We start from the raw sequence: 138,799 nt of genomic DNA on the forward strand, positions 1-138,799 counted from the left end.
TGTGTGTGTGTGTGTGTGTGTGTGTGTGTGTGTGTGTGTGTGTGTGTGTCGGGGTGGGGGAGACAGATATGGGGGATGAGAAAAGCTTTCTCACGTCCCTCCATCACCACCCCCCCCCCGCCACATCCCATCTCCCCCGACATTTAGCCTTCAGACAGTGATGGTTTGATTGTGCGGAGCTAAGAATAACCCTCAACGGCAAAGTGACCTGGAGATGCAGGGAGGTGAGAGGCAGAGATGGGGGGAAGGAAGTAGGCAGGGAGGCAAGTCTCATCCATGCATGCCCCCCACCCCTGCGCCCAGACTCCCTGATCTGTAGCTTCTGTCAACAGCCCAGGGCTGCTGCTTCTCTTATCTACCATTCCGGCAGCCCCATAAAAAAAAGAACAAGCCGACTTTGTCATCATCTCTTGATTAGGAGGGCCCTTTCTATATTTATAGGTACTGGGCTAGCTGCGGACAGGTTTCAAGACTTGCGTTCCGGAGTCAGAATGCCAGGGTTAGAATCGCCACTCCCCGGCTGGCTGACAGGTGACTTCATCTCTTTCAGCCTCAGTTTCCCTATGTATAAAATGGTATTAATGATCACACTTCACAGCGTCGCTGGAGGATGAAATACGTTAGAAGGGCACCCACGAGGTCTTTGATTAATGTTATCTGCAGTTATGGTTGTGGTGATGGTGGTGTGTGAGATAGAATTTAAGGACCCCCAAACACCAGGGATTGTGTGTTGGCGGGGGGACTCCACACGGGCTGCGGAGGAAAAGGCATCATTTCATAAATCGATGAAAATTGCAAAGATAAGGTGAGCAGTGGAGTTCCCAGCTACTGCAAACCTCCCCAGGTAATCAGTCAAAGAATTGATTCATTCAAACATGATCATTGTGGTTCCAACACCCAGGGAACAAATAGTTTAAAAGTATTTCTCAACAGCAAAAAAGGAGTGAGCGAGGCTGTTTATGAAATTAATCCCTCTCTCTCTCTCTCTCCCCCCGCTCCTTCCCTCCCTTCCTCCCCTCCCCCCATACACTGCTTTTTGTGTAACTTAAATCGCCAAGACTCGGTTTCCCCATCTGTAAAATGGGCATAATGAGAGTCCCGACCCCCATAAATGTGGGTTCTGATAAGGAAGTGATTAAAACAACTAGTTCAGGACCTGGCCCCTTAACTATCATTATTTAACTACTAGTTAACCAGTTCATTAGCTAGGAGTTAACTATCATGATTTTCTTAATTAATTTTTTTTTTTTTTTTTTTTTTTGTGGTATGCGGGCCTCCCTCTGTTGTGGCCTCTCCCGTTGCGGGGCACAGGCTCCGGACGCGCAGGCTCAGCGGCCATGGCTCACGGGCCCAGCCGCTCCGCGGCATGTGGGATCCTCCCAGACCGGGGCGCGAACCCGGTTCCCCTGCATCGGCAGGCGGACGCGCAACCACTGCGCCACCAGGGAAGCCCCTCTTAATTAATTTTTAATTAAAAAGGTGATCCCAGCTCACAGAGGACATCAACTGTATCAGAAATGACTTATTTATTGTTTTTAAGAGACTCAAAGCAAATATCCTATATTCTTACCATTTTAATGGGTTTTAATTATGACACGTGGCTCATCAAAATTCAACAGTGCCTAAGGGTGTGCCATGAAAAACGAGGCTCTCTCCCACCTTGTGAAAAAGATTCGATGGCCTTTTACTTTATTTTTCGTTATCTTGATGACCTTGAATTTTATCTGTATAGAAGGCCGTCTAGTGTAGTTACTGCCAGAAATGACTTTCCTCGGTGTCTCCTATTCGATTCTAGCAATTTCCAAAGCACGTCTATTTTCACGTGTCTGCTCATGCAGAGGGGAGACCCATCTGTTGTTTGCTCTTTTTAACTGTAAATGTCTCGAGGTTGCTGGGGGAGGGGGGTGTCTTTCTACATCAGCACATCCCCTCTGCTCCTTCCCTAACTCCACTGAAATCGGAGGCGCCGAGGCGGGGGGCGGGCGGGGTACCATTCTTTTATTTTATTTATTTGGCCGCGCTGCGCGGCTTGCGGGATCCTAGTTCCCGACCAGGGATCCAACTCTCGCCCTGGGCAGTGAAAGCGCGGAGTCCCAAGCCCTGGACCGCCTGGGAATTCCCCGGGGTGGGGTAGGGTGGTGCCATTCTTTAAATGAGCTGTTGAAGAAAAGAGGTTTTTGCATTAGAGCCGTGATTCTACTGTCCCACAAGCTTTTCTGTATGTTTGGAATGGTTTCCACAACGGTATCTCAATTTGTATACAAGTTGAGGAGTAGAAAGTCAGTCTTGCCCAAGCTCCCAGCCCCCAGCTTTCAGGAGCCTCACCCAAAGGTCACGGCACCCCTGCTGCCCATTTCATGGATTCGTTCCAGGGGTATTCCGTGGATACACCCGACTGTGTTCATATACATTTGTATCCTTTCTGGATCGTGATTATTCTGATAAACGGTGGTGTAGGACATACACCTCCCCAAACTGTCCCAGCTCAGAACACAAAGGGCCTCCTAATTCATTTTATGATTGTGAGTGGACAATTGGGCTGTTTCTGTTCTTTTGCCCAGAAAGCTCTTGGGCTACACTGTCTTAACATACTCATGAATGACCCTGGTACGGCCCAGGCTGAATGTTCCGATGGCTGGTTCTGATTCAATGACTTTTATTTTACTTTTAGTTATCTTGATTACCTTGAACTTCAACTCTGTAGTACACAATCTAGTCTGTGCCGTGGACCTTGGAGCAAGACCATTTGGCTTCGAATCCCTAGTCTGCTACTTATAAGCTGTGTGACCTCGGGCAAGTTATTTAACCTCTCTGTGTCTCCTTGAGTGTGTTACTAACTTCTCCATGCCTGGGTCTCTTCACCCATTAAAAGGGGGCTGCTCCTGCTGACAGCGCCAGTATCAGGGGGTTGTTGGGAGGTCTAAATGAGTTTAAAATGTGACATTGTCTCACATTTCCATTATTCTATGCATGCTATTCCCAGACATACAAAGGGATCTGTTGCAGCCAGCATTTGCAAGAAATGTCTCCCAGACTGGAACCATTAAATCCTTATCCCCTTCCCTTCTTTCTTTCCTCTTCCTTTTCTTCCCCGCAACCGTCCTGAAGGCTCCTTGAAAGCTAGACACTTTGGTAGGACAGGCCAGCAACCCTGCCTGCTGAGGCCACCTGTTTCGGGCCAAGGACACTTCTGCAAATACTGGGGGCGGGGGGAGATATTAGGGGTGTCTGACTCTGAGATGCTGAGGTCTGGGGCTCAGAGTGGCGCTGGAAGGGAAGATGGGGTGGATGGCTGTCAGGGGATAATGTTGGGTGGGTGGCGGAGATCTGTGCGTTGCCCGGGGTCTGGGCTCCCGCTGCCACCTAGTGGAATGCCAGAATTATCTTCTTTTTTATCCAAGGAACCCGAGTTTGCAGTCTCCCCGGGAAGATGTACCCGACCTCACACAGGCAAACACAGGCTCAGAGAAGGGGAGCGACTTTCTGGGCATCACACAGCTCACTGGCTGCCTTGAGTGGGTTTGAAGGACACAAGAGATAATTTTAAAGGAAGTTGTTTAAATTTTGTTTTGCAGGTAAGTGAGCTCTCAGGCCTTGATGGGGCTCATGGGGGGAGAGAACATGTTTTCAGACGTTGTCCCCCTCCACCAGGAAGCCCACCTGTATGACTCCATCCCCACTCCCAGGCATTTTGTCTCCACCGGCCAGCTGTTCATTTGTTCATAATTTCAACAAATGTTTACCGAGCCCGTAGTGACACGTAGAGAACAAAATAGATTCAAACAAACAACAAAAACCCTGAGCTGGTGGAGCTCACAGCCCAGTGGGGTAGGCAAAGGAGAAACAAGTAAACAAATCTACAAATGGGATTATTTCAGAGACTGATAAGTCATTGAAAGAACAATGAACTGATAGGGACTGAATTTATGGGTGCCAAGGTTGGGGGAGAAGATTAAAGTTAGCAGGGCTCAGGGAAGTCACCTCTGAGGAGGTAACATTCAAACCAAGACTTGGAGGAGAGGGAGTGAGCCCTGGAAATAACTGGGAAAAGCCAGCAGGCACAGCATGTGCAAAGGCCCTGGAGCAGGACCATGCCTGGTGTGTTGGAAGAACAGCCAGGAGGCCTGTGTGTCTGGAGCAGAGTGAGTGAGGGGGAGAGAGGGAGGAGGGGAGGGCAGGCCATGCAGAGCCTTGTGGGCTTGGGGAGGACTTGGGCTTTTACCTCGAAGGAGGTGGGATCCCTGGAGGGCTGTGGGCAGAGGAGGGGAGGGAACCTGAGTCCGGTGCTCCCTGGTGCAGTGGCTGCTGCGGGAAACAACAAGCTGTGAGCGGGAAACAACAGGTGACTGCACTTGTCCAGGTGGGCCATGATGGGGAGGACCAGGGAGATGGCCATCAAAGAGGGAAGAAGTGATCAGATTCTGGGTATATTTTGAAAGCAGCACCAATTGCATTTGCTAAGGGATTGGGTGGGGGTGGGAGAGCAGGTTCTGGCTGAGTGCCTGGAAGGAAGGAGCTGTCCTCCACTGGGGCAGGAGATGGAGGGAGAAGCAGTTTCATAGTTCGTCTGGGCTACTGTTACAAACCACCATAGGCTGGGTGGCTTATACACAGGAGACATTTATTTCTCACAATTCTGGATTGCTGGAAGTCCAAGATCAAGGTGACGGCAGATTCAGTGTCTGGTGAGGGTGTTCTTCCTGGTTCACACATGATGTCTTCTTGCTGTGTCCTCATTGGAGGAAGGGGTGAGGGAGCTCCCTGGGGTCTCTTTTATAAGGGCACTAATCCCATTCATGAGAACTCCACCCTCATGAGCAAATCACCTCCCAAAGGCCCCACCTCCTCAGACATCACGTAGGGGGTTAGGTTTAACATATGAACTTTAGGGGGACACAAACATTAAGTCCTCAGCAAGCAGGCTGGGGAAGATAGGAGCTGAGTTAGGGCCATGGCAAGTGTGAGTCCCCCATGAGCCCTCCAAGCGCAGACATCCAGGGGCAGTCGGATCCCGAGTCTGGAGCTCAGGGGAGGCCTCGGTGTCATCGGGGTATAGAAGGGGTTAATGTCCTAGGAGTGGAGGAGGAGAAGGCTGCCAGAGGGGAGGGGAAAGACCTGAGGACCCAGCCCTGGGCCAACGAGGGAGAGAGAAGGAAACCAATGGGGCCATTGAGGAGAGGAGGGTCCCTGAGCATTTCCCAGGAGGAGGGGGCGGTTGGATCAGATGCTGAACTTAACATGACGTCACCAATACATTTATTTCCCCTTTTTATGGCGGAATAATGTTCCACTGTGTGACGGACCACATTTTGGGTATCCATTCATCCATTGATGGACCCTTGGGTTGTTTCCACGTTTTGGCTATTGTGAATCATGCTGCTGTGAACATGTGTATACAGGGTTTTACATGGATGTGTTTTCACTTCTCATGGGTAGATACCTAGGAGTGGGATTGCTGGCTCAGATGATAATTGTTTAACCTTTTGAGGAACTGCCAGACCATTTCCCACAGCAGCTGCCCCATTTTTCACTCCCACCAGCAAAGTCCAAGGGGTCCAGTTTGTCCACATCCTCAGCAACACTTGTTATTGTTTTTCTTTTTCCTGTATATACATATGTATGTATGTATGTATTTCTGGCCAGGGAATTGAACCCGTGCCCTCGCAGTGAAAGCTCGGAGTCCTAACCAGTGGACCGCCACGGAATTCCCTGTTATTGTTTTTCTTGATTACAGCCCTCTTAGTAGGGGTGAATTGGTAAGTCTGGTCAACATTAGGTTCCAGATATCCCTCAGGAAAAAAAAAAAAAGAAGGAATTCCCTGGCAGTCCAGTGGTTAGGACTCTGCAGTTTCACTGCAGGGGACGGGGTTTGATCCCTGGTCAGGGAACTAAGATCCCGCATGCCCCGCGGCGCAGCCAAAAAAAAAAAAAAAATCCATCAGATCAGCCCACTCATCACCAGCTCCATGTCAGCTTGACTTCTGCCTTACCCACTCGACTTTCCCCGGTTGACATAGTACGTGTCAGTAAATACTTGTTGAATGAATGAATGAATGGATGGATGGAATACTATGCAGCCGTCAAAAAGGATGTCACAGAAGAATGTTTAATGACGGGGGGGAGGTGTGGTCGCTAGAATAATGCCCCCCACAATGTCCACATCCTACTCCCCAGAACCTGTGAAGATGCTCCCTTCTATAACACAAGGGACTTTGCAGGTGGGATTAAGTTAAAGATCTTGAGATGGGGAGATTATTTTGCATTATCTGGGTGGGTCTGATGTAACAAAGGGGCCTTTGTAAGAAGGAGGCAAGAGAGTCAAAATCAAAGAAGGAAATGTGACAACAGAACCAGAAGTTGGAGTGATGTGGGACCATGAACCCAGAAGTGTGGGCAGCCTCTAGAAGCTGGAAAAGGCGAGCAATGGATTCTCCTGGATTCTCAAGGAACAGCGCCTCCAGAAGGAATGCAGCCCTGTGGACACCTTGATTTTAGCCCCTTTGGGCCACTTTCTGGACTTCTGACTTCCAGAACTGTCAGATGATAAATTTGTGTTGTTTTCAACCAATGTTTATGGTAATTTGTCGCAGCAGCAGTAGAAAACTAAAACAGAAGATCTTCAAGATATATTACTGTGTCACAGTGCCCTGCTGAGCCATATTGGGATCTGAGGCAAAAGGAAAACCGTGTGCTTCTTGGTATGTTTTACGTTATTTTTAGTAGTTAATTCCTCCCCGCAAAAGCATATGTTGAGAATGTTATCGATATGTTTGCTTCCATTAAGCACAGAAAAGTAAAATTATAAAAAAATAGAAAAGTAAAATTATACGTTCTTAATGTTGTGAATTCTAATATACCTATTTTTAAGTTTCAATATTTTCAACGATGTCCTGGGGGAAAATAACCATTAAAAATGCGTAAAGACAGACATATGGGACTTCCCTTGTGGCCCAGTGGTTAAGACCCCCACCTTCCGGCCTTCCCTGGTGATGCAATGGTTAAGAATCCACCTGCTAGGGCTGCCCTGGTGGCGCAGTGGTTGCGCTTCCGCCTGCCGATGCAGGGGAACCGGGTTCGCGCCCCGGTCCGGGAGGATCCCACATGCCGCGGAGCGGCTGGGCCCGTGAGCCATGGCCGCTGAGCCTGCGCGTCCGGAGCCTGTGCTCCGCAACGGGAGAGGCCTCGACAGAGGGAGGCCCACATACCACAAAAAAAAAAAAAAAAAAAAAGAATCCACCTGCCGATAGAGGGAACACGGGTTCCATACCTGGTTAGGGAATTAAGATGCTGCCTTCTGTGGGGCGGGGCCTGTCCTGTGTCTGTACGTCTGTCCTTCCACAATGATTCCTGCTCTGTGGTCAGACACCTCCCCGCAAAAAGATCCTACTTTCTTTAAATAGTCGTGGACTTTTAAAGTTTCCTTCAAAATGTTTACCATTGTTATTTCACATCTAACTGTAGAAGAGTTTCATTATTGTATCAGAACTTCTCCATAAAAGTGTCACAGACATTTTCTCCTTTGGGGAATTACGCCTCAATCATGGTCTCTATTAAAAGGCAGATCTTAGTTGCTGCAGGGCAACTAAGCGCAGTGCAACGCAACTAAGACCGGATGCAGCCAAGTAAATAAATTTAAAAAACAAAACAAAAAAAACAGATCTAGAGGGGCACACGTTTTTGCTCTTGCCTCAGACTCCAATATGGCTTGGTAAGACACTGTCAGAACCTGTCTTGCTTTAAGATTTTGATATTTTGTTCACCATGGGTTTGCTTTTTGCCATTAATTTGATATTTTAGAATAATGCATTAAAATATTATTTATCTTGATTATTGAGTTTTTTAGAGCCACCTTAATTTTTGCACTTGAGGTCATTGCCTCACTCTCCTTCTAATCCTGGTCCTGTAAGGGGAAAAGACAAACAAAACAGATTTTACCGCAATCTGATCCTAACTCCTTACCATTACCTCCCTTCCTTCTACTATCTCTCTTAAAAAAAAGAAAAGAAAAGAAAAAAGATTGGTCCAAAATGAGTTAAATCTGGGTTAAGATGAGAAGTCATTTAAATTATCTTCTTTCCATGTCCGGCTTGTTTTGGTGGGGTTTTTTTCCCTTCGCAATTTGCTGCACCTGGCGTCCTTCAGCGGTCTTACAGAAAGTTCTTGTAGAAAGTGGTTTGGGCTGAAGCAACAACGTAAACATTTGTAGACAGGCAAGAGTTTAAAATCTATCTATGAGATGAACTAATGAAACATTGTTGGGCTTCAAGGTGGGTTTGAGAGCAGTTTCTCTCTTGGATTGTTTTAATAATGTGTTTGTGCGTGTTGCGAAGGGGGTCATTGGATTTTTTTAATTCTGTATTTTCCTCCTTCCAGCTTCCATTGCATCAAGCAGAGTGATGGATATTCAGGAAGAGCGGAAATCACCGTGAAGGAAAGAAACAAATAATGTTCATTTCAGGAGCTACAATGTAACAATCTCCGTAACATTGTTTATGATAAGCTTAAGAAGGGTGACCCTCACCTGTTTCCCTAGTGCTGCGGTTATCAAGTTCTCCTCATAAGAGAAAGGTCCCCGGTTCGATCCCCAGTGGAAACATTTCTACATCTTTACTAAAGAATTTTAAAATTTGCTTCAAAGTAATTTCAGTAGAAATTCAGCGTCGGTGCCTTTTTCTTTTTTCTTGTTTCTCTGGTCTTTTTTAGATATTATGGAATTTAAAAAGTTATTGCAAAGTAATACAAATTCTAGGTCGATGTTTGACGAGAAAGTTTTAAGTGGACGGAAAAACTAAGAAAAAGCTGTAAAAACCTCTATTGCGTTGGCCGGGAATCGAACCCGGGTCAACTACTTGGAAGGCAGCTATGCTAACCACTATACCACCAACGCGCGGACGATGGTTTCGTTCTCTAGGAGCCTTTAGTAGAAGTATTATCGGTTAGACCGGGCGATACCAAGTTACCGGGGGTGTCTTTCCCAACGTCCCTGCTCTCACAGGAAGACGCCACGTTTGGGACGTTTCACCCCACTGCTGTAAAAACCTCAGTTGCGTTGGCCGGGAATCGAACCCGGGTCAACTGCTTGGAAGGCAGCTATGCTAACCACTATACCACCAACGCGCGGACGACGATTTCGTTCTCTAGGAGCCTTTAGTAGAAGTATTATCGGTTAGACCGGGCGATACCAAGTTACCGGGGGTGTCTTTCCCAACGTCCCTGCTCTCACAGGAAGACGCCACGTTTGGGACGTTTCACCCCACTTGCCGCGGGGGCCGTGCTGGCGCGTTCCCCCCCGACCACAGCCCCGGACTCCTTGGTGCCGGCCGGGAGGTGGCCAATCCCAGGCCGCCGCCTGGGCCGCTCGACTTCCGGGTCAAAGGGGCCTGAGCTGCCGGGTATCCCGTGTCCGCTGCCGCCGCTGTCCCCTGCGCCCGCCACTTCCTGGGCCGCAGTCCCGGGCATGGAGCCGCGAGCTTGAGGCGCCGCTGGCCCCGGGACGCCCTGCCCAGCCCGGCCCTCGCCCCGCGCCGGCCCCGAGCCCCGGTGAGCAGTGCCCGCGCGCCCCGTCCGGCCTCGGCCGCGACCCTGAACCCGCCATTGACCGGCCCCACCTCAGTCCCGACTCTGGATCCTCCACTGACCGGCCTCCCCGGTGCCCTCCGTCCCGGCCTCCGCGCACACCGGCCCCGCCATTGCCCAGACTCGCGGTTCCTCCATTCCCCGCCTCCGTTTCCCCTCCGACCCGGCCTCTCGTCACTCCTTCCCCGCCCGTCCCCTCCGCCGGCAGGGCCACCTCTCAGCCTCTCCAACGCCCGGCCTGTCCCGACCTCCTCTCCCATCCCGTTGCTGCCCAGACCACCTGGTTCTGACCCCTTCCGGGGGTGGCCGCACCCAGTAACGCCTTCCCTTCCCTATCGGCTCTGGAGGTCCCTACCTTCTCCCCCTCCCCATGCAAACACACGGTATCTGTATGAGACCGGAGACCACTTCCTTGACCTGCTCCCACCCCTTCAACCTTCCCCAGCGCTCGGCTTCCTCGCCACCCACACCCCCACAGGTCCAGCCCCTTCCCTCAGCTTCGCTCCCAGGCCAATCCAGCCACCCACCTTCTTCTCACAGAGGCTTCGACCAGCCTTGACACTTCCCCATCCATGCGGCAGCTGAGCCTTTAGAAGTGGCCCTTTCCCTTTGAGCCCATCCCTGCCCCCCCCCCCCCCCCCCCCCACCGCGAGGAAGTCACTTGCCTCAGCGGCAAGAGCAAACCTTTCCAGGAGCTGGGACTAAAGCCCAGGAGGGGTGCCCTGTGGCCACCAATCCCTGTCGTCCCTTGCTGGCCCTGCCCCCCTCCCCCCCCGCCCCCACCGCGAGGAAGTCACTTGCCTCAGCGGCAAGAGCAAACCTTTCCAGGAGCTGGGACTAAAGCCCAGGAGGGGTGCCCTGTGGCCACCAATCCCTGTCGTCCCTTGCTGGATCCTGGGCAAATTGGGCACCGTGGTAGGACTTTCCTCCCTGGTGTGGTTCAGACAGCGCTTCAGGGCTGTGAGGCATCCTTAGGAACTACTGGGTACAGAAAATCAGGCCCGACCATCAGGGACTCCCCGAGTGGCAGGAAAATGAGTGGTTAGCCGGTCCCTCCGTTAAATCACCGCGTTAATAAGACATTTACTCTGCCAAGGTCTGTGTCCCACGTCCGCAGCTGGAATGGAGGCTCTCTGGACCCTTTAGAAGGTCAGTGGTGCTGGGCTGGGGTGGCCGGGAAGGCTGAATGTGTGCTGGTGGGATTCATTTGCCTGCTCCTGGATACAGAATTTGGCAGGAAGTGGTTTTCTGCAGCCCTGGGGTCACTGGTCTTGGGGACAGTTAGCCAGGCCCCAGGCCAGGGTCTGCAGCTTCGTGTGCTGTTGCTGGAGACTTTTCTTTCTATCCAGCATCGTATGCTAGATGTCCACGGACAGAAGCCCTGGAAGGACTGGGGGAGAAAAAGGAGGGAGCACTGATCCCAGCTGGATTTGGCGGATGTGTGGCTGCATCTCCCCCTCCCCTGCCACACACACACCTTATACTGTGCATTGGCGCTCAGTCTGTGAATGGTGTGGATTCTGGCTCTGAAAGTGATAGGAACTTGAGTCCAATTCTCTCTTTGGTGTAATTTTAAGTAACTTGGTTAGATGACAATATGAGCTGGCCCGTAGTTTCTGCTATGTCGGCTACTTTACCCGTGCAATCTTACTTAATCCTCACAGTAGTCCTCGGTGTAGGCACTGCAGTCCCACTTTATTTGTTTATTTTTGGCTGAGTTGGGTCTTTGTTGCTGCATGCGAGCTTTCTCTAGTTGCGGCGAGCAGGGGCTGCTTCTCGTTGCAGTGGCTTCTCTTGTTGTGGAGCACGGGCTCTAGGCACGCGGGCTCAGCAGTTGTGGCGCACGGGCTCCAGAGCACAGGCTCAGTAGTTGTGGCACACAGACTTTGTTGCTCTGTGGCATGTGGGATCTTCCCGGACCAGGACTCGAACCCGTGTCCCCTGTGTTGACAGGCGGATTCTTAACCATTGCGCCACCAGGGAAGCCCTGCAGTCTCATTTTGTAGCTGGGGAAATTGAAGCACAGAGAGGTTAGGCAGCTTCTCCAAGGTCACATAACCCAGGAGTGGCAGAGTCAGGATTTGAACCCAAACCTCTCTGACACCAGAGCCCACAGTTTTCACCACTGGACTGAGGTGAAATCAGTGCTTCTTTATGGTGACATTTTGCTTCACTTCTTCCATGGGATCTCTGTCCTGGGACCAGGCGCTGCTTTCTTTTCCTTTAACCATCAGGGCATCTGTCTCGTCAAGAAGGGGGTGGGGTGCCCACCAAATCAGGGGTCCCTTTGACTTTGTTCAGCGTTCAAGTGAGGACAGGGACTCGTTCATTCAACCTGAGACGTTTGCTGTATTGAGTGCTTCCTGTGTGCCGGAGCCACAGCAGGAACAGGACAGATGGAGGCCTGCCTCCATGGAGCTGACATCCTGGTGCGGGGTGCTCACCCACCCAGAGAGGGCTTCTCAGCCTCAGCACTAGCGATATTTGGGGCCAGATTATTCTTTCTGGCGGGGGAAGGGCACCCTAATTTTGGGGTGCTTAGCAGCATCCCTGGTCTCCATCAGCCAGATGCCAGCAGCATGCCTCCCAGTCGTGACAACCAAAAACGTCTGCTGGGAACACCAGCCCTCGTCAAGACCCCCTGGCTTAGGGGATTCACTGACCCCCCAAGAGACTCTGCGCTCCATTACCATCTGACCCTCAGAGGTCCTAGGAGGCTGCACACATTTAAACACACAAACCAAGAGGGAGGGACAGGAGGCGACTCACAGATGCTGGGGGCCACCCTGATTTATACCATCTGAACCATTGGGGATTTATTTTGGTGTCTAGTGTGAGCCTAAGGACCTAAGTCCATTTCTTTCCCCCGCACAATGAATACAGAGTTTCTCCCCCTGGGCACTGTGGACATTGGGACCAGATCATTCTCTGGGGTGGGGCCATCATGGCCACAGCAGGGCCATGAGCGGCATCCCTGGCCCCACCCACTGGATGCCGTGGCACCACTCCCCCAGTCAGTGGTGACAGCCAAAAATGTCTACAGACATCACCAAGGGTCCCCTGGCCAGGGGGGCGGGGAGAGGGGGAAAATCACCCCCACTGAGAACTACCATTTTAGAATGAGTGCTTGCAGAAAGGCCCAGGTGTTGAGATGGGGATAACAAGGTAGCAACTTTGGACTTCGTGCCAGGAAAGACCCCTGAAGAGGTGGTACTGGGACCCAAAGGATAAGAGGGAGCACATCATACAACAAGCAGGGCAAGGGTGTTCTAGGCAGAGGGACTGGTAAGTGCAAAGGCCCTGAGGTAGGACTGAGTCAGCGTGTTTAGGGGAGATTAAGGCCAGCGTGTCTGGAGATCACGGTCGAGGAGGTGGGGTCAGGAAGGCCATCAGGGAGCAACCACAGTGGGGAATTTGGGTTTATTTGATTTCCAGCGAGCGCCGTGGGTGGCGGCCCGCGAATCGTTTGAAACTCTCATCTTCTCAGGGACTCTCATCTTGGGAGAACCGCCCGGTTTCTGGCAAATGCCCGGACAGGTTTTCGAATTTCGAATTTCAGGACGGGGCCTGCACCATCTGCCTCATGAGGAGGCCCTTGGCATTGGGTGTTCCCCGCAGACAGGAGGGCGGCCTCGAGGAATGGGAGCGGGGAGGGGGGCCCACAACCCCACACTGCCAGAGTTGCAGCCCCTCGGTCTGCCCCCTCACAGGCTCACCCACCCTGAGGTCAGCCGAGTGGTTAATGCGGAAGGTTAAGAAGGTGCGGCTGGACAACACAAACACAGGACGTTGGAGAAGGTAAGGGGCGTGCCATGGGAGCCCTGGTCGGTGGGGATGTGGTAGAGGTTCCCGAATTTCCAGCGGAGTCTTAGGTCTGGGAAGGCACCTTGGCCACCCCGACGTTTCTGCATTTCCCCAGGGTGCACGTCTGGCTGTTCTGAGTGGGCAGCAGCGTGAGCTAGGGCGGGGTTGTTCAGCCTTGGCATTTTTGACACGGGCTGGGTCATTCAGTGCCCGCACTGGCATTGTAGGGTGTGGAGCGTCACCCACCCGTCACGACAACCACAGATGTCCCCAGACATCACCCCGTGTCCCCTGGGGGCGGGATCAGCCGCAGGTGAGAAGCACTGGCCAGGTGGTCAGGATGTGGGTTTGGGGTCCAACAGACTTGGGCTGCTGCCCTTCCTCGTGGGTGACTTTGGGTGAGCCACATGACCTCTGAGCCTGCTTTCCAGTCCAAATGAGGACGAGCCCAGAACTCACTAACCAGGGTTGCATCGAGGATTAAACGTAATCATCCCCACAAGGCCCAGGTGCTTGTAAGTTCCGCGTGTGGGGCCCGGCGGGATGAGGGGACCACAGGAATTCCGCAGCCCCGCCGACCTCTCTCACTATCAGCTTTCTGATCCTCAGGCTCATCTGCTTTTAGGGAGTGCAGGGATCGGGGAGGCAGGAAGGGAACGGAAGATGGTTCTGGAAGACAGGGCTGACCTTAAGCACAGTCACTCGTTTTCCCGGATGTGGGCTCTGAAAACGGGTGGTGTGCGTGCCGTGCATTCGGGTGTCGGTTAGTGATGGGACCCCGAGTCTCGTCTCTCATGTGCGCTAGGTACCACGTGGGCACGGGCTAGGCTGCACACTGACTTGAAGCTGAAGGCCCGGGCAGTGCCAGGGCATGGCCTTCATGGGGCAGAGGATGGCCTGCTGCTTCCAGGGAACCCGCCCCCGCAGGCACGCGCGAGTTCCCTGAGGGCCACTCTGAGGCATTTCCGGAGTGTGGCGGGCCCCGCCCCTCCCCTCCCCTTGTGCCTTATGAGAATCTGCTTCCCTCATCGCTGGCCCCGCCTGGGTCTCCACCAGGTGCCCCTGTGGGCGGGTGGTCCCAGCCCGTGAAGCACTGGCTCAGATCACAGAATGCCATCGGGCCTCGACTGTGACTGCACCAGCGGGTCCCAAGCTGTGTGCTGGCGGCGGCGCGGGCTGTGAGGCGTCCTACCGATTGGCAGGAGAGCGTAGGTGGACCTGGCCTAAGTGGCTCAGAATCCACTTTCATTTCCCCAGCTGGGTAAACTCTTGAGTCAAGAAGCCGAGCCCCAGCTGGCACTGAATGAGACGGGGCCGGCACAGGCTTGCTTCCTAAGGGCTGCATTGCATTCGCCTGTTCCCCCTCCCAGGCTGCCTCTGCGTCTGGGGAGGAGAGGGGCGAGCAGAGGGCCCGGGTGTAGCAGCAAGCCTTAGCCTGGGAGCTCAGGCTGCTTGGCCACATCTAGAAGATTCCTAGAACTTTCTCCCGATGTTTCATCTCGTTTCTCATCTCCTGGATCGTGTTTTTGCTTCCTGGGCTCTCTGCGCGGATCGGAGGCAAGATCATTTTTATCGTTCTTTGCTGTGGAAAGAAGCCATGAGATTCCGGGAGCGCTTCCGCCAGCCTCTCCGCTTCTGGGGTACCCCGTGGGAGCCTGGAGGCCACGGTCTGTTCTTGTGCCGTGAGCGGGGCTTGAATTGTGGCAGCCGAGTCGGTGGGGGGGCTCGGCGGGTTAGAGGACATCCCCTGCCTTGGTTTTCTGGGCTTGGTGCCGGCAGCGCTTGGGGCCGTGTGGGCTCCGCAGCGCTCAGCGGGTCCTGGCCCGGCCTCTGCCCAGCACCGCCTGTGGCCCCTGCCGTCCTCGAGGTGAACCGCAGCTCTGCGGCAGGCCGGGACGGGCCACGCGTGCCCCTCGGCAAGGCTTCCGTCCTTCCAGGGTTTGCTTTATTTGACCCGAGGGCCCTGAAGGCTCTGATAGCCTGTGGTCCGTGTCTTCAAAGCTGCCATGGGAGGAGCTGAAGTGTCTGGGGGACAGGACACGCCAGCTTGTTGCCCCGCCACCGCTCTTCCCCGGCCCGGCTGGGTCAGGGAGGACTGGGCAGGGGGCACGGTTGGAAAGGGCACTCTGATGATCAGCCCGCAGTGGGTTCTCAGGAGCCGTGGGAAAGCCTCGTGTCTCTTTCTCCCCTTGCCTCTCAGAGCGGGCAGGATCCTTTGTCCTCTGGTGGTCACTTCAGGGTCTCGTATTGGCAAGGGGCATAGCCTTCTGGGAGTCTTAAGGCTCCCACTGGATGGGGAGCACCAGCTCTGTCCATGACTTCTCTAAAGCCGTCCCCTCCTACAAGGGAACACCGACTTGTGCCCGCAAAGCCGCTAATCCCAGAGGATGAGGAATCCCAGCGTCTGGAGAGGCCCTCAGCCATTCGGTGCCCTCGCAGGAAATCGAGCCTGGCCTGCTCACATTGGCTGGCCTCGCTAGATGACCCTGACTCTTCCAGAACCGGGTCACCATGGCCATGTTTAGATTTCCTTAAAACAAATATTTGTCTGGCCAGCCCTGTTCAGTCAAGAAGTGTGCTGAGCAGCGGGGGTGGGGGTAGGAGGGAGCCGTTGCACAGCAGCCGCTGCCCCTGGACGGGGAGGAGAGAGTGGGATGGCCTCTGGGGGAGAGTTGCACATCCATCCTCTCACGTGGAGCTCCCCTGATGTCCAGCGAATATCTGCCTGGGCCTCTGAGCACCTCTGGTGAGGCACGAGAGGTTCCCCCGCTGGCCAGCAAGCTGACAGCACCGGTGAGGAGGTTTGCAGACCCACTGCTTACGCTCAGTTCTTGGTGTGGGAGCGAGCCTGTCTCCCAGCGGGCTGTAGGGTAGACCATGATTCTGTGGCTCTGCGAGGAATGCCTCCTGTGTGCTGGGGCCGTGTGAGGTGCTGGGACGCTGCTGTGAACGGGACAGACGCGGGGGAGACAGGAAGGGGACCCGTGAACAGCCACTGTGACGAATGCTCGGAGGGCAGGGCAACCAGGTGTCAGGTGAAAGGTGAACGGAGAGACAGGTTTTGGTACAGATGTTCATCTGAGGACCTGACAGATACTTAAGCTGAGATCTGATTTCCCAGTAGAAAGAGGGAAAAAAGTGTTCCAGGCAGAAAGGATAGCACATGCAAAGGCCCTGGGGCAGGAAGCAGTCTGGCCTGTTTGGGCAGCTGAGAGAAGGCCAGTTTGCCCGAGGCCTAGTAATGAAGGGGGGTGAGGTGTGAGGGCCTGGCAGAGGTCAGAGGGCAGAAACCATCGAAGGCCGTGGTGAGCGCTGGTTTTTAACCCTGGAGGGTGTGGAAAACCAAGGAAGGGTTTTAAGTCAGGGGATCAGATTTGCAGTGCATGTGCAGTCAGCTGAGAGACGGTCGCAGTCATTCAGCTGAGAGGTGAGGGTGGCCTGGATCTCAGGATTCGTGGATGGAGAGAAGAGGAACGATTTGAGAAATACTTAGGGGGGCAGGGAAGGTTGCACGGGGCTGGGGCCCTGCCAGGGGAGTCGGAGAGTCTGATGGGAGGCAGCTGGTAAGTGGAACCTAGGTACCACCCCCCCCACACCTTCTCATTGTCTTCCCACCCGCCCCTCCTTCCTCGTAGCTTCTCGCTGAATTCCGAGGGGGCGGAGAGGATGGCCACCGGGGCGCCGACGTCCGACCGGGGCGACGCAGTCGAGATGGAGGACCCAGCCTCCCGCTTCCAGGTGCAGAAGCACTCGTGGGACGGGCTCCGGAGCATCATCCACGGCAGCCGCAAGAACTCGGGCCTCATCGTCAACAAAGCGCCACACGACTTCCAGTTTGTGCAGAAGATGGACGAGTCGGGCCCCCACTCCCACCGCCTCTACTACCTGGGTAAGCCCCCGGGCTCCCCTCGGACCCCCGTGGCTGCCCTCGAGCCGGGCAGCGTTTCTGGGACAGCTGTTACTAAGTCCTCTAGTCTCCAGATGTTGGCCGCTCCAATTAGTTAGAAGGTCCCAATAGAGGGCCTGGCCCTGGGCAAACTGTCCCATGAATGATGCGGTGCTGCCCATGTTGTGATGCCACCCGTGGATGACATCTGTTTACCGTGAAAGTCTGGGGCAGGGTCCCCCACGGGGCTCAGATGTGTATGTGGCCAGAGCAGAGGGCAGTCCTGCCCCATCTGTGTTGACAGCAGCACCATGGTTCGGGCCTGGACTGTGGGTCTGAGGCCCTGAGGTTGCTTCCAGCCCTCGTCAGCGGGGCCCGCCCCCTGAGTCACTTCCCCACCACCTGGGCTGGGCTGGGCCTGGCTAGTGAACAACTTGACTTCCCCCCAGTGGGAGTTGAAAGTAACCCCAGTAGATCCTTGCTGGCTAGCAACGCGTTAAGAAGGAACCTGAGGCTCGAGGAAAGGTGCCACGGTGGCATAACTGGGTGCGTCGTGGGCTGACAGTTGGGGTTTGCTCTCCCTGCCCGAGATCCCTGGCGGCTAAGCACATTAATGGCTCATCACGTCTGCCTCCCGGTATGTGCCTTGAGAGCAGCACTTACTACGTCACTGGCAATTATTTATGTGTTTGTGTTCCCTGCTGGCCTTTGGGGCACGGATGAGCCCTTGTGTACACCTGTGGCCTCAGCAGCTGGGCCAGGGCAGCGGGACAGCAAATATCTGTTGAGCAAATGAATTTCACCTAAAGGTCTTCCAGGGCAGGAAGGAACAGTGCCAAGCATGTCCCTTTGTAAGTAGCCTGACATGTTATTGTTGATCCAGGGCAGGTTTTTTTGTTTTTTGTTTTATTTATTTATTTATTTATTTTTGGCTGTGTTGGGTCTTCGTTTCTGTGCGAGGGCTTTCTCTAGTTGCGGCAAGCGGGGGCCACTCTTCATCGCGGTGCGCGGGCCTCTCACTGTCGCGGCCTCTCTTGTTGCGGAGCACAGGCTCCAGAGGCGCAGGCTCAGTAGTTGTGGCTCATGGGCCCAGTTGCTCTGCGGCATGTGGGATCTTCCCAGACCAGGGCTCGAACCCGTGTCCCCTGCATTGGCCGGCAGATTCTCGACCACTGCGCCACCAGGGAAGCCCTAGGGCAGGTTTTTAACCTCAGCACTGGACATTTGAGGCCAGCGCTTTCTCTGTGTATCTTCAGCCTGCCCCCAGTCAGCCCTCAGTCAGTATTGGAAGCTAGTGATGGAGTGAACGAATGAGTGAAGGTCATCCCCTGCCTGAGGCTGACCCCACGGCAAGGACCGTGAGAGTGACTGAGATGGATGCCAGATGGCTCTCCCTTTCCCACAGTCCATGCCGTCTCTCCTCCTAGAGGCCCATGTGGAAACCAGATGGCAGTTTGGGAAGCAGAGGCAGAGAGGGGAATGGTCTAGAAGGGTCGGCAAGCGACGGCTGTCTGTTTTTAGAAATCTAGTTTTGCCGATGCACAGTCATGCCCACTGGTTTACAGACCGTCTATGGCTGCTTTCGAGCATAATTGCAACAGAGGTCATATGGTCCGCAAAGCCAAAAATACTTACTGTCTCTGGCCCCTTGCAGAAAAATGTTTGCCAACTCTAGCCTAGGAGAGATTAGGGCATGCTTCAAGTTTCATTTACCCAAGGGAGAGTTGGCTGTTAGGACCGAAAGCGGCCAAGGCTCTGGGACAGTGGTGAGCTGTTGCTTCTCTCTTTTTTTTTTCCTGTGGTTCCGCGGCCCCCGATCCCTTTCTCCCAACGCAGTCTCTCTTGGGCCCCTCGCTCTCTCAAGTTCAAGGTGCCGTCCTGGTCACGGTACTTATATGAGTTTCCCGGGGCTGCTACTGAAACAAATGCCCACCGACTCAGTGGTTTAAAACAACAGAAACATATTCTCTCTCAGTTCCGGAAGCCAGAAGTCTGAAATCAGTTTCTCTGGGCCAGTCAAGGTGTCCGCAGGGCCAGTCTTCTTCCGGAGGCTCTAGGGGAGAATCCGTTCTTTGCCTCTTGAGGCTTCTGGTGGCCACCGGCATTCCTTGGCTTGTGGCTGCATCACTGCAGTCTTTGCGTCCATGGTCTCATCTCCTCCTCCTCTCCTGTGTGTCTGTAATCTCTCTGTATCCCTCTGATAAAGCACGAGATTACATTTAGGGCCCACTGAGATAATCCAGACTAATCTTAATCCCATCTGCAAAGGCCCTTTTGCCAGGAAGGTAACATACAGTTTCCAGGGATTAGGACATGAGGGTAGCTGTTGTTAAGCCAACCACAGAGCTGCCGAAAGGGACAGAAATGCTCCCAGCTACTTTGAGCCACCAAGGGTCCCTCATAGTAAGGACACGGGTGTGTCAGGGAACCCCCCAGCCTCATGACCAACACTGAGAAGCCGAACCATATGGAGACCAGGCATCTGCCCTCGTATGTTTCTCTCCGTGGATCCACCCTCACTGCCCACCTACCTTCCACTGCCACACTCCCGGGATTGCACATCTGGTTCCAGCCACCAGCAGAAACGGACCAGCTTTCTCTGAATTTCTGGGAGAGTGAGTATGATTGGCTCAGACATCCACTCATCCGGTTATCCTTGGCCTGGGGCGGGCGGTCCCTGCTGTCTATAGCAGGTGCTGAGGGCCCACTCTTGTAGGGGCCAGCTCCAGACAAGGACTGTGGACCCACTGCGGCTCCAAAAAGTGCCTAGAACAGCCCAAAGCCATCCTGCTTCTCTTGGGGTGACGTTGCTCACCCTTGAGCTGATCCAGTCTGCATCACTCAACACCCTCGGGGTACCCTTGACCTCACTCCATGTCCAAGTTCCTGGGGCAGGTCTCCCCAGAACCCCCATGTATTTGTAACCTGTCTGCACTAGCCCAGCGCCGGGGGAACGCTGGCAGCCAGAAGCGTTTATGGATTGAACAGAAATGACCTCTAGGGGCGATGCCCAGCCCGCTATCCTTGGCCTGGGGCGGGCGGTCCCTGCTGTCTATAGCAGGTGCTGAGGGCCCACTCTTGTAGGGGCCAGCTCCAGACAAGGACTGTGGACCCACTGCGGCTCCAAAAAGTGCCTAGAACAGCCCAAAGCCATCCTGCTTCTCTTGGGGTGACGTTGCTCACCCTTGAGCTGATCCAGTCTGCATCACTCAACACCCTCGGGGTACCCTTGACCTCACTCCATGTCCAAGTTCCTGGGGCAGGTCTCCCCAGAACCCCCATGTATTTGTAACCTGTCTGCACTAGCCCAGCGCCGGGGGAACGCTGGCAGCCAGAAGCGTTTATGGATTGAACAGAAATGACCTCTAGGGGCGATGCCCAGCCCGCCCCCTGCTCCCCTGGGCCCCCTGCCTCCTGGGCGGGCCCCAGGCTTGCCAGTCACCGTCCTCTGGGAAGGCTCATTGGGAGCCCAGTGCACGTGGGATGGAGCAGAAAAGGAAAGCGACGTGCCTGCCGCTCGGGCACGTCCCCGGAAGACGGTTCCAGGGCTCAACTGCTCCTAGTGGGTCGGCTCCTCCCCACTGCAAACGTGTGTCCTGCATTCGGTGGAGGAGGGCACGGGGCCCCAGACAGCACTGGGGGTCCCTTAGGGGGTCCCTCGTGTCCTGGGTCCAGGTCCAGGGTCACACGCCCCACGTGGCCCCTCATCTAGGCCACGCGGTGTTTGCCCAGGCCTGGGCCACCTGCCATGCTGGTGGGCTTTGGGGTGGGGTGCTGTCCCCAGAGATGGAGTGGAGCTGGTAAGAGGAGGCACAGGAGGGACCGTGACAGCAGAAGTCAGCGGCCGTGGTCCGCTGTCCCAGACCCTCGCCGTGCACACCGTCACAGGTGCCGAGGGCAGCTCCTCCAGGGAATGTGCCGGAATGGGCCGTTTCGTGTCACTGCTTATGAATTGTTGGCGGGGGGAGGCGGCTCTGATGTCCTTGGCAAGGCCGCACCGTTGATTTCCTGTTTGGAAGGCTCCGGCTCCCAGAGAGCCTGCGGACAGGGGCTGTCCAGAGCCCACGGCGCTCGGCCGAGAGTGGCCACCTGCTCCCTCCCAGCTTTCCACGCTGGCCCTCCCAGCTACCACGCTGGGTGGTGTTTGCTTTTTTTAAAATTGAGACGTAATTCACATCCCATAAAATTCCCTCTCTTAAAGGTGGAGAGCTCAGTGGTTTTGGGTACAGTCACAGTATTGTGCAACCGTCACCACAGTCAAATTCCAGAACATTCCATCACCCCAGAAAGCAACACTGTGCCCATTAGCAGTCACTCCCTATCCCCCTCCCCCAGCCCGTAGCGACCCACTGACTTGCTTCCTGTCTCTGGATTTGCCTGTTCTGGACGTTTCACAGAAATGGAATCACAGGGAATTCCCTGGCGGTCCAGCGGTTAAGACTCCGCGCTTCCACTGCAGGGGGCGCGGGTTCCATCTCTGGTCTGGGAACTAAGATCCCACAAGCCGCGTGGCCAAAAAAAAAGGAAAGAAATGGAATCATGCACCGCACGATTCTCGTCCCAACTTGTCTTGTGAGCTTAGGAAGATGGCCCCGTCGGCAGCTCAGATGGGCGGCGTCACATCCGTGCCTCTAGCTGGGAATGATTCCGGCTGTGGCAGCTTAGAGAGTCCTTAGAAGTCGAACTGTGAATGCTTCCCACTTGTAGCTTTGCATTTTCACTCTTTTTTTACTAACTATATTTCATGAGGAAACTTTGTCATGAGTGGAAGACGCGAGTTGCTTGCCGTATTGAGAAGCTACCCGTAAGAGTTACTGTGGTGGAATAGGTATTATTTACGAAGCTCTGTTTAGCTCTGGAGGCGCCGAGCTTGGGGGGCGGCCCGCCTGTTCTCCCCTTCTTACAAGTGAGAGCGCCTACGAGGAAGAGAGGCCAGCACCAAACAGAGCCTTCCTCCTGGAGAAATTTGGCATTGAGAGGGGTCAAAGCGGGGCGCCTGCTTTCTGTGACCCGCTGTTGGCCACGGCGCATTCCTGGGCCACCGCAGAGCATCCCGCCTGCTGCCGGGGGGCTCTGCCCCAGTCCCTCACCTCGTTGCCCGGAGAGTGGGGAACCCGAAGCTTCCCAAGAGAACCATTCTGCTCCCGCCATTAACTTTGTTAACAGCCCCAGTACCGTCATCCATTGAGGCAGAGGCACTTCCAGGTGGGACTTCCCTGGCAGTCCAGTGGTTAGGACTTCGCGCTTCCACTGCGGGGGGCATGGGTTTGATCCCTGGTCGGGGAACTAGGAGCCCCCACGCGGTGTGGTGTGGTCGGGGAACTAGGATCCCCCACGCGGTGTGGCGTGGCCAAAAAAAGCCTGGTTAGAAGATACGTCCTTGTTTTATTTGCCACTGTTTGTGCTGAGTGCTTTTTATCTCTTACCTCACTTAATCCACACAGAGGTCTCACTAGGCAGCTACTGTATTTTACAGATAAGGTTAGATTAGCTCAGCGGCTCTCAGTCGGGGTGCTCCTGCCCCAGGGGATGGTTCTCAGCAGTGTCTGGGGTAATCTATGGTGGTCACACTGCGGGTGCTCTTGGCATCCAGTGGGTGGGGCCAGGGAGGCTGCTCTACACCCCCCAGTGCCTGGGACGGCCCCCCAGAGGATGACCGGTCCGGTGTCAGCAGCACCGACTGGGAGAGGCTGGATTGGATACATGTTTCCCAATCCCTCTGGAGCTTTGCCCGTTCTCTGATCCTCGATTAATTCCTGGACCAGAGGCCAAACTGTGGAGAGCTGGAAATCACCGACCAACCCCCCTTTTTTCATCCTCTTGTGTGCTATTTCTTTTTATTTATTTATTTATTTATTTATTTTGGCGGCGCTGGGTCTTAGTCGCGGCACGCAGGATCTTTAGTTGCGGCATGTGGACTTCTTAGTTGTGGCATGCATATGGGATCTAGTTCCCCAAGCAGGGATCCAGCCCGGGCCCCCTGCATTGGGAGCATGGAGTCTTACCCACTGGACCACCAGGGAAGTCCCATTGTGCGCTGTTTCTTCAGTAACTGAGGCTAAGATAGTCAGCACTAACATCTCAGGTGGAATTGCCTGCTGCTCCTGCTGGCGGGTGTAACCCAGGGTCCATGGCCTCTCTGGGGAGGGGTGTGCCGTCAGGGTGCTGTAGAACCAGGAGGAAGCAGCCGGGCCCAGCCACGGGCAGTCAGGGCCCGAGGCCGGTCCCGCCCGAGTCCCTCGCCCCGACCCTGGCAAGGGCGCCCATTCTGGTTCCCTCTCTTCCTCCCAAGGGATGCCCTACGGCAGCCGAGAGAACTCCCTCCTCTACTCCGAGATCCCCAGGAAGGTCCGGAAGGAAGCACTGCTGCTCCTGTCCTGGAAGCAGATGCTGGATCACTTTCAGGTGAGTCATGGGAGTCGGGCCCTCCCAGTGGGCAGGGCAGGGGGGCCCACGGCAGCCCCTTCTTCATCCTCACTCAGCTTCCTTGGGCCCTGCACCCACCCACCCCCGGGGGGGTCCCAGCCCATCCCCCGCTTAACGGCAGCCTCTCGGAGAGGAGCGCCTGGCCCTGGACACCTGTGCCACGCCCGCCCCCTCCCTTCGGTGCACACCCGAGCCCCAGCGTGTAGCTTGCGGTGACAGCTCCCGTCAGAAGCACGTCTTCCTCTTAAATGCCTCACCAACAGCGTGCAAGTAACTTGGGCCGAGACCCTTTTATAGAAATTTAGCTAATAATGGATGTCGCCCAAAGTCACCTCGCTTCCAGAGGGGGAGATGGCCAGTGAGTGGCGAGAGTGCTTTGTGCACTGGTGTATGTTGATTTATTTTTGATCAAAAATAAAACATGACAGTACGCAGGGGAGGGAACCCGTGCAGCCCCTCTCTCTTGTGCCTGTCCCCTGTCCCAAGCTGACCAACTCCTATTTACATGGCTTTCCTCGCAGCGTGGGGCTCATTTTGCTTTGGATTCTGCTCTTTAAAAATGCATTTCTGGGAATTCCCTGGCGGTCCAGTGGTTAGGACTCCGCGCTTCTACTGCAGGGGGCGCAGGTTCGATCCCTGGTCAGAGAACTAAGATCACCAGCAGAAACGGACCAGCTTTCTCTGAATTTCTGGGAGAGTGAGTATGATTGGCTCAGACATCCACTCATCCGGTCATCCTTGGCCTGGGGCGGGCGGTCCCTGCTGTCTATAGCAGGTGCTGAGGGCCCACTTTTGTAGGGCCCAGCTCCAGACAAGGACTGTGGACCCACTGCGGCTCCAAAAAGTGCCTAGAACAGCCCAAAGCCATCCTGCTTCTCTTGGGGTGACGTTGCTCACCCTTGAGCTGATCCAGTCTGCATCACTCAACACCCTCGGGGTACCCTTGACCTCACTCCATGTCCAAGTTCCTGGGGCAGGTCTCCCCAGAACCCCCATGTATTTGTAACCTGTCTGCACTAGCCCAGCGCCGGGGGAACGCTGGCAGCCAGAAGCGTTTATGGATTGAACAGAAATGACCTCTAGGGGCGATGCCCAGCCCGCCCCCTGCTCCCCTGGGCCCCCTGCCTCCTGGGCGGGCCCCAGGCTTGCCAGTCACCGTCCTCTGGGAAGGCTCATTGGGAGCCCAGTGCACGTGGGATGGAGCAGAAAAGGAAAGCGACGTGCCTGCCGCTCGGGCACGTCCCCGGAAGGCGGTTCCAGGGCTCAACTGCTCCTAGTGGGTCGGCTCCTCCCCACTGCAAACGTGTGTCCTGCATTCGGTGGAGGAGGGCACGGGGCCCCAGACAGCACTGGGGGTCCCTTAGGGGGTCCCTCGTGTCCTGGGTCCAGGTCCAGGGTCACACGCCCCACGTGGCCCCTCATCTAGGCCACGCGGTGTTTGCCCAGGCCTGGGCCACCTGCCATGCTGGTGGGCTTTGGGGTGGGGTGCTGTCCCCAGAGATGGAGTGGAGCTGGTAAGAGGAGGCACAGGAGGGACCGTGACAGCAGAAGTCAGCGGCCGTGGTCCGCTGTCCCAGACCCTCGCCGTGCACACCGTCACAGGTGCCGAGGGCAGCTCCTCCAGGGAATGTGCCGGAATGGGCCGTTTCGTGTCACTGCTTATGAATTGTTGGCGGGGGGAGGCGGCTCTGATGTCCTTGGCAAGGCCGCACCGTTGATTTCCTGTTTGGAAGGCTCCGGCTCCCAGAGAGCCTGCGGACAGGGGCTGTCCAGAGCCCACGGCGCTCGGCCGAGAGTGGCCACCTGCTCCCTCCCAGCTTTCCACGCTGGCCCTCCCAGCTACCACGCTGGGTGGTGTTTGCTTTTTTTAAAATTGAGACGTAATTCACATCCCATAAAATTCCCTCTCTTAAAGGTGGAGAGCTCAGTGGTTTTGGGTACAGTCACAGTATTGTGCAACCGTCACCACAGTCAAATTCCAGAACATTCCATCACCCCAGAAAGCAACACTGTGCCCATTAGCAGTCACTCCCTATCCCCCTCCCCCAGCCCGTAGCGACCCACTGACTTGCTTCCTGTCTCTGGATTTGCCTGTTCTGGACGTTTCACAGAAATGGAATCACAGGGAATTCCCTGGCGGTCCAGCGGTTAAGACTCCGCGCTTCCACTGCAGGGGGCGCGGGTTCCATCTCTGGTCTGGGAACTAAGATCCCACAAGCCGCGTGGCCAAAAAAAAAGGAAAGAAATGGAATCATGCACCGCACGATTCTCGTCCCAACTTGTCTTGTGAGCTTAGGAAGATGGCCCCGTCGGCAGCTCAGATGGGCGGCGTCACATCCGTGCCTCTAGCTGGGAATGATTCCGGCTGTGGCAGCTTAGAGAGTCCTTAGAAGTCGAACTGTGAATGCTTCCCACTTGTAGCTTTGCATTTTCACTCTTTTTTTACTAACTATATTTCATGAGGAAACTTTGTCATGAGTGGAAGACGCGAGTTGCTTGCCGTATTGAGAAGCTACCCGTAAGAGTTACTGTGGTGGAATAGGTATTATTTACGAAGCTCTGTTTAGCTCTGGAGGCGCCGAGCTTGGGGGGCGGCCCGCCTGTTCTCCCCTTCTTACAAGTGAGAGCGCCTACGAGGAAGAGAGGCCAGCACCAAACAGAGCCTTCCTCCTGGAGAAATTTGGCATTGAGAGGGGTCAAAGCGGGGCGCCTGCTTTCTGTGACCCGCTGTTGGCCACGGCGCATTCCTGGGCCACCGCAGAGCATCCCGCCTGCTGCCGGGGGGCTCTGCCCCAGTCCCTCACCTCGTTGCCCGGAGAGTGGGGAACCCGAAGCTTCCCAAGAGAACCATTCTGCTCCCGCCATTAACTTTGTTAACAGCCACAGTACCGTCATCCATTGAGGCAAAGGCACTTCCAGGTGGGACTTCCCTGGCAGTCCAGTGGTTAGGACTTCGCGCTTCCACTGCGGGGGGCATGGGTTTGATCCCTGGTCGGGGAACTAGGAGCCCCCACGCGGTGTGGTGTGGTCGGGGAACTAGGATCCCCCACGCGGTGTGGCGTGGCCAAAAAAAGCCTGGTTAGAAGATACGTCCTTGTTTTATTTGCCACTGTTTGTGCTGAGTGCTTTTTATCTCTTACCTTACTTAATCCACACAGAGGTCTCACTAGGCAGCTACTGTATTTTACAGATAAGGTTAGATTAGCTCAGCGGCTCTCAGTCGGGGTGCTCCTGCCCCAGGGGATGGTTCTCAGCAGTGTCTGGGGTAATCTATGGTGGTCACACTGCGGGTGCTCTTGGCATCCAGTGGGTGGGGCCAGGGAGGCTGCTCTACACCCCCCAGTGCCTGGGACGGCCCCCCAGAGGATGACCGGTCCGGTGTCAGCAGCACCGACTGGGAGAAACTGGGAGCCCCCACGCGGTGTGGTGTGGTCGGGGAACTAGGATCCCCCATGCGGTGTGGCGTGGCCAAAAAAAGCCTGGTTAGAAGATACGTCCTTGTTTTATTTGCCACTGTTTGTGCTGAGTGCTTTTTATCTCTTACCTCACTTAATCCACACAGAGGTCTCACTAGGCAGCTACTGTATTTTACAGATAAGGTTAGATTAGCTCAGCGGCTCTCAGTCGGGGTGCTCCTGCCCCAGGGGATGGTTCTCAGCAGTGTCTGGGGTAATCTATGGTGGTCACACTGCGGGTGCTCTTGGCATCCAGTGGGTGGGGCCAGGGAGGCTGCTCTACACCCCCCAGTGCCTGGGACGGCCCCCCAGAGGATGACCGGTCCGGTGTCAGCAGCACCGACTGGGAGAGGCTGGATTGGATACATGTTTCCCAATCCCTCTGGAGCTTTGCCCGTTCTCTGATCCTCGATTAATTCCTGGACCAGAGGCCAAACTGTGGAGAGCTGGGAATCACCGACCAACCCCCCTTTTTTCATCCTCTTGTGTGCTATTTCTTTTTATTTATTTATTTATTTATTTATTTTGGCGGCGCTGGGTCTTAGTCGCGGCACGCAGGATCTTTAGTTGCGGCATGTGGACTTCTTAGTTGTGGCATGCATATGGGATCTAGTTCCCCAAGCAGGGATCCAGCCCGGGCCCCCTGCATTGGGAGCATGGAGTCTTACCCACTGGACCACCAGGGAAGTCCCATTGTGCGCTGTTTCTTCAGTAACTGAGGCTAAGATAGTCAGCACTAACATCTCAGGTGGAATTGCCTGCTGCTCCTGCTGGCGGGTGTAACCCAGGGTCCATGGCTTCTCTGGGGAGGGGTGTGCCGTCAGGGTGCTGTAGAACCAGGAGGAAGCAGCCGGGCCCAGCCACGGGCAGTCAGGGCCCGAGGCCGGTCCCGCCCGAGTCCCTCGCCCCGACCCTGGCAAGGGCGCCCATTCTGGTTCCCTCTCTTCCTCCCAAGGGATGCCCTACGGCAGCCGAGAGAACTCCCTCCTCTACTCCGAGATCCCCAGGAAGGTCCGGAAGGAAGCACTGCTGCTCCTGTCCTGGAAGCAGATGCTGGATCACTTTCAGGTGAGTCATGGGAGTCGGGCCCTCCCGGTGGGCAGGGCAGGGGGGCCCACGGCAGCCCCTTCTTCATCCTCACTCAGCTTCCTTGGGCCCTGCACCCACCCACCCCCGGGGGGGTCCCAGCCCATCCCCCGCTTAACGGCAGCCTCTCGGAGAGGAGCGCCTGGCCCTGGACACCTGTGCCACGCCCGCCCCCTCCCTTCGGTGCACACCCGAGCCCCAGCGTGTAGCTTGCGGTGACAGCTCCCGTCAGAAGCACGTCTTCCTCTTAAATGCCTCACCAACAGCGTGCAAGTAACTTGGGCCGAGACCCTTTTATAGAAATTTAGCTAATAATGGATGTCGCCCAAAGTCACCTCGCTTCCAGAGGGGGAGATGGCCAGTGAGTGGCGAGAGTGCTTTGTGCACTGGTGTATGTTGATTTATTTTTGATCAAAAATAAAACATGACAGTATGCAGGGGAGGGAACCCGTGCAGCCCCTCTCTCTTGTGCCTGTCCCCTGTCCCAAGCTGACCAACTCCTATTTACATGGCTTTCCTCGCAGCGTGGGGCTCATTTTGCTTTGGATTCTGCTCTTTAAAAATGCATTTCTGGGAATTCCCTGGCGGTCCAGTGGTTAGGACTCCGCGCTTCTACTGCAGGGGGCGCAGGTTCAAACCCTGGTCAGGGAACTAAGATCCCGCATGCCGTGCGGAGCAGCCAAAAAAAGATACCTAAAGACTTGTTGCATAAGTCTTCATCCTTTAGTAACTGTTTCCCTCTAGGATGGCAGCGTTTCCTGGGCAACAGGACCTCAGTGTCAGGAGCCTGCAATGCCAAGTCCATTGGTTAGGACTCCGCGCTTCTACTGCAGGGGGCGCAGGTTCGATCCCTGGTCAGAGAACTAAGATCATGCATGCCATGCAGCACAGCCAAAAAAAAAAAAAATTAATAAATTAAAAAAATAAAAATGTATTTCTTCCCTTTAACATTCCTCTGAATTTCCACATCATCTTCAGAATTCTTCTTGGGGCAGCTGCATGGTGTCCACCATAGTTTACCTGCCCGCCCTGCCCGAGGTCAGGCGTTAGGGTGGTCAGGCGTGGAATCTGCCCCACCCCTACCCATGCCAAGAGCAGGAACGGCTGGTGGTGGGTGGCTTCAGCTCGAATGCTCTCACAGGAAGGGGCTGTGACCAGGGAGGGAGGGCGGGGGTCTGTAGGGTGTAGGGTGGCCCTGAGGGCGGAGGAGGGCCTTGTCTGTCTTGGAGTGATTTGGTGGGGGGTGAGGAGGTTGGAACTACAGGTGAGCCCCCCAGCCCTGCCAGTCTGTGCCGCTCTGGCCAGGGTGCTGGGGCCTCCAGCTGCTGATGCCGGTGTTCCGTCCCGCCCCCCCGGCCCCGCCCAATGTGTCCCCAGGCCACGCCCCACCACGGGGTCTACTCCCGGGAAGAGGAACTCCTGCGGGAGCGGAAGCGCCTGGGCGTCTTCGGCATCACCTCCTACGACTTCCACGGCGAGAGCGGCCTCTTCCTCTTCCAGGCCAGCAACAGTCTCTTTCACTGCTGGGACGGCGGCAAGAACGGCTTCATGGTGAGCCCCGCTCACTGGTGGGGTGTGGGGCAGGGCAGGTGGCGGCCTCCTGACCCCCTGAGCTGGGTCTCTGTGTGGCCCCAGGTGTCCCCCATGAAGCCCCTGGAAATCAAGACCCAGTGTTCCGGGCCCCGGATGGACCCCAAGATCTGCCCCGCCGACCCCGCCTTCTTCTCCTTCATCAACAACAGCGACCTGTGGGTGGCCAACATCGAGACGGGCGAGGAGCAGCGGCTGACATTCTGCCACAAGGGTGAGGCCGGGCGGAGGGCGCCGGGAGGAGGGCGGGGCGGACGGGAACCGGCACCCCGGCGGCGGCGTGGTCTGTCGTCACAGCCACCAGTCCAGCTTCTAGAAAGACTCCCGCCCCCGTCACTGTGCTCCCCGCCGGACCACCAGGCGCCTTCCCAGACTGTGATCCCACGGCCCCCCTCCCGTGGCTCCCGCTCTGGCCCCACAAAGAGTCCAGCTGCCTGGCTCAGGGTCTTCCTCCGCATGAATCGCCCTGGCCACTGGGGCCTGGCCTCCACGCCGGACACTTGTGCGCCTCTGCTCCCCTCAGCTCCTCCTGCCTCCGCTCTCCTGTCCCCATGCCATGCTTCCAGCCCAGAACTCACCAGAGCCGGCCTTCCCCCTCAGGCCCCTGCTTGCCGACAGTGACATCACCCCTGTGCAGATATATCTGCGGGACTGCATGGCTTGTGGCCTCTGACCCCGATCCCTGCCTCCTGTCCTGCCCCAAGGCCCTGGTGCCCTCTCACTAAACCTGAGCTTCTCAGCCAGGGGCGACTGGGGTACTGGCCATGTGCCGAGACATTTTCAGCTGTCACAGCGAGGTGAGGATGCTCCTGGCATCGAGTGGGTGCGGCCAGGGAGACTGCTGCACACCCCACAGCGCCCAGGATGCCCCCACAGAGAACGGTCCGGCCCTGATGTCAGCTGTGCCAGGGGAGAAGCCCTGCTCTAAACCAGACTCCTCATCTCTCGCCTGGCCCCCTCCCCCTCCAGGCTTGTCCAGTGTCCTTGACGACCCCAGATCCGCGGGTGTAGCCACCTTCGTCATCCAGGAAGAATTTGACCGCTTCACTGGCTACTGGTGGTGTCCCACAGCCTCCTGGGAGGGTAAGCGCCTTTCCGTTTTTAGAAACACTTCTGCAAACACTTCTTTTGTTAGCAGAAGCACAGTGTACATGCTAGTCTGCTCTTTGCTCTTTTCATTTAAGATAAACCTCAGCAGCCTTCCCATCAACATCCGTGTCTCAGTCCTTTGAGGCTGCTGTGACAGAATACCACAGCCAGGGCGGCTTATAAACAGCAGACATTTATTTCTCACTGTTGCCAGGGCTGGGAGTCCAAGTCCAAGGCAGATTCGGTGTCTGGTGAGGGCCTCTTCCTTGTTCACGGATGCTGCCGTATCCCCCTGTCCTCACATGGTGAAGGGGCAGGGAGCGAGCTCTCTGGGGTTCCTTTTTACAGGGGCACTGATCCCCTTCGTGAGGGCTCCACCCTTGTGACCTAATCACCTCCCGGTACATCACACTGGGGGGTAGGGTCTAACATTTGAATTCTGTGGGGACACAGACATTCAGTCCATTGCAGTCGGCGCCAGGAGAATCCTTTAACTGTGGATGCCCTGGGGGCGTGGATGTACCCCAGTTTATTTAAAAAACCCACGCTGATGGGCACCTTGGCTGTTGCCGGTTTCCGTTTTGGTTTTGCTTTGGTGTTGTAAACAGTACTGCGGCGAGATCTTTGTACGTTTATCCTCGTGACCTCCTGGGAGTATGTTAACGGTCCTCAGCCAGGGGCGGCTCTGCCCCACCCTCCACGCCCAGGGGACGCTGGACGGTGCCTGGGGACATCTGTGGTTGTCACGACCAGGGGGGCTCCTGGCATTGAGGGGGTGGGGGCCAGGGATGCTGCTCCACAGCCCAGCCCAGGGTGGCCCCCCGAAGAGAATGGCCCCCCGAAGAGAATGGCCCGACCCTAATGTCCGCAGCGCCAAGTATCGAAAATCCTGCCTTAGAGAAAATTCCCAGCTGTAACAGAGATGACTTGAAGCTACACGCATCTGAAATCTTGACGGATTTTGCCAACAAGTTAGAAAGAAGCCAGATCAGCAGGCCACCTTGTGTCTGTTTTTCTGTGCTGTGCATGAGGCGAGGGTGTCTTATCTCCCCTGTTCAGTGGACCAAAGTCTGTTTCCTGAGCGCGGGGAGAGTCGTTTCTTGGGGTGCGTGAGTACCATCACACCCTCTGCTGCACGAGCAGGAGTGGGCCGGGCCTCCGCTGCACGTAGAGTCCTCCCTGGCCTTCGCGCCTCTGCGTGCGTCAGTGGGTGAGTGGCCACGCAAGCCAGGATCCCGGGGGCCAGGCACTGGCCGTCCACCGCCTCAGCCGAGTGCCACCTCATCTGCTAGTCACCCCTGCCTTTACGTCAGCGTGCCTTCTCCTTAAATTGATTTGAAAAGAAAATGTCACGGTCCTACCGTGAATAGAAGCTAGGCATGAAAACCGTGCAACGGAGAGAAACCAGCGCCGAACATTCTAGCCGGCGCCCAGGAAAAAGGGTGACTTGCCAGCGTCAGGCGCCTAAGGGCTGCCGGTGCTGCCGAGACGGGGCCGGGATCGGCACGTTCCCGGGGAGGACGCCGCACGCGCTCCCCTTCGTCTGGGCCGGGGTCTTTCACCGCCGCAGCGCTGTGTGTGCCCGTGGGCTCTGTCTATGGGGAAAAGGGCTCCAGGTCAGGAGTCGGTCCTGGGTCAGATCACGCAGCTCGTGACTCTGCGCGCCTGAAGCAGCTGACCATCCGCCCTTCGACTTCCGGCCTGTAAAGTGAGGTCTCTCCCCCTCGGCCCTGTGGACACGGAGGCTGGGTCATTCTCTGTGGGGGGCCGTGGTGACTCAGTGTGTCACCTGAGTTGTGACAGCCACAGATGTCCCCAGACATTGCCACATGGCCCCTGGGGACACAGAATGGCCCCTGGTTGCCATCCACTGGTCTCAATGACATCAAGAGACTCACTCTGCTATTCTTAACAGCTCAGAACCCCTCAGATAGAGCCCCTGAATGCTGAGGCCAAGGGACGTTTACCCCGCTTGCTGTAGCCCCACTCATGGCACGCGCCCATGGAGCTACATGACCATAGCAACCCAAGAGGGTCATTCCTGGCCAGGAGACTCAGGGCCCCGGAACGACCCATGCCCAGTGGACAGACATAGGAGCCCTTAGCACTGAGTCTGAGCTGCAGCACTTCCGCTGCCTCAGCCCTGTGGCTGCCAGCGCCTCACAGAGCAGGTGTGGAGACCTGAAGGCAGGGTGGGCTTGGCCGAGGTCGGCGGATGTCATTGGTCCGTCCTAGTGAGTCAGGCGAGGGTACAGGGAGCAGATGGGGACCCTTCTCGGCAGCCGAGAAAGGAACAGCCGTGGGCTCCGTCCCCTTGATGTTGGCATTGCCAGTCCCCACGCCCCTTGCTAGGCTGTCAGCTCCCGGTGATTCGCTTACTTCTCATGACAACTTTCACTGTACCCCTTCTTGAGCCCTGCCCCGAGTGTTAGTCTGCTCGGGCGGCCGTGACCACGTCCCACAGATGGGGCAGCTCAGACGTCACAGTCTGGAGGCTGGACGTCTGAGGTGGAGGTGTCGGCAGGTTTGGCTTCTTCCGAGGCCTCTCTCCTCAGCTTACAGACGGCTGCCGTCTCTCCCCTGTCCTCACGTGGTCTCCCCTCTGCGTGTCTGTGTCCTAACCTCTTGCTATAGGAACAGCAGTCATACTGTATCAGGGCCACCCTCAGGGCCGCATTTTAACCGAATCACCTCTTTAAAGACCCCCATCTCCAAATACAGTCCCGATCTGAGGTCCAGGGGTTGAGACTTGAATGTAGGAATTGGGTGGGCGTGTGGTTCAGCCCCTGAGTCCCCACGTGGCCATCTCCCTTGCCTTCCTGTGCTGGGAAGAGCTCCGTTCTTGCTCCGGTTTTACAGGGAAGGAAATCAAGGCCCCAGGAGGACATGTGACTGGCTTCAGGCCTAGTACACGGCAGAGCTGGGTTTCCGGCCCCAGGGACCGTTCTTATTCTCGTCTGGGCCCTGTCATGGTAGAGCAGAGTCCCCGTGTGGGCAGTGGGGTGCGGGGCGGCAGAGGGGACACCCGGCAACCTCAGCAGCTGCCCTGCCCCCTCCCAGGTTCAGAAGGCTGCAAGACGCTGCGGATCCTGTACGAGGAAGTGGACGAGTCCGAGGTGGAGATCATTCACGTGCCCTCTCCCGCGCTAGAGGAGAGGAAGACGGACTCCTACCGGTACCCCAGGACAGGTGAGGGCCCAGGACAGGTGAGGGCGGCTCGGCGGTGGTCTGAAGCCTCATAGAACACGGTGAGGCACCAACCAGGATGGGCCCACGAGACCCAGGCAGGGATGGACCTGGAGAAGCAGGCTGCACTCGGGAACAACAGCCAGGCCAGCGCCACCGTCAGTGGTGACTGGTGTCCTGCCTCGGGGCCCGGGAGACAGTAGGAGCCCCGGGGAGACAGTGGGAGGTGTGGGCCCCCTCTGGGGGCACCTCAGACACTCACTGCCTTGTGAGAATACAGGGTTTGCCCAGAAATACAGGGAAGTCCCAGAAATCTACCAATTCTTAAACGTGGCTCGAATCATTTAATAATACTTAGCAGGACTTCCCTGGCGGTCCAGTGGTTAAGACTCCACGCTTCCACTGCACAGGGCACGGGTTCGGTCTCTGGTCGGGGAACTAAGATCCTGCATGCCGCACGTGGCACGGCCAATTAAAAAAAAAAGACTTAGCCACGCAAAATACGAGTGCAGGCCAGGTTCAGCATCTTTGGGATCTCCGTGGAAGCCTACGACAGACTCATTCTTGCTAACTGTGGGCCATGCTAGGCAGAGCCTTCCTAGGGAAACTTCCAGTCCCTGGTGTGAATGGGGAAGTCGGTCCATCCCCTCCCCTGTTGGAGAGACGAGGAAACAGAGGCACCAAGACATTACCTGCTGGGGTGCTAGAGCCACGGGGGCCAGAGTTGAGATCCGTCATAGGAATAACAGGGGCCTGAACCAAATCCCACCCTGGAGGGCATGTCTCGGTCACCCCAGCCTATAGGCCATCTGCCTCCTGACAGCTGAAGACTGGCTGTGTCACTGGGACATGGGCCAGCTTTCTGCATCATCGGTGCTTTTGTTACGGACGTGTGCTGTCTTTGCAGCCAGCATTCAAGCTCTCCAGAGGCAGGGAGGCATCTTCCTCGTGTTTGTGTCCCCCTCACGGCCCTCCCACCAGCCCAGGCCTGACCTATGTTCTTAAACAGCAGAGACATTGCCACGTCACTGTTGGGACTAAGGTCCAGGCCCAAAGTCAGACAGTCCTGCCTGGTGGACTTTGTGCCTGGGCCAGAGAGGGTGACGCACCTACAGAGAGACCTTTGGCCACCTGGAGCCTTCCTCCCCTCCCCCCCACGCCGGCTGTGTCACTGCCTGTGAGGATCACCCCCCCAGCCGCTGCCCCCAACACCTGCTCTCAGCCCTCTTGGCGACACCTGCCAGATCCACCTCGCTTTCATTTCTGCAGGCAGCAAGAATCCCAAGATCGCCTTGAAACTGGCTGAGTTTCAGACCGACAGTCAGGGCAAGGTAAGAGGGGCCTGGGCGCCCGGGAGAAGCTTCTGGATGAGGAGAGGAGGGCCGGGGTGTGTGCTGGGAGACGGGTCCGGAGGCCGCTCGCCCCCATTGCATGGCAGGTGCTTCTCTTGGCCAACTGAAGCCAAAGAGGTTCTGCCCGGAGCCCCGGCTTCCGGGCTGGGCCCTGCCGCCCGTCACTCTGAACCTGGACTCCGAGACGGGGCGTGGTGAGCCCGGCCCCACCTGCCTCCAGGTGGCCCCGAGGCGTGGGGAGCGGATGCCCGCGCGCGAGAGCGGTGCCTCGCAGAGCTTCCAGAACAGGGAGCTCAGAGGGGTGGGGAGCAGTTGCCTGGAGCACCCCGACCTCAGGCCGGGGGTGCCCCACCCCAGCCTCTGGGCAGCTCCTCACGCATCACTTCACCGGCCCCATCAGCGTTCTGCATCCTTCCCTCTGTCAGCTGGGCATCGTCGCAGACAAGGGTCCTCATCACCCAGGGAGTCGTTCCTCAGGACCCCACAGCCAGGAGGGCAGAGGAGGCTAGTGGGGAAGGGCTGTGGGAATTCCCAGCCCCACGTGGGGGTGTCAGAGGGCGACGCCCCTCGCGGCAGAGGTTGGAGCAGGCAGTCGAGCCGGGAAGCCCCTGCGTATTTTTGCCGAAATGGCTTCTCATGTAATGTTTCATAAAAAAGGCATGAGATTAAATACACCTATTTTCATGTTTGGGGGGGTGGTTTTTGGTTTGGGCATGATTAGGCCCTAACCAAACCCCTTCTGCACTCTTGACCGGAACATTACGGCAGATTCTACAGGGATCTGTCCTAAGTGGCTTTGCCGAGCCCCCACCAGCTATTGTAAATGGTTCCTGGCCCCGGCGGATGGGCAGGGTCCCGAGGCGGGTGTGGGTTTTGCCCATTGGACAGGCAGCTGGGGCAGGCGGGGGTTGGTGGCGAGCCTGGGTGTGGGCCGTGCTGAGGTCCTGCCCGCCTCTCTCCTGTCGCCCCTCCCGGGGAGATGCCCTGCCAGCCCCGTGTCACCTCCAGGAAGCTGCAGCGGCCAGAGGCTGTGTCTTACCCAAGGCCACCCGGCTCTTCGGTGACAGACCAGGCCAGAGCCCTTGGTTTCCAGGCAACAGGCTGTCATAGCAAAGTACCACTGGGAGGTTTAAGCCACTGAAGTTCATCGTCTCCCGGTTCTGGAGGCTGAAGGTCCAAAATCAAGGTGTTGACAGGGCTGGCTCCTTCTGAGGCCTTGAGGGAAGACCTGTTCCAGGCAGCCCCGCTTGGCTTGGAGACAGCCGCCTGCTCCCCGTGTCTCGTCACAAGACGTTCTCTGCCTGTGTGGTGCCTCTGTCCCTTTTTATAAGGACACCCGTCCTGTTAGGTTGGGCTCCCGCCCACCCCAGTACGACCTCATCTGAACTAGTTACACCTGCGACCACCCCGTTTCCAAATAAGGCCCCCTTCTGAGGTACCAGGAGTTAGGGCTCCAACATGTGGAGCCGGGGGGGACACAGTGCCCCCCCAACAGTGGCTGTCTCCTCCTGGGCAGCACATGGGCAGGCGGGACTGTGACCCGAGTCTGCTTTGCCTTTAGATTGTGTCAACGCAAGAGAAGGAGCTGGTGCGGCCCTTCAGCACGCTCTTCCCGAAGGTGGAGTACATCGCCAGGGCCGGCTGGACGCGCGACGGCAAATAGTGAGTGTCTCCCTCACAAGGTAGAAGGTGTCCCTTCACAGTCATTTTCTAACCCTTCTGCCCAAGTTGGGGCGGACACCTCTAAACCAGGACCCCAAACCACCACCCGGGGGCCAAATGCAGCCCGCTGCCCGTTAACCATACAGCCCACAAGCCAGGAATGGCTTGTCCGTTTTTCAGTGATGCAGGGGGAGATCAAAGGAGAGTATTTTGGGGACTTCCCTGGTGGTGCAGTGGTGAGGTCTCTGTGCTTCCACTGCAGGGGGTGCGGGTTCGATCCCTGGTTGGGGAACTAAGGTCCCACATGCCGCGCAGCACGACTGGGGGAGAGAAAAAAAAAAAATGTCCACTTAGAGTAAAATATGAAACAAAGGATAAATAAAGGCTGAGGATTTGGCAGAAGTCGGCCGAGCCACATCACAAATGATGTGAGGTGTTTTCAGAACAAGCTGGATCGCACGGTTCTGTCAGCACCCCCATCTCCCCCTGAGCGGGCGTGCCGGCTAGGGACCCTTTGCGTGCTGCAGGGTCACCTGCTCAGGTGTCGGTGAGGTCGGCAAAGGAGGCGCCGTTCTGATCAAACACGAGTGTGGAAAGGGGGCCATCGGGCCCTAGCTGGCCTCCGCTGGCCCCTGAGGTGCCGGTGCTCTCTTGTCTTGCCCCCCAGTGCCTGGGCCATGTTCCTGGACCGGCCGCAGCAGCGGCTCCAGCTCGTCCTCCTGCCCCCGGCCCTGTTCATCCCCACCGCCGAGAGCGAGGAGCAGCGGGCAGCCTTCGCCAGAGCCGTGCCCAGGAACGTCCAGCCACACGTGGTGTACGAGGAGGTCACCGACGTGTGGATCAACGTAAGGGCGGGAGGGTGTGCCCCGCCCAGGCCGGGGTCCCGCGTTCCCGCCCCCAGGTCCCCAGCTGGGCAGGGGCTGGCGATGTGGAGAAGCCAGCTCCAGAGGGAGAGCCGGTGGGGTCTGACCTCTAGCCAGGCTGTCGGAGCCTCCCCTTTCTCAGAGGGATGTGTCCCCCCGCACCCCAGCCCCCGCTTCTGACACGTCCTCTCTCTCTCTCTGCCTGGACAGGTTCACGACATCTTCTATCCCTTCCCCCAACCAGAGGGAGAGGACGAACTCTGCTTCATCCGCGCCAACGAGTGCAAGACCGGCTTCTGCCACTTGTACAAAGTCACCGCCGTTTTGAAGCCCCGCGGCTACGACTGGACCCAGCCCTTCAGCCCCGGGGAAGGTGAGCGACCGTGACTAACACCTTGCTCATCGCCTGTGGTTCAAGCCTGTGGTTTGTTCCCTGGTCCCGCCCCAGAGGGAGTGGGTGCCAATGACTAAGAGGCCGGCCTTTCCCAGCGCCACTCCGGGTCTGGCAGGGTTATCACAGCCAGCTCCCGGCTTATTCAGGCGGCAGTATTTATTGAACGCTGACTACATGCCAGGCCCTTTGCACACCAAGTCTGTGCTGTCTGGCTCTTTATAGGAAAAGCTGCCCCGCCCTAGGTGTGGGGGGTTATCACTGTAGGAAGAGAAAAGCGAAGACCTCTGCTCCGGTGGAGGAGGAGGCAGGCATCATCCAAATACAGTGAAAGCGGCCAGGAGGCCAGGGGCACATCAGTGGATAATGTGCCACAGAGCAGAGACCGGGTGGAGGCAGAAGCAGCCACAGCACAGCGCTCCAGGCCGAGGGACAGCCCGTGCAAAGGCCCTGCGGCAGGGCAGGGCTGGGCCTGGCGTGTTGGAGGGACAGCCAGGAGGCCCGTGTGTCTGGAGCAGAGTGAGCGAGGGGGAGAGAGGGAGGAGGGGAGGGCAGGGAGGGGACGGGGCAGGTGGCACAGGGCCTCGTGGGCCGCTGGGAGGACTGGGGCTTTTACCATTGACCTTCGGCTGGTTTAGAATGATTCTTGTGGCTGTTCATGGAGCAGAGCCTGAGGGAGGGGGGAGGTGACAAAGTTGGGGTCAGGCAGTGGGGCTGAGCTGACTCTGCTATAGATCCGGGTGGGCCTGATTCTGGATGTACTTGACTGCTGAGCTGACACGGTGGATTGCACTGGGGTCTGAGAGAGAAGGAGGGGGACGGCGTGGATGTCTGAAAGGGTTTTGGAGTTCCAGTCTGAGACGGAAAGACTCTGAGGGGACAATTTAGGAGAGAACTATTGAGTTGGGTTTTGGATGCGTTCAAGTTGAAGCTCTGTGCAGGTTCTGGGGACCAGGGTGGATCCGCGGTGGGAACGTGGGCGTCCTCACACACGGATGGCATCTCAGCCTGGGGACAGGCTGGGGCACCAAGGGCGGAGCCTGGGTAGGGAGGGTGTGGTCTAAGTGCCAAGCCACGGCTCTCAGAGCTTGGAGCAGGGTCTCCCCGGCACTGCGGACATCAGGGCCGGGTCACTCTCTGGGGGGTGTCCCGGGCCCTGCGGGGTATCGAGCAGCATCCCTGCCACCACCCACTCGATGCCAGGAGCGCCCCCGTCGTGACAACCACAGATGACCCCAGACGCCACCCAGTGTCCCCTGGGGGTGGGACTGTCCTGGATGAGCCGCAGGGCTTCGAGGCCGTGCCCGCTAAGGAGCCTGAGGCTGCCACAGTGTGGAGACGGTCACCCAAGGGAGGGGGTATCCGGGGAGCTCAGGCTCCACAGGAGCCCGAGGGTCAGGAACAGACGAAGCCACAAGCTGCCGGGGCATCAGGTGAGATGGGGACCAAGGAGTGACCACCGTCTGGGCGTGGTTGTCCTTCAGGGTTGAGCGTGGCCGTCACAGGCCAGCTGAGCCTCTCAGAGATGCTCGTCAGCGTTTGCTTTTCTGTTTGGAAACCCCCTCGCCTTGGAGATTTCACTGGAGAAATCCTCATCCTCCCTCTTGAAATGGGCAGCCAAGAGCTCTCGTTCTGCCTGGTGGTTGTTGAGCGGAGCTCACGGCAGGTGCCCCTGGGGGACCCCTGCCTTTGAGGTGGGCCCTGCTGGTTTCCCCTCCGCCCTGTGGCGTCCCGACTGCATCCTCTCCACCGCCCTGCCTCAAGGCCTCCGCCTGCTGCAGGCGACTGAACGGTCCAAAAGGCGAGGCTGAAGGAGTGGGTTCTTTAAGGGTGTCCCGGCCGAGTGGGAGGGTGGTCAGGAGGCTGGGGGACCCGGTCAGGAGGAGTGTGTCCAGGTGACACAGGTGGCTCCCCAGCGAGGGACCGGGAAGGGAGGAGGGAGGGGCCTGGCATGGTGGGCGGGACCCTGTGGGCCTGAGCCCAGAAGACGACGGAGGACAGTCAGCGAGGGGGAGCAAGGCAGGGGGACCAGCAGGTTGAGCCATCGCCCATGCCTCCTGGGGGCCTCCTGGGGGCGGCAGGAGGATTGAGGGCACAGAGACTGTGGACTGGGAGCAGGCGTGTCGGCAGGGCCAGCCCCAGAGGAGGCCTGTGCGACTGGGCTCCCTGCCTGGGCCAGCAGAGTGGGTGTCAGCAAAGGCATGAGTGGGCGGGAAGTGGCGCATCCGGCCCCCGGTGAGTGAGGGGCGGAGGAACAGCCCTCCCTCCTGGGTCTTCTTGTGACAAGTCACTCGGCCCAGGTCTCTGCACTGGAAGTTCCTGACTGTGCAGCCCTGTGGATCTGTGCGGGGACATCTGTCCCTCCCTAGGTGACGTTGGCAGTAGTTTGCTTCGGATCCAAGAGGGTAGAAAACAATTTTAGGGACTTCCCTGGTGGCGCAGTGGTTAAGAATCCGCCTGCCAATGCAGGGGACATGGGTTCGAGCCCTGGTCCGGGAAGGTCCCACATGCCGTGGAGCAGCTGAGTCCGTGCGCCACAACTACTGAGCCTGTGCACCTAGAGCCCGTGCTCCGCAACAAGAGAAGCCACCGCAATGAGAAGCCCGCACACCACAAAGAAGAGTAGCCCCTGCTTGCCGCAACTAGAGAAAGCCCGCGCGCAGCAACGAAGACCCAACATAGCCAATAAATAAATAAATAAATAAATAAATATTTTTTTAAAAAAAGAAAAGAAAACAATTTTAGCCAGTGCTCATAAACTGTCTTAATAATTTCTAATATGTGGCAAGACACATTCCATATTGTTATTTACCTGGTAAAAATTCAAAAGCGAGACCTACCCACCAAAAAACCTTCTGTAACTCCACTGAGCCTTTGCTCAGCCCCAGAGTTTAATCAAGATCTGGTTACATGGCCTAAGCGGTCACAGGTCCAGGGCATGGAAGGTGGCGGTTTGACCTGCAGGATTCTAAAATTGGGTGCTTTTTGGCTGCATGGCATACGGGATCTTAGTTCCCCAACCAGCCATTGAACCCGCACCTGCTGCAGAGGAAGCACGGAGTCTTTACCACTGGACCACCAGGGAAGTCCTGAAAATTGGGTGCTTTTGATAAAAATGCAGATCCCTGGTTTTTCTGGGGAAATGCTGGCACCCCATCCACATGGTGGGAACCCTGTACCTCGCTCCCTGGGCCGTGGTGTGGCGGGTCCCTGTACCATCCCTGGGGCCCAGCCGGTGTACCCGCCCGTCACCTGGCTGCCTGGGCTCCGTGGAGAATTCGTTGTGTGCTTTGAGTCCCCATCATAGCTTCCCGGGCCCCCTTCACCTCTTTTCTTTCCTTCCAGATGAATTTAAATGCCCCATCAAGGAGGAGATCACATTGACCAGCGGCGAATGGGAGGTTTTGGCAAGGCACGGCTCCAAGGTACCCGAGTCTCCATGCATGCTTGTGCACGCATATGTTCCCAGACACAATGCACACGCGCTCCCGCCCCCTCCAGACCCCCCGGGCCTGTGGCTTCTCTCTCTACCACCCCACCCCCCCACCCGGCCACTCCCTCCTGCTCTGCACACCGAGGGCTACGGGGGCTGTGCTTCCCACCAGCTGGAGACCCTGGGTCCAGGAAGCAGGCTGTCCTGAGCATCCTTTGTTGGATCCTGGTGGGTGAGGCCCAGCCCATTCTCAGTGCCACCTGGAGCATTCACTTAGCCTCCATCCACTCCATGAAGCCACCTGTCCCCAGGACAGCAGTCTGTGAGTCTGTGGGACGCTGGTGGTGCCCACCGTAGAACTGTCCCGCAGCTTCCAACGGGGGCCCACCCCCATGCCTGCCCCTGGAGGTTCGGGAACAAAAGATGCAGCTGCAGGGCTGAGAGGTGTACCTTCCACTCCCCGATCCAGATGCTCCATCATAAAAATGTGATGACCAGAGTATCTTCACTGGGGTCCAGGTCTACAGAATTCCAGATTTTACAAAGAGACCCCTCAATCAGACCTCCTGGATCCCTACCTCACACCAGCATAAAGGCCTCCTGGACCAAAGACTTAGACGGAAAAAACTAAACCGTACAAATAACCAGGAGGAGATGTAGGCCAACCCTTTTAAAGTTGAGAGGTGGGCCGCCCGTGTGCTGCCCAGGGCTGCCAAGAGAAGGGGGCCAGGCACCCCTGGGCAGCGCGGCCAGGTGACGTGGCTCGGCCTTTCTGGGGTGCAGAGGCGGCATCTATTACAGCGTCAACCCACGTCTCATCTGACCCGGCAGCCGCAGGTCTAGGCATGGACCTTACGAGGCCATCCCCGGGCACACTCGAGAGGTTAACATGCAAGTATACATTGCTGTGCTCTTCATACAGTGGGAAATAGTGGTTAGAAAACACTCGAGCAAGAGAAAAGTGTCATTGCTGAGTTCCGGTTCTGTAGGTAACTGTGTCCGTTCCAGTATGACCACACCTGGCCCTACTCAGTCGCTCTGCTGTGGTTGAACCTCACTGGAGGCCCCTGTGCTCATAGCCTCGCTTGACCTCTCGCTAGCTGGGTGCTAAGACTCAGTTTCCTCACCTGTGAGATGGGACCATCAGATAGCGCTGGTCCTCTACACAGCAGTTTCTCCCTCGGCGCCATGGACATTTGGGGCCAGAGGTGGGCACTGTGGGTGTGGAACAGCCTCCCTGGCCCCCACCCTGGGGGTGATGACCACAGATGTGTCCAGAGGCTACCAAACATCCCTGGGGGGCAGAACAGCCCTGGGTGAGGACCCTGCTTTAAAATACTTTGACGCCCTCAGCGTAGCATCTGGCAGACACATAAGACAGTTATTATAACCTTTCTCTAAGGACTTCCTTGGCGGTCCAGTAGTTAGGACTCGGCGCTTTCACTGCCGAGGGCCCGAGTTCAGTCCCTGCTCAGGGAACTAAGATCCCACAAGCCCTGTAGTGCGGCCAAAAAAAAAAAAAAAAAAACAAAACAAAACACCAAAACCTTTCTTTAACGTGAAAGTTTTACCTTCTGTACGCATTATCTTTTTACCCAGAAATTTTCTTTTTAAAAAAAAGCATTTTAAGAATTAAAAAGGGAAAGAGAGCCCTCTGCCACCGCTACGGCCACCACGGCTGCGTGCTCCATGTGGCCGCAGGCCTCGGTGGGTCCCCCGCCTGGAGATCCTCCTTCCCACCTGCATATCTTCTCACATGGTCCTTGTGACAACACCAGCACACGACTTAACTACATGTGGTGTGGGGTTTTCTCACGACATCCTCCATTTCTAGAAAACCTGCATGTATTTTTCAAGCCCAGTGACAGAGAACACATCAGTGTTTGTTGTAAAAATTGAATCGTTCTAAATAATCCCCTTCCATCCTCACCCCAGACCCCTGTGACCTCCCCACTCTGCCTCAGAGGTGACCACGGGGGGAAATCACTGCAAATCTTTCCTATTTTCACACATCTCCACAGGAGCATCATCATTTTAGACGATTTATAGGGTTTTTTAAGACAGTACAGCTTTATGTGGCCACAGAGAACTGTGCCATAATTATGGAACCAGTCCGTCTTCTTGGCATTCAGGGTATCACCTCTCTTTAGTCTGAAGAACACTTGGAGCATCTTTGTGCCTTCGTTTTGAACTCACCTCTCTGGTGGCGTCCTCAGGAGCAATTCCCAGGGGTGTGATTGCCGGTTCAGAGGATGTGCCTTTTTGAAGTGCCTCTTTAAGCGTCTGTACTGTGCGGTCAGCCCCAGCAAGGCAGTGCCTGTTCCCGGCCCCAGAGCAAGGCTCCTTCCTGCTTCTCCTGAGGACAGTGCCTAAGAACCATGCTAGGGGTCTGATGGGCGTTCCCCCAGGAAACCGGTGGGGCAGGGAGTTAATACTTCTTTAACCCTGAGCACCTGGGTCAGAGAGGTGGGCTGTCCCCGCTGGGGACCGGGGCCGGGGACTGGCAGGCCCAGGACAGGCCCTCCCTCAGCCTCTGTCCCAGCACTGGGGCCTCAGCCCCCCTCAGCGGCTGCTCTGGGTCTGCCTGGAAGGAGCTGTCCCGACCTGGAGTTCTGATTCCAAGTCAGACCGGAGAACGCGCAGTTAGCTCAGCCCTAGTGGGGTCTGCTCCCGCCCCACGGGGTCTGTGAAGTCTCCCAGACAGCTCTCCAGCTGGCAGGCTCAAGCCAGCTCCGGGAGAACGGGTCCCCTGTCCACACAACGCTGGGCCCTCCCTGGGGGTAGGGAGGGCGGCCCTGTCACCAAGAGGCCCCGTGCCCCCGCAGATCTGGGTCAACGAGGAGACGAAGCTGGTGTACTTCCAAGGCACGAAGGACACGCCCCTGGAGCACCACCTCTACGTGGTCAGCTACGAGTCGGCCGGTGAGATCGTGCGCCTCACCACGCCCGGCTTCTCCCACAGCTGCTCCATGAGCCAGGTGGGCACCTCCCTGATGCTCCCTCCCTTGGAACATTCTAGAACATCAGGCAGCATCCTGGAACATGAGCACAGGGCTACCCCCATCCTGGGCAAGCAGCCGGTGGCCGTTTGCTGGCTGCAGAAGCAGCAAGATGGGCACGCTCTGGCGTCGGGCAGGTCTGGCTCTGACCCCCACCCCCGCTGGGTCCAGCAGCCTCCGCCTGGGGTCCCCTGGCCAGGAAACAGGCTCCTCTCGCCTCAGTCTGCTTATCTGCAAGGCGGGGCTGGTGGTAACAGCAGTAGAGTTAGACAGGGGAACACACCGCACGGGGTGAAGATGGCATGTGGTTGATGCAGGTGGCGGGCGAGCAGGGAGGGGGAGGGGGAGGCGCCCCGTGGTCTCAGCACCCCGTACCGCCCGCAGAACTTCGACATGTTCATCAGCCACTACAGCAGCGTGGGCACGCCACCCTGCGTGCACGTCTACAAGCTGAGCGGCCCCGATGACGACCCCCTGCACAAGCAGCCCCGGTTCTGGGCCAGCATGATGGAGGCGGCCAGTGAGTAACCCCAGGCCCCGGGCCCTTGAGCAAGTCCTTCCCCTTGGGAGCCCCAGCTTGCTCGTCGCAGGCGTGGTAAATAAGGCAGGTGAGAGGGGGCCGTCTGGGCGAGCACAAGGCATTGAGTGGTGTGGCCCCGAGAGCAGGTTGAGCGTAACCACAGACCCCAAACTGTTCTGTGGGCCCCCCGAGACAGTCTCTATGCTGCTGTTATGGATGGAGCACATACTCAGTGCAGGAGCCGACTCTGCCAGACGGATGGGGTCCCTACACGGGCCATCCTCGTCCTCAGGGGCGGCCGTCTCCAAGGGCGCCTGTGCAGAGCAGACGCTCCAAAGTCTTCGTTTGTGGTAGGAGCCGGGGGTGGGTCGCGAGGGGCCTCGGGGAGCACGAGGCAGCTTGTCAGTTTGCCCAGGAGCCTCCAGGGTGCCAGAACTCTGCCCGGCTGACCCCGGGTTCCAATTCTGGCTGCGGAAGCGAAGGCAGGTCAGCTCATCTTGCTGAAATGTTTCCTTATCTATGGAACGGTCCAGTGGCAGCCCGTGGGATGTAAACCAAGCGCTCACGTAGCGCCCAGCTCATAGGAAGCGCTCACTAAAGAGGACGCCCTTCCCTGGACCCAGCCCTGCCGCTTGCAGATTTCTAGAACGTTGTAGGAAGTAGGAATCCCTGGAGTTTGGGGTGGGTTTTATGGGCTGGAAAACAGTTTGTCACATCACCGCCCCCGAAAGCTGAATAAGTAAGCAGCCCCCTCCATCTGACAGCTCAGTCCCTGACTCTCCCCATGTCACCATGGATGTGACAGCGTGGGAACTCTGGCCCTGGTTCACGGAAGAGGAAACTGAGGGAAGGGAGGGGCCTGCCAAGGCACCCAGCACAGCCAGTGGGACAGCAGTGGGGGCGCGGGTGTCCCGATGCCCAGCCCCGGGCGTGCAGGCAGGCGGACAGGGGCATCGCTGCCCCAAAAGTCCAGTCTCGCCGTATTTGTGGGCCATATCTGTGAGAAGCTGGCAAGCTGGCCCGTGGGCCAACTCCGGCCACGTCCAGTCACTTTGGCATCACCCGTGGTGGCTTTGGGGCTGCAGCAGCAGCAGAGTCAAGTACAGTCGGCCCCTCCCTAGCCACAGGTTCTGCATCCACGGGTGCAGCCAACCGCAGAGGGTTCCAAAAAGAAAAACTTGAGTTGTGCGTGGCAACTAGTTACATAGCACTTGCATCGTATTTACAACTATTTACATAACATTTGGTGTCAGGTATCATAAGTAACCTAGAGGTGACTTAAAGCTAAAGCGCGCGGGCGGGTGTGCATAGGTTGTATGCAAATACTATGCTGTTTTCAGATGAGGGGCTTGAGCATCGGCCGGTTTTGGTATCTGAGGAGCGCCCTAGAACCTATCCCCCAAGGATACAGAGGGACGAGTGTGGTTACAACCCAGAGACACGATGGCTCTTCTGCGTGAAGAGCCAAAAATACTTACTACTTAGCCTTTTACCGTAAATATTTGCAGACCCCTGACCTACATCACTATTTACTTATTTTCCTCTTAAATCGACACCCTGTTTAACCTTAAATGAACTTAAAGGAAGAGTTGTCTTCACCACTGGATTGGAAAACCAGTGTTGATTTGCAAAGATACAGGTAACCATGAAAATCAGAGAGAGCCCCCTCCCCGCCATACAACTGGCCGTTAATCAGATCCCAGCGCTGTTGTCACCTCCGTGCTAGATGAGCCAGTGTCGGGGCTCTGGAGTTGGTCCCGGCCAGACTGTGGCCTGGCCCGAGCCGGCTCACAGGGTGCAGGGTCACTTCCGCCCTCAGCCTCTGACTTTAACTGTCGGGCAGCGCAGGGGATGGGGTGCCTCCGGTCCACTCTCCGGGGCTGGGGGAGTGTGGGCGTCGGCCAGACGTGGGCCCCGCTTCGAGGTGGGCTTCCCGGGCCCACCCTGGCCCAGCCCGGCCCTCGGAGCCACAGCCGCTCTGTCTCCGCAGGCTGCCCTCCGGATTACGTGCCCCCAGAAATCTTCCATTTCCACACGCGCTCGGACGTGCAGCTCTACGGCATGATCTACAAGCCGCACGCCGTGCAGCCAGGGAAGAAGCACCCCACCGTCCTCTTCGTGTACGGAGGCCCACAGGTGGGCGCTGCCCTGCTCCCCACACCCTCCTCCCTCCACCAGTGCCCCTCCCCATCCCCACTGACCACGCAGGGTCCTTGGGGGCCCCTGGCTCTCCTCACCCCACCCTCCGGCACAGCCACCCTTTCGCCTGCTGATACTCCCGTGTCCCTCTGGGAATCCCCCCTAAACCCGGCGTGTGTGTCTGGGCCACCTGCCCAGCAGTGACCCACTCTCACCCCTGGTCACCAGCTTGGGGACAGAGGTGGCCAAGGGCCCTGGGCCCAGCTCTCTGAGAACGGGACAGGCCAGGAAGGCAGGTTGGCAAGCAGGTCCATCTAAGAGAGCGTTTCTCTGCTGGAGGTGGTCTGTCCCCCAGGTGGCACTTGGCAATGTCTGGGGACATTTGTAGTTGTCACAGCTGGGGTGGGGGATGCTCCTGGCATCTAGTGGGTAGAGGCCTCGGATGCTGTCAACACCCTACAGTCAGCGGGATGCCCCTACCCCCAGAGCACGATAAGGCCCCGAACATTCATCGTGCCAGATAAGGGACTAGTGTAAGTGACGTTACTTGGGGAACACACTGCCCGCCACCCTCGGCAGTTTTTGTGTCTGTTTTTAGAGATAAGTGAAGGGTAGAAAAGAAAGAGGCTGAAGAAATAAGGGAGTAATTCCATGGAGGGCCTGGGGCAGAGGCTCTGGCCGAGAAGGGAGCCTGGCCGGGGCCTTCCTCTCTGTAGCACATCCCAAGCACAAGGCCTGGTACACAGTGGGCCCCCGTCTGACCTTCCCCTCCCCACCACGTCCACAACCTGCCCGGGGCCATCCGTAGCTTTCACGACAGAGCACAGGCCCCGTCTTCAGGCTGTAAGCTCCCGTCCCGTCCCGCTGGCGTCTCGCCCGCCTAGCCCATCCTGCCCGTGTTTTACTTGTATTTCTCACACTCGCCTCGTCTCGCCTTCCCCACAGGTGCAGCTGGTCAATAACTCCTTCAAAGGAATCAAGTATTTGCGGCTTAACACTCTGGCGTCTCTGGGCTACGCCGTGGTCGTGATTGACGGCAGGGGCTCCTGTCAGCGAGGGCTCCGATTTGAAGGGGCCCTGAAAAACCAAATGGTAACATCTCTTCCCAGTCCCTTCCTGTGTGGTGAAGGGGGACCTGGGGCTTGGGGGCAGCCCTGGGGCACCTTCATCAAGGACAGTCCTGGCCAGGATGTCAGTCATAAGTGGGGCGGCCTTTGGAACCAGAGGGAACATCCACTCTGTTGCTCAGCTCTGAGCTGGGCCTGTGGGGAGACAGGTAGACACACGCCCCACCTGGTGCCTAAAACCCAGATGCAGCCAGACACGTCAGTATAGGCCTGATCAGCAGGAAGTCCCAAGGGTTGGGCAAGACAGGCACTGGTGGCTGTGGAAGTGGTGCTGATGGTGGTGATGGTGATGTTGGTGGTGGTGGTAATAACAATAGTGATTGTGATGCAGATGTTGATGGTGATGATGGTGATGAGGCAGATAATGATAGTGATGGTGGTGGTGATGCTGATGATAATGGTGATGAAGATGGAGATGGTGGTGATAAGGATGATGACGGTGATGAGGATGTTGATGGTGGTGATGATGATGATAATGGTGATGAGGATATTGATGGTGGTGATGATAGTGGTAGTGGTGATGAGGATGATGATGGCAGTGGTGATGATGATAATGGTGATGAGGATGTTGGTGGTGGTGATGATGTTGGTGTTGAGGATGTTGGTGGGTGATGAGGATGTTGATGGTGGTGATGATGATAATGGTGATGAGGATGTTGATGGTGGTGATGATGATAATGGTGATGAGGATGTTGATGGTGGTGATGATGATAATGGTGATGAGGATGTTGATGGTGGTGATGATGATAATGGTGATGAGGATGTTGGTGGTGGTGATGATGTTGGTGATGAGGATGTTGATGGTGGTGATGATGATAATGGTGATGAGGATGTTGGGTGATGATGATAATGGTGATGAGGATGTTGATGGTGGTGATGATAATGGTGATGAGGATGTTGATGGTAGTGGTGATGAGGATGATGATGGCAGTGGTGATGATGATAATGGTGATGAGGATGTTGATGGTGGTGATGATGATGATAATGGTGATGAGGATGTTGATGGTGGTGATGATGATGATAATGGTGATGAGGATGTTGATGGTGGTGATGATGATGATAATGGTGATGAGGATGTTGATGGTGGTGATGATGATGATAATGGTGATGAGGATGTTGATGGTGGTGATGATGATGATAATGGTGATGAGGATGTTGATGGTGGTGATGATGATAATGGTGATGAGGATGTTGATGGTGGTGATGATGATAATGGTGATGAGGATGTTGATGGTGGTGATGATGATAATGGTGATGAGGATGTTGATGGTGGTGATGATGATAATGGTGATGAGGATGTTGATGGTGGTGATGATGATAATGGTGATGAGGATGTTGATGGTGGTGATGATGATAATGGTGATGAGGATGTTGATGGTGGTGATGATGATAATGGTGATGAGGATGTTGATGGTGGTGATGATGATAATGGTGATGAGGATGTTGATGGTGGTGATGATGATAATGGTGATGAGGATGTTGATGGTGGTGATGATGATGGTGATGAGGGTGTTGATGTTGGCGGTGATGATGATGGTGATGAGGATGTTGGTGGTGGTGACGATGATGATGGTGATGAGGATGTTGATGGTGGTGATCATGATGATGATGGTGATGAGGATGTTGATGGTGGTGGTGATGATGATGATGGTGATGAGGATGTTGGTGGTGGTGATGATGATGATGGTGTTGAGGATGTTGATGGTGGTGATCATGATGATGGTGATGAGGATGTTGGTGGTGCTGATGATGATGATAAGTGTGATGAGGTTGTTGATGGTGGTGGTGGTGATGATGGTGGTGGTGATGATGATGGTGCTGGCAGTGGTGGTGCTGGTGGTGGTGATGACGGTGATGACACCAGCTGTTCATCAAGCCTCAGCATACGCCAGGCCTCAGAGTACAGGACACTCAGCATCTCGTTTCATCCTCACACCCACTGTAGACTCGGTCCTGTTCATGTTAACGTCCTCGTTTTGGGGATGAGGAAACTGAGGCCCAGAGAAGGGACATGACTTTCTCAGAGTCAGCCAGGAGATGGCGGGGCCGGGTTGGTGCCAGGCCTGTCTGACCGCCACCCCAGACAGCAGATTTGCATGGGGCCTGGAGAGAGGGGTAGCGTCCAGAGAGCTGCTTTTGATCCAAGAGGAAGAGGGCTCCCTGCAAGGGAAGAGGTGGGACAGCAGGGTGCGTGCCTGGGAGGAGGCCACTGAGAGGTGCCTGGCCTCATCCCCCAGGGCCAGGTGGAGATCGAGGACCAGGTGGAGGGCTTGCACTTCGTGGCCGAGAAGTACGGCTTCATTGACCTGAGCCGGGTTGCCATCCACGGCTGGTCCTACGGAGGCTTCCTCTCGCTCATGGGGCTGATCCACAAGCCCCAGGTGTTCAAGGTGGGTCCTGCCCCCGCCTCCTCCCTCCTGTCTGCCAGCGCCCACCCGTGCCCCTTGGAGCCCGCCCCCCCGGGGGAGGCATCTTGGCAGGGGCCTTGCCACGTGGCTGTTTCTCCCCGCAGCAGCCCCATGGGGCCGAGCCCCCCTCCTCATTGCCCGCCACTGCTGACCCCAGGATGGCGTCCGGCTGCACAAAACCCCGCCAGCAGCTCTCTGTGGGAGGCTGAGCCCGGGACCCCGGCCTCGGATGGGCAGAGGTGGGGCATGGTGTGAAGAGCGTCGGGGGAGGGGCCCCCAGGCCGGCGGCACTGTCAGGGCACCGCGGGGCGGCGATGAGGAGGCGGAGGCGGCAGGAAGGCAGTGGGCCCAGGGAGGGGCCGATCCCGGCCCCGGCGCGCTCGTTCAGCTCACCCACCCTCCCGAGACAATGCACGGTCCACGGGGGAGACACGTCTGAGGGCCCCTCCCCTGCCAGCCCCCGTGTGCATGCCCGCTCCTCACGTCCTCCGGGGGAGGCCCCGGGACAGCCGGCCAAGCGCAGGCTCCCAGGACCTGACCTTTGTGTGTATGTGTCTTTCTCTTTCTTTCTCTCTCTCTCCCCCCGCTCCATCCACTGTGGCCCTCAGGTGGCCATCGCAGGCGCGCCGGTCACAGTCTGGATGGCCTACGACACAGGTTACACAGAACGCTACATGGATGTCCCAGAAAACAACCAGCTTGGCTACGAGGCGGGTTCCGTGGCCCTGCACGTGGAGAAGCTGCCCAATGAGTAAGGCCCCCACCCGCCCTGACTTCAGGGTCGCCAGGGCTGGCCGTCCATGAAGCTGGCCCGCCTGTGGCCAGCTGGGCGTGGCTTCCGCACCTCCCACTCTGCCTGCCCCTTGGTCCCCTCCTCTCCTGCAGCGCCCCCTCCTCACCGCTCCTCACTGAAAGCAGGTGCCTGGGTTCTCTTGGAGCGAGGAGGGAGGGAAGCCCCCCAGCCCTGCCCCCAGAAAGATAGAAGGGAAGGTCTAGAGTCGCACCTTGCACGTGCTGGCTCCCCTCATCCCCCAAACACGCGGCCCACCATGGACCGCCTGAGTCAGTTTTGAACCTGAACGGCCTCTGTGGTTCTAACCTCTGTGAACACAGGTCCACAGTGGTTCTAACATGTAGGTGTGTTGGACCAGCTCTGATGTCCCATGTCACACTTTGGGCATTGGCTTCTGATTCGCCGATCAAAAAGAAACTGGCGTGGCCAGTTTCTGGTGTGGCTCTGTCTGGTGAACCTGGGCCCCATCTTTAGTGCCAGGGTTCTCGTCACAGGCTGACCCCGCCAGGACCCCTCTCCCCGCAAGGCTGCTCTCTGGTCTGGAGGGTGGCCTGGGCTCCACGGTGGCGTGCTATCGTGCAGCCAAGCTCAGAACCCACTGCTCCGTGGCCACTCCGATTTACGTTCACATTCATCCCAATTTACTAGAACAGCAAAACCATGGAGACAGAGGACCAGTCGTTGCCCGGGGTAGGGAGTGACTGCTCATGGGCACGGGGGTTTGCTCCAGAGTGATGGAAGTGCTCTGGAACTCAGGATAGACATGATGGTTGCACGACACTGTGAATGCACCAAATGCCCCTAAATCCCTTTAAAATTAGTAAATTTTAGGTTGTGTGAGTGTCACTTCAATAAGTTATTTTTATTTATAAATCAAAATTTTAAAAAGTAAGGTTCCTCGACCACCCTTGCCACATGTCAGGCACTCAGTAGCCACTTGGTGGCGATGGGTGGCGCAGGTCTAGAACGTTCCATCGTCTCAGAGTGCCCATGGGCAGCACTGCTCCAGAAGCTTCCCCGAGCTCAGGGCATTCCAGGCACAGCCTCTGCGCACATCCCTGCCCTCCTCTCCTGGAAGGAAGTGAGGGGTCTCCCAGACCCGCCACTTGTGCACTGTGCACGGGCTTTGAGTTCCGCCACGTTCTGCTGCTGAGCTGCTGCTTCCGCCCTCACTGTCCTGGGGCTGGGGCGGGACCCTGGGCCCCCAGCCCTGGCTGAGCGTGGACTGTGGTGCGACTGCCTATGGGCGGGAGAAGGGGGTATTGCCCCAGACCCTCACGCCCACCTTGTCTTCCAGGCCCAACCGCCTGCTCATCCTGCACGGCTTCCTGGATGAGAACGTGCACTTTTTCCACACAAACTTCCTCGTCTCCCAGCTGATCCGAGCAGGAAAGCCTTACCAGCTCCAGGTGGGTGGCTCCTCCCAGGAGCCCGCAGGGTGGGCAGCAGTGGGTCGGGGCACCCCTGGCCCCGCCCCCATCCTCACACCTGCCTGCCTGGCTCCACACTTAGCCGGCTCCCTGAGTTCTGACCACCGTTCAGCAGACGTGCGCTGATCGCTCCGGGTCCGCGCCGCCCTCTGCTGGCGACACCTGGGAACTGGGCCAGGTGGAGGGAGGCTGATGTTACCGAAATGATTGCGCATGCGCGCCAGGAACCTTGCTTTGAAGGAACTGTACAGAATGCTGAAAGCATCTGGGGGCGGGGCGGGGGGGGTGTCCCTTGACAGGGGTCAAAATAATTCCCCGAAGAGGTGACATTTAAGGGTGCTAAAGAGTAAGTGGGGACTCATCTAGGCCTGGGGGGGTGGCTGTGGAAGACACCAGACAGGAAATTAGTAGAAGGGAACAGCTCCAGGACGGGAGACCAGGGTGGCTCATCTGGGGGCGGGGCGGGGGGGGGTGTCCCTTGACGGGTCAAAATAATTCCCCGAAGAGGTGACATTTAAGCGTGCTAAAGAGTAAGTGGGGACTCATCTAGGCCTGGGGGGGTGGCTGTGGAAGACACCAGACAGGAAATTAGTAGAAGGGAACAGCTCCAGGACGGGAGACCAGGGTGGCTGGAGCCAGCAGGAGAACAGCTGGGGAGCAGGGTGTGGTGACCGGCATGGCAAGCTGCGTGGGCGGGACTTCAGTAGTAAGGGGCGGGACCTCGTGAGAGGGCGGGGTTTCAGCGGTAAGGGGTGGGCCTCGGGAGGGCTGTGTTTTGTTCCGAAGGGTGAGGCGAGGTGTCAGGCATCCCCCTGGCAGCCCTGTGGACAGAGGCCCATGGGGGCCAGTGGGACATGAGCCACAGTCAGTTGTCCCGGCAGGAAAGGGGACGGGAGTGGGGAGCGAGAGGCCTGGTGGATTCGGAGGAGGGTGGGGGTGTGCTGGAGGCGAGAGGAACAGATTTTATTACCCGCTGCCGCCACGCAGTCTTTGCGCTTCCTGGACGCCTCCATGCGCTCTGACCTGTCAGGGGAAGACACGTTGACATTCAACAAATGGGGAAACTGAGGGTCGCCGGGCAGGAGGGACAGGCCGCAGGGACCTCTGGCTGGGCATGCACTTGCCAGACAGGGCAGGAGGAAGGCGGGGCTCCCTGTGGGTGAAGAGCTGGGTTGGGCGCCGCTTGGCAGTCCCGCCCCCAGCTGCACATGCTCTCCAAACACAGGCCAGAGGCAGCTGCACATCAGAGCAAAGGAGTCAGGCGGGGCCAGGATGGATCCTCACCTGTCCCTTCTGAGCGTGAAGCCCTGAGCCTCGCGGCTGGGATAGCCGCTCCCCGTGCGGCCATTGGCGGCAGGTCCTTTAACCTTGGGCCTTGTCTCCTCATCTGTGAAATGGGCGTGATAACCCCTGCCTCCCAGAGGTTGTGAGGGTCAAATGAGTTCTCTCAGGAAAAGCATTTGGCACACAAGGGGGGCCCAGAGGCTTGTGCCCCTGCCTCCCCAGGAGAAATTGAAGGTGAGACAAGACGCTCCCTTGGGGGCTGCGAGTGGGGGAGATGGAGCACGCCCACCTGCCTCTTCAGACACCCGGCAGCAGTTGGCCTGGAGGCCAACCCAGCTTGTTGGTGCAGCACATTTGTTGTCGGATGTCAGGCCTGGGACTGGGGGCTGGGAGCACGGTGGGGAGCCAGATGGCCCCTCTCCCTGCCCTCACAGCCCAGAAGGCGGAAGTAACCAGACACCCAGGACCCAGGGTGGCATGAAGGGGTGGGTGCAGCGGGGTCTGTCCCAGGCAGTGCCGCTGCCCCGGGCCCGGAAGGAGTGGGGCCCGTGAGGCTGTAGGGGCAGCAGGACGCAGGAGTCCAGGTCTTGATCTCAAGCTGGCAAGTCCTTGCGGACCTCTGAGCTGGGGACCGTATGATCAGACTAGTGATTCCTCCAGGATGGATTCATCAAGGCAAGGGTGGAGGAGGGGAGATCTCTGGGCAGTTTGATGCATTCCTAGGGTAATGCATTCCTAGAGTCTGGAGCAGGTTTCACGCCTACCCCGTGAGCCCTTAGGGCTCCTCCGAGAACTGTTGGGGTGTAGGAGCCCTCATTTCATAGTCAGAGGCAAGACCTACATCCCTGTCACCATCTACCCAAGAGCCTGGACATGCGCTCAGCCAGGTCTCAGGGACTGGGTGATTCCTTGGGCATGGCCCTTGGCACCAGCGTGCTGCCGTTTCTCTCGGGATGACCCCCCCCCCCAGGTGGTGAGCAGACCCAGGAAAACACCTGGCACAGCCTGGGGTGGAGAGGCTGTCCTGGGGCCTTAGCGTGTATAATCCCCAACGGGGCCTGTTGGAGAAATGAACGTGGCTCAGGTGGAGGCACCAAACGTCTGTGAGACATGAAGCCCCAGCCATTCCACAGAGCTGGGTTCCTTGCACCTCCCTGGGTTTGGGGGATAGAGCAGCAGTACAGTTTCTTAAGGCTTTCGTATGTGCAAGTCCTCTGTGTTTGAGACCTTAGCTTGCCTAGGCCACAAAGACCCTACAGGGTCTGAATTCTTCGCTCAGCTTTTATGGGGGGCTGCCGTCAAGCAGGCTGTCACTTGCCCAGAATAACACAGCAAGCTGGCCACGGAGGGGGTATTCGAACCTGGGTCCCTCAGTGCCGGAGCAAGACCTCTTCCGTTTCTGCACCCTCCCCGGGGGGCGGGGGCGGGACCAAGGCCCTGAGGAGGGACACTCTGAGCCCGGGGGTGGAGGGGTTCCGGGGTAGTGGGGTGCAGGGGTGCCTCGGTGCCACCAGCCTTGCCTTCTCTGTCCACCCAGATCTACCCCAACGAGAGGCACAGTATTCGCTGCCCCGAGTCCGGCGAGCACTATGAAGTCACACTGCTGCACTTTCTACAGGAATACCTCTGAGCCCGCGGGCCGCCACACGCGGGGCCTGCACCGTCAGAGCACAAGTGGCTTCGCCGCTGCCGTTGCAGGAGGCGGGTGGGGGACGAGGCAGGAGGGACTGAGCGGCCCCGCAGGCCCTGTGCAGCGCCTCCTCCCACCGGCCCCCCCAGACCGCCTGCCCGACCGCCTGCCCCGGGAGCTGCCGCCTTCACCCCAACGCCTTTTACTGTTTTCGTTAACGCTCCTGGAGTTTCTGCCTGCTGCTTCTTCGTGGCCAGGATGGAGAGATGAGGCCAACGTCCACGAGGCACCTTCCTCCTCTCCCTGTCGTCCAGGAGCAGGAGCCTCAACTCCACTTGGCACTGGAGGCCAGAAGAGACTCGGAGGAGCCGGGCCTTTGCCCCGGGGACCCCCAGGCCCAGCCCGGCCACCGGCCCAGAGCATGTGGTTGCCTTTCCTCCCCACCCGCCCACTTCATATTTGTGTTTCGTTTTGTTTTTCTTTGGGGGGGTGGGTGGGCATTTTTCTTAATTATTTAAAAGACAGAAAGCAAGGGGTGCCTAAATCTAGATTCGGGGTCTGCCACCGGGCCACAGGGTTCACCCCAGCCAGTACCCAAAGCCCACAGCGGGAGTCGTGCCCAGCAGGCCGTGAGCGGTGCACAGGGAAGCGGGGCAGCCGTCCGGCCCGGCTTTCAGGCAGGCTCTGAAGCGCGCCCAGCCCCATTCTCGCCCTCTGGCCACACGTTTCTGCCTGGCCCGCCCGCCCAGACCGGGGTTCCAGGGCTGGGAGTGGAACCCTCCCCGCCTCAGGGTTATCCTTACTCCTTCCTTTCCCTCCCGCCAAGAGTTCTGCCACGGGCGGGTAGGAAAAAAACAAAAAAACAAAACAAAAAAAAAATCCCACCAGAGACGAACCACCTCTACACATGAAAAGAAAATATTTTTGTCGATTCTTATTCTTTTATAATTACGCGTGTAAGAAGTAGACTCATTAAACGATTCCAGATGGAAGCGTCGCCACCTGCCTGAGGTTCCTTCTGAACCCCTGGGGCTGGTGATGGGGGCTCCTCGAGTGGGCGGGGCTCCTGGGAGGAGGCTGAGCCAAGGGCACGGCAGTCCTTGCAGCCGAAGGATGGGGGCGCTGCTTGCTCGGCGGTGCTGCCTTGGCACGAAGTGGGGGCATGGGGCACCACCGCTCAGCCAACTGGCCCAGTAAGGACAGGCCCAGAGGTCCAGAGGCAGCCCGTGGGTGCCTCCGAGGTTCCCAGCCCAGGGTGTCACGGGTGGCCTGGCCCTTACTTCCTTTTGCACCTCTCCTTGTCTGGAGACTTGACTCAGCGGTTGGGGGTCAGGACACGCCGATAAAGGAGGGCAGGCCGTGCCCCTCTTCATGTCTGTCCTAACAGCTGAGAGACTAGGAGACCGGAGACCATGCCTGCGCAGAGGGCACTCTTGGTACTTGAGTTTCTAACAGCACGGTGGCCTCTCCCTGTGCCATCACCCGCTCCATCCTTTCGGAAGGTCCAGTTTTATTTTTAATGGCTTAAAGAATAAAACAAACCAGTACAAAAGGATATAGCGAGGAAAAATACTTCCTCCCTCCCGAGAGGTAACCCCTCCCCAGTCTCTCTTTTTAATACCTGCCTTCTATTCTGCCCTGTGAATGTGCCATAATTTATTTTGCCAGGCACCTATCAAGGGATAACATAGATTATTCTGGGCTTTTTGTATAAATCAACAGACTTTGTCAAGGGCCAGATAGTAAATATTTCAGGCTTTGTAGGCCAGGCAGTCTCTGTTGCAACCGCTCAACTCTGGCCCTCGCAGTTCAAAAGCAGCCACGGGTGATGTGTGAATGAATGGGCGTGGCTGTGTGCCAATAAAACTTTATTTACAAAGCCACACAGCCGGCCAGATTTGGCCCACAGGCTGTAATTGACCAACCCCTGGTATAAAGGATCCTACAACAGACAGCCTTGTACATGGTTGGGGCATATGTCTGAGTGTATAGGGTAAATTCCTAGAATTATAAAAAGGCATATTTTTAATTTTGAAGAGTATTGCAAATTACCTTCTAAAGAATGCTTCAGTGTACACACTTCTTGGTGAAGTGTGCTTGCTCCTCCATTCCTTCATTACTACGTGTTATTTTTGCCAATCTTAGGAGTGACACATGGCATCTCACTGTAATTCAAATGCACATTTCTTTTATGTGTACGAATATTTTCATGCTTTAAGACACTTGTTTAGGAGTAATCATTTGCCCACCTTTCTTTTGATCTATTGACCTCACTGATTTGTAGACACTCTTTATATATGAAGGAAATCAGTCCATGGTCATACATGTTGCAAATTGAACTGTGTTGCTGATCTCAAACTGTTTTATGGGTAGGAAACTCAGCCAGTGAATGTTTAAAATCATCTCAGGAACAAGAAGATGTCTTGCCCTTAATCCGCTGTGAAAGAAAGTGGAGAGGCAACTAGTCACAAGTCACAGAATGACAGAAGCTGGTGAGAAAGGGGGCACTGGGGTTGCCCCCCGAGGCTTGGCAGCCCGCGCCCTGCAGTTGTCTCAAGCAGGAACTTTTTGGGGGTGGGGTGGGGCGGGGCGTGCCTCACAGCATTCGGGATCTTAGTTCCCCAACCAGGGATCGAACCCACACTCCCTGCAGTGGAAGCGTGGAGTCAACCACTGGACCGCCAGGGAAGCCCCTCAAGCAGGAGCTCTTCATCGGAACTTACTACCCCTACCTCCCTCGGTCAGTACTCAGCATCCATCGGCCAAACTTCAGTCAGTTGTATTCCTGCCCGGACAACAAGGCCTGGGGAGGGACATGGGGGGATGGGGGATGGGCAGCTACAAAAGGACAAGTGTCTGCTGGCAGAAGGTCTTGGTCTTGGAGGTGGCAGGTTAAGAGACATTTGTTTTCTTCACGGTTGATACAGGGCCGCTTGTTTTCTCCACCATGGTGGGATTTCCATCTGAGGGAGGGTTCCCACTCTGTTTCAGGTCGCCCGTGTACATGCTCGAGTCCTTTCTTGGTGGAAGTGCTCAGCTCTTCCCTAACTGGCAAGAACCCATAAGCGATGACATAAAAACCCACTTCATATCGTTGGCAGATACTTTCCCAGTTTGTCATTTGCCTTTCAAACATGTTTATGGTATTTTTTTAATTCTCTATTTTTTTTAAATTGAAGTATAGTTGATTTATAATGCTGTATGGTGTTTTGTTTTTTCGGCCGCACCTCGAGGCATGCTGGATCCTAGGTCCCCAACCAGGGACCGAACCCATGCCCCCCTCAGCAGAAGCGCGGAGTCCCAACCACTGGACCACCAGGGAAGCCTCTGTTTCTTTTTTTTGTTTGTTTTTTTAAAATCAACTATAGACACATGAGAAGTTGCAAAAACAGTGCAGAGTCCCGTGTACCCTTCATTCACCCAGCTTACATCTTACTTAGCTAACCCTAGCACACTGTCACACCAGGAAACTGATGTGAATACGACACAATTAACTAGACTCTAGACCTTATTCAGATTTTATCAGCTTTCACATGCACTCATTTGTGTGTGTGTAGTTCTATTCCACGCTGTCACCTGTACAGATTCCTAGAACCACCCCCACAGTCAAAATACAGAGCTGATGGGGACTTCCCCGGTGGGTCAGGTGATTAAGACTCCGTGCTTCCACTTCAGGGGGCCCAGGTTTGATCCCTGGTCCGGGAACTAGGATCTCACATGCTCTGCAGCCAAAAAGAAAAAAAAAAAAAAAAAAGAAAATACAGAGCTGTTTATTCACCACAAGGGAGCTCCTTCATGCATCCTCTTTTTTTTTTTTTTTTTTTTTTGGTACGCGGGCCTCTCACTGTTGTGGCCTCTCCCATTGCAGAGCACAGGCTCTGGACGCGCAGGCTCAGCGGCCATGGCTCACGGGCCCAGCCACTCCACGGCATGTGGGATCTTCCCGGACCGGGGCATGAACCCGTGTTCCCTGCATTGGCAGGCGGACTCTCAACCACTGCGCCACCAGGGAAGCCCCATGCATCCTCTTTATTATGTCCTCACCCACCCTGTTTATGGTGTCCTGACCATGGAGAGAAAAGTCGTGATACCTGTGTTATCAAATCTTTTCTTCCTTTATGACTGCTAGATTTCATGTCATGATCAAAAAGCAGGATCTTGGGAATGATGGGTTTTTTTCTTTTAATCCCTTCAGTTTTTTGTTCGTTTTTTGGAGGCAAAAAGGAAAACAGAGAAACAAGAGGCTTAGGGCTCAGTCTTTCTGAAAACACACACACACCTACCCCTCTTTGAGTAGGAAACTCAAGACCACTCACAACTGAAATACCTTGTTAGCAAAAGCGCTTGGCCACTAATTGAATCCTTCATAGCGACAGGCTGGTCAAACACAGCGCTGAGGTTATGGAGATATAAGGGAATCCTGCTGTGTTTAACACAGAATAGGTCTGCCGGCCTCCAATTTATGGAGCCAATTCCTAACGGTCCACAGCAGCCAGCTGCAAAGAGGGAGCTATTTCTGCAGAAATAGTGGAGTTCCCTAATGCCCTTCATCCAGCTTCCCCTAATGTGAACATCTTACGTCACTATGGTACAAGCCAGGTTATTGAAGCCAGGAAATTAACATCAATACAATCCTATTATCTAATATACAGACCTTATTTGGATTTCACCATTTCTCCCTCTAATGTCATTTTTCTGGTCCCGGATTGTTTGTGTCCTCTGCCCCCAAATTCATGTTGAACCCTAACACCCAGTGTGATGGTATGAGGAGGTGGGGGGGGTCTTTGGGAAATGATTAAGTCATGAGGGTGGAGCCCTCATGAATGGGATTAGTGTCCTCATAAAGGGACCCCAGAGAGCTCCCTCTCTCCCTCCATAATGTAAGGACATAGCAAGATGGAGTCTGTGAACCAGGAAATGGGCTCTCACCAGACACCAATTCTGCCAGAGCCTTGATCTTGAATTTCCAGCCTCCAGATCTGTGAGAAATAAATGTGCGTTGTTTAAGCCAGCCAGTCTGTGGGACTTTGTTATAATAGCCCAGACTAAGGCAAGGATCCAATCCAGGATCCCACATTTCCTTTCCATGTCTTGGTCTCCTCACTCTGTGATGGTTCCTCAGTCTTTGTCTTTACTGACACTTTTTTTTTTTTTTTCCCGATACGCGGGCCTCTCACTGCTGTGGCCTCTCCCGCTGCGTAGCACAGGCTCCGGACGCGCAGGCTCAGCAGCCATGGCTCACGGGCCCAGCCGCTCCGCGGCATGTGGCATCCTCCCGGACCGGGGCACGAACTCGCGTCCCCTGCATCGGCAGGTGGACTCTCAACCACTGCGCCACCAGGGAAGCCCCCTTTCCTGACACTTTTAAAGAGTACTGCCAGTTATCCTGGTAGAATGTCTCTCAACTTGGATTCATTTGGTATTTGCTTTGATTAAACTGAGGTCGTCCATTTTGGACAGGAATTCCACGGAGATGCCACTGAGAATGTCCTTCTCTGCATCCCATTGGCGGCTCCACGGTGTCACTGTCTCATTTTTAGCGACGTTGACTTGATCACTAGGCTAAAGATGGTGTCACCACTGTAAAATTACTACTTTCCCTTTGTAACCAATATGTATCTTGGGGGGGAAATACTTTGAGACAACGCAAATATCCTGTTTGTCACCATACGTTTCCCCCACCAGTTTTTAGCAGCGATCCACGGATCTTGGCTGTAACAATCATGAGGTGTTTGCTCAACGGTTATCTGTCATTTCCCTCATTCTGCCTACAGGTATTAATCTGAATATTAGTGGTGATCTTTTATTTCTTTCACTCCTTGTACACGTACGAACTGGAGGAGCTGAAGGGTCAATCACTTGCCTAGTGAGAGACGAATGGACCCTAAACCAAGGAACCTGTTCCAATTTCACGCACCCCAGGACTCTAGCTGTACTTCCAAGCCCCGCCCCAAGATGGCGGCCCGGGCCGGAGGGGCGGGGCGCTCCGGATCACGTGGCCGTGTCGACGCCGACGGGGCCTGCGGCGGACGCCCCACTTGTCCCTCGCCGCGCTCCGTCCGTCGTCCCTGCCCAGTGAACCTGATCTCAAGATGGCGGCGCCCAGCAGAAGAAGGAATGGCGGCGGCGGCGCCGTGAGCTTGTGGGCCGCGCTGCTCCTGGTGGCCGTGGCGCTGAGGCCGGCACGGGCCGTGTCTGAGCCCACGACGGTGGCCTTTGACGTGCGGCCCGGCGGCGTGGTGCACTCCTTCTCCCAGAACGTGGGCCCTGGGGTAGGTGCCTCAGCCACCCTGGGGGCTTGAGCAATGGTGCAGGCGGGGGCAGGGCCTGGGGAGGGGGCGCGGACCGGCGGGGCGGGGTCTGGGGGGAGGGGGGAAACGGACCGGAGGGGGCGGGGCCTGAGGGGTCGCGGACCGGCGCGGGTAGGGCCTGAGGATGGAGGGCGGGACTTGGTAGCGAGGCCTGACAGAACTAAGAAGGGAGGCGGGGCTCCTGGGGGCTGGCGGCTTTGGGAAGGCTGGGTCACTAGCTTTGTCCCTAATTCCTGTCTCATGCCCAGCGTGCCCAAGCAGCCCTGTCCCCCAGACCCAGGTGACTCCCTCGCTGTTGGAGGGCAGGACGGACCCAGAGATGGGGAGAGGGGAGCTGGAGGCTGATGAGCATATGCCTCCAGGGCCTGCAGAAGGTCGTCCCTCTGTAGCTCTGACCAGGGAGGAAGTGGACAGGCGTTGCTCTTTCCTTCCATTGCACAAGGTCCCCCCGTCTTTTTCATCGAAATGTGGGGCCAGGCCCTCCTTACCTGGAGGTAGCAGGCCTGGGTCTAGTCTAGCCCGTCCCTAGCTTATTGGAGAAGTCGCTTCCTCTTCCAGTCTCCTTTTCCCTGCCTGTAACAACGATATCAATCATCACTATTTGTTGAGTACTTCCTTATAACCAGAGGATATTGTGCCATATTCTTTATGTGAGGCCCATTTTACAGATGAAGAAACAGAGGCTCAGAAAGCTTTGCACTTTTCCAAGGTCCACAGCGGAGCAGAGATGGCCCCCTAGGTGCCCCTGCTTCCAAAGTTCATGTTCCTAGACGGGTGGGTGCTAGAGGGGGGTGTGACCTCCCCTTTCCTGTTCTTCATCCCCCAGAAGCCATCTGGGTTGTTTGTCCTGACCCAGGATCTCCCAAGTAGGCAGACAGGTGCAGGAGTTCCAGATCTGCAGACATTGGAAGGCCTTGCAGGGCTGGCCTCCAGGGACATCGGCCAGAGGGATCTGGCTCCACCTCCTTTCTCTGAGTGCAGATACTCAAAAGCAGGATCTTCTTGATTCTGGATCTCAGAAGGACATCCTGAGACCCTGTACTTCAAGCACTAACGATTATCTCCTACTGAGACTTTTTTTTCCTTCCATTCTCTAGGACAAATATACATGTGTGTTCACCTACGCATCTCAAGGAGGGACCAATGAGGTGAGTTGTTCAAAATTCTACGTGGTTTAGTACGACAGTATCCATTGTCATACAGAGATGCTCTCTAGGGGACACTGGACATCAGACTATTCTTACCTAGCCAATAAAAGACAGTGCTTAAGTAACATAATGACAGCAGATTCCATTCATAATTCCACGGAGTGAACAAACGTCTGGACAGAAGGAGGGATGTGAGACGTGACTCTGCCATTCCCATGAGTCTCTGTTAAGGGTATTGTGTTCATTTTTTGTGCTGAGTAACAAATTATCACAGACTGAGCAGCTTAAAACAACACCCATTTATTATCCCACGGTTCTGGAGGTCAGAAGTCCCGGTCGGCTCAGCTGGATGCTTCACAAAGCGACAATCAAGGTGTCAGCTGGGCTGGGTGTTCATCTGCAGGCTCTGGGGAGAACCCTCGTCCAGACACATTTCAGTTGTTAGCAGAATTCGGTCCCTTTCTGTGTGAAACTGAGGTCCCTAGTTCCTTGCTGGCTGTTTTCTCCAGCTGGAGGCAGAGGAGGAGGTAAGAGAGATGCGAAGCACGAGAAGGAGGTAGTGCACCACAGCTGGCTTTGAGGGACCACGTGGGATGGAGGACATGGCCTCCAGGAGCTGAGAGTGGCCCCCAGCTGGCAGCAAGGAAACGAGGGCTTCAGTCCTCCAACTGCAAGGAATGAATTCTGCTGCAACCACATGAGTTGGAAGAGGACCCAGAGCTCCAGGTGGGAATGCAATCTGGCTGACACTTTGATGTCAGCTTATGAGACTGAGCAAAGGACCCAGCCCCACCACGCCTGGACTTCTAACCTACAGAATTGTGAGCTAATGAATGGGCATTGCCTTTTTTTTTTTTTTAATTTAATTTATTTATTTCTGGCTGCATTGGGTCTTTGTTGCTGCGCGCGGGCTTTCTCTAGTTGCAGCGGGCGGTGGCTACTCTTCGTTGCGGTGCATGGGCTTCTCATTGTGGTGGCTTCTCTTGAGGAGCACGGGCTCTAGGTGCGTGGGCTTCAGTAGTTGTGGCACGTGGGCTCAGTAGTTGTGGCTCGTCGACTCTAGAGCGCAGGTTCAGTAGTTGTGACTCACGGGCTGAGTTGCTCCGTGGCACGTTGGATATTCCCGGACCAGGGCTCGAACCCTTGTCCCCTGCATTGGCAGGCGGGTTCTTAACCACTGCGCCACCAGGGAAGTCCGGCACAGCTTTTTTGTTTGTTTGTTTGTTTGTTTTTTTTTTGTGGTATGCGGGCCTTCCTCTGTTGTGGCCTCTCCCGTTGCGGAGCACAGGCTCTGGACGCGCAGGCTCAGCGGCCATGGCTCACGGGCCCAGCCGCTCCACGGCATGTGGGATCTTCCCATACCGGGGCGCGAACCCGGTTCCCCTGCATCGGCAGGCGGACGCGCAACCACTGCGCCACCAGGGAAGCCCCGGCACAGCTTTTAATGCTACTAAATTTGTGGTAATTTGTCACACAGTGTAGTGAGTTGAATGAGGCCCCCCCATAAAGATATGTCCACATCCTAATGCCTTGAACCTGTGACTTTTAAGAAAAAGTCTTTGTAGATAAAATTAAGTTAAAGATCTTGAAATGAACAGATTATCCTGGATTACCCAGGTGAGCCCTAAATCCAGTGGCACACATCCTTATAAGAGACACACATGGGAGATTTGATAAAAAGAAGACACACAGAGGAAAAGGCCATGTGAAGATGGAGGCAGAGGTAGAGTGATGTGGCCACAAGCCAAGGGACACCTGGAGCCACCGGAAACTGGAAGATGTAGGAAGGATTCTCCCCTGGAGCCTCCAGAGGGAACACGGCCCTGCCCACACCTTGATTTTGGACTGCTGGCCTCCAGACTGTGAGAGAACAGATTTCAGCTGTAAGCTACCAAATTTGTGGTGATTTGTTCCAGCAGCCCCAGGAAACGAATACACACAGCAATAGATTACTGTTACAGCCAGTAATGCACCATTACAGATAAATACTCTGAGGATAAAATACTGTTGTTAAATTCTGGCTAGACACTGCCGCTTGGTTCTGTCTGAAGGGAGCGCAGCACACGTGTTTGAGAAGAGACACAAAACAGACTTTCTCCTCTTGATTGTTAGAAAGAATGAAAGATAATTGAAAAGGAAGAATTAATTGTCACTGCGAAAGTCAGTGTAAAGCATCTTTGGTACCCCTAAATTGTGCTTTCCTCCCCAATCCTCAGGCTGTAGGGAACACTCCTGTCCTTCCAGAAGAGTCTATGGCACTGTGTCCCCTAACAACGGAGAGTCCCAGAGATGGAGGCTGCCTAGGGACCGCTCCATGTTTGCCTGCCACGTGCCTACCCCTCCCAGCATCCTGGTTCTGAGTCCATCTCTTCCCCCCGCACTCCCCGACTCACGGCAGCACATTAAAATGGGCAAGAGCGTGAATTCCCTGGTGGTCCAGTGGTCAGGACTCGGCGCTCTCACTGCCGTGGCCCCAGGTTCGATCCCTGGTCGGGGAACTAAGTTCCTGCAAGCCGGGCAGAGCGGCCAAAAACAAACAAAAAAAAGGGTGAGAGCGAGTCCGCCCGCTCCACCAGGCACTGCTGACTTTAGAGGCGAGGTCGCTCTCTGTGGGGGGCCGTCCTGGGCAGCCTCCCTGGCCCCCACCCACTCGATGCCAGCAGCTGCCCCACCGTGTGCGCTGGGGGACAAAAGGGTCCCCAAGTGAAAACCACTGGGCAAGAGTGACATGAAATGCAGTCCTTATTTTGGATAGTTCCAGTTTGTAAGTAAAAGTAAATGATTCCTAGCATTTTTCATGTTTCATTTATTTATTTTTTTGGCTGCACCGCGTAGCATGTGGGACCTTAGTTCCCTGACCAGGGATTGAACCGGCGCCCCCTGCATTGGAAGCACGGAGTCTTAACCACGGGACCACCAGGGAAGTCCCCCAGCAACAGTATTTTAACAAAATGTAGCAAACGCCTGGTGACACCCTTCCCAGCGGTGTCACCAGGGGGTTGCAGCTCTGCTGGGGAGCATCGCTGCCCTTCCCCCGCCTCCAGGACAGCAGGCATCCTGCGATCATCCGCCCCTTCCTTGGCCACCCCCAGGCCTCGCTGCTTCTCCAGGTGGTCCATTCCATTGTGGATGGTGACAAGTGGTGGAACATTCTCCCTTGGTCCAGGCCCCTTGGTCCAGCCATGCCCTTCCACGAGCTCCAGATCAGTCCCAAAGCGCCTTCCTCCCCCAGTCAGCCCTTTCCGTGCCTCCTTTGTTGTGTAGAAGATCAATTCATTATACAATAAAATTGTGATAGCACCATCGCCTTCGTGTTTGTCGGGCGGCCCGCAGTGTGCTGAGACAGATACACGTCTCGTTTCCTCTTCAGAACCCCAGGAGGCTGTCCTTATCCCCGCCTCACACACGAGGACACAGTGGCCCAGAGGCTGAAGACTGCCCTGGCTCCCCCAGCTGGGATGTGACCAAGGTCCCCAAGGCGCAGGCCCCTGACCGCCGCCCTGAGCCAGGCAGAACACGCCCCGCGTCACCAGCAGCTCGGAAAAGAGCGCCCGCGCCTCCCTAACGGGACCCTTGGGATGGACAGTCCACTGCAGCGTAGAGGGAGAGAGCTAGGCTCACTCTTGGAAAGGTGGCTGGGTCACAAATTCTAAAACCAGCATCGGGCTTGATTCTCCCGTTTCGGGTGAGGGGACTGATTCATCCTCAAGGAAACACCTAAGAGCACAGCAGACATGTCCAGCACCGACTTGTTCCGGCAGCACCAGCCTAGAACTGTGATCATCAGACACCACAGGCTGACTGCAGATCTGCGTGAACCCAACGGTGTAACCCACGGGCTCTCTGGCTGCTGGCCTGCCGCCCGCTTGGGAGCAAACGGCCGGCTGGATTCTCAGCAAACGTGCAGGGGCTGTCCAAGATGTTCTCCGGGATCTGCCTGGCCACACTTGGGGGCCCTGCCAAGATGCCCCTCAGAGCAGCTGGAACGGAAGCCCCAGAGGCCCACGTGGTGCTTCTCTAGAGCCATCGTCAACAGAGGGGAAATGGGTCTGTGGTCTGGGCTCCCAAGGGGCCCGGGATGCAGGCTGGGCTTGGAGAGAGCGGGAGGCCAGGCTGCTTTGACAGTGGTTCGTTTCTCCAGAGGGTCACCTGAGAGGCCGGCCGGTGCCGGGTGACAGCAAGCCCAGGGTTATTCATCATCTCAGCGCCAGCCAGGATCCTGAGCAGCCAGAGAGCTCGTCCAAGGTTGGCGGGAATGTGGCCACTTGGGAAGACTGGCCCTTTCTTATCAAGTTAAACATACAACCCCATGCTTCCACTACTCGGTATCTACCCGTTAGAAATGAAAACTTATGTCCACACAAAGCTTGTACGTCAATGTTCACAGCAGCCTGATTCATAATAGCCAACAAGCGGAAACAACCCAAGTGTCCCCCAGCTGATGATGGATAAACACAGTGTGGTCCCTTCACACATGGGAACATCAGTCAGCCATGAAAAGGGGAGAAGCACTGACACTCGCTACAACGTGGACGGACCCTGAAAACGCGATGCTCAGTGAGAGACGCCAGACACAGAAGGACACACAGTGTGTGATCCCATTGATGGGAAACGTCCAGAACAGGCAGATCCACAGACACAGAGAGTGGGTTCGTGGTGGCTGGGCTGGGGGAGGCGATGGGGGTGTGCCTGCTCATGGGGATGGAACTTCTCTCGGGGGGTGATGAGAATTAGATACAGTTGATGGTTGCAAAGCTCGGAATATACTAGGAAGCATTGAAGCATGCACGTTAAAAGAGCATATCGTCTATACGTGTTTTGTTTTTTAATATAAATTTATTTATTTATTTTTGGCTGCGTTGGGTCTTCGTTGCTGTGCACGGGCTTTCTCTAGTTGCGGTAGGCAGGGCCTACTCTTCATTGCGGTGCGCAGGCTTCTCATTGTTGTGGAGCACAGGCTCCAGGCGTGCGGGCTCAGGAGTTGTGGCACGCGGGCTTAGCTGCTCCGCGGCACGTGGGATCTTCCCGGACCAGGGCTCGAACCCGTGTCCCCTGCATCGGCAGGAGGATTCTTAACTGCTGCGCCACCAGGGAAGCCCCATATTGTATGTTATGTAAACTGTTTCTCAATAAAGATGTTCAAGGTAAGTGAATTATTGATATACATGTAGCCACATGGGTGAATCTGTGTTAGGCTGAGTGAGACTGACCAGCGCAGGAGACCATGTCCTGTGTGATTCCACTCAGGTGGCATTTTGCAAAGGCACAACTGTGGGGACAGCGCAGATCAGTGGTTACCTGGAATTTGCAGGAAGGGGTTGACTCCAGAGGGATGGAGGAGGGATAACTGGGAAGATGGAACTGATCTGTATCTTGATTGGGCGGTGGGTACACAGTGTGCATTTGTCAAAACTCGTAGAACAGACACTGAAATGGGTCCATTTCACCATCTGTCACTTGTCTCCTAATAAAAAATAATAGTGGTTACCAATTACCTGTCCTCGATTACACCCAGCCACTGAGATCCTGAGCCCCCTAGCCTCCGAGAGAAGGTCACAGAGGTTCGGGCTGAACAGGCTGCCCCAAAACACACCCTCGTGTGAGTGTCTGATGCCAAAACCTGAGCCTTACCAAGGGCGCCTACTGTCCACCCCGGCCTGCGGCCTCGAGACCAAGGTCAAGTTCATATAACAAGACCACTCAGAGAGATGTTGACCCTATTGCTAAGAAGCTCTTGGTTTTAATTTTGTTTGCTTTCATAATTAAAAAAAAAATGTTTAAATGTTTGCCTCGGGACTTCCCTGGTGGTCCAGTGGTTAAGACTTCAAGCTCCCAATGCCGGGGGTCCCAGGTCCGATCCCTGGTCAGGGAACTAGATCCCGCATGCATGCCGCAACTAAGACCCGGCACAGCCAAATAAATAAATTAATTAATTAAAAAAAAAAAAAAAAAAAAAAAGAAGCCTCATTTTCATGAAGCTTTTAAGAGCTATGGAAAACCATCCCAGATATATTTCACAGCGTAAAACTGTTTCCTGGTGCTCAGAGGCCTGGAGCCGTGGGCAGGAGTTTTTAATAGAAAATAAATGTGTTGGGCAGGTCCCCTTGCCATGCCTGCCCTACCTGAGTAATTGGCTTCTACCTTCATGCTGCAGGCAAAAGACTTCCAAGTCACCGTGTATTATAATTAACATACAAATGGCCTTGTTTCTATTAATGGAAAAGCTCTGGCATTTAACCAGATGATCAGCAATCGGATTCCACCTTTACTCTCAGGAGAGGACGGGACACTCTCATTTCCCTAGCAAAACGCAAAAACGCCGCAGGTCACCAGACCTTGCGTTTGGCTGGGTTTTCAGAGGCCCTGAAAATGAGAATAAACTGGTAGCAGTGTGTTTTGGAACCATTTAAAAATTTTTTTTAAATTTAATTTTTAAAAAAAGCTAACACAGAGGGCTTCCCTGGTGGCGCAGTGGTTGAGAGTCCGCCTGCCGATGCAGGGGACGCAGGTTCGTGCCCCGGTCCGGGAGGATCCCGCATGCCGCGGAGTGGCTGGGCCCGTGGGCCATGGCCGCTGAGCCTGCGCGTCCAGAGCCTGTGCTCCGCAGCGGGAGAGGCCACAACAGTGAGAGGCCCGCATACCGGAAAAAAAAAAAAAAAAAAAAGCTAACACAGGGACTTCCCTGGTGATCCAGTGGTTAGGACTCCACACTTCCACTGCAGGGGGCATGGGTTCGACCCCTGGTTGGGGAACTAAGATCCCGCGTGCCGTGTGGCCAAAAAAATAAAAATAAAAAAGCTAACACACGTCATTCAAAAAGAAAAAAACATAAAAAGCTCTCCAGCGCCTTCTGTTGGCCCAGTTCCCACCCACGTCCTACATGTAACCAGGGTTATTAAAAATCTTGCATCTTCTCTGAGGACTGCGCTATGCTTATGCAAGCAAGCATGGGTGTATTGTCTCTCCTTCTTTTATTTTTGTTTTTATCTTTCCCAATAGACTTTATTTTTTACACGGAGATTTCCTGTAAACCCCTGCCCCCCAACCATCGCCCACCAGAGTGGGACGTTTGTGACAGTCGTTGATGAACCTACACGGACACGTCATCACCCCAAGTCCAGAGTTGCCATCAGGGTTCACTCCTGGTGTGGTGTGTGCCGTGGGCTTGGACAGACATATAATGATGGCGAGGCTGTGTGTCCTGGACTGACATGCCTGTCCTCTCTCCCCAGAAGTGGCAGATGAGTCTGGGGACCAGCGAAGACCACCAGCACTTCACCTGCACCATCTGGAGGTGAGCGAGGGTCCGGTGGTGGGATCTCCTCCTGGATGAGACACCTTCGCTCTGGGCGGTACCCATACTGACGGCGTCCTGCGCCCCTGAAGGGTCGCAGGCGGGAGAGGGGGTGCCGTCCTGTGTGGGACTTGAGGGCAAGGAGGGCTTCCCAGGGAAGCACGTTGACCCTGAGGCCGAGAGGGGGCCGGGGGGACTGGGAGGCGGCGTCTAGGCAGTGGCTGCAGCCCCGGGAGTGGGGCCGGGCTCCCCAGACGCCACCCCCTTCATGGTCACCCCATCACATTCCTTGCTCAAGGGCTTCATCTCCCGCTGTGCCCACCCTTCTCGTAATCCCACTTCCTGGAGCCCAGCTCCGTGAGCCGAGAACGGGGTGCCGGGCCCTCTGATGGGGAGGAGGGTGATGGAGCTTCACCAATTCCTCTCCCTTCTCCCCTGGGCCTCACGGCCTGGAATGTGTTGCCCAAGCAGAACAGATTTCTCACGCATTTGCCACGCGCCTGACATAGAAGTCCAGCCGCGTTCTCACCCTCACGGGACCGGGGTCAACATAGGGGACAGATCAAGAAGCAGGACACATTAGAGGGCAGCGACAGCGAAATTTACTTAAAGAACACGCTTGCAGGTGTTGGCACAGAATCCCCGTCTCCTGCTCTATGCGTTGCAAACTGCAGGCGTTTTAGTACCAAGTATTGTTGGGGAGCTTCTCGTGGGGGCAGAAGCCCTGTGTCCTCAACACGCTACCGCCAGCCCCGCTTAGAGGGGAGACCCTGTCTGTGCCCCTTCCCAGCCTCAGAGAGAAGCATCCCAGTGGCAAGGAGCCGGGGTGGGGGCCTCCCTAATTACAGGTTAGTAATCAGGGCTGCATCCCCCCGCCAGCAGACCACCATCTCACACAGGCTCGTGAGCACCAGCCCTCCACCTGGGCACAGACCCAGGCCGCACTGGCCCAAAGCAGGGTCCTCAGGCCTCAGCCTCTTAGCTGACCACCCAGCGGCCCCCCAAGGACACGCTCAGCCCCAGACACCCTGCCGTTCCTAGTTAACCCCCATACTTCTCACCCCCGGGGTGTGGCCCGGCCTCACCCCTAGTGCACACCTGGGATGTTGTCCACTGGATGAGAAGTGTTCTGTGAGCGGATGCGAGAGGCCCCGTTCTAGAACAGCTCCTACCCAGAAGGGGAAAGAGGCTTGTCCATCAACGAGCCGGAAGAGCATCCTGGCAAAGAGGAAAGAGTGGATCATATTGAGGGTGCCCCATCCGTCCTTCCCAGAAATGCCTGGCAGCAGATCCCATCTTGGAGAGCAGGGGGGCACGCAGCCCTGGGCTGACCCCGTCACCCGACCTTTCTTTGCAGGCCCCAGGGCAAGTCCTACCTGTACTTTACGCAGTTCAAGGTGGAGGTGCGGGGTGCTGAGATCGAGTACGGCATGGCCTACGTGAGTGTTACCTGCACATGGGGTGGCCGCCTGGCTGGGCCACCATGGACTGCAACTTGGAGACCCCGGGGGGGTGGGGGGGAATGAGGAGATGGACACCAAGCCCTTAGAGGGAGGCCTGGAGGCGCAGGGGGCCAGGGTTACGGTGCCCAGAGGGGAACCCGGCTGACCCCCAGAGACACCTGGCCTCCCTCCTGTAAGGCCCGCCAGCCTCCCACCAGTGCCCCCTGCTGGCAAAGCCAACAGGAAGTCAGGGGCAAGGGGGCTCAGCCCTGGGACAGGGGCAGCGAAGGCGGAAGTTGGCCCAGGGGGCAGGTGAGTGGCTCATTGGTGTCAGGAGGGCCCCACGCCCCTTGGCTCCAGTGACCTGTGGTTCACAGCCCAGCCAGCACCTTCTGCTGCACTCCTGACCCCCACGGCCCCTCCAGAGCCCAGCCACTCTGCAGAGCCCACCCAGCTTCTCCACCTGGGTCAGAAACAGTTTGAAAACCACCTTGTCAGTCCAAGAAGCAGAACCAGTAGGAGACAGGCATTAAGAGATTCACTGCCAGGAATCGGCTTCCACTGTGGGAGCCTGGCTTTGGGGGTTTCCTCCAGGGAAGCCTCAGCTCTGCCCTGAAGGCCCTCCCCCGATTGAATCAGGCCCACCCAGGTCCCCGAGGATAATCTCTTTTACTTAAAGTCAGCTCAGGATGATCCTCTGTCACATCTACAAAATTCTCTCCCAGCAACACCAGCAAGGGTCTGATTGTATAACGGGGACTGTGGCCACTCCAATGACACATCAGACTGTCCACCAGACCGTTAACTAATCGCTCTCTGGGGTCCCTTCCTACTTTGAAACTCTATTATTTTTACTGATTTGAAAAAGACAATTCTGCTGTTTAAAAATTACATGCAAGAGACTGCCATGCTAGTATCATTTCCATAAATTAACTAAAAAAAAATTCCCTTCGATTTGCAGAGAAGGCATGAAGTTTTAAGCTAGTTGACAATCTCTTAAGTGGATTAACCCACTGCTTCTGCTGGATTCTTTTATGTGCTTAAAAAAGCATCTCGCGGCTCTTCAGCAGAAGCATGCAGCTTTAGCCTCTGCTGCTCTGCAAAGCAAAGCGAGCCGTGTTCTTTCCCTATTAGAAAAGTTTCCACTTGTTCCCTTTCAGTCGAAAGCTGCTTTTGAAAGAGAGAGCGATGTGCCCCTGAAAAACGAGGAATTTGAAGTGACCAAAACAGCAGGTACGTAGAGGGGTTTGTGGAGCTGGAATCTAGGTTCTCAAGCAGGGAGTGGGGAGAGAGAGGGGACGAGACCCCCGCTAGAGGGCGATCCAGGGGCCCTGTGGTGAGAGGAGGCTGCCATCCCTAAACGGCTTCCACAAAGGGCCACCTAGTAAATATTTTCGGCTTTGGGGCCCCCTTTGAAACAACTCGACCCAGCCCCCGTAAGGCAGAGTCAGCCATAAGCCACTAGTCAGTGAATGGGGGTGGCTGCCTTCTAATAAAACTTTATTTCGTGAACACTGAACTGTGAATGTCATATCACTTTCCCATATCACAGGATGCCATTTTTCCTTTGATTTTTATTAAAGCTATTTGAAAATGTAGAAACCACCCTTCGCTCACAGGCGGCAGGCACACTTGCCCAATCCCTAGCAGAGAACGGAGAGCATGAGAGTCTGTCCTCGGAGAGCTGCGTCCTGGGACACTCAGCTCCATAGGAGGCCAGGGAGCAGGGGGCCGCGGGGTCTGACGCCTACACAGCCTGGCCGTCCTGGACCCCGTGACAGCTTCAGGCAGCGCGGTCAGGACCTTGTGCATGCATGACACGGGAGACGGGGGTCACCTCCTGGGGCCCCGAGACCCCCGTGGCCTCTGACCCCCATTCAGCTGTAGCCATGCAGGCCAGATGCCGAGCAGAAAGAGGGGCGGTAGGCACCCGAGTTGGGGCTCAGGGTGCGAGAGCAAGGGGGGACGAGTGAGTGAGACAGTGAACACGGGACTGAGCCGAGTCGGGGGGCCCCGAGGGTCCTGAAGGACGGGGGAGAGATGAGGTGAGGAACCCATGTGGCCGTGGACGTCACCAGGCACCAGAGTGGAGGGCAGGGGAGGGGAGTGGGCGGCATGAGCAGGGCTTTTAGGAGGGCCTAGAAGGAGGCCCGACCTGCCCACAGGTCCTCCGGGTGGGGGCAGGGGCCCCTTTAGAGTGGAGATCAAGGACAGAGGGGATTGGGTTCCTGCAGACCCTGAGTCCCAGGGAGCATAGACGGTGAGGATGGACAGGGAGTGGGGGGCAGGCTGGGTGTGCAGAGCTGGGGGTGGCCAGGTTCCCTGACCCTGCCCGAAGAGCGTCAGACAAGTTTGCCAGTGCAAACCTCCAAACCCCAGCCATTCTCAGTGTGGCGAAAATGACCACGGCTCTTCCCACATCGACATCTCCCATGGCCTCCCACTGCCCTCAGGACAGGCCCACAGCCTCTCTGCCTTTCTCCTATCTCTCACCCGTAAGACATCCAGGGCCAGGGGCCTTTCCCTGTGGAGTCCACCTGGAGACTGCTCCCCTGCCTTGCCCTGCTCCCATCGTTGCTCGCGCCCAGCTCAGGACCCGGAGGATTTGCGGAGGCAAGGGCTGACCGAGAGTTTCTTCTTTTGCAGTGTCCCACAGGCCCGGGGCCTTCAAGGCTGAGCTGTCCAAGTTGGTGATCGTGGCCAAGGCGACTCGCAGTGAGCTGTGACCAGGAGTCCCTTTGAGGGCAGCTTTTCCTCATCTCTGCTGAAGGAGCTGGGCCCCATGAGGGCCCAGTACTTGTTTTCTGGGGGGGTGGGGGCTGTTAATTTTCTGCCCAGGCTGATGTTGCCCCGTTCAGAGGGCTTCGCAGGGCAGCTGAGGCCCCAGGGCAGAGTCCAGAGGGCCAGGACTCGCCTGGCTCCCACCTTCCCCTCCCCACGAGGAGTGTGGCTCTGAGACCCACTGCTCTTCTTATCAGAAGAGGCATCAGGGCACAAGGTGGGGCTCATGGGGGTCACAGCTTTTCTGAAGCCAGCAACGTCTCCCCTGGATCAGGCCAGGCTCCGGGATGCTCCTGGGGAGAGCCGTCCTGCTGCTCCCTGACCCTAAGCCAGCTGTTTTCTTGTCATCCCCCAGGGGACAAACTTTCAGACTAACTGGGCAGAAGTGAAATGTTCTTTCATATTTAAATAAATAAGACAATTAAAAAGTAACCACACAGTCTTGGCATCTGGCGCTGGTGCCCACCTGGCTGGGCACGTGGGGCTGGGGGCCCCTACTTCCCTTCGCTGCTGGAGATGGGTTAGCTGCATCGCCCTGGGCACAGGGCCTTTTCTGCAGGCGCAGACTTGCCGGTCCCGAGGCAGCTGGACCTCACCGAGCCCATGGGGCCATGCCCAGCAGAGGGTGAGCGCTCCAGGGCAGACCTGCTCTTCTGCATCCTGTGGTTGGCTCTGCTTATTTTTTTTGAGGTCGGATTGCAGCTCGGTGACTTTAAAAAAGAAACAAAAACCCGCAAGCAAACCAAAATAAATAAACGGTAGCCCCAAAGGCCTCAGCCACTCAGGGGAGCCTGGTCTCCCAACAGCAGGGCCTGGGATCTGACCCCCACTGGACTGTCACCCTGACCTCTTGACTGTGAGGAAAGAAACCGTGCAGCCATGAAGCGGGTCCTTGATGATCAGAATCACCACGTTGGGTCGACTGAGGCCTCTCTGTTCCTGTCACTCACCTGGCCATCCCTCATGCCACCCAGGAGCCCGGTGCTGCTGTGACCCCGCCTGCCCCGGGCCTCAGCGGTGCTGGTGTAGGAATGGCTCCAGAGAGAGGCGCGAGCAAGATGAACAGCTGTTCTCAGAATCACCGAGGGGGACCTTGGGCCCACGGTACTCGGGGCAGGGGCGGGGCACCAGCAGCCTCAGTGGTCAAGCGCACACGATCTGCACCACACCTCGTGAGCAGCTCTGGAGGCACATACGTCCTCGGGGAGGCTCGCTCCAGCGAGCACGGCGACCTGCAGTTCTCAACAGGGCCCAGGAGATGATTGCCCAGGGCCTCCTGCAAAAACCAGGCAGCTGGACACAGGCGGAGACAATGGTGCACCCTGGGCCCTGAGGCGCGTGAGGGCCAGACCCTGGCTGAGAGGCATATTGATTCTTCTATGGTCAGCCTGGAGTCACTTACCACTTCCAAGTACTGGGCGCCAGCAGGGATGCAGAGCGGTAGGTGCAATGTGCTGGGACACAGCAGGGCACCTCTGGACACAGAGAAGCTTCCCCTTTACTCCATGTGATGTGTGCATGTGCCTTTATGGAGCTTTCTGGTGAGCGAAGCTGCCCGGCCCCAGGACCTTTGGTCATGATGAGGAGCTGGACTGAGCCCTGTTTGGGCTGCAGAAGCCAAGCTCTGCCACCCCTGCTAGTCTGCTAGTCTGTCATCCAACGCAGCGGGAATCAAACCTGCCAACAGGCTGCGGGTGTGTGACGTTTATGTGCAACCTTGATTCAAAAGGCAAAACCCTAGGTGGGTGAGAGCAAACTGTCAGATGCTTTTATTTACATAGTTTTGTAGCGCTCTTTGGTTTTTTTAAATTAAATCTCAAGTGTATGAAAAGAGTCCAGACAGGTACAAAGCCTTATCACATGGATATATGCCAGCAGAGCAGAGGGCAAAGGATTTCATGTGGGGCTTCTCGGCGTAATCAAAATGCACGATTGTTCATTTGAAGATGTCTTTTGACCCAAGATAAGAGGGAAAGTTTGCCTTGGAAGTGGAGGGAGGGCAGAGGTAGGAACAGCTGGCTCCTGAGTGAAAGCCTTTGACTTTTTCAGAGCAGCAGAAACCAAACAGAGAAATGCTGCCCTGAATCTGGGGTCCCAATCTATCAGCCAGCCCCGCATGCCGTGGAGAGGCAAAAGGGAGTGGTGGGGACTGTGGCAAAGACAGGCAACCTCTATGCAGCTTCACCACTGGGCAGTGCAGGCGCGTTTTCTAGAGAAATGCCAAGATCAAGATCGGGACGTGCAATTTCCTTGGTTTTAAGTGTTGGCAACTAATTCCAAATGTCTCAAACACTGGATGGGGCTAAGCAAACCCATCTCCTTGCCTAATAAGGCCTGCAGGCCTCCTGTTTGCAGTCTTTGCCCTAAACAGACCAGGTTCTGCAAAAATAGACATCGTTCCCCCCCTCCCCCCGAGTGCCCAAAATAACCTTCCCGGCCCTGACATGGCCAGACCTGCAGCCGGGTTTCGCAGTCTTTTAAAACCCATGCCCACTTCTGACAAATCACAAATACGCTCCCACACCCCAACGTGTCCATCCATGCCCCAAGTTAAGAATCGCCGCACCAGCGTCACCAAAGTCAAGAGTTGTTGAGCAGTTTCTGAGGCCTGTCTTATAAAAACAATTATTTGTGTGTTTGTTTTCCAAATATGAAATCATCATTTAAATACATGCACTTATCTCAGACAGCTTTCCCCTGACGCCCTGCATCGGGGGCGCACTCCGTTCCTCTCCGACGTGGGAGTCTGGGCCACGACGCCGACCAGAGGGAGGAGGCGTCCTCACTGACACACCTGCACCCACTGCGGCCCTCGCGTGGCTCCCAGGGCCCATTTCCTGGTCTGCGGAACAAAGTACCCCAGCCTGGGAGGCTGAAACAACAGAAGCTTGTTTGCTCTCACCTCTGGAGGCCTGAGATCAAGGGGTCGGCGGGGCTGGTTCCCTCTGAGGGCTGTTCCAGGCTCTCTCCCAGCTTCTGGTGGTGGCTGGCAGTCCTTGGTGTTCCTTGTCGTGCAGACACCTCCCCCCAGTCTCTACCGCCACCTTCATATAGCATTGTCCTCTGAGTCTGTGTCCAAATGTCCCCTTCTCATAAGCACACCACTCAGAGTGGATTTGCCACCCCCGCTCCAGTATGAACTCAACTAATTACATCTGTAATCACCCTATTTCTAAATAAGGTCATATTCAGAGGCCCTGGGGCTTAGGACTTCGAGGAACTTGGGGCGGGGGAATAGCTCACTGTGTAATACTCCCTTTCTCCTGGTTCCCCATGACCCTCTCTGCGGGAATGCAAAAGCCCAGGCAACATTATGAAGTGGGAAACTGCCAGCTGTCAGAGACACCAAGTGATTTGAGGGGTTCAGACCGGTGGCTCAAGGGTTATTGTGCAGACGGTGCGCCGGAGAAGACAGTGGTCTCCAAGTGCCCCGGGAGGCCGCTGGCACAGGCAGGCCATGCCGGGCTCCACGCTGAGTTCCTCTCCCCACGGAGACTGGGCCGGAGGAGGAGAGGTGACCTGGGTCCTTAGAGCTGCAGAGGCGTGTGTGTGTGTGTGGACCTGGGTCCTTAGAGCTGCAGAGGCGTGTGTGTGTGTGTGTGTGTGTGTGTGTGTGTGTCGACCTGGGTCCTTAGAGCTGCAGAGGCGTGTGTGTGTGTGTGTACGTGTGTGTGTACCTGGGTCTTTAGAGCTGCAGAGGCGTGTGCGTGCGTGCGTGCATGTGTGTGCGTGTGCGTGTGTGGTGGGGGCGTGGTTTGGGCCAGAGTCAGACTGGGAAAAAAGAGGTTAAAACCGCCCCCGCAAGCCCCGCCCCCAGCGTGACGCGGGAGCAAGGAGGTCGGAGGTCAGGTCGGAGGTCATATGCTCTCCTCATCCAGCAGCCGGGTGAGACCCTCGCAGATCCTGTGCAGGTGGGAGCGGTAGGGCTCAGCCGGGCCGTAGAGCGTGGCGAGGAAGTCGCAGTCAGCCAAGTGGCCGAACACGTGGTTGATGCGGCCGTGGGACTTGGCAGTCAGGTGCGCGCCCGCCGCCTGGTGCAGCAGGTCCCGGCACTCGAGCAGGGCGGCGGCCAGGACGCGCCGGTCGAAGGTGAAGTCCACCTGGTGGAAGCTGACAGCGGTCATGGCCAGGCGGCGCGCCTGCTGCCGGAAGCGCTGCAGCCGCGCCAGCTCCTCGCCGCCCAGCTGCCCGCTGCGCAGCAGGACGCCCAGCTTCACGGCCACCTTGACCAGGTTCTTGACCACCTTCTGGGCCTCCTTGCGGCTGCGGGTGAACTCCTTGGTGGCGCGGTACAGCTCGTCCAGCACCTCGCTGCTGGTGTCGTCGATGAACGCGGCCGCCACCGCCCTGGATGCCATCTTGCTCAGGAGCTTCTTCTGGGCCTGGAGGGCCAGGCTCTTGGTGCTGAAGGTGTCCATCCGCCCTGCGCGGGGGTGGGGACACAGACCCGCCGTCAGCCCGCATGGCCCGGCTGCCAGGGGCTTGCCTGGGCAGGCCGCTAACGTTGGCGACCACCGTCTTCCCAATCCGGGAAATGGGCGCACGCCACCAGCCTATCTCCAGGGGAGCCTGCGTGCCCATTCCACAGACCTACTGTGTGTGCCAGGACTGGGTGTACAGAGCCGACCAGCGAGCCCCTGGGAACACAGCAAGTGCTACCATCCGGGAAGCTGCGAGAGCCCACATAGCACGGGCACCCCAGCAGATCAAGAGGGCCGAGGCTGACCTCCTGGAGGAACAGGTGAGAAAATGGGGAGGGCATCCCAGGAGGGAAGTTCCCCATGCTCCAAGGCCTAGGGGAGGGAAATTCCAAGTAGCAGGAGCACAGAACAGCAGAAACTTGTGAAAAAAATAGCAAAAGCTATTTTTAGGAAAAGCTCGTTTAAAAAATAGCATCCACACTGAAGAGATGATGACCCAAGGGACCCTAAGGGAATTTGTTTCTAAAAAAAGTCAAAGGAATTAATGTGTAATGGTGAAATCTGGGCAGGGCCTTCTGTTCTGGTTTATTACAGGATACTGAATCTAGTTCCCTGTGCTATACTATAGGACCTTGTTGTGTATCCATTCTGTATATGCTCATTTGCATCTGCTAATCCCAAACTCCCAATCCTTCCTTCCCCTACCCACCCTCCCCCTTGGCAAACACAAGTCTGTTCTCTATGTCTGTGAGTCTGTTCTGTTTGGTAGATAACTTCATTTGTGTCCTATTTTAGATTCCACATATAGGTTTTATCATATGGTATTTGTTTTTGTTTTTGACTTACTCCCCTTAGTATGAGAATCTCTAGGTCCATCCATGTTGCTGCAAATGGCATTATTTCATTCTTTTTCATGGCTGAGTAATATTCCATTGTGTATGTGTACCACATCTTATTTATCCATACATCTGTCGATGGACATTTAGGTTGTTTCTGTATCTTGGCTATTGTAAATAGTGCATCTGTGAACATTGGGGTGCATTTACCTTTTTGAATTAGAGTTTTGTCTGGATATATGCCCAAGAGTGGGATTGCTGGATCATATGGCAACACTATTTTTAGTTTTTGAGGAACATCTATACTGTTCTCCATAGTGGCTGCAACAATTTACATTCCCACTAATAGTGCAGGAGGGTTCTCTTTTCTCCACACCCTCTCCAGCATTTGTTATTTGTAGACTTTTTAATGATGGCCATTCTGACCAGTGTAAGGAGATACCTCATTGTAGTTTTGACTTGCGTTTCTCTAATAATTAGCAATGCTGTGCATCTTTTCATGTTACCTGTTGGCCATCTCTATGTTTTCTTTGGAGAAATGTCTATTTAGTCTTCTGCCCGTTTTTTGATTGGGTTGTTTTTTGGTTATTGAGTTGTATGAGCTGTTTGTATATTTTGGAAATTAATGGAAAGGGCCTTCTGAATCCCATTACTTGTGGTCCCTGGTACCAGCCCTGCAAACCCACTGTATCCTTGCTCTGAGTTGAGAAGGGGCTCAAGGTGAGTTATCATGGGCGGCGGGGGGGGGGGTCCAGCTTATCATTCCCCTCATCCTGCAGCTCCATGAGACAGGGTCCCAGCCCAGCCCCTGGGCTGTTCAGGGTGCAGGAGCCTAGGTACCAATCCTCCTGGCCTCCTCACCCCCCTGAGTTTACAACGGACATCCTGAGACCTTAGTCAGGCCCTGAATGATTCAGGGGGGCAGTGACCTGGGTGGGGGTTCCCCAGGGTCATTTGTGGGGTTTCTGGAAACGCATCACTCTGCTGATTCCTCTGATACAGAAATATTGACTTGCATCAGCTTCTGCCCAGGAAAGGGCCAGGGAGGTGGCCAAGGTGAATGGCAGGCTGGCCCTCTGGAAACAGTGACCAGGCCTCCAACCACAGAAGCCGGGACCTCTCTCTGTGCTTTTGTCCTTCCTGCATGGCAGTCTTCCAGATCCCCCAGGCTCTGGAAGCTCCCCTTCCAACCACCTCCTTCCCGCAGCGCCAGAATTCTTCCTACATTGCACATCTGGGCTTAGCCCTTTCCTTGTAAGAACCAGCTGGCAGCTCCTCATGGCTCTCAGGACCAAAGCCCACACCTCATTCTGGCCCCTGCATCTTCCCTGGTGAGCTCCTATACATCCCCCAACACCTTGGCCCCCAAACCCCTGCCTCTTCTCTGGTGGACTCATATACATCCCCCAAAAGCCCTGGCCCCTAAGCCCCTGCCTCTCGCCCTCGCAGGTTCATCCCTCAGCTCAGCCTTGACGCCACCTCCTCTAGAAAGCCACCCCCAAACAGCCAAACTGACAGTGAGACACCTCCTCTGAGCCACAGAGCACCCCAGGCGTCCCCCATCACTGCTCTGCCCCGCTGGCTTTGCTTCTTCCGTGGTCTGCCTCACCGCAGGTCACAGGGGAGGTAATAGGCCTGATTCCTTAACCACTGTGTTTCTGGAGGCTCCGGAAACATCTGCCAAATGAATGAGGGAGCCTGAGACCCACCCCCAGCCCTGACCCGCTGCTGCCCCGGGCTCTGGTGGGAATCCACCCCGACCGCAGCCTCAGGCCAGCCAGACCAGGAATGCCACGTGGGTGCCCACTCAGCCACAGGAACCCCGACAAAGCCCATCTGTGTGTGAGCTCAGACCCCGGGAGAAGTCCCAAGCCTCGGCCGCCCTCTCCCTGCCCACAGAGGTCGGGACGGGCCTGGAGATGAATGACCCAGTCTTCCCTGCTCCCACACCAGCCCCAGACCCTGTACACAAGCTGGGGCAGAGCAGGGGTGCGGGTGACTCAGTGCCGCGTGGCAGTCCCTGAGGAGCGGCCTGTGCCCATTTCATCACTTCAGCCTAGTGTTGTATTCAGCTGGTTGCCCGGTTGCAGAAGAAATTACACAGGCTCAGAGAGGCTGAGCCATTTCCCCAAGGCCACACAGCAACACAGGGACTGCCTGCCCCCACCTCCTCTGCACCCCTACACTCTCTGCCTTACCCAGCTGACTCCTGCGAGTTGCCCTGAGTCTTGGGGGGCTGTCCCCCATGACAAAACCAGCCCCGAAATTTAGGGCCTGCTCCTGGCTCTAACCTCTTGGTCAAGCAACATAACTGCCCTGTGCTTCAGTTTCCCCATCTGTAAAATGGAGGATGGTGGCTGTAAGGAGGGAGAACTAACTCCATCCTAGGGCAGAAGCTTGTGGCCAACCTGAGTGTCCCCCAGGCTATGAGCTTTCCCCGGGCAAGAGGCTGGATGCCACGGCCTGGACTTCTGACCTTCAAGCTCTATGCCATTCAGCTCCCTGAATGTAGAGACCTATTTCTCTGTGATGTTCTCTGGAAAAAAAAGAGCAGCAGCAAGGAATAACTATGCTTCCAGGATGCCCTCTCACCTCTGTTTCTCTAGAACGTTCTATTCCATTCCCTCTACCTAGACCCCTCCCCCACCCATCACTCATCCCGTAAACTCATTCAAGTTTCAGAGTTACTGTCACCTCCTCCTGGAAGACTTCTGGATGCCCCGGGCTGGGCCAGGTGCCCCCTTGGCTCCCGTGGTGCCCGGGGCATCCTCCATCACGGCCCCGAGTACCTTGGTTTCCGTGTCCATCTCCCTGGCCTGACAACGTGGGTAGGGCTGCATCTTTTTTTTTTTTTTTTTTTTTTTTTTGGCTGCGTCGCAGGTCATGTGGGATCTTATTTCCCCAACCAGGGATCAAACCTCTGGCCCCTGCAGTGGAAGTGCAGAGTGCTAACCACTGGACTGCCAGAGAATTCCCCTGCATCTTTCTTGTTCACGCCATGTCTCTGGTGGCCAGCCCAGGGCCTGGTACCCAGCAGACACCCAGTAAGTGTTTGTTGAATGTATGAGGGAAAGGATGTCTGCAAACATTGGAACCCGGTGGGGGGAACTCCCAACTCCCTGGGTCCAGCTCCCCAGTTTACAGATGGACAAATTGAGACTCAGAGAGGAGAAGGCCTTTCCCTGGATCCCAAGGACTCTGGTGCCCAGGTCTTTCTGCCTATTTGGTTGCTGTGTGACCCCAGGCAGGGTTCTGCCTCTTTCTGGGCCTTGACCTTCCACTCTGCAAGTCCTGAGGTCGGGCGTGTTGGTTCAGAGGGGAAGCCTGTCCTGTTTACCAGCTTCAGGAAGAGCCTGGGCCCTCAGCAGCAGTACTGCCCCACACCCACCCTACCAAGCACAGAGGAAAAGGGGCGGGGGGCGGGGGCAGCTGCAGCCTTCCCTCCTGGCCTCCACACTCCTTGCCCCTACTCCCCTTGGGGCAGTCCCCAGACCTGTGACACCTGGACCAGCCCAGCTGCAATGGGTCAGTGGTGTCCCCCCGCCCCCCAGCAGCCGCTGACCCATTGTTCTACCAGAAATGCCTCCATCCAAGCAGCCAGACAGGGAGATGACTGCTTTCCCAGGGGAGCATGCTGGAGACCAAAATAAACCCCAGCCTTCCTTCCTGTCAGCTGCGTTCATCCAAGTCCAAGGGCAGACAAGCCAGGAGGGGCCACGGCAGCCCTTCTGGGGCAGGCCCTTCCCAGGGACAGCGGAGGGGCTCAGCGGCCAGACGGCCAGTGTCCGGGTCCCCTGCCCACCAAATGCCAGATCACCCCACTATCATCACAAGCCAGAAAAGCCCAATAAAGCTTCAGGGGCTCATCTGGAACACTCACTCAGTTGCTCAGTGAGCATTTATGGAGCACCAGTTGTGTCCCAGGCACTGGAGACATAGCAGTGACCAAAAGGGATCCCGTCCCTGCCTTCCAAGGGATCCCAGCCTTCTAGACACCATGCCACCTCCTTATTACAAAAGAATTTGGGTGCCCCCATTTCCCTGAAATGGAATCCACAGGCAGTACCGTCTGTCTCCACCCGCTGGTATAAAAATAAAATTAATATGTGGTGATAAAGGTGAGGGCGGTTGTACAGGGAGGAGCTCTGGAATTTTTTTTTTTTAATTTTTAAATTATTTTTTTTAAGATTTTTTTTTTTTTTGATGTGGACCATTTTAAAAGTCTTTATTGAATTTGTTACAGTATTGCTTCTGTTTTGGTTTTTTGGCTGCGAGGCATGTGGGATCTTAGCTCCCCGACCAGGGATCGAACCCGCACCTCCTGCATTGGAAGGTGAAGTCTTAACCACTGGACCACCAGGGAAGTCCCTAATTTTTTAATTTAAAAAATTGCTTTTCAAACCCACGCCCCCTGTCAGTGGAGGCGCAGAGTCTTAAAGAACCACTGGACCACCAGGGAAGTCCCTGGAATGTTTCATGTTCTGTGTCTCCATCTGGGTCTACATAATGTAAAAAGTCATCGAGCTGGATGGTTACAAAGAAATGTGAATACACTAAAACCCAGAAAACTGTAAACTTTCAAAGGGTAGATTTTATGGTATGTGAGTTATATCTTGATTTTAAAAAATCTGACATTTCTCCAAGGAAGATATATAAATGGCCAATAAGCAAGTGAAAAGATGCTCAGCATCACTGGCTACTAGGAAAACAGAAGTCAAAATCATAATGATACATCACCTCACCCCCACTAGGATGGCCGTTTCAAAAAGACAGACAAAAGGGCTGGCAAGGATGGGAGAAACTGGAGCCCCTCATCCGCGGCTGGCAGGAATGGTGCAGCCGCCGTGGAAAACAGTTTTTTGGCAGTTCCTCAAACAAACACAGAGTTAGCACATGACCCAGCAGTTATGCTCCTAAGTACTTACCCCAAAGAGATGAAAACATACGTACACATAAAAACACATAAAAACGTATACACACATGGGCATAGCAGCATGATTCGTAATAGCCAAAAAGTGGAAACAACCCAAATGCCCACCAACAGGTAAATGGACATATTGTGGTCCATCCACACACTGGGATGTTATTCAGTCATAAAAATGAGTGAAGCACTGACACTCACTACAACGTGGATGGACCTTGAGAACACAATCCTCAGTGAGAGAAGCCAGACACAGAAGGACTGCTGATGGGGATGGGATTTCTTTTGGGGGTGGCAGAATGTTCTGGAATGTGAGCACTTTAAAATAGTGAATTTTACAATATGTGAATTCTATGTCATCAAGCTGAACACTTACTGTATATATATCAAGTGTATATAGTTTATACCTTTGTGCACCTTACTCTCTATATTTTATGCCTCATTTAAAAAACGTTAAATAAATTGGGACTTCCCTGACAGTCCACTGGTTAAGACTCCCCGCTTCCACTGCAGGGGGTGAGGGTTGGATCCCTGGTCGGGGAACTAAGATCCCACGTGCCGCGCAGCACGGCCAAAAAAAAAGTTAAATAAATTAAAAAATGTAAAAATCAGGATTTGGCCCAAGCAGTAATACAAACAGAAATAAAAGGATTACAGGGACTTCCCTGATGGCGCAGCGGCTACGAATCCACTTGCCAATGCAGGGGACACGGGTTCAAGCCCTGGTCCAGGAAGATCCCACATGCCACGGAGCAACTAAGCCCATGCGCCACAACTACTGAGCCCATGAGCCACAACTACTGAGCCCATGAGCCACAACTACTGAAGCCCATAGACCTAGAGCCCGTGCTCCGCAACAAGAGAAGCCCCCACTCGCCGAAACTAGAGAAAGCCTGCACGCAGCGACGAAGACACAATGCAGCCAAAGATAAATAAATAATAAATAATTTTTTTTTAAAAACGAAAAGTATTACACAAGTGGAGATTTGCAAATCACTTCCACCTGGCCAGGCACATGGTACATGCTCAATACATGTTTGATTAAAAAAGAATTTTCCTGGGACTTCCCCAGTGGTCCAGTGGTTGGGACTCCGCACTCCCAATGCAGGGGGCCCAGGTTCAATCCCTGGCCAGGGAACTAGATCCCACATACCGCAACTAAAGATCCCACATGCAGCAACGAAGATCCCGTGGGCCTCAACTAAGACCTGGTGCAGCCAAATAAATACACAAAGAAGTATTAAAATTTTTTTTTCCTCCTTAAAAGCTCAGGCCCACTGCACTCAATGATGGAGTGCATCTGTCAGAGGTTTGCCCCATACAGGGCATCGCAGGGAACACGTAGCTACAAATTTCTATCAAAAAAGAGCTCCGGGGCTTCCCTGGTGGCGCAGTGGTTGAGAGTCCGCCTGCCGATGCAGGGGACGCCGGTTCGTGCCCCGGTCCGGGAAGATCCCACATGCCGCGGAGCGGCTGGGCCCGTGAGCCATGGCCGCTGAGCCTGCGCGTCTGGAGCCTGTGCTCCGCCAACGGGAGAGGCAACAACAGTAAGAGGCCTGTGTACCGGAAAAAAAAAAAAAGGAGCTCCATCTTCCCTTGATTTACCCAGGAGTTGCATTTCAGGAAAATTCACTGAATATTGAAACCCCTAGTCATTGGTTTCTGTTTCTGGCAGGACATTAGGATGTTGTGAGGGCCAGGGGCTGCCCTGAGCGTGGCCAGACGCCTAGTACCTTGGTCCCTGCCCCCCAAATGCTAGCATATCCTGTTATTATCATAAGTGGGAGGGGAAAAAAAGCCCTCTGAATTTCCGAAATGGCCCCCTAAGAGGTGTTGCCCCTGCTGGAAGGGGGAGGCACCAGGAAGCAGTGAATGTGGAAATAAACAGGATAATTTCAGGGACAGATAAGGCCCGGGGGTGGGGGGCAGTGACAGCCAGGGACGGCAGGTGACCTAGGCTGGGTGGTCAGGAGGGGCCCTCTGATGTGGAGCCCCTGGAGCTGGGGCTGGAAGGACAGGGTCTGGGGGAGCGTGAGCCAGGCAGAGGGAACGGCTGGTGCAAAGGCCCTGGGGCAGGAAAGTGACAGGGAGGAAACAGGAGGCTGGTCCACAGCCCCTAAGGAGGGCACTGTCCAGGCCCTCCCACAGCTCTGAGGTCTCCCCTCCATGACCTCAGACAAGCCCCAGCCCCTGGAGACACTTTCCCGTCTGTGAAATGGGTGTCTAGTCACTGAGTCCCTGGCTCTGCTGATTGCTGCCCTGCACCCCACATTCTTCCCAGAACCTCAGCCCTCTGTCCACGCTCAAACTTTCACCCTCTGCCAACCCCACTTTGTCTTTTTGACTCTGACCTTTGTTCCCATCCCCATTTTGGACACTCCAGCTCCCAAACTGGCCACAGACAGTGGAGCCTCGGGTTGCTCTAGACTTGACAGCATCCTTTCCCCGCACAGGCAAAGGTGGGCTTGGAGGGAGGGTGGGGTGGAAGAAGGACTGAGGCTCACTCCTGTGAGCCTCCCCCAAGGGGAAGGGCACACAGCAGTGGACGGCACTGGCCCCAGTGGACCTCGTTCCTCCCAGTCCCTTCTGTCCCCAAACTCTGGAGCAGGACCAACCTTCCCGCTCCCCACATCAATGACCTCCCCTCCTTCATCTCCCCTCTTGCTGTCCCTGCAACATGCTAGGCATGGTCCAGTCTCAGGGCCTCTGCCAGGCCCTGCCAGCTGGGAGGCCCAGGTGGGGAGACTCCTCCCATGGCCCCCCATCCAACCCAGGTCACAGGTGCGCTGGGGTGGCCCCTCAACCCACACACTCCCAGTGTTGGATGCTAGGTGTGGGGGTGATGGGGATTCCACAGGGCAGAAGATCCTGCTTCCCAGGGTCCCCAGTGCCCCCCGGGTGCACCGTGAATGCTGTGTCCCACCCTATTCACTAAGCGCTGGAAAATTCTTAGCCACCAGCTTTCCAGGAAAAATAAATATAGGCATGTAGGTACATACATATGTTTACCATAAATGTTCCTGACATAAAGGATGTGCCCCATGCAACTTACAGACATAAGAAAGGATTTTGCACGGGTGAATTTCACACCCAACCGAGGCTCAGTATGTGTTCTTGGTGAGTTTTGCCAAACTGGTACCAGTAGCCAATCTATAGTTGCTACGGAGAAAGGAGAGCAGTCTGACACTGATGTCGCTGGATGGTCTCTTTCATACGAACAAGGAGAATTCGGATTTCACTCACTCACTTATCAGCCAAGTGAGCGACTTCTTTGCCGAATCCGATGGCAGTTTTCGAATAGTGAGAGAATATTCCCTCGGTGCTTTTGTGCTATTCACAAGGAAGCAGCTAGAGACATGCCACCCTTTAAAATTTAATTTTCATTATTGACATTTCCTGAAGTTAGACCAGGGGTGGCAAATTCTGGCCTGCTGCCTGTTTTTGTAAATAAGTAAATAAAGTTTTATTAGCACGTGCCACGCCCATTCATGTCCTATTGGAACACAGCCTTGAAGAGAGGCAACAGAGGCAGAACAGCTGGCAAAGCCAAAAATATTTACTATCGAAGATCCCACATGCCGCGGAGCGGCTGGGCCCGTGAGCCATGGCCGCTGAGCCTGCGCGTCTGGAGCCTGTGCTCTGCAATGGGAGACGCCACAACAGTGAGAGGCCTGTGTACCGGAAAAAAAAAAAAAAGGAGCTCCATCTTCCCTTGATTTACCCAGGAGTTGCATTTCAGGAAAATTCACTGAATATTGAAACCCCTAGTCATTGGTTTCTGTTTCTGGCAGGACATTAGGATGTTGTGAGGGCCAGGGGCTGCCCTGAGCGTGGCCAGACGCCTAGTACCTTGGTCCCTGCCCCCCAAATGCTAGCATATCCTGTTATTATCATAAGTGGGAGGGGAAAAAAAGCCCTCTGAATTTCCGAAATGGCCCCCTAAGAGGTGTTGCCCCTGCTGGAAGGGGGAGGCACCAGGAAGCAGTGAATGTGGAAATAAACAGGATAATTTCAGGGACAGATAAGGCCCGGGGGTGGGGGGCAGTGACAGCCAGGGACGGCAGGTGACCTAGGCTGGGTGGTCAGGAGGGGCCCTCTGATGTGGAGCCCCTGGAGCTGGGGCTGGAAGGACAGGGTCTGGGGGAGCGTGAGCCAGGCAGAGGGAACGGCTGGTGCAAAGGCCCTGGGGCAGGACAGTGACAGGGAGGAAACAGGAGGCTGGTCCACAGCCCCTAAGGAGGGCACTGTCCAGGCCCTCCCACAGCTCTGAGGTCTCCCCTCCATGACCTCAGACAAGCCCCAGCCCCTGGAGACACTTTCCCGTCTGTGAAATGGGTGTCTAGTCACTGAGTCCCTGGCTCTGCTGATTGCTGCCCTGCACCCCACATTCTTCCCAGAACCTCAGCCCTCTGTCCACGCTCAAACTTTCACCCTCTGCCAACCCCACTTTGTCTTTTTGACTCTGACCTTTGTTCCCATCCCCATTTTGGACACTCCAGCTCCCAAACTGGCCACAGACAGTGGAGCCTCGGGTTGCTCTAGACTTGACAGCATCCTTTCCCCGCACAGGCAAAGGTGGGCTTGGAGGGAGGGTGGGGTGGAAGAAGGACTGAGGCTCACTCCTGTGAGCCTCCCCCAAGGGGAAGGGCACACAGCAGTGGACGGCACTGGCCCCAGTGGACCTCGTTCCTCCCAGTCCCTTCTGTCCCCAAACTCTGGAGCAGGACCAACCTTCCCGCTCCCCACATCAATGACCTCCCCTCCTTCATCTCCCCTCTTGCTGTCCCTGCAACATGCTAGGCATGGTCCAGTCTCAGGGCCTCTGCCAGGCCCTGCCAGCTGGGAGGCCCAGGTGGGGAGACTCCTCCCATGGCCCCCCATCCAACCCAGGTCACAGGTGCGCTGGGGTGGCCCCTCAACCCACACACTCCCAGTGTTGGATGCTAGGTGTGGGGGTGATGGGGATTCCACAGGGCAGAAGATCCTGCTTCCCAGGGTCCCCAGTGCCCCCCGGGTGCACCGTGAATGCTGTGTCCCACCCTATTCACTAAGCGCTGGAAAATTCTTAGCCACCAGCTTTCCAGGAAAAATAAATATAGGCATGTAGGTACATACATATGTTTACCATAAATGTTCCTGACATAAAGGATGTGCCCCATGCAACTTACAGACATAAGAAAGGATTTTGCACGGGTGAATTTCACACCCAACCGAGGCTCAGTATGTGTTCTTGGTGAGTTTTGCCAAACTGGTACCAGTAGCCAATCTATAGTTGCTACGGAGAAAGGAGAGCAGTCTGACACTGATGTCGCTGGATGGTCTCTTTCATACGAACAAGGAGAATTCGGATTTCACTCACTCACTTATCAGCCAAGTGAGCGACTTCTTTGCCGAATCCGATGGCAGTTTTCGAATAGTGAGAGAATATTCCCTCGGTGCTTTTGTGCTATTCACAAGGAAGCAGCTAGAGACATGCCACCCTTTAAAATTTAATTTTCATTATTGACATTTCCTGAAGTTAGACCAGGGGTGGCAAATTCTGGCCTGCTGCCTGTTTTTGTAAATAAGTAAATAAAGTTTTATTAGCACGTGCCACGCCCATTCATGTCCTATTGGAACACAGCCTTGAAGAGAGGCAACAGAGGCAGAACAGCTGGCAAAGCCAAAAATATTTACTATCTGACCCTTTATAGAAAAAGCTTGGGTACTTCCCTGGTGGCGCAGTGGTTAAGAATCCACCTGCCAATGCAGGGGACACAGGTTCGAGCCCTGGTCCGGGAAGAACCCACATGCCACGGAGCAACTAAGCCCGTGCACCACAACTACAGAGCTGTGCTCTAGAGCCCGCAAGCCACAACTACTGATGCCTGCGTGCCACAACTACTGAAGCCCGTGCGCCTAGAGCCCGTGCTCCACAACAAGAGAAGCCACTGCAATGAGAAGCCCGCGCACCGCAACGAAGAGTAGCCCCACTCGCCGCAACTAGAGAAAGCCCACACAAAGCAACGAAGACCCAACCCAGCCAAAAATAAATAAATAAATAAATAAATTTTAAAAAAAGATTGGCCAATCTCCGGATTAGATGATGACAGAACAATATATCAAACCCTGATCTGTAGCATTTGTCAATTTCCATGGTGTAAATTCTCTCACCACGGCCAATTTCAAGCTTCCAACTTGAACATGGAGTTGGGCAGAACTGCTCACCATCTCCACCAAACAGATACACTAGACGAAAATAACCTCAAGAGCATAGATCCTTGCAAAGTGCAGTAAAATAATTAGAAATTAGGATTTTTGACCTTTGCTTTTTTATAAGTTGTGCGGAAGTATATGTCACATACCATAAAATTCACCCTTTAAAGTGTACAATTCAGTGTTTTTATATATTCACAGAGCTGGGTAACCATCACAACTATTTAATTCCGGAACATTCTCACCACTCCAAAAAGAAAAAAAGCCACTAATTTACTTTCTGCCTCTATGGATTTGCCTATTTTTCTTATAAAAAGAGTCACCCACTATGTGGTCTTATGTGTCTGGCTTCTCTCACTAAGTGTCATGTTTTCAAGGCTCAGGGCTTAACTCCTTTTTTTTTTTAAAGGGGTTTTCTTTTTTAATTAATTAATTTTATTTTTGGCTGCGTTGGGTCTTCGTTGCTGCGCGCGGGCTTTCTCTAGTTGCGGCGAGCGGGAGCTACTCTTCGTTGAGGTGCGCGGGCTTCTCATTGCAGTGGCTTCTCTTTGTTGTGGAGCACGGGCTCTAGGCGTGCGGGCCTCAGTAGTTGTAGCTCACGGGTCTTGGTTGCCCCGCGGCATGTGGGATCTTCCCCGACCAGGGCTTGAACCCGTGTCCCCTGGATCGGCAGGCGTATTGTTAACCACTGCACCACCAGGGTAGTCCCAGGGCTTCACTCCTTTATATGGCTGAATAATATTCCATATCTTTGGTGGGGGGGGTTCTTTTTCTTTTTTTTGGCCGTGCCAAGAGGCTTGTGGGACCTTAGTTCCCAGCCCAGGGATTGAACCTGCACCCTCGGCAGTGAAAGCGCCGAGTCCTAACCACTGGACCGCCAGGGAGTTCCCATCCATACCTTTGTTTTAAATATAATGTATTTAACTGTAAGTTCATAGTATGTCTTTTTTTTTTAAATTTATTTTTCCAGTTTTATTGATGGTCTGTCCTTTTTAATAATGGTGATGTTAACAACGGGGTCGCGAAATTCCTGACAATACAGCAAGTGGCTCTCGTGAGCGGGGGTGGGGAGGGCGGATGCTGGCTTCAGCATGCCACTGGTCCACGGAGCAGCCCGCCCTCCACATGAATTCTTTATGTCACAACAAAGGGCGTCAATAATTGATGGACCCCCTCAGCGGGGCCTCCTCCCTCAGCCCCTGCTGCAGCAGCCCAGGGTGGCTTCAGGGGCTCCAAGTCTCCGCCCACCTGGCAAATGCCCCCACGGTCCTGGTTCCCACACTATTACCCTCTGCCAGCATGAGGGCACCCACTGCTTCCAGACCTTTATCAACCATCACTCAGACCTCACAGTTGGTGCCCATTTTGATATGGCAAAAGGGGGGACCTGCTTTTCTGAGGTGGGGGGGAAGATACCAGTGGTTTTCAAACCGGGTTCCCCAGAGCCCTCGGGGGCCACCCCAAGGATGGGCAGGGTCTGGCTGCCTGCCAGGCTGCGGTGGGAGTTGGGACACTTTCAACTGTGGTCAGATCTCCACTGAAGAAATAGCTGGGATGGGGTGGCGGGGGGACACCAGTGGGCAAAAATGAATGTTGGGAGACCATATCCCACTCCTCTACAGAGAAAGACAGGACAGGCTGAGGCTCAAGCTGAGTAAAAGTTTTTTTTTTTTGGCCGCACTGCGTGCCTCTTAGGATCTTAGTTCCCCAACCAGGGATCAAACCCAGGCCCACAGCAGTGAAAGCATGGAATCCTAACCACTGGACCTCCAGGGAATTCCCAAGTAAACGATTTTTAACAGCAAGTGGAGGAGGCTGGAGGGTCACCTGGCAGGAATGTGGATGCAGCCCCTACATAAGTCCGGGCTCCACCCACTTCTCACCGCCCCACAGCCTCCATCTTGGTCCCCTGGGTCCTGCCCTCTCACCCTACAGTCTGTCCTCTCCGTAGCAGCCGCCAGAGGGCGCCAGTGAGCACCCAAGTCAGGTCCTCCCCCTCTTCTGCCCACAGCCCTTCAGGGAGCCCTCCTCCCTTGGGGTAAAAGCCCAAGTCCTCCCCATGGCTCACAAGACCCTGCACGACCTGCCCCGTTCCCTCCCTGCCCTCCCCTCCTCCCTCTCTCCCCCTCGCTCACTCTGCTCCATCCACACGGGTCTCCTCACTGTTCCTCCAACACGCCAGGCATGGTGCTGCCCCAGGGCCTTTGCACGAGCTGTGCCCTCTGCTTGGATTGCTCTTCCCCCCAGGTCTCCACATGGCCATTTCTTTCTTGCCACTGAATTTCAGCTCAAATGTCAGCCCAAGCTCAGGGCTCCTCAGGAGGCCCTCCCAGATCCCCCATCTAAACTAATTTCCCCATCAATCTGTCTCTCCACTCCTTCATGCAATTACACCTAACCCTAATGACTTTTCTGGATGAATGTCCATCTCTCCCAACCCCAGTCTGTGAACTGAGTGGGGGGTGGGGGACACCAGATGGGCCTTGGTCATTGCCAGGTCCTTGGCGCCCTGCACCAGGTTTGGCTTACAGTAGGGGCTCAGAACCAGTTGTTGAATGAATAGATGACCTCCCAGCACCAGAGGGGCACAGAGTCAGATATCTCGTCCAAGGGCCCCATTGTCCAGCCAGGGAAACTGAGGCCCCGAGAAAAACAGATATCCCAAGGTCACACAGCAGCACAGCACGAACCCTTCTGGAAGGGGCTCCCCCCCAGTGGACACTCCCCAACCTCCACTGCCTCACTGGACAGAAGGGAAAAGTGAGGCCTGGAAGATGGGGCCTTAGAAGATCCCAAGGACTCTTGGGCCAGAGGTGCCTCTCTGAATCCCTCAGGTGGTGGGATTCCAGGGGAAGTTGTCTCATGGAGGGGTGTATGTGGGGGATTCTGGGGTAAAAGCCCAAGTTCTCTGTAACTGGGCCAAGTCCTGCCTGTCTCTAGGTCCCCATCTCAGTCTGTAACACCTGGGACTGAACCTGCACAAGCATGTGTCGTTTCTTCAGCATCTGCCTCTGGGGCTGTTTCCATGACAACAGATGGAGTTTTGTCCTAGGCACCCTCTGGTGGCCCCATTTGACAGACAGGGACACTGAGGCCTCCTGAACCCATCACATCAGATCACCAAGCAACCAAAAGGACCCTCCCCTACCCAGGCCTCAGATGAGGAAACTGAGGCTCAGGGGGCACCTGACCTGCCCAAGGCCACACAGCAGAAGGGGATACTACAGAGCCTTCAATCTGCACCTGCCTGACTGGTTACTTCACTTAGGGACCCCTGCCCCCCATCAGAGTGGGGTGTGAGTCCCTGACTCGCCCCCCTCCAAGAGGTCTGGGCACTCACCCACCACCTGCGTCCCAGGCCACCAAGCCTGCCAAGTGGGAGAAGCTCAGCCCAGGTGTTCACGTGGCCGGGGTGACAGTTCTTTGTTCCGGTTTCCATAGGTACAGCGTCCCTGGGCTGGCTCCTCCTCCGCCCCTCCCAGCCGCCCAGCCCTGGCCTGGCAGTCCCTTGGCCCAGCCCATCTAGGCAACTTGTTATGTTTTAAAGTTGGCGCCTGTGCACCTGTCATGGAGGTACAGGGAACAGCCTGTGCAAAGGCCCTGAGGCAGGATGGTGCCTGGCGCGTTGGTGGAATGTGGAGGCTGTGTGGCTGGAGCAGAGTGAGTAAGGGGGAGAGAGGGAGGAGGTGGAGGCCAGGTAGAGACTTGCAGGGTCCACATTCCTGCATTTAATTCTGGAAGTTGCCCTCACCCCCAGGGAGTTATGTCCCTCAGACAGGAAACTGAGGCTTGGAGAATTGAATCACTCGTTCAAGGTACCAGTGATAAGTGGCAGAGCAGGAACCCAGGTTTGTCTGATTCCGAGGTCTGAGCTTGGGCTGAACCAACCCAATCACTGGGCTGAACTGCCCTCACCCTGCTATGGCACCCCCCCCACCCAGGGCATCCACCTCCCCCAGCTGGGCTCAGACCTGCTCAGGAAGTAACCTCAGAGGCCTGTTTACAGCTGGGGCTGCTCCTCCTCCAGGAGAGCCCCCCAGGAGAGAGGAGGTAGTGATGCATGCAGATCTGGGTCAGGTCAACCGCCAGTTACCTCAGCGACAAAGGTCCCAATTCACAGCTGGCAAAACTGAGGCCAAGGCTTCAGGCCACTGGGGAGCTCCCAGGTGGCCAGTCTGGGTGGGCCTGGCTCTTGACTGTCTCGGCTGCCTGGACCAGCCAGAAGTCTCACTCATTCCCACCTCCACGCCTCTGGCCTGGCTGCCCACCACCTGGAATGCCCTCCTAGCTCCGGAATCTGGCCCTGGCACCTGGTGCCCTGCACTGTGAAAGGGGGCAGAGTCCATCAGAGTCCTCTTGTTGGGGGGAGGGGGGTGCTGGTCCCAGAGCACCACCCCAAGCCAGGGTGAGCAGTTCAGACCCAGGATGCCTCCCCATAACCCACACATCAAGAGAGTGACAGGAAGACAGAGTGAAAGGGAGAAACGGAGAGGGAGAGGGAAACAGACAGAAGGGGGGGTCAGGGACATAGGGGGCGAGAGAAACAGAGAGGCCAGGTGGCCCCCGAGATTGAGCCGAGATTGGGGGGCGCCCCGGCACCGCTCGCTCACCTGCTCTCTGGGACTCCGTCGTCAGTCCGACGGTCAGGGCTCTGTCCGGCCGCCTCCGAGGGGGCTTTGCTGTGGCCGCGAGACTCCTGCCTGAGGACTGGGACCCGGCGGGGCGGGGCAGGAAGCTCGACCCCGCCCTCCAACTGCCCCGCCCCTCTGAGCGGCCCCGCCCCCGCCCGCGCGCAAGGGACCTTCAGGGACCCTTTGGGGGGGAGGGTAGGGGCGGGCGAAGACGTAGGCTCAGCCAATGGCAGCGCGGGCGATGTACGAAGAGTCCAATGGGAGCAGGTCGCCGCGTGGGAGGAGTGGGACCTGGGGCGGGGCCAGGCAGCTCTGGGAGATTCCTCCGGAATCACGAAAGGGGCCGGATGCGAGGGGAGAGGCCAACCCCGGGCCCCGTCCAAGAAATGAGAGGAAGGAGACTTAAAGTCGAAAACAGAGAGAGTTGGTGGTCGGGGAGAGAAAGAGAGCCAAAAAGAAAAACAGAACAGCCGCGTGGCTCTGGGAAGGCCCCTTTATACCCCTGGGACTCCGTTTAAAGTACAGCCCCGGGGAACACTTTACAGCAGAAGAACCTGGGAGCTCCTTAAACATGTAGATTGCTATACCTCCCAGACGGGCTGAATCTGACCCAAGGTTGAAGATAAATCTTTCTGGGTTGCGGGTGAGGTTTGTGGCAGTTGCTACGTGGACGGACCCTGGAGACCCCACCAGGGGACTTCCCAGATCTAGCCTCGGTGTCCGTGGGAATAAACCAGCGATACGCAAGAGCCTCCAGGCCGCCAGCGGGTGGGGCAGTGGGGACAGCTGGGGCCCCCGGAGGATGCAGCTGTGAGTCCTGGGAACCGGGCCCAGTAGCAGCTCCCAGCTCCCCTGCTGCCCCATTTCCTCCCTGCATCCCCAACCCTGGGTCCCAGTTGCGGCTATAGGACCAGGGGGGCCACAGCAGTCTGGACAACCAATGTATGTGGAGTCCTGCCCTGCACGTGCGGATACACAACCCTGGCACAGACCTCATGAGGCAAAAATAAATGAAATGTCTCTTTATCTCATTCCCCCCTTTTTCTTTTTGGACAGGGTACTGAGGCCCAGAGAGTGGAAGTGACTTGCCTGAGGACATGCAGGCACAAGTGGCAGGGCCAGGATTCAAACCCAGGAATGTTTGTCCTACCTCCTCCCATCCACAGCCAGGTACTACCCTCTCCTGAGTTCAGGGTTTCTCATCCGGGGCACTATGTATTGGCATTTGGGGTCGATAATTCCTATGCACTATGACATGGGAATAATAAAACCTACAGGTCCACAAATAAGCATGGATAAGGGGAGTTCCCTGGTGGTCCAGTGGTTAGAACTCCACACTTTCACTGCCGAGGGCACAGGTTCAATCCCTGGTTGGGGAACTAAGATCCCACAAGCCAAAAAAAGTAAAAATAAAAATGAGAAAAATAAAAGAACGAATAAGAAGTGTCCAGGAGGATGTGAAGAAATTAGAACCTTCGTACTTTGTTGGTGGGAATGCAAAATGCTGCCGCTTCTGTGGAAAATAGCTTGGTTGTTCCTCAAAAAAACTAAACATAGAATTACCATATGATCCAGCAATTCCACTCCTAGATGTATACCCAAAAGAGTTGAAAGCAGGGACTCAGACAGGTATTTGTACAACAATGTTGATAGCAGCATGATTCACAATAGCCAGAAGATGGAAACAATCCAAATGTCCATCAACAGAGGAATGGGTAAACAAAATGTGATCCATCCATACAGTGGAATATAATTCGGCCATAAAAAGGAAGGAAGTTACTCATGCTATAACATGGATGAACCTTGAAAATATAGGTTTAAGATGCCAATCATAAGATGATAAATATTGTATGATCTACTTATATGAGGGACCTCGAATGCGCGAATCCACAGTACAATAGAGGTGACCAGAGGCTAGGGGAGGGGGGGACAGGAATTGGGAGTTAGTGTTTAATGGGGACAGAGTTTGTGTTGGGGTTGATGGAAAAGTTCTGGAGGTGGATGGTGGTGATGGTTGCACAACATTGTGAATGCACTTAATGCCGCTGAACTGTACACTTAAAAATGGGTACAATGGTAAATTTTATTATATATTTACCATAATTTTAGAAAATGAATAATGTAACATACCAAACCACTGAATTGTATGCTTTAAGTGGGTGAATTGTATGGTATATACATTATGTCTTGATGAAGCTGTTTTTCCTTTATTTTTTTTTAGAACTTTTTAAAAATAAATTTATTTATTTATTTTTGGCTGTGTTGGGTCTTTGTTGCTGCCCTCGGGCTTTCTCTACTTGCGGCGAGCTGGGGCTACTCTTTGTTGCTGTGCGCGGGCTTCTCATTGCGGTGGCTTCTCTTGTTCCACAGGCTCTAGGCTGCGGGCTTCAGTAGTTGTGGCTCGCGGGCTCTAGAGCGCAGGCTCAGTAGTTGTGGTGCACAGGCTTTGTTGCTCCGCGGCATGTGGGATCTTCCCGGACCAGGGCTTAAACCCGTGTCCCCTGCCCTGGCAGGCGGATTCTTAACCACCACGCCACCAGGGAAGCCCTTCTTTTATTTTTTAACTAATATTTATTCATTTATTTGGCTGCGTCGGGTCTTAGTTGCGGCATGCAGGATCTTTCGCTGTGGCTTGCTGGCTTCTCTCTAGTTGTGGCGCGTGGGCTCTAGAGCGCACGGGCTCAGTAGTTGTGGCGAGTGGGCTTAGTTGCCCCGCGGCATGTGGGATCTTAGTTCCCCGAACGGGGATCAAGTCCGAGTCCCCTGCATTGGAAGGCGGATTCTTAACCACTGGACCACCAGGGAAGTTACAAAGCTGTTTTTCTTTTAAAGTGCCTAGCAGCACATCTGGTAATAATAATAACAATACTGTAGTTAAAATTTACTGATCGCCTACTACGTGCCAGTGACTGTTAGCACTTTACGTACATTAACTCACCAGATTCTCGCAGCAACACTGCGATCGGGTACAAGCGTCCCATTTCACAGATGATGAAAGTGAGGCTCAGAGGAAGCAAGTGACCTGTCTGAGGCCACTCAGCCAGGTCGTGGAAGAGATGGGATTAGAACCTGTAACATTCTGAGTCGGGAGCAATGTGTACAGCTCCTCTAGGTGGTCGGACATCCTTGGGGGTCTCGCTAGGGAGCAGGGGTCTGAAAAACAGACCGGGGGCTCTATCCAGGGTCGGAGGCTCAACTTGGAATTGGGTGCTTAGCCTGAGACCAGGGGCTCGGAGTCTGGAGCTTAGCTCAGAGCTGGGGCTGAGCGCAGCGTCGGGAGCTCTATCAGGGGTCAGTTTCGGCCGGGGAGCGGGGAGCTGGGTGGGTGCTGTATTCGGAGTGGGGTGCTCCATCCGAGGTCCCGGGGTTCGTAGCTGCGTCGATTCCTGCCATGGCCGGCAGGGGGCGTGCTCTGCCCACAGCCGGGCCCCGCGGCGCCCTAGCTTTCCCGGGAATGGGTCGCCCGGGTGGGCGGGAGATGCAGTGCGGGACAGGGCCCCCAAGTCCAAGTCACCCCAGGCCCTAGACCCATCCAGCGTCACCTGCACCCCGAGATCAGACCTTGCACCGGCGGGGCTGTGTGACTCGGAGCGAGCGACCCCCTTCTCTGCTCGTCTTCCTGGCGCCTGCGCAATGGGACCACAGTGGTGGAGGCGGCGGGGGAGATGGTAGGAAAGCCTGTTCTCCAGGAACCTCCGGGAGCCCCTTCTCCCCCGCCTGGCGGCTTCCCCGCAGCCGGAGCTCTTTGGGGACCGATGGTGGCGGTGGCCAGAGCACCACCCTCCCACGCCCCAGGCCCAGGCGTAACTCCCACATGCCGCGATCCGTCTGTCCCCAGCCCATCTGTCTATCCCCGCAAGACCCTTCCCAAGGCCACTTAAGAAAGGGAGTGGGTGTTCGGGCCCAGACGGGGGACGGGAGAAGGGGGCGAACCTTGCTTGAGCCTCTACCGCGGGCCAGGCCACGAGGTCCCGTGGAACTTTTCCAAAGGCACTGAGCGTGACGGGGTGTCTTCATCCCGGGGTCACGGGCTCAGCCTGGAGTGGGGACCCAGGGCCCGGGCGAACCCCTCTCCCCCATCATCAGGGAGGCAGAAGGAAAGTGGGGCCGGAAGGTCCTAAGAGCAATTTCAGTCCTGTGCCTCCGTCGCCCCCATCCCCCCTATCTCCCTCCCGGTGGCAGCGAAGGAGCGGAGAAGCAAGTCGGCCCCAGCGGGAGGATGTATTTACAAGCGCCAGCCGCGCAGACGCCAGCCGGCCGCCTGCGTGTGGGAGGCGGGAGTCTGCGGGGATAAACGGCCAGGTGTGGGCCTGTGTGCGCGCGGGTGTATGTGCGGGCGCGTGTGGCTGGGGAGGGGATGGCTGGATCTGCTGCTGCTTCTGAGGGTAGTGAGCACACACACACACACACACACACACACACACACACCCGCATTCCCAGCAGGAGGAAACTTCACTTCTTGGAGTCTCAGTTGCTTCATCTGGAAGATGGGTGCAGGCAGTCACAGCACCAGATTCAGAGATTTGTTAAGACTTCAGGGGCCCAGTGCGGATGCTCAGCGGAGGCCTGGCACATAAGTCATGTAGTAATCACCTCCAGCTGTGGGAGCCCAGACTAGGCACCTGACCCCACCTAGGAGCCCAGGGTGAGATGACAGCTGAGCTGAGACTTAAAGAAAGAGCAGGAGTCGGCCATGGGAAGAAGCAGGAAGGAGGGTCCCTTTTATTCCTGGCTTACTGACTGACCTTGGGCAAATCATAGGTCCACTCTGAGCCTCTGTTTCCTCATCTGTTAATCAGACTCATGACACCCGCCTTGCAGGGCAGTTGCAAAGACTGACTGAGAGGATACAGGAAGTGCTTAACCCAGTACGAGGATGCATTATTATTATTTGTGGGGTTGTGTTCCCTGCCCCCGGGAGCTCCCAGGCTATGGAGGAATAAGGACATTAGAAAGGGTTGAAGTGCTGATGAAGGAAAGGCACCCCAGGTGTGAGCAAGGGTGCAGAGGTTGGGAAGTTCTGGGGGCCGACAGGGGACAGTGTGTGCCCCGATCAGACCACAGGGACCCTCAGGACATCAAACGTTGTATATAAAAATCCAGAATTTATCCTGAGGGCAATGGGGAGCTTCAGAGGGTGTTAGAGCCTGGACGAGATTAGAGTATGTACTGGAATATCTCTCTAGTGGCCAGTGTGGGGTGGACAGCAGTGAGCAAGGCTGGAGTTGGGAGGCCAGGGAGGAGGAGGCTGTGGGGAAGGAGAGGAGGTGCCCTGCCATGCCCTGCCCCAGTTGCACCCCCAAGGGTCAGAGGAGAAGCTGTTGGAGATCTTGAGGAGGGTAGACGGTCAGGCAGAGCCAGAGTGCAGAGGACCTGGCTGAGCTGTCTTTCCTGGGGGAGATAGTGGGGGTGAGGGCTGTTGGGGGGGTCATTGGCAAGATTCGGAATCCAGATGCTTGGGGACGTGGCTGGAGTTGAGGACAAGGTAAAGGCAAAGGGAGAGTCAAGGGCAGAGTTTCGTGCTGAGCCTGTTTCCTCTGTGACATCCCCACCCCCTCCTGGCCCCAGGCTCCAGGGATCCCAGATCCCACAGCCTCCAGTCTCTCCTGGGGGAATGCATCTCTTCTGGATCCCCGCGGGCCACCTGCTTCCCTCTGGGGCTGTGTCAACCCCACATCCAAACAAGCTTCCTTCTGGGACTTCCCTGGTTGGGACTCTGTGCTTCCAGTGCAGGGATGCAATGGACGCAGGTTCCATCCCTGGTCGGGGAACTAAGATCCTGCATGCCTGCGGCGCGGCCAAAAAAAAAAAAAAAGAAGAAGCTGCCTTCCTTTCCCCAGGGCCCAGAGAGACCGGCCCTGCTCAGTGAGAGGCTAAGAAACTCCCAAGGTCCCCCGCGCTTGCTCAGATCATCACCTGCTCCAAAACCTGCAGCGGCTCTAACAGGCTCTGCCAGACCTTATCCTGGAGCTCCCCACGCATCACCTCCCCCTCCCCCCACCTGCCACCCCCATCACCCTCCCTCCTGACAGTGTTCACCTAGTTTTTCGAGGACGCACTGCCACACCAGTGCTCGTGCCATTCCCTCCACCCTCAGGACCCTCCTAGCACCCCTCTACTCAGTCGGTGAGACAGCTCTACAAGGGAGTAGGTCTAGCTCCTTTATCACACAGACCTGGCTGCTGTTTCTGGCTCAGACCCAAGTAACTTCCTATTGGTGGATCAGCCTCAGTTGCCTTTTTTTTTTTTTTTTTTTTTTTTGGGCGCAGCACGCAGCATGTGGGATCTTAGTTCCCCCACCAGGGATCGAACCCGTGCTCCCTGCAGTGGAAGTGCGGAGCCCTAACCACTGGACCACCAGGGAAGTCCCCAGCCTCAGTTTCTTTTATCTGCCGCCTTCACGGAGCTAACTTCCAGAGAGGCGTGAAACAGGAATGATGCAAATAATTTAAAAATTGCAATCATGCAGTTCTAAAAGGCAGTGGACACTCAGTGCAATGTGGGATCCTGGATTGGACCGTGGAACAGAAAAAAGGCGCATTCGTGGAAAAACGGGAGACATCCAAAGGAAGTCTGGAGTGTCCCATCACCTTTTTTTTTTTTAATAAATTTATTTTATTTATTTATTTTTGGCTGCGTTGGGTCCACTTGCGGCGAGCGAGGGCTACTCTTCCTTGCGGTGCGCGGGCTTCTCATTGCGTTGACTTCTCTTGTTGCAGAGCCCGGGCTCTAGGCGCAGGGGCTTCAGTAGTTGTGGCATTCAGGCTCACTAGTTATGGGATCTTCCGGGACCAGGGCTCGAACCCGTGTTCCCTGCATTGGCAGGCAGATTCTTAACCACTGCGCCACCAGGGAAGTCCTGTGTCTGATCATCTTAACGTGCCCATGCTGGTTTGTTCATTTGGACAGATGTGCTGAGGTTATGTAAGGTTTTTTGTGTTTTTTTAAACAGATCTTTATTGGAGTATAATTGCTTCACAGTGCTGTGCTAGCTTCTGTTGTACAACAAAGTGAATCAGCTATACATATACATATATCCCCATATCTCTTCCCCCTTGCGTCTCCCTCCCTCCCACCTTCTAGGTGGTCACAAAGCGCAGAGCTGATCTCCCTGTGCTATACAGCTGCTTCCCACTAGCTAACTATTTACATTCAGTAGTGTATATATGTCCGTGCCACTCTCACTTCGCCCCAGCTTCCCCCTCCCAACCTGTGTCCTCAAGTCCACTCTCTATGTCTATGTCTTTATTCCTGCCCTGCAACTAGGTTCATCAGTACCATTTTTTTTCATTTTTAGATTCCATATATATGCGTTAGCATACGGTATTTGTTTTTCTCTTTCTGACTTACTTCACTCTGTTTGACAGACTCTAGGTCCATCCACCTCACTACAAATAACTCAATTTCGTTTCTTTTTATGGCTGAGTAATATTCCATTGTATATATGTGCCACATCTTCTTTATCCATTCATCTGTCGATTGACATTTAGGTTGCTTCCATGTCCTGGCTATTGTAAATAGTGCTACAATGAACATTGTGGTACATGTCTCTTTTTGTATTATGGTTTTCTCAGGATATATGCCGAGTAGTGGGATTGCTGGGTCATATGGTAGTTCTATTTTTTAACATTAAGGGAAGCTGGGTGAAGAGTAGAAACTCTCTGTACTCTCTTTACAACTTTTCAGTAAATCTAAACTTATGGGGACTTCCCTGGTGGTCCAGCGGTTAAGATTCCGAGCTCCCAGTGCAGGGGGCCTGGGTTCGATCCCTGGTCAGGGAACTAAGATCCCACATACTGCAACTACTGAGCCCGCGTGCCCCAATGAAGACCCAGAGTAGCCATAATAAATACGTAAATAATAAATTTTTTTAAATAAATAAATAAAATAAAATACTGCCAAAAGAGAAAAAGAAAGGCAAAGAGCAGGGGATTGTGAGTGCTTTTAGCAGGGAGCACTGGTACAGCTGGGGTGGGGAGGTAGGTGTGACTCTGAGATTCATCAAGTGTGCGGGCTAGGGTGAGGTGAGGGGAAGCAGAAAGAGCCACGGCATGTGCCAGTGTCCAGTGGAAAGAAGGAGGAAGTGGCAGGAGCCCATGGCACAGCGGGTGGGGGCCTGCAGAGGGACAGTGGCCTGTGTGAGGAAGGCCAGAGAAGCGGCACCAGAGTGGGATAGAAAACTCTCTTTTGAAGCTCAGGGAGAGGATACTATTCTGTCCCCACTCCTGTCCCTGACACACCCTCAGTTTCAATGCCAGCTGCTCCCCTGGGACCTCCAGACCTTCCCATACCCTCTGATCTGGGTAGTCAATGCCAGGGCCACTTTGGTTGTTAAGTATCTGACACATCTCTGGTGTGGGGTGTATGTGAGGCAGCAAGTGGCCTGTGTGCACACACGAGGGCGTGCCACATGGCTGGTGTGTATGTACCCATGTCTGTGCTGTGCTTCCAAGCTGGCTCCAGCACATGGCTGTTGGCGGGAGGCCTCAGTTCTTTGCCACTTCTGCATCACCAGGACCTGCTTGAGTGTCCTCTCAACATGGCAGCTGGCTTTCCCCAGAATGGATGATCAGAGAGAGAGAGAGAAAGAGAGAGAATGAGCAAAGAGAAAGCTACATGCCTCGTATGTATGACTTCATTTCAGAAGTCACACTGTCACTTCTGCCGTATTCTATTTTTTAGAAGTGAGTCACTCAGTACAGCCTACACTCAACAGGAGGGGAATTAGGCTTCACTTTTTGAAGGTAAGCAGGTCAAAGAATTTATGGACATATTTAAAAATCACCACAACCTCCCAGATAAGCTATCTGCAGCCAGAATCTTGTCTTGGGGTCTGCTTAGCACCAGTAAGAGAGCAGAAAATTAGATAAGTAAGGAAAGGCAGCCGATATAGGGTGTGTCACGAGCCGAGGTTCAGTCATGTTGAGGACTACTGAGCCTGTGCTCTAGAGCCCACGAGCCACAACTACTGAGCCCACGTGCCACATCTAGTGAAGCCCACGCACTCCAGAGCCCGTGCTGCGCAACAGGAGAAGCCACTGCAGTGGGAAGCCCCCGCACTGCAACGAAGAGTAGCCCCTTCTCGCCGCAACTAGAGAAAGCCTGCATGCAGCAACGAAGACCCAACACAGCCAAAACTAATAAACAAATAAATATAAAATAAATTTATAGAGTCTGTGGATCTAGCCAAGGACATCTCCTTCCTAGCACTTCATAGGATGTATGCAGGGGTTGTGTATGTGGAGGGCAGGAGCTGTGAGTCAGGAAGAAAGTTCATAGTGCTGTAGACCTCCAGAATAAAAAACCTTAAAATTGTATTTATTCATTTCATGTTCACATCATAAACCCCCCATCCCTTTTTTGTGTCCAGCCTTGTGCTGGGAGATCAGAGATCCAGAGTGACCTCATTCACCAGACCTGGGCCTCAAAGAGTTCCCAGTCTTGGGGAAAACAGAGCTCTACCTAGACCCTCCTAGCAAAGGGAGGTCCAAGAGCTCAGGCAGCAGAAGGGAGAAGGAGTTTGCCTGTGAAGGTCCTAGTGGGCTGCATGGAAAATGGAGCATTGGCACTGGGATTTTGATGGCTGAATAGGAGTTTTCCAGGAGAAAATAGAAGCAGAGGAGAGTGTTTCAGGAAGAGGGAACATCCCAGGCAAAGGTTTAGAGGTATGAAACCAGCAATTAACTCACAATGATTGAGTCAGTTGGAGCTGGGTAGGCAGGGGAGGATGGGATTTGAGTTGAAGGATCCACAGGGATCATGAAAATCAGGACCTGAGACTTAATCCCAACACAAAAGGGAGCCACAAAGGAGTTCCAGTGGAAGTAGAGCCCTACCGTGAACCCATGGTCATTTATTCAATTTATATAAACAAACCTTCACCAGATGGGTTCAAATCCCTGCTCTACCAGCTACCTGCTGTGTGACTCCAGACAAATGATTTGCACTCTCTGAGCCTCAGCTGCGTCATCTGTACAGTGAGCAACTATTGTGTGTTAGGCCCGGTATTGGCTGGAGGTACAGTCTCTGGGGACAGAGCTGGGGAAAGTCTCTGCCCTTGGCAAGGTCACAGCCTAGAAACTGGGGCTGCTGCTGTGAGCCGGGCACTTTATGATGATTTTCTTGTTTAATCTGCCCCATGACCAGGCACAATCACATCCAACGTTCTCCTCCAGGCAAGCCCTGCATTCACATCACCACATCACCCAGAACTTCTCTCATCTCCAGACCTTTGCCCATACTGAGCCTGCTGCCAGGCACCGTTCTTCCTCACCCCTTTGCCTGGGGAACTCTTCATTCCCCAGAGGTCATCTCAGAAGGAGATTTTCCCTGACCCCCCTCCCCAGGCTGAATCGGGTCCTCCTCTGGGGTTCACAAAGCCCTAGGTACCCCCCACCACACCTATGGTCCCCCTGTATTTTAGCAGCCCAGCTAAACGTCTGCCTTCCCCACAGGCCTGAGAGCCCTGGGAGGGCAGAGCTGGGTCTTCCTTGTTCACTGCTGTGTCCCTGGTGCCCAAAACAGGGCTTGGCACACAGTAGGTGCTTACTAAATATTTGCTAAGCAACTTAAGGAGATCTTTCTTGGGACTTCCCTGGCGGTCCAGTGGTTAGGACTCCACACTTCCACTGCAGGGGGCACGGCTTGGATCCCTGGTAAAAAAAAAAAAAAAAAAAAAAAGTAGACTTTTCTCTCCACTTGGTGGCTGAGAAAGCAGAAAGGAGTCATCTAGAGAGAGTCACAGAGCAAGTGAGTTTGAGCCAGGATTCTAACCCACACCTGCCTGACTTCCCATCCTGCTCAGCACTTTCCCACACATTTTGGGCACTTCCACGGTCCTCTCTGACTATCCTTCCCTCCATCTGAGCAGCCTCTCTGGGGTCCCTACTATTTCCCTGAGATCTTCCCCCTCCCCCCAACAGCTTCCTGCAGGACCCCAGAGAATCAGAGTAATCTGGGAGGGCTTCCCGCAGGAGGGAGCTCCCAGGCAGCGAGGTGTGTTGCGTCTCACAGCCTGTGAAGTGTGACGTTCCCTTTGGTTTTGCTCATCCTCACCTCTCCCAGAGGCACAAAACGCAGGTGGGAAATCTATTTCCACGGCTGTCCTCACACCCACCCGTCTGTCTTGCTGACTTCATCGGGGCCTGAGCAGGGGGTGCTGCTGACCTCTTCCTCCCACCTTGGGGAGAGTGTGTTAGCAGAACCCTGACACCCTAAAATAATAACTCAGTAGCAGCCCACCCAGCCAGAATCTGGGGCAACAGGCACCATCCGCGTGTTATCGCAGAGTCCCTGCTGCAGCCCCAGGAAGAAGGAGTTGTTAAGGTCCATCTTTAGCAGGTAAGGAAACTGAGCTCAGAGAGGGAATTCACTTGCCCAGAGACACACAGCGAGTGAGAGACAGAGCTGGGACTGGTCTCCCCTCGGCCATTGCACTCCCTCTTCAATGCATTCTCCCTGTGGCAGCTAGAGGGCGTCAGTGAGCACCTGAGTCAGGTCTGGCCTCTCCCCTGCCCGCAGCCCTCCAGGGTTCCCACTTCCCTGGGGATTAAAGCCCATGTCTTCCCCCTGCTCTCCCCTCCTCCCTCTCTCCCCCTTGATCGCTCTGCTTCAGACACACGGGCCTCCTCGCTGTTCCTCCAACATGCCAGGCACAGTCCTGTGCCCCAGGGTCTTTGCACAGGCCTTTCCCTCTGCCTGGGATGCTGTTTCCTGAATATCTTCGTAGGGCTTCTTCTCATCAGCTGCGGGCAAGGAGGGTCGGGGAGACTCCTGCTCACAAATGGGTGAAGGTATGGAAATGATGAAACACCTTCTGCTGCCTTCACCCCTCCCCTCCTGGGGAAAGACCGTCAGCCCACCAGTGGGTTGTGGTCATGGGAAGTCCTTCCTTTTTCCCGGGCCTCTGTTTCTCAGTCTGTAAAGTGGACAGGTGACATTTCACAAACTTGTGCCAATGATTTTTTACATGTTCTGTTTTCCCCACACCTGTAATTAATTAATATTTTCCTTTAAACCTGCTCACATCTGGAACATCAATACCCATAGGGGTTTTTGAAAGTCCTTTTCTCTTGGTTTTTTGTTTTTTAAAAAAATAAATTTATTTATTTTATTTTTGGCTGCATTGGGTCTTTGTTGCTGTGCATGGGCTTTTCTCTAATTGCGGTGAGCGGGGGCTACTCTTCGTTGCAGTGCGCGGGCTTCTCGTTGCGGTGGCTTCTCGTTGCAGAGCATGGGCTCTAGGCATGCGGGCTCAATAGTTGTGTCTCGCGGTCTCTAGAGCGCAGGCTCAGTAGTTGTGGCGCACGGGCTTAGTTGCTCCGCGGCATGTGGGATCTTCCCGGACCAGGGCTCGAACCCGTGTCCCCTGCATCGGCAGGCGGGTTCTCAACGCCAATGATTTTTTACATGTTCTGTTTTCCCCACACCTGTAATTAATTAATATTTTCCTTTAAACCTGCTCACATCTGGAACATCAATACCCATAGGGGTTTTTGAAAGTCCTTTTCTCTTGGTTTTTTGTTTTTTAAAAAAATAAATTTATTTATTTTATTTTTGGCTGCATTGGGTCTTTGTTGCTGTGCATGGGCTTTTCTCTAATTGCGGTGAGCGGGGGCTACTCTTCGTTGCAGTGCGCGGGCTTCTCGTTGCGGTGGCTTCTCGTTGCAGAGCATGGGCTCTAGGCATGCGGGCTCAATAGTTGTGTCTCGCGGTCTCTAGAGCGCAGGCTCAGTAGTTGTGGCGCACGGGCTTAGTTGCTCCGCGGCATGTGGGATCTTCCCGGACCAGGGCTCGAACCCGTGTCCCCTGCATCGGCAGGCGGGTTCTCAACCACTACGCCACCAGGGAAGTCCTTTTCTCTTAATCACAAACGTGAAAGAAAAATCAGCATTTCTCGTCGTAGATAGAAGGTAACTGAAAAAACAATTTGATCTGAATCTCACTGGTTACTGCCGCCTGCAGAGGCACTGATCCTGTGATGGGATTAGCGGGTAGAAAAGGCGTTACAGACACCCCCTCCCCCAGGACCCAGCTGAGACTTGGGGAAGATGGAAATGACATTTAAGAAGAGTCTCTTTGCAACTGGAGTTCGAGGTTATTTCACACCCTGCCGAGCACCCTCCGAGGTCATGTTATTTGTGAACAGGGGGCAGGCAGCTTTGGGCAACACTGGCCACGAGATTCTAGGGCCAGGTGTCCAGATGTCACCCCCTCAGGCAGACCCTCCCCGGTAGCCAACATCAGGTATTCTGTCTGCTTCACTGAATGTGTTTCCTCTCTGTCTCTCTCACTAGAACTTATGTTTCATGAAGGCCAGAATGATTGTCTGCCTTGTTGCCTGCCACACCTAGGACAGCTTGGCATACAGTAGGCACTCAATAAGTGTTTGTGGAATGAACGAATTTATCCATGTCGGCATCTCTTTGTGGTTGGCAGAATTATAATTGCCCCTCAAAAGAGATGTCTATGTCCTAATCCCCGGAACCTCTGCGTATGTCACCTTACGTGGCAAAAGCGACTTTGCAGATGCAATTAAGTTAAGAATCTTGAGATGGGGAGGTGATCCAGGATTACCCGGGTGGGCTCAATGTCATCCCAAGGGTAATTATAAGAGGGAGGCAGAAACGCCGGAGTCTGAGAACAAGATGTGACAACAGAAGCAAAAAAGACAAAGTGAGAAAGATAGTAACAGTTTGAGAAGGACCTGACCAGCCTTGGCTGGCTTTGAAGATGGAGAAAGAGGCCATGGACCAAGGAATGCAGGCAGCCTCTAGAAGCTGGAAAAGGCAGGAAATGGGTTCTTCCCTAGAGCCTCCAGAGGAGTGAAATCCTCAATTTCAGCTCAGGAGCGTTCAGGATGGAACCCGAGGGGGAGAGAGGCTAAGTCAGGACCCCTAAGAGCTCCACCCAGATCGGATCAGCACTCAGCTGGTATTTACTGGATGCCTACTGTGTCCCAGGCACTGTTCTGGATGCTGGGGATGCAGCAGTGGAGGAAACACATAAATCCTTGCCCTCATGGAGCTGACATTCCAGTGGGGAAGACGTACAATCAACAATCCAGTAAAATGCATAATATAATGGCAAGTGGTAAGTTCTCTCACCAAACATGAAACAGGTTGCTAGAGGGACAGGGTGTTCATGGAAGGATTCTCTGAGGAGGTGACATTTGAGCAGAGACCTAAAGGAAGTGAGGAGGGAGCTGTGTGGATATCTGCAGAAAGAGTGGTACAGGCAGAGGCAACAGCATGTGCAAAGGCCCTGAGGCATTAACTCTGGTGAGCTGTTGTTTTGGGGACAGATGGGAGACGATGGGAGAAGAATTGATGCTACTGAGTGCATCCATCCAGTGACCCAGCGATTCCATTTTTAATCATAGTCCTTAGAGAAATACTTTGTCTAGTACATAAAGAGATATGTAAAGACTGCTCACAGCAGCAGTGTTTGTAAAATTAAAAACCAGGAATTGACCTAAAAATCCACTGAGAGAACAGGCAAGTAAATTAAGTCATATTCAAACAATGGAGTAGTGTAGAACAGTCAAAAAGGACGTAGTTAGATGTATACAGTAAGAATTTCTAACATTTATTGAGCACCTACAATGAACCAGGTACTGTGCTAAGCACTCTGTGTGTGATAACAAATAGCATCCCTTAGAAAATGACCCTAAAACAACTACTAAAAAGTACCTGCTAGGGACTTCCTTGTTGGTGCAGTGGTTAAGAATCTGCCTGCCAGTGCTGGGGACATGGGTTCGAGTCCTGGTCTGGGAAGATCCCACATGCAGCAGAGCGACTAAGCCTGTGCGCCATAATTACTGAGCCTGTGCTCTAGAGCCTGCGAGCCACAACTACTGAGCCCACGTGCCTGTGCTCTGCGGCAAGAGAAGCCACCGCAATGAGAAGCCAGCGCACAGCAACGAAGAGCTCGCAGCAACTAGAGAAAGCCCGCGCGCAGCAACAAAAGACCCAACACAACCAAAAATAAATAAATTTTTAAAAATAAGTAAAATTTTTTTTAAAGTACCTGCTAAAAAGGAGAGAGTATTAGTACCTGTATTTTCCAGATGTGGGAGTTTAAAAATATGTCCATGAGTTCTTTGACAATTTCTTCAAGGAGTTGGAGACTAATTCTCCTCTTCTTGAGGGTGGGCTGGACTTAGTGACTGGCTTTTGTTTTTTTTAATTATTTACTTTTTTGGACTGCGTTGGGTCTTTGCTGCGTGAGGACTTTCTCTAGTTGTGGCGAGCGGGGACGATTCTTCGTTGCGGAGCACGGGCTTCTCATTGCGGTGGCTTCTCTTGTTGCGGAGCACAGGCATGCGGGCTGCAGTAGTTGTGGCACACGGGCTCAGTAGTTGTGGCTCACGGGCTCTAGAGCGCAGGCTCAGTAGTTGTGGCGCACGAGCTTAGTTGCTCCGTGGCATGTGGGATCTTCCCAGACCAGGGCTCGAACCCGTGTCCCCTGCATTGGCAGGCGGATTCTTAACCACTGAGCCACCAGGGAAGCCCCCCAACCAATGTCTTGACTGCAACTTCATAAGAGACCCCAAGCCAGAACCATCCGGCTAAACCACTCTCAGATTTCTGACCCTTAGAAATGAGATAATAACTGTTTTTGTTGCTATTGTTGAATTTATTTATTTATTTGGCTGTGCTGGGTCTTAGTTGCTGCGTGCGAGATCTTCCTTACGGCATGTGAGATCTTTTTAGTTGCAGTATGCAGGATCTTTAGTCGCAGCATGTGGGATCTAGTTCCCTGACCAGGTATCGAATCCGGACCCCGTGCATTGGGAGCATGGAGTCTTAACCAGTGGACCACCAGGGAAGACCCGATAATAAGTGTTTGTTTTTTCAAACTGTTACGTTTTAGAGTATTTTGTTATTCTGAAATAGTGAGGAAACTGAGGCACAGAGAAGCTAAGTAACTTTCTCCAAGTCACAGAGCCTTCACATGGCAGAGCTTGAATTTGAACCCAGGCAGTCAAAAATACAACATTAGGTGAAAAAAATAAGTTGCAGAATTATATATACCATGAGTACATTAATGTCTTTTTTTTTTTTTTCCGCACCACGAGACTTGTGGGATCTTAGTTACCCGACCAGGGATTGAACCCCGGCCACGAAAGCAGTGAAAGTGCGGAGTCCTAACCACTGGACCTCCAGGGAATTCCCTGTATTTGTTTTTCAGTGCACAAAATAATCCTATTCACTGTTCATGGATATATGTGCTTGAGAGAATGTACATATATAAACGTTCTAACATTTTGTTTGTTTCTTAAAAAGATGAAAAAGACCTGAAGCAAATATGACAAGTGTTAACCATTTATTGTCAGCCCTGGGTGGAAGATACACAGGTGTTTGCTATATTCGTCTTTGCACTTTTCTCTCTTCTTCACTTTTTAAAATAAATTTGTTTATTTATTTATCTATTTAATTTTGGCTGCGTTGGGTCTTCGTTGCTGCGCGCGGGCTTTCTCTGGTTGCGGTGAGCGGGGGTTACTCTTCGTTGCGGTGCGCGGGCTTCTCATTGCGGTGGCTTCTCTTGTTGCGGAGCACGGGCTCTAGGCGCATGGGCTTCAGTAGTTGTGGCACGAGGGCTTCAGTCGTTGTGGCTCGCGGGCTCTAAAAGCGCAGGCTCAGCAGTTGTGGCACACGGGCTTAGTTGCTCCGCGGCATGTGGGATCTTCCCGGACCAGGGCTCGAACCCGTGTCGCCTGCACTGGCAGGCAGATTCTTTTTTTTTTTTTTAATTAATTAATTTATTTAATTTTGTCTGTGTTGGGTCTTCGTTTCTGTGCGAGGGCTTTCTCTAGTTGCAGCAAGCGGGGGCCACTCTTCATCGCGGTGCGCAGGCCTCTCACTGTCGTGGCCTCTTGTTGTGGAGCGCAGGCTCCAGACGCGCAGGCTCAGTAGTTGTGGCTCCCGGGCCCAGTTGCTCCGCGGCATGTGGGATCCTCCCAGACCAGGGCTCCAACCCTTGTCCCCTGCATCGGCAGGCAGATTCTCAACCACTGCGCCACCAGGGAAGCCCTAGCAGGAGGATTCTTGACCACCGCGCCACTAGGGAAGCCCTCTCCCTTCTTCACTTTTCTCAAAATTAAAAATAAATGATTATAAGGACGAGAGAAAGTCAGTCATGGAGGACTTAAATAGGTGCAGAGGAAGTGGGAGGGCGTTCCAGCAGAGGCACCAGCTTCACAAAGACCTGGAAGCATGGGTGAGCTTGTCTTTTCAGGAAATTAGGAAACCTAGAACGACCATACGACACCCTGGTGGCACATTTGAATTATGTACCCAGCCCCCACTTCAGACCAATTAACTCAGAATCTCAGGGCAGGCAGGGACAGGGTGGAAGGTGGTGGCAGGATTTAGTAGCTCCCCTGGCGCACAGTGTCAGGAACCATTAGATACACAGTCCAGTGCAGTAGCCACTTAATACATGTTCGCTGAGTGGTAAATGATTATTTGGGGAGAGTCATAGAGAAGGTGAGGGGGATGGGCAGGCCTTGGCCAGCCTGTCGTTTGGACTTGGGAGCGGTTGGGCACCCAAGATCCAGTTCCCTTAATTGTACCTAAAGAATTGCCATCATTAGCCTAAGAAAATTCCAGGTGATGATAAGTGCTATCAAGAAAATGCAAGAGGGCTTCCCTGGTGGCGCAGTGGTTGAGAGTCCGCCTGCCGATGCAGGGGACGCGGGTTCGTGCCCCGGTCCGGGAAGATCCCACATGCCGCGGAGCGGCTGGGCCCGTGAGTCATGGCCGCTGGGCCTGCGCGTCCGGAGCCTGTGCTCCGCAACGGGAGGGGCCACGGCAGGGAGAGGCCCGCGTACCGCAAATTAAAAAAAAAAAAGAAAAGAAAAAGAAAATGCAAGAAGATGATGGCACAGGAAGCAATTGAGCAGCTTTTGGAGCCAGTTGGTCAGGGAGAGCTTCTTGGAGGAGGTGACATTTAAGTTGACACCTGAAGGGTGAGCTGACCCTAGAGATGTGTGGGAAAGGTGTGCCAGGCAGAGGGAACAGCAAGGGTGGAGGCCCTGAGGAGGTGACAAACATATAAACAGGTGGTTGCAGCACAGGGTGACCAGGACTGTGATGGGGGGCTCCAGAGGTGGCAATTCAGCCCTGTCACTCCTCAGCAAAAATGCCCCTCTCCCTCCACTCCCCCTCCCCTCACCCCCATCCCTGAGAGAAACAGCACCTGAATAGACGCATTTATTTTTTTTTTTCCCAAGGGGAGAGAGAGTGAACACGATCACCCTACATCCATCTGATTTTAAATTTAGCCCAGTGCACATGGAACTCAGTTCGGGAAAAACAAGAAGTTATAAAAATATAATTCCATTTTTCATCACAGGCAGTGGCACAGGGAGTGGGGCAGGGAGAGATGGAGAGGTGGGATTTGGAGGGTGAGGAAGATGTAAAACTCCCAGGGCAGCTACAGAGCCTGAGCTGCTGTGATAGGAGACTTCTGGGGTCCCATCCCGGGCCCCCCACCTCCTCCAGTCCTGCCCCCTGACAGCGCTGTCCCCGCACAGCCATAAGCAGAACGACCAAGCTAAAACCCAGTTTCATCCCATCCCACGCTGCCCCCAAACGCCCATGGTTCCCCACCGCCCTGTCAGCGAAACGCAAACTCCTCTCTCCCCGCTCCCGCCCAGAAAAAACGCCTTCCAGCCTGAAGAAGTCACATGTGCTGGCTTAGTCATCTCTGGAGGCACAAGAAATGACCCCAGACGTAAAAACTGCAAGCAGCCCACGTCACTACCCATAGATTCTGTGGGTCAGAAACCCAGCGCTGCTTAGCTGGGTGCCTTGCTTCGGAATCTCACGAGACCACGTTCAGGGAGACATCTGGGGTCGCAGTCTCATCTGCAGGTGCAACTAGGGCAGGCTGGGCTGTCCAGTCTGGTCAGGTGCTGTTGGTGGTGTTCAGTCTTGCCAGGCGGCCTTCTCCATCGGGGTGAGCTTGTGGAGAGAGAGAGAGGAACAGCAAAAAGGAATTTACAATCTCAGGTAAATTAATTAACCTCAGAAGTAACATCCCATCACTTTTGCTATATTCTGTTGTTTAGAAGTGAGCCAGAGGCCCCATCACACCCAGTTGGAGGGGATTACACAGGGTGTGATAGAGCAGGAGGGGGGGATCCTTGGAGGGCCATCCTAGAGCTGGGGCTTCATTGAGGATATCACTTTAGGCTCACACTGTGGAATACTACACAGCTGTTAAAAGTGTTATGGAGTTTTAATTTAGACTATTTTCCTGTTACTGTTGAAAAATGTCTATATATATGTTGAAAAAAAAATATTACATATATATAATATACACATATATATAAACATCCCTCATAATCTAGTAGTGGTCCTCCCTCAGGGCCTTTGCATGCGCTGTGCCCTCTTCCTGGAATGCTCTTCCTTCATATTTCTGCGTAGCTTATTCCCTCATCTCCTTCAGGTCTGTGTTCAAAATCACCTCCTGAGGGACTTCCCTGGTGGCACAGTGGTTAAGAATTCACCTGCTAATGCAGAGGACATAGGTTCGAGCCCTGGTCCCGGAACATCCCACATGCTGTGGAGCAACTAAGCTCATGCGCTACAACCACTGAGCCCACGTGCCACAACTACTGAAGCTTGCGCTTCTAGAGCCCGTGCTCTGCAACAAGAGAAGCCACTGCAATGAGAAGCCCGTGCACCGCAACGAAGAGTAGCCCCCGCCCGCCACCACTAGAGAAAGCCTGAGCGCAGCAACAAAGACCCAACGCAGCCAAAAATAAATAAGTAAATAAATAAATAAATAAACAAAGTCACCTCCTGAGAGAGGCCCTCCCTGACCACCCTCTGTCTAAAATAGCCCCATTCCCCTCCCTGACCACCCCCAACCCTGCTTTGTTCCATCCATAGCTCAGCTCACCACTGGACCTTGTGTATTTATCTTGTTAGGCCTCCATTTCCCACTGGAATATCAGTTCCACAAAGGCATGGACCTCTGTCTGGTTTTTTCATTGCTGTGTTCCCATCACCTGGCACACAGTAGGTGCTCAATAAAGACAGACTGAACAAACGAATTTGTGCCCCCTCCCCACAGATTCTTTGATTAATGTCAGCACCCTGCTGAAACTCCTGAATATCAACTCTTTCTTCTTAAATGCCACCCCCATCCCCCACCCCAGACCCTGGGACATCAGTGGTCTTGACCCTGTCTCTCAGCTTCATCTTTTAAAAAAAATAATAATAATTAATTAATTAATTTATTTTGGCTGCTCCAGGTCTTAGTTGTGGCACGCGGGCTCTTTAGTTGCGGCATGCAGACTCCTTAGTTGCGGCATGCGGACTCAGTTGTGGCATGCATGCAGGATCTAGTTCCCTGATCAGGGATTGAACCTGGGCCCCCTGCATTGGGAGCACAGAGTCTTACCTACTGGACCACCAGGGAAGTCCCTCTCAGCTTCATTTTATTGCTAGGCAACCCAATGCTCTTCACTCTCTCCTCCAGCCCCCCAATCCACACTCGTTTCTTGGGGTAGCGTAGACTAGCTTGTCCCACCAGCCCCCCTCCTCCCCACACCCAGCCCCTGAGCCCCCGGCCACATTTTCTGAACCAAATTGGCCTCTGGATGAGGGTCCCAAAGCAAGCCGGCCCCCTCCCTCATCCCCCTCCACCTCTTGGTATCATCCAAGTCCACAGCGGTCCCCTGGTCCCCCGACTCCATCTTTCACATGTTCTAAGCAATTTCTCTGTGCCGGTTTGCTTAATTATCACCCAGCGAGGTGCCACTGGGTCCCCATACAGATGAGGAAGCTGAACTGTCAAGGGGGGCACAGCAAGTGAGGACTGCTGGGGCTCGCACCTGAAGCCACAGGGGGTCCCAGGACAGACGCTGTGTGGCCTTGTGGAGGCCCCTTTCCCTCTCTGGTCCCCCCACCCCCACTCCCAGCCAGGCAGGGAGAAGGTGAGGCCACAGGATACACTTCAATATTGCCTCCCAGCTCAATTTTGCCTCCCAGGTTGAGTACCTGGGGAGGTGGGGAGCAGATGGAGGGACCCAAAAATAGAGGGGGGGCCCAGCCTGGTAGAGAAGGGGAATGTGGAGCTCAGAGACACGCAGCACTGGGGGAGGGTGCCCAGCACATCTGAGATCCCTGCTAACAAAAACTGAAATAGAAAGTCAGAGGAGGGACTTCCCTGGTGGAGCAGTGGTTAAGAATCCACCTACCAGTGCAAAGGACACGGGTTCGCACCCTGGTCCGGGAAGATCCCACATGCCATGGAGCAACTAAGCCCGTGCACCACAGCTACTGAGCCTGTGTTCTAGAGCCCGCGAGCCACAACTAGTGAGCCTGCGTGCTGCAACTACTGAAGCCTACGCGCCTGGAGCCCGTGCTCAGCAACAAGAGAAGCCACTACGAGCACTGCAACAGAAAGTAGCCCCCGCTCGCCGCAACTAGAGAAAGCCCGCATGCAGCAACGAAGACCCAACGCTGCCAAAAATAAATAAATAGTTTAAAAAACAGTTAATAATTTCTTTAAAAAAAAGTCAGAGGAGAGGCAAAGAGATGGGGGAGACCAGACCATCTCCCCACCTGTGAGCAGTGACAGAGTGGTGTGGGTCCCCAGTGGCGTGGGGAGGGGAGAAAAGAGAAGAGGAGAGTGAAGGAGGTGCAGTGGGGAGGGAAACTGGAAAGGCGGACAAGAGTAGGGGATGAAGGAGGGAGTGAGAGGGCAGGGAGGGGGCTGAGAAGGAGGGAAGTTGTGGGAGGGAGGGAGAGAGGCAGTGAATGCAGCGGGTGCCTCATGGGACGGACAGAGACAAAAGGAGACCCAGACAGATAGAGGGAGAGAGGCACAGACACACAGAGACACACTAGGGATCAGAGATAGACACGGATAAGGAGAGATGGGGAGAGATCAGGGAGAGAGACCTGGCCAGCCTCAGACTCAGAGGGATATTCAGATCATAAATGCTTCAGCAGCTGTTTTGTCTTTTTTAACAGCTATCTTTGGGTACCTGTGCAGGTACTGGAGCCCAGGTGGTCTCCCACAGACCAACCCCCAGGCCTCATGGTCAGGCTGGGGTGGGGGGAGCTGGAGCTGGGGGTGGATGTTGGCCAGAGGGGAACAGGGAGAGAAGGCTCTGGTTTGGGTGGGAGAATTAAGGCTGCACTGAAAGGGGCTTGGAGCAGGGGCATTAAAGGGTGAATAGGTGACCAATCACTAAGAAGAAAATACTTTGGGGAAAGATATGTCTGGCAGAACAGCATGTGCAAAGGCCCTGAGGCAGGACCCTGCCTGGTGTGTTGGAGGAACAGTGAGGAGGCCTGTGTTTGGAGCAGAGTGAGCGAGGGGGAGAGAGGGAGGAGGGGAGGGCAGGGAGGGGACAGAGCAGGTCATGCAGGACCCTGTGGGCCACAGGGAAGACTTGGGCTTTTTATCTCAAAGGAGATGGGAGCTCTGGAGGGCTGTGGGTAGAAGCAGGATGGATCTGGCTCAGATTTTAAATCGATCATTCTGAATTCTTCCACAGAAGAAAAACAAAAATCTCAGGCCAAAGTGACAAAACATTAACTGTGTTCATTAACTGAGGTTGGTTCTTATGTGATGGTATTCTCCAGACTTTATGTTTAAAAAGAGAAAAAAAGTCTCCAAATATAAATCAACTAATAAATGAACAATGACAAGTTGAATTTGATTGGTGATCTTCAACTCCAGCCCCAGCTTGACCCACTGACTGGGACATCCAGGCCTCCCTCTGACCTGCACATTTGGCCCTTTCCTGGGGCTGGGCACCCGCATTGCTGCCCCCTCACCTTGAGCCTTTCTGGCAGGGAGCCTAGCTTCTTCCCTGAACTCAACGACGGAATTCCTCAGCTCTGAAAGCCTAATTGTGCGTGAAATCCAATCGAATTATCAGGCCCTGATGAGCAATTCCCGAGATTATTTAGCTCAGTGAAGTAAATAATGACATTAGCATCTCCTGTGAGCTCCTGGAGTCCCCACTGCTCCCCTTCAGTCCTGCATTCTAGTTCCCAGCACGGTCTTTTGCCTGAATGGTGGGAACAAAGATGGGGGGTGGGGCTCAAAATCCTTAGATGTTAGCGCAGGAGGGACTCAACACTTTCCTACAGATGGGGAAACTGAGGCCCAAAGCAGGACCTGTCACACAGAGAGTTAGGACCTCTGGAATCCATCTCCACCTCTTTGGCCATTCCTGCAAGCATTGATGACCCACATGGGCAAACCCCCCTCACTTCCTTCCTTGGGTGTGCCAAGGCAGGACTCAAATACCAGCAAGAGTGACATGCTGTGTGCATGCTGTGTGTGTGTGTCTGTGTGTGTGTGTGTGTGTGTGTGTGTGTCGGGGAGAGGGTGGGGAAGGCTGTGGTGTGCGTGAACCCTAAGATTTGTCTTGTTGAGAGAGGCAAAGAGACACGGATTAACTTTCTGCTATGATAAGCTAAGTATGCATGTTTTTTTAAAAAAGTATTATAAAAATGACTACTAAGAAGATAGAAATAGAATGAATAATTTCCAGATCACTAGAGGGAATAAAAAAGGAAATAAAGGAAATCCACAAACTCAGCAGAAGGTTTAAGAGAAGGTAAAAAGGAAGCAACGGAAAAAAATGTTGAACAGAAAACACAATAAAAGAAGGTGATGGGAATATATCCAAATATGTCTGTAAATGCAATAAATATAAATGGATTAAACCCACTACTTGAAAGACATAGACTCTCAAGTTAGATGCATACAAACAGAAACAAAGAAACAAAATCCATCTCTATATTCTTTGGAGGACACACCTAAAACAGAATGTTATATCATCGACAAATAAATTGCAAGGAAAAAAGAAAAAGATGTAAAGACAAATCAACCAATTATGTGTGTAGATCTTATTTGGATCCTGCTTCAAACTGTGGGGAAAGAATTATGACGCTTTTTATATAATTGGAAATTTAAAGACCGGTGGAATATTTGATGATATTATGGAAGTATTAATTTTTTTAACTAAGATAATTAAATTATCTTTAATTAAGATAATGAGTCCTTATCTTTTAGAGACACAAACTGATCTATGTCTGTATACATTATATGATTCTGGAATTTTCTTCAAAATAATACCAAGAGAGATGAAACAAGATCAATAATTAATTGATAAATTTTTGACATTGATGATGGGTACATGGGGTTTCATTGTATTATTTTCTCCACTTTTATACAGGTTTGAAATGTCCCATAATAAAGTGTTAAAAGAAAAAAAAAGGATGATGCAGATAAGCTTAAATGTCAAAGAACAGAAAAAGACTTACCATGAAAATATGAACCCCCCCTGCAAAAGAGCCCTCAGAATAATAAACCAGTTCCACCTCTGCATGGGTGGACCCTTACTAACATCATATTCCCTTCATCAGTTCTTTTTTTAAAAGTTTATTTATTTATTTATTTTTGGCTGCGTTGGATTTTCGTTGCTGTGCGCGGGCTCTCTCTAGTTGCGGCGAGCCGGGCTACTCTTCATTGCAGTGCACAGACTTCTCATTGCGGTGGCTTCTCTTGTTGCAGAGCACAGGCCCTAGGTCTGCAGGCTAAAGTAGCTGTGGCTTGTGGGCTCTGGAGCGCAGGCTCAGTAACTGTGGCACACACAATTGGGCTTAGTTGTTCCGCGGCATGTGGGATCTTCCCGGACCAGGGCTTGAACCCGTGTCCCCTGCATTGAACCCGTGTCCCCTGCATTGGCAGGCGGATTCTTAACTACTGCGCCACCAGGGAAGCCCCCCCTTCATCAGTTCTTAAAAAGAATCCTTTCTCTGGTTCTGACCCCAGGCCCTTTGCACATGCTATACCCACTGCCTAGACCACGTTCTCTCCTCTTCCCACTCTTACTCAGCCTTCAGGTCTCAACTTCAATAGCCCCTGCTCTAAGAAGCCTTCCCTGATCCCCAAGCCAGGTGCCTCATCTGCAGCCCCCACAAATGCCTGGATGTCCCGCATCAGGACCCTTACCACCCTAAGTTGTAATTGCTTGGTTTCGAGTCTGTCGCTCCCATGGGACTGTGAGCCCCATGAAGACAGGGCCCCAATCAGTCTTGGCCACCACAGTGAACCCAGGACCCCCAGCATGGGGCCTGGCACACAGTAGGTGTTTGGTACATATTTTCTAGGTGAGTGAACCTGTACCCCTCAACAACCCCTCCCCATCTTTAGGCCTGAGTTTCCTCTCCTGTAAAATGGAGGGAAACCCTCCCACACAGGCTTAGGGTGGGGTGTGCCAGAGAAGGGAAGGAAAACACCCAGGGGGTCACACCCGGGGGGAGCATCATGAGTGTGGCCTCCCCAGCTCAGTTCAGGCCTGGGTGATGGAGACCACCCCCATTTTAGGAACAAATGTGTCCCTGTCTCTGGGACCCAGCTCTGGCTGAGTGGGGATCAGGGTCCTGATTCTGATCAGGAGGGTCTCACGGCTGAGCCCATGGCCTCTGCAGTGGGGAGACCTGATGTTAGGAACTGTAGTCCCTCAAGGAGGGGTCTCAAGTAGCAGCTAGGGGAATGGGGGGCAGGTAAGCAGGGCAGGACCAGAGCCCTCGGCCCAGAGGGGACAAGTGAGAGGATGGGCTGGGAGCCTCTTACACACTTCTCTCTGTCCCTCTGTCTCCTTCTGTCTCTGTCTCTGTCCCTCTCTGTCTCTCTCAGTCTCTCTCTGGGTCCCTCTCTCTGCGCCTCTCTCTCTCTGGGGCTCAGTCTCAGTCTCTCTGTCTCTCTGTGCCTCCCTTTATCTCTGACTATCTTTATCTCTGACTCTGTCACTATCTGTGTGTCTCTCAATGTTCTTTCCCTCTGTCTCTCCTCACCTCCTCCATCACCCCCTCCCCGTGGTTCTGCTTCTCTCTACCCACCGCTATTCTGGTTCGCACAGAGACCCCTCCCCGCCTTGGCCCTGCCTTCACTCCAGAGAGGGGCGGGCCAGCACTCTGCCCTCTGGTCCAGTGTCCTGCTGGACCGACCAGCTCTCTGACCAACCCCTTCCCTCCCTCACTGCTTCCCCATCTTGATTCCCGGGGAGGTTCCCTCCTGCAGAAGCACCATTTCCACCAGCACTTTCCCTCCGCTGCTCCCACACCTCTCATTGTGGCCGCTGCTGCCCAAGGCTACACAGTGAAGAACCACAGTCTGGTCCCCTGGTCTCTCCCATCCCTCACTTTGCCCCAGGCCCTTGGAACAATGGAGAATCAAATGTTTTCTCTCTTTTCCAGACAAGGCATGAAAAGCTCCCTCTCCATGTGGAGAGACCAAGGCCCTGTAACCTTGGTCCTTGAGGGCAGGCCTGGTACACAGTGGCCGCTTCATAATCAGTCGCTGGATAGATACTTACTGAGCACCTACTGTGTGCCAGGCCGTATTCTAGGCGTAGGGAATGCTGTGGGGGTCCAAGATGGACAGAATTCCTGCCTTCCAAGAGGTGACCTTCAAGAGCAGGAGACACACCAAAGTCAAACACTCCCCCGCACCCCACCCCCGCTGCCCCCAAACAAATTCCTACCCACCTGGAACCTTGGAATGGGACCTTACCAGCAGCTGGGGTCTTTGCAGATGTAATTAAGGATCTCGAGGTGAAATCATCCTGGACTTAGGGTGGGCGCTAAATCCAATGACCAGTGTGTTTATGAGAAAGGACAGGCTGATTAGGGCACACAGGGAAGACAGCCATGTGATGATGGAGGCAGAGATTGGGGTGATGCGGCTACCAGTCAAGGAACACCAAGGTTGCCTCAAACTTACTGGCTTGAAACAACACGAATTTATTATTTTAAAGTTCTGTAGCTAAAATCCTGGTGTGGGCAGGGCTGATCCTTCTGGAGGCTCCAGAGGAGAATTGTTTCCTTGCCTTTTCCACCTTCTCGAGGCCTCCCACATTCCTCAACTCAAGGAACAGGGGCATCGGGGGTGGGAGGGGACCCTTCCTCCACCTTCACAGCCAGCAATGGCTGGTGGAGTCTTTCTGCCTTTACATCACTCTCCTTCTTTGGCTTCCCTGTGATAAGGTTCCCTGTGATTACACTGAGCTCACTCGGATAATCTAAAATAATCTCTTTAACTCAACTGTCCACTGATTAGCAACCTTAATTCCATCTGCAACCTTAATTCCCCTTTGCCCTGTCAGGTTAACTACTCACAGATTCTAGGGATTTAGACGGGGACAGCTTTGGGGAGCAGTTAGAACCTACCACAGTTGGTTATACAGCTTTAGGCACCCAGAACATGTGAAATCATTCCTAACCCTGCCACGATATTCCTCCTCCCTGCCTTCCTTTGGGACTTGCTTCTATTCATCCTTCAGATCTCAGCTTATGGATCACCTCCTCCAGGAAGCCCTCCCTGATGCCTCCTTTGGTCCCCACTGCCACCTGTGTGTCATCATCACAGCCCTTACCACCCTATGTGGGTTACCTGGTGATGTCTGTCACTCCCACTGGATCCACCAGGAGGTGTGTCTTGCCCCTTCTGGGTCCTCACACCTAGCACAGAGCCTAACACACCAGTCGGCGCCCAATAAATGTTTGCAGCTTGCATGAGTTGGATGCTGCTCCACTCAGGTCTATAAATAGCTCCGGCCTGGTGATGATAAACATAATAAGAGCATACACAGGGACTCACAGACTTGGCAGGCAGGTGGGCACTGGTGGCCACGGGACCCCGTGGCCCTGACTAGGCCTGGCCCAACCCAGTGCCTGCTGCTCCAAGCAGACCTTCTGACCTCCTCATTAAAGCAGGCCTTTTACTTAGGCCGACGCTGCCAGTTCTAATTGATTGCCTGCCTCCCCAGGGGAACTCGAGTTCCTGAGGTCGGCAGCTGGGCCAGGGCCAGGCCACGGCAGGTGGGAGGGAGCCCCGCTCCAGGATTGGGAACAAGGCCTGAAGGCTGGACCTTCTGCCTCACCAGGGAGGGCCTGCCCTCCCTCCAGGACTAGGGCACCCACCAACCTGCAGGCTCAGAGTCCCTTCCCAGGCTCATGCAAGCCTCTGGTATGTTTGATCTTCATGTACTTGGTGACACCAAGAACACAAGAACAAAGAACACACCAAGATGCACACAGATGCTCAAACACACACAAGCCCACAACCCACAGATCCAGGCAGAAGCGGTATAGCATGGTGGTGAGACACGTGGGCACATAACCCCTCTGTGCCTCAATCTTCCCATCTGCAAAATGGGATTATAATAGTCTCTTCCCCACACACATCCATGGGGCTTCCAGGAGAATTAAAGAAATTAATAGTTAGAAAATACTTAACACAGGGCCTGGTGCGTACTCAGTGTTCTATAATGCTTATTATGTATGTATTTGACAGGTATTGATTGAGTACTTAACGCATGGCAGGCCTAGCAGTTATGGCAGTAAACAAGATATGCACAAATTCCTGTTCTGGGGAGCTGACATCTGAAAGGGGAGGGGGAGAGTAAGGCTAATAGAAGAGTAAATGTTGGGGTGAGCTGGGAGGACACGGGTGGACACACACACACTCAGACACCCCTGGAGAGGTACATTCTCTGAGTTTCTGTGATTATTCCCATTTCACAGATGGAGTAAATGAGGCTCTGAAACAAAAGGAAAATGGGTTTGTTTTGGGCCACCCAGTTTCTGAAATAGTCAATGCTTCATGTGGCCCCAGGGCCTTTGTCCCTGCTGTTCCATTGCCAGGCAAACCCCCACCCCCATCCTTCTGTTCTCAGCTCAAGTGTCACTTCCTCAGGCTAGCTCTTGCATCCCCTCACTCCCCTGCAGTTCCCTGCCTCCTTCAAACTCTCCTGGCCATGGCTGCATCTGTCCTGGGGAACTTCTTTCATTAATATCTGTCACAGATGCCTCTGAGTTCCCAGAGCCGGGCACACAGTGGGTGCTCAATAATGCACACTGGCCCTGGAACACAGCCCCTCCCAGACAGAACTTGCAAACTGGCAGCTGGGGGAGGCCAGGTTGGGGGCCTCCCACCTCCCAGCCTTGATCCTGGCTGTCCCCGCCTCGGCCACCACCAGCTTCTAGAACCTGTTTCTAGCTTTTCATCCTCCCTGGAGAGGGCTCATTACCGCTCCCAGCCCGAGAGACAGGAACCTGCAGCCTCCTGGGCTTTGAAAACAACATATTAAAATCGATGCCACCACTTGGGCACCCTGGGGCCTAGACTTTGGGCTGTGAGCCCCTGGCCGCGTGCTGTCGCTTTTAGCCCTTCCTTTGTGAGCTGAAGGAGATGACAGACTTTGGAGCCCAGAGCATCGGGAACTAGTAATAACCGTCATTAGGATAATGATTTTAATTATTATCTAATAAAAGTATATTTAGCAGCATCCATTTTGTGAGCCTTTACACTGTTCAAGTCACTTTTCTTTTGGCCGCGCTTGCAGGATCTTAGTCCCTCCACCAGGGATTGAACCTGCACCCTCGGCAGTGAAAGCGTGGAGTCCTAACCACTGGACCACCAGGGAATCCCCTCAAGGCACGTTTTAAAACCCTTTTCTTGATCCCACATTCCTCTCTGTTGACCACCCGGTTTCCCGAGAGTCGGCCGTTTACGCTCACCCTTTCTCCCAAGTTGCCTCCAGAATCTGCTCCAGTGGGTCTCTCATGATCCCCACACCAGGAAATTGTACTCTGGGAAAGATGCCCCTGACAGGGGCACCCACCTTGGTGACTGCCAGGCAGGTGGAGGGGGAAGCTGCCACCTCCACTGCTTGGAAGGAGAGGGCTGGGGGCTGCTGGCCTGGAGGGGCTCTGGGATGGGGGAATCACTCACCAGGCAGGGGGACCAGTCCCAGACACACCCACCTCAGTGCCTAACTCTAAGCCTGGGGGCCTGGGAGGCCCTGGGAATACCACCCCTTCACAGTCACACATCCAGCCTCTCTCACGAAGAATACAGACTCAGAGGGAAAACAGGAGAGAAAGCTAACATTTATGAAGGGTGTGTTCCATGCTAGTGGGTATGTGTAGTAACTCCTTTAATTGTAAAAGCAACCTTATGAGTTAGATACTATTATAGTGCCCCCCACAAACCTTTCTTTTTTTTTTTTTTTTTTTTGCCGCACCACGCAGCATGCAGGATCTTAGCTCCTGGACCAGTGATGGAACCCGTGCCCGCTGCAGTGGAGCAGTGGAAGCGCGGAGTCTTAACCACTAGACTGCCAGGGAAGTCCCTATAGTACCCATTTTATTGTTGGGGAAACTGAGGCACAGAGAGGTGCCGTGGCCTGGCCAGTAACACAGCCAGTAAGTGGCACCCCGAGTCTGAACCCTTGTCTCTCTGAGTTGAGAGGCGCAGCCTGTGCTAAGTATCATTTCCCACCCAGGAGCAGTGGAATCTACAGAGCCACGCGCCGGGTGGGTTCTGTTATCTGCCCATTGTACAGATGAAGAAACTGAGGCTCAGAGGAGCTGCTGGGCTGTGCTGGGAGGACATAGCAGAGCTGGGGCTCCAGCCTGAGGCCATGCGCCCAGAACCGGGTCTCTTAACCACTCCAGTCACCAAAGGCTCTCCCGGCCTCTGTTTCAGCATCCATAAGGTGGGTTTAATTGCAGAATCCAGGTTATGAGGACCACGTGTGAGAAGGCTTGTAAAGCACCCCTTGTGGGGTCTGGCCAAACAGTAGGGTCTGATTTGCATGAGTTGGGGACACAATGGGGACGGTGCAGGGAAAAGTTTTCCCATGGCCCCCGTCCATCAACTCTCTCCAACCTGGGGCAGTTAGATCTGTCCCCCCGCACACACACACACACCCCGCCTGAGATCCCCTTCCCTGGAGGTCACCTAAGTGCCCTCCGGCCCCTACCAGGGAACAGCGCCGCCTCTGTGTCAGGCTCGGGGCCAGCATCCCTCCAGGTTTGTCAGCGTTGCCCAGAGACGGGAAGGGAGTCGGCGGGCCCCCGCCCCCTGCACGCAGACCCCTGCCCGCCCAGCCCCCAGGACCCCGGATCCAGAACAATGGGCAGGCCGAAGGAGGAGGCGGGCAGGCGGAGCTGGGGCCTCGGGGAGCCTGGGAACAGAGCGGCTCGGGGTTGGTGTGCAGGGAGGGGGGTCCTGAGATCAGACAGAGCCTCCAAGAGGGGCGGGGGCTCCGAGAGGGGCGGGAGGCGCACCCAGCCAGGAGGGATCTCGCGGAGGCGAGGGAGCTTAGCCCCCTCTCCCACGGCGGCTCCAGAAGGAGAGGCCGCCCCCTCCCCCCGGCCCCGGGGCTCGTGCCGGGAACAGGTGTGGGGGGCTCTGAAGGCAGGACTAAGGGACACAATCCCTTTCGGAAGTGAAGTGACATCGGGGCCCCGCACCGCTATAAATACGGACACAGCTGACTTGGGGGAGGGGGGATCGGAGGAAACCTGAAGGACCCGAGAAGAGGGCGGGTAGGGTAGCGGGATGGGAGGCGACCCTCAGCCCTTGGGACGCGGCCAAGTTTCTGGGTGGATGCGAAATCCGGTGACGTGATACACTCCGGACCCTGGCATCCTGGGGCCGCAGCGGAGGACAGAACCGGGCGGGTCCACAACCTTTCTGAGCCCCGCCCCTCGCCGAGCCCCACCCCTCCCTGAAGCCCCTCCCGGTTCTGAGCCGGCTCCACTCTCTCGGCCCCTCCCCTTTCAGCGCCCTCTCCTCTCCCTTAACCCCCTCCCCTGGCTGAGCCTCCTCTTCTATCTCAGCCCCCACCTCTCTCTCAGCTCCCCTCTTTCTAAGCACCACCTCCCATCTTTCAGTTCCCTGGGGGTGGGGAGTGTCCTGGGACAGACCCTTCCGGCTGTCCAGATTGAAACTTGACTCCTTGGCTGGTGGGGGCTTCCCTGGCTCTTCCTCACCTGCAGCATCACCCTCATATTCTGTGACTGGAACAACCAGAGCTTTTGAGGTTCCGCCCTCCCCGGGCGCCCCGCGGGCCCGGTTATCCAGCAAATACCTGCAGAGATCCGCTACCTCCAACACCCAGTCCCCCAGCTAGGCTCCTCATCAGAAACTGCGAGAAAGACCTTCAGGCATGCATACCCCCTTCAAATTCCCGCTTAGACCTCTCATTCTTCCCAGATCTAGGAGCCAATTTTGAAATGGGGGATGGGTAGAAATTCTGACTTCATTCATTCATCTTTTCATTCATATCCTTCAACAAACATTTAATGAGCACCTACTGTCTGCAAGCCTGTGCCGGAGGCTGCGGATACAGCTCACGGTCCATTGGGGGAGATAGTCCGTGGCGTGACGGGGATCAGAGGGCTGTGATGGGGACACACAGGCAGCTATAGGGGTCAGGGAGCTGGTGGGTCAGGGAAGGAAGGCTTCCCACAGGAGGTGTCATCTAAACTGAAGGCTAAAGATATTAGGGGCCAAGAGAGGGTGTTCCTGGCAGAGAACACAGCAAGTACAAAGGTCCTGAGGCAGGAGCAAGAGTCCCTGGCTTGCAGTCCCAGGTTTGCTGTTTATTTGCTGTGTGACCCAGACAAGTGACTGTTTCTTCCTGAACCTTAGTTACCAATGCTCGACGGAACGGCTTGGCAGGGCACCTGGTATACAAGAGGTACTCCATAAATATCTGCCAAATGTTGATGAGGGAATTGAGGTTTCGAGGGTTGTCATGAAAGAGAAGGCTTTGTGGCCCCTGCCTGGGGATGAGTGGATTGGGGCAGCTCGTGACCTCTTTTTCTGGCCAAGGTGCCCCTGTCCCCTGGGCCCCTCCCCCCGGGCCCACCCGTCCTCCACCAGCTGTCCCTCCATGTGTGCGGCCGCCTGTCAAGAGCAGGCGCCTGTTCCGGAACACCTGATGCCTTGCTTCCCAGGGATTTCAGAGGGGTAGATGCACGGAAGTTCAGCTGCCACGGGGGCTTAACCCTGGAGCCTGGACGCCGGGTCTTCAGAGGCCCAACGGCATCCCTCTTGACCCTGTGAAGAGCTCTGACATCGCTACCAACCTTAGCTGGAAAGACCCCACTTCAACTCCTAGCCCTGGCATTGCTTGGCTGTGTGGCCTTGGGAAAGTTAGTCAACCTCTCTGGTCACTGCCACCACCAATAATGATAACAGCTGACACATCCTCAGTGCATATTATGTGCCCGGGGCCATGTTTAGAGCCTTTCTATGAATGAACTCTATTTTCTAGCAGGATTCTGAGTTCCCAAGTATTGTTGACCCCATTTTATAGATGTGAAAACTGAGGCACAGAGCAAGGTTATATGACTCACAGGGTGAAATAACTCAATCAGTAATAACTACAGTAACACCTATTGTGTGCTCACTGGGTGCCTGCTTTACGTGGATTAGCTCATTTAATTCTCCCCCAAACCAAATGAGGTGGTGGAGACTGCTAATAGAAGTCCCTTTTTACAGATGTGGAAACTGAGGCCCAGAGAGAATAAGCAATTTGCTCAAACCTACAAAGCTGTATAACTTTGAACACACACCATCACAGAAAGTTCTACTGATGAACATTGCTCTGAGAAAGTGCTTGCTGTCATCTGGTAGGAGCCCAGGCCCTGGTAAGTTACAATTAACTTGTAGGTTTGTGTCTGGTAGAAAAAAACTCCAATTATGGTTTTGCTGCATGTAGGACATTCACTAGTTTGTACCCAGCCTAATCTTATTCTAACATTCTTAAGAAAAAAAAATCCTGATAAATACCCAGTCCCTTAAATGCTCTCAGAATCAGCTTGGGGATTTCCCTGGTGGCGCAGTGGTTAAGAATCCACCTGCCAATGCAGGGGACACAGGTTCAATCCCTGGTCCTGGAAGATCCCACATGCCACGGAGCGACTAAGCCCGTGAGCCGCAACTACTGAAGCCCGCGGTCCTAGAGCCTGTGCTCCGCAACAAGAGAAACCGCCACAGTAAGAAGCCCGCGCACCGCAATGAAGAGTAGCCCCCACTCGCGGAGAATGACCATTTAACTGGTTCCCTGAATAATGAGTTAATTAATCATTGACCAGAGTTTATGTTTTCAACTTTCTGAGAACTGTACCTTGACAGCCCCATTTTGCAAATGGGGAAACTGAGGCAAGTTCCCTGCCTCCCCCGCCCCAAGCCTGGGGGCCCAGTCATTGCACACCTGGCTCTCCACATCCAGGCAGCCCCCGCCCAGCTCCCAGAAGCAGCACCGAGAACCTGTCTTCCCTAAGCAGCAGAGAACCAGGTCAGCCAACCGCTGGGACATCAAAGGGAATCTATAAATACAGCTGCAGGAGGAAAAATAGACACTTTTCTAGCCTCTCCCGGCCTTGCCTCTCTCCCTCTCCAGATCTTTCCTGGCTAGGCTCCCACTGTGGTAGCTGGGCCGAAGCCCCCAACCCCAAGGACCCCTGCTGGAAAACAGTGGGGAAAGCTGCTGGCAGTTCCCCGGTTTCCCCCAATGAGCTCAACCTCTTCTGCCCTCCCCTTCCCCTGCCAGGGGACTGAGAAAAGAGGGGAATCACTGGGCCTGTCCCTGGGAGGTGCAGATGAGGTTCTAAGCCCAGAGGTGAGGGTTACTGGTTTGTAGAAATCTTCGAATTCCAGAACCCTGGAATCTTCCCTCTTTCTCACAGAACACGTAGGGCTTCTGCACTGTGTTGGGTGCTGGGAAACTGGCAGGACCAAGGCAGACAGTTTAGACTTGGCCAGGGCAGTCAGGAGGGCTTCCTGGAGGAGGTGACATGAGCTGAACCCAATGTAAGATGGGACAGATGGGGAGGGAAGAGCAAAACAGGGGAGGAGGCTGCAGGGGAAAGAATTCAGAGTCCTCCTGGATGATTCCCATTTCCTTGCTCCCCAAGTCTTTGCATCCAAAATGACTCTCAAGGGACTTCCCTGGTGGCCCAGTGGTTAAGACTCCGTGTTTCCAATTCAGGGGGCGTGGGTTCAATCCCTGGTCAGGGAACTGAGATCCCACATGCCACCCAGGGCAACCAAAAAAAAAAAAAGAAGGCCTCTCAAATCTGCCTATTTCTCTCCACCTCCTCAGCCCCTGCCCCAGTCTAGGCCCCCATGTTGTTGCCCCAGACTAGTCCCTCCTCCCCTGGGGCCTATTCCTGCCCTGGGTGCATCAGGCTCTGAAAGGCAGCCAAAGGGACCTTTTTAAACGTTAAATCAGATTATGTCACTTGCTCACTATAAACTCTCCCATGGCTCCCTAGTGCCCTTGAAATAAAATCCAAACTTTTTCCCATGTCCCCAACACTTCTCTGCCCTCCCCTCCTCCCTCTCTCCCCCTCATTCTTTCTGCTCCAGCCACACAGGCCTCCTGGCTGTCCCTCCAACATGGTCCTTCCCCAGGGCCTTTGCACATGTTGTTCCCTATGCTCTTCCCCTATTTCTTCTTCCCCAGACTGGTTCCTACTTCTCCTTCAGGTCTCAGCTCAAAAGTCACCTCATCTGAGAAACCCTCCCTGATGCCTCCAGACAGCTGCTGCTCTTCATCCTCTTTTCTTCCTGGCCTTTAAAATGATCTGAAATTATTTTAGTCATTCACGTGGTTCTTCATTGTCTGTCCATGAATGCCCGGAGAGGGCAGAGACCCTGCCAGAGACCTCACCTACCATGGGCTTCAGTTTCCTTGTTTATAAAATAGGCGGGCTTGTGACAAGCTGCTCCCTTGGGGAGGCTGCCTGCCTCATTTGTTGTTCAAGTTACTATTGATATTTCCCTTACAAACTGTTTGTAATCGATATGCTAATTGTGCAGATTTTATGTAAATGGCACAAGTATTTATTTCTCCTCCCCTTCCCCCCAACAAATTCCCCAATGGCCTAAGGGACCCTGGAAGCTGGAGGGTGGGTGGGTAGCTGTCTCAGCCCACACCTCTTGGGGATCTTTGGGGGTAGAGGGACAGTCTTGGGGGCAAGCAGGAAAAGGGGCAGGAGGTGGGCGTGGGGGATAGAAATCTGGAGACCTGGAGGAAGATTGAGACCAAGACAGTAAATGAGCAAGATGGAGAGATGAAGAAGAGGGTGGGGAGATGGAGAAACACAGAGAGGATAGGAGAGAAGCAGAGAGGGAGACTGGAAGGAGTGAGGGAGGAGGACCTGGCAGGGGTCCCTTGCCCACCTCAGGGCATGCTGGGGGCAGACCTGCTCCCCACCACACACTTGGATCAGCGGAGTGACCTTCCCACCTTCACTCTGATCATAACCTATTGGAATCTTCTTGCAGGGGAAACGGAAGCAGGACAAGGGGAACCGCTGGCCTCACTGGCCATTCCAGGACAGGTCTGGGATGAGAACTGGCCCACCGCTCCACGGGATCCTGGAGGTAAGGAGGCTTCCTTGACACTTGCCTGGACCTTAGCCAATACTCCATTGTCTTTACTGAGTGCCTACTGTGTGCCAGGTCTGTGCTGGGCAGTTCTGGGATCAAGACCAAGTGCCTTGACCAAGACAGCTTGGGGTCTTTGAGGAACCAAGTGAATTCCAAAGTGGTCCCCACGGCCCACGAGGCCCTGCATGACCTGCCCCCCACACACACACACCCTATCACCTCTTCCCTCTCTCCCCCTGGATCATGCTGCCCCTTCTCCTCTAGCAGGTCAGGAATGGTCCTTCCCCAGGGCCTTGGCACTGGCCATTCCCCCGCCATCTGGAGCTCCCTTCCCCCACATACCTGCATGCTTTTCTCCCTTACCTCCTTCAGGTCTCTGCTCAGATGTCCCCTCCTCCATGAGACCTCCCTGACTACCTGCCTAATATCTCCCCCAACTCGGGCACTTCCCATCTTCTTTCCTTGCTTAATTTTTCTCCTTAGCACCATCTGGCCCAGGATAGATCTCACTCGTTTATGTTGCTTCTTGTCTGTCAACCCCATTGGGACGTCAGCTCCACGAGGCCAGGACTTCTATCTATTCTGTTTGCGGCTGTGTCCCCAGTGACTAAAACAAGCGGGGCATCCAGTAGGTACTCAATCCATACTCGTTAAATAAGTTCATCTTCTCCTGCCCTGAGCTGTGACCATTGCCAGGACAGAACCTGGCTCTGTCTTGGTCACCATTGTGTCGCCAGCACTACCCAGCAGAGCCTGGTACACAGTAGGCGCTCAATAAAGTTAGCTGAATAAATAGGCCAATGAGGGTCAAGACCTACGGACTCGGCTCTGCTTCCTGAACGCATCAGAGGGTTTGTAGCCAAAGCTGAGTTTGTCCCAGGCAGGTCCCAAAGGGCACAAGGAGCCTGGGCGTGGAGGGTGAGCTCAGGGACCGCCAGCTGCACCTCCACACACTGACGTCAGCATCACTTGAGTCGCGAGCCTTGGTGGCAGTGACGGAATCGCCACCAGATGAGGTCATTCACACACACCCTCTATTATCACTGGCTGTTTTGGGTTTTTTTTTTCCCATAACAGTTTTGATTTGATTTGATTTTTTTTTGTGGGAAAATATACCTAATGTAATATTATTTTAACCATTTGTAAATGTTCAGTTCAGTGGCGTGAAAGACATTCCCATTGTTGTTCAGCCATCACCACTACCTAGACCCAAACTTTTCCACCTTCCCAAACTGAAACTCTGTCCCCATGAAACACTGACCCCCCCATCCCCTCCCCCAGCCCCTGGCCCCTGGCCCCCACCATCTACTTCCTGTCCCTATGGATTTGACGCCTCTAGGGACCTCCTATGAGTGGAATCAGACAGTATTTATCCTTTCGTGTCTGGCTTCTTTTCACTGAGCATCACGCCCTCAAGGTTCGTCTTGTTGTAGCAGGTGTCAAATTTCCTGCAGTGGCCACGCCCATTCTATCACTCCATCACTGATTTAAAAATGAATTAACAAAAGCCCTCTTGAAGTAAAGGATATTGGCCAAACACATGAGGATCTTCCCAAGGAGAGGGAACAGCAAGTGCAAAGGTCCTGGGGTGGGGCTGAGCTCCATGTGTTTGCTAGGCTGGAAGAGGAAGCTCAGGGGAGGGTGGATTTTGAGCAGGGAGAATGTGACACTTTTTCACCTCCCTCCAAGTGATGCTGGCTTCCTGCCCTTTCTGTGCCTCAGTTTCCTATCCACACCCAGGACAGACCCCAGGGAGCTCAAAGGTCCCTGGGTCCCTCACCACTTCTCCCTTCTGAGTACCAGGGTGCCCCTTGCCTCATTTGCATATTCAGATGAGGCCTTGGGGCTGGGGCTTCTGGGAGGACCCTGGACACACCCATGCCTTTCTGGGGATGTCACTGGTTCTGACCGGGAGGAAGCACTGTAATTGCTCTAATTTCCACTCACAAATCAGGCAGGGAATGCTGCTGCTTCTCTCTCTACTGTTTCCCCGGGGTATGTCTGGCGCTTGGAGCTCCAGCCAGACACACAGTCAGCTCAAGCCACAGCCCTGGGTCCAAGGGGCTGCAGAGAGGGTCTCAGGCTGGACAGCACCCAGCCATCCCCGCTGGCTGCCTGGCTGAAGGCCTACTGTGTGCCCAGGCCTGGCACTCACCCTCTCCACTGCAATGGAGGGGGACTCGGGCAAACTCTAGGGCCAAGCATCTTGGGTTTAAATCCTTGCTCTGGCTCAAAATGTGTACAGTACCTGGAGCTATGCAGTGCACACAGAGGGCACTTAATAAGTGCTCCTGAAGTTATTACTTCACTGGATACCTCTTCCCCAGCCTGAAGAGGTGGCCTCATGTTGTCCCATTTTGCTGCCGAGGGGACTGAGTGACCCTGGGCTCCTGCCCAGCTGGGCCTCAGTTTCCCCATCTGTACAATGAAAGCAGAGCTCTCAGGCCCCCATTCATTCATTCATTTGTTCAACACATTTATTGAATGCTTACTGTGTGCCAGGCCCTGTTCTAGACGCTGGGGACACAGCCATGACCAAGGCAGACTCTGGCCCTGCCCTGGCAGAGCTGATTGCAGGGGTGGGGCAGAAGAGGGGGCAGGAATGGGAAGAGAAACAAGTAAATGGATAAAAGAAATACTGTTGGTGGGTTTCCCTGGTGGAGCAGTGGTTAAGAATCCACCTGCCAATGCAGGCAACACAGGTTCGAGCCCTGGTCCGGGAAGATCCCACATGCCGTGGAGCAACTAAGCCCATGCACCACAACCACTGAGCCCATGCGCCACAACTACTGAAGGCTGCGCGCCTAGAGCCTGAGCTCCGCAACAAGAGAAAGGCAGGGGGCAGCAAGGAAGACCCAGTGCAGCTAAAAATAAACAAATAATAAGAATAAATTAATTATAAAAATTTAAAAAAGAACCTTCCAAGCTAGGAGGTCCCTTGGAAATGATTAAAAGCATGGGGTTCAAATTCCAGTTTTATTTCCTGGCTATTTGAGTGGTCAAGCCATTTCTCTCTAGGCCTCAGTTACCACACCTGAAAATGGGACAATAACAGTAGTCATGCTCTAGAATCATAGGGCTACATATAGTAGGTGCTCCATAAATGTTAGCTCATCATTATCATTATTACTATATGCACAAAATGGGTCATTTTCCCAGCCCAGAGGTGCTGTGTCATATCTGGAAAGGGCCACACCCTCTCTGGGCACCAGGTCCCCCAAATGCTCCAAAGGACCCAGGACTATTTTTGAATCTGGAGAAGAGTCCCAGAGAGGAGCCCCTCAGCCTGCCCTGCGAGCAGGCAGGGGTCAAAGGGCAAGAGGCAGGGATGGGTCAAGGCCATGCCCCCCCCACACACACACGCACATGCACACACACCCCACCATGGGCTCTAGGCGGTTAGCTCTGCGGAGGGACCAGCTGGGCGGATTTAGCCAGCGCATCTGCCGCCGGAACAGCTGCCGTTCTGGGGGGGCTGGAGGGGGATATGGGACGAGGGAAAAATCTGTCCGAGGAGAATCGCGTCTGCGCTAACCAGCTGCAGGCTCAGACTGGGGGGACACCCCGAATCCGCCCGGACCCCGGGCCCCTCCCCTGCTGCGGTCGCCCCCCACGTGCCTCTGGGGGGAGGGGGCTAGGGGAGGCCCTGACGTCACAGGCGGCCTCAGCCAATTGGAGCTGCCCTTTCAGAGCCCCCCGCGGAGATTCCCAGGCCGGAGCCGGGACCAGGGGCGCAACCGAGCAGCTAAGACCCCCCCAACCTGGGCTTAAAAGAGGGCCCGGACCTGACTGGGGAAACCAAGGCTGGGACCCTCCAGGAAGGGGGCGCGGGACCCAGCTGACCCCTCCGAGCCTCTGCCCATCCGCCTGGCTCCAGCGCGACCCAGAGAGGGGCAGGGGCCGGCGGGAGTCACACAGCAGGGCGGCGAGGCGGGGAGCCCTGATGGGGGGCGCGCAGGCAGCGGGGCGGGGTTTTCCTTCCCCGCAGGCGCCAGGCACCAAGGCCGGGCTTAGCCTCAGCCCATCCCGGGGGACACAAAGGCCGCTTGACCCACTCCAGGTCTCCCCGGGACCCCTCGGACCCGGGGCCGCGGCTTGGACACGCAGGGAGGAAGGTGTTGGTGGCCGCGGGCACCCTCAAAACCCGCCCTGGATTCCTGCGGGTCGGAGCTGGACGGGAGCGCAGAGCTGCCCAGCCTGACCTGAGAAACTGAGGCCCAGAGGGGCGGCGCTTTGCTCAGAGTCACACAGCTTGGAGGGCCCTGCTGGCGCTGGTGACCTCGGGCAAGGCCCTGCCCCTCCCGGGGCCTCCCTGGCTCACCCGGCGGGCAAGCTGTGAACTTCCTGCCACCCTCTTCCAGGTCAAGGCTCAGACAGTCAGGAGCCCACGGCGGGGGAGGGAGCAGCCCGGTCTGACCTTGCCCTAGTCCGGGGCATGAAAGACCCATTCATGACTGCCGAAGCCTGGACAGCAGCTGAGCCGGCCCGCAGGGGTGGGGCCTCCCGCAGGGCCTTTGTCCCAGCGGGTCCCTCTGCTTAGTATACCCTTCCCACCACCCCCTGCACCCCATGTACTCTGCCAGATCTGTCTGTCGTCCTTCTGTGGCCCCCACATCACCTCGTGGACCTCCTGGGCCGCACAATGCCCCCGTCTATCTCAGCAGGTATCTGTACCTTGAGTTCGGCAGCCACTGATTCTTCTGTCTCCCCTGCTAGACTGTAGGCAGGAAGCCAGTTTGCCTTGCTGGCTGCTCAGTCCAGGACCTGGCACACAGTAGATGCTCAATAAATGTTTGCTGATGGAATAGGTTGCCGAGGAGCCCAGTGGGGCCAAGGCTGCAAGTGGGAGGGCACAGCACGTGGAATGGTATAGAGGTGGGAGGGGAATGCAGAGCCTGGACACCGAGCTGAAGTGCTGAAACTTAGCACGCCCCCCCGTTGCCCGGCTGGCCTCAGTCTCCCCAGGGGGCAGGAGGCAAGGGGGTAGAGTCCAGACAGACGCAGGCAGGTGCTTGGCTGATTTGCCTGGGACTCTGGCTCAGCCGGAAAGCTGGTCAGAGCAAAACCACTGGCAGGAAGGCCTGGCTGCTGGCGGAGGTTTGTGGTCGCCAGGACGGCCCCTGGGCAGCTGCCGGGGGCCTGGAAGAACCGGGTTGTCTCCACGGATGCCAGGAAGGCTGCAGGTGGCCCAGGATCCAATGTCCCACTGCGTGTGTGCGCCACTGGGAAGCCACACGGCCTGCCTGAGCCCCCAGACTGCTGGGAGCCCGGGGTGGGACTCAGTGGGCAAGGCACGCACCAAAGGTGCCCAATAACCAAAGGCAGGAGGATTTATGCAAGCTGGTCGACCTCTCTGTGCCTCAGTTTCCCATCTGTGGGAGCCTCGTGCGGCTGCCCTGAGGACTGCACACTGCGATTCATGCATCAAACATAAGCACACAGCAGGTGTGCAAGAAATGTCACTTAGATAAATACACAATAGTAAAACTTTTATGGAGAACCTCCTGTGTACTGGAGATGCCAGAGGGACCGGGACAGCGTGCAGCGCAGCGGGGGAGACATACACAGTCACACCCATATGGAGAGGTGCTTTGGACAGAGAGGGACATTGAGGTCCTGAGAGGAGCTCTCTTTCTAAGGTCACAAAGGGGCAGGGAGGTTACAGGGAGGTCTCGGAAACAGGAAGACCAGTTGGTCTTGGAGTCCCAAAGGCAGGGGGCCAGAGTGCTCCACACCGGCTGAGGGTATGCTGCAGCCCCCTGGGAACCTCTTTTCCCGTCAGTCCCCATGGGCGCTGGGGCAGAAGATAGCCATGGTCTCTGCAGCCAGCTTGCTCTGTTCAAATTCCAGTTCTGCCACTTTCTAACTGGGTGACCTTGGACAAGACGCCCCCCATGCCTCAGTTTCCTTACATGTCTACTGAGTATTGTTTAATATAATGCTTGTGGATTGAATAAATGTCCTCATATATGAAGAGGGCCATGTAGACCCCCGGAGTTCCTGCCTCCACAGCATCCCCATCGTCCCCGCGGATCCGATAGAGGATGGATTCTGAGTATGCGGGACTGGCCAGAATGGACCGGGGCAGTAATGTGGGGAGGGGAGCGGCGATCAGGCCCTCCGCCGGGACAAAAGCAGGGTGCCTTCTCTCGGGTCACTCCTCCACCCCCCACCCCCGCCCCCGCCCCCAGCGCCGCCGGCCGCCCACCTGGCTCCGCCCTCCGTTCCGCGCCGCCTTTGCTCCGGGCCGGGTTTTGCGCGGCTCCGGCCCGGCTTGGTAAGGGGGGGTTGCCGGGGGTGGGGGGGCGGAGGTGGCAGAGTCGCGAGTCGCAGCGGCGGCCGCGGCGGGCAGAGGAGATGCGGCCGCGGCGCGCCCCCGGTCCGGCCGCCGCGCAGCGCCCCCCCCGGAGCCGACGCCAGCGCGCCGGGGGCCGGGGCTGAGCCCCC

The 138,799-nt window shown here is 54.9% G+C and overlaps 4 protein-coding genes, 1 long non-coding RNA gene and 3 other non-coding genes across 10 annotated transcripts in view; 4 read left to right on the plus strand and 4 right to left on the minus strand.

Annotated features, from left to right (window-relative positions):
• Nucleotides 1-4,529: 4,529 nt before the first annotated feature.
• On the minus strand, nucleotides 4,530-10,293 carry LOC114484787 (uncharacterized). Its single transcript, XR_003678102.2, has 3 exons — nucleotides 10,104-10,293; nucleotides 8,522-8,694; nucleotides 4,530-8,373 (listed from the first exon to the last, which is right to left on the minus strand). It is a non-coding gene; the product is annotated as an uncharacterized lncRNA (long non-coding RNA).
• Nucleotides 8,816-8,887, minus strand: TRNAG-UCC (transfer RNA glycine (anticodon UCC)). The gene has a single exon. It is a non-coding gene; the product is annotated as a tRNA-Gly (tRNA).
• Nucleotides 9,046-9,117, minus strand: TRNAG-UCC (transfer RNA glycine (anticodon UCC)). Its single transcript has one exon. It is a non-coding gene; the product is annotated as a tRNA-Gly (tRNA).
• Nucleotides 10,294-10,655: 362 nt separating the features above from the next.
• DPP9 (dipeptidyl peptidase 9) lies at nucleotides 10,656-57,126 on the plus strand. 3 transcript variants are annotated; one of them, XM_007109311.3, is made up of 21 exons: nucleotides 10,656-10,725; nucleotides 13,287-13,374; nucleotides 17,016-17,269; nucleotides 23,559-23,671; nucleotides 29,611-29,784; nucleotides 29,869-30,037; nucleotides 30,793-30,906; nucleotides 33,973-34,101; nucleotides 35,368-35,429; nucleotides 37,012-37,112; nucleotides 37,780-37,957; nucleotides 38,186-38,348; nucleotides 41,712-41,791; nucleotides 44,625-44,777; nucleotides 45,183-45,318; nucleotides 47,309-47,454; nucleotides 48,403-48,549; nucleotides 50,822-50,974; nucleotides 51,601-51,743; nucleotides 53,083-53,194; nucleotides 56,037-57,126. In XM_007109311.3, the coding sequence occupies exons 2-21, from the start codon at nucleotides 13,319-13,321 to the stop codon at nucleotides 56,127-56,129; spliced, it is 2,676 nt and encodes an 891-aa protein (XP_007109373.1). In that variant the 5' UTR covers nucleotides 10,656-10,725; nucleotides 13,287-13,318; the 3' UTR covers nucleotides 56,130-57,126. The 3 variants fall into 3 exon arrangements, with proteins under 3 accessions (XP_007109373.1, XP_023989843.1, XP_023989844.1); XM_024134075.2 differs by lacking the exons at nucleotides 10,656-10,725; nucleotides 13,287-13,374; nucleotides 17,016-17,269; nucleotides 23,559-23,671 and adding an exon at nucleotides 28,101-28,215; XM_024134076.2 differs by lacking the exons at nucleotides 10,656-10,725; nucleotides 13,287-13,374; nucleotides 17,016-17,269; nucleotides 23,559-23,671 and adding an exon at nucleotides 28,101-28,215 and having other exon boundaries at nucleotides 56,118-57,126.
• Nucleotides 57,127-57,232: 106 nt separating this feature from the next.
• On the plus strand, nucleotides 57,233-75,537 carry MYDGF (myeloid derived growth factor). Its single transcript, XM_024134080.3, has 6 exons — nucleotides 57,233-62,401; nucleotides 63,538-63,588; nucleotides 70,821-70,882; nucleotides 72,240-72,321; nucleotides 73,485-73,557; nucleotides 74,971-75,537. The coding sequence occupies exons 1-6, from the start codon at nucleotides 62,222-62,224 to the stop codon at nucleotides 75,048-75,050; spliced, it is 528 nt and encodes a 175-aa protein (XP_023989848.1). The 5' UTR covers nucleotides 57,233-62,221; the 3' UTR covers nucleotides 75,051-75,537.
• Nucleotides 66,014-66,086, plus strand: TRNAE-CUC (transfer RNA glutamic acid (anticodon CUC)). The gene has a single exon. It is a non-coding gene; the product is annotated as a tRNA-Glu (tRNA).
• Nucleotides 75,538-75,638: 101 nt separating the features above from the next.
• Nucleotides 75,639-96,197, minus strand: TNFAIP8L1 (TNF alpha induced protein 8 like 1). Its single transcript, XM_024134079.3, has 2 exons — nucleotides 96,089-96,197; nucleotides 75,639-79,528 (listed from the first exon to the last, which is right to left on the minus strand). The coding sequence occupies exon 2, from the start codon at nucleotides 79,521-79,523 to the stop codon at nucleotides 78,963-78,965; it is 561 nt and encodes a 186-aa protein (XP_023989847.1). The 5' UTR covers nucleotides 79,524-79,528; nucleotides 96,089-96,197; the 3' UTR covers nucleotides 75,639-78,962.
• Nucleotides 96,198-138,615: 42,418 nt separating this feature from the next.
• SEMA6B (semaphorin 6B) overlaps nucleotides 138,616-138,799 on the plus strand; it is a 28,024-nt gene continuing 27,840 nt past the window's right edge. Inside the window, exon 1 of the mRNA XM_055082156.1 lies at nucleotides 138,616-138,619. The gene's annotated coding sequence lies outside the window, so the exon portion shown is untranslated. The remainder of the gene's footprint in view (nucleotides 138,620-138,799) is intronic.

Source organism: Physeter macrocephalus, unplaced genomic scaffold (genome assembly GCF_002837175.3).
Source record: "Physeter macrocephalus isolate SW-GA unplaced genomic scaffold, ASM283717v5 random_24, whole genome shotgun sequence".
Lineage (NCBI taxonomy): Eukaryota > Metazoa > Chordata > Mammalia > Artiodactyla > Physeteridae > Physeter > Physeter macrocephalus.

What these genes read in the sequence shown, in the direction of transcription:
- DPP9 (XM_007109311.3), top strand. Translation starts at nt 13,319, where the DNA reads ATGCGGAAGGTTAAGAAGGTGCGGCTGGACAACACAAACACAGGACGT. An exon ending in CCACCGCCTCTACTACCTGG is followed by an intron (nt 17,270 to 23,558) that starts GTAAGCCCCCGG and finishes CTTCCTCCCAAG; the next exon opens with GGATGCCCTACGGCAGCCGA. An exon ending in TCGTGTACGGAGGCCCACAG is followed by an intron (nt 47,455 to 48,402) that starts GTGGGCGCTGCC and finishes CCTTCCCCACAG; the next exon opens with GTGCAGCTGGTCAATAACTC.
- MYDGF (XM_024134080.3), top strand. Translation starts at nt 62,222, where the DNA reads ATGGCGGCGCCCAGCAGAAGAAGGAATGGCGGCGGCGGCGCCGTGAGC. An exon ending in CTCAAGGAGGGACCAATGAG is followed by an intron (nt 63,589 to 70,820) that starts GTGAGTTGTTCA and finishes CTCTCTCCCCAG; the next exon opens with AAGTGGCAGATGAGTCTGGG. An exon ending in TCGAGTACGGCATGGCCTAC is followed by an intron (nt 72,322 to 73,484) that starts GTGAGTGTTACC and finishes GTTCCCTTTCAG; the next exon opens with TCGAAAGCTGCTTTTGAAAG.
- TNFAIP8L1 (XM_024134079.3), bottom strand. Translation starts at nt 79,523, where the DNA reads ATGGACACCTTCAGCACCAAGAGCCTGGCCCTCCAGGCCCAGAAGAAG.